General features: G+C 37.6%; 1 protein-coding gene across 1 annotated transcript; it reads left to right on the top strand.

Annotated features, from left to right (window-relative positions):
* The first annotated feature begins 20,614 nt into the window (after positions 1-20,614).
* On the top strand, positions 20,615-96,831 carry COL21A1 (collagen type XXI alpha 1 chain). The gene is made up of 29 exons (XM_085324864.1): positions 20,615-20,732; positions 21,648-22,199; positions 25,843-26,011; positions 26,122-26,338; positions 28,547-28,720; positions 31,000-31,077; positions 33,514-33,522; positions 35,047-35,130; positions 37,442-37,504; positions 47,072-47,125; positions 48,021-48,074; positions 51,171-51,224; positions 52,045-52,098; positions 52,945-52,998; positions 53,077-53,130; positions 56,040-56,093; positions 73,678-73,722; positions 74,016-74,069; positions 81,889-81,942; positions 83,372-83,425; positions 83,729-83,800; positions 85,778-85,813; positions 86,266-86,310; positions 88,424-88,456; positions 92,162-92,308; positions 92,406-92,460; positions 92,771-92,971; positions 94,576-94,653; positions 95,427-96,831. The coding sequence occupies exons 1-29, from the start codon at positions 20,645-20,647 to the stop codon at positions 95,612-95,614; spliced, it is 2,874 nt and encodes a 957-aa protein (XP_085180990.1). The 5' UTR covers positions 20,615-20,644; the 3' UTR covers positions 95,615-96,831.
* The last annotated feature ends 37,360 nt before the right edge of the window (positions 96,832-134,191 follow it).

A 134,191-nucleotide genomic window follows, 5' to 3' on the forward strand; every position in this document is an offset into this window, starting at 1 on the left:
GGCCCACATGGTCATGGTGTGCTCATGACTCAGCTGAAATCAGCCCGGACGACTTTTGCCAAAAGGAGTGGGAAGCTGCGACGCAGAGCATTTCATTAAGGAGCTCGAGAGAACGGACAGCTGCACCTAATTTTCAGAAGCACATGTTTGTCTTCTAGGAGGGCAACCCGTATCAGGAAAAAAAACATAGTTTTTATTTCCTAAAGTATAAAGCCGTTCTATTTATTTTCTCTCTTATTTTCTTTTCTKACCTGGATTTAAATAAGTTGTCACTCCTCAACAGAGGTGTTTCTAACAAAGGAGATTTTTTTTTCTTTTTTTTTTTATGCCCATGTACTTTATGTTAAGTAATCACTATAGTCAATGTGTAGTTTATGCTTTTATGATACCTGACAGAAGCAAGAAAAAGGCATTCAACAGAACTATTCTGGGAGCTGTCCAATAGCAAAGATTTTTCTTGCAAAAATTTTGATACTTTGCAGAAAATCTGATTCTCTCTGTTCCTCAGGACTTTAACCACATGCAGTTTGGGATTTATTGCCTGGTTCATTCTAGCTGTYTTTTAAATAGGAGTGGTAATATATAACTTCTACTCATGCGGAAGTATACATATGTAATCTATATGGTACATATATTTAGAGAATGCCTTTGAAAAGGTGAGCTGCCCTTGTCAGTGACATATGCAATGATATCTTGCTCAGAAATGAAAAAGGTTTGAAAATCGTCTTATATGGTGATTTCATACTCCAAACTCTGTTACAGAACTCAAACGTTGTTTGACTCCTGAAGAAAATATATCATCACTTTAAATCCTTAACCTACTTTCTTATTTGAGTAAACAGAAGACAATCTTTTTTCTTTTGAAAATGAAAAAGACAAGAAGTAGATAATATTTTGATATAATTTCTTTTAAAAATGAATAAGACAAGACGTAGATAATATTTTGATACCATAGAAAATAATTGTTATGAAGTAGTCCTTTGTGGCATAGACATTTTGACACTTTTTTCCTGAGGTAGCTATATTTTAATCCTGTTTGCTTCTGTATTTTCATTGGTTTGTGTTTTGAATGGATTTTCACTGTAACAGAAGTGTATTTTATAATGTCTGGTATTGTGTRAAGGGAATTATTTCTTTCTGCATTTGTGTATGTATTGTTTTCATCTGCTAATACTGTCAATACCGTCTGAGGACCAACAACCATGTGTCTAGATACCTAAAAGTGTAAGTTTTTAGAGTTCGTCTTTAACAAGTTCATTATAAAACATTCATTATAACATTTGATTTTAAAGATCTAAAATATAAAACAATGGTTATGGATCATGATGTAGYTGCTAGATATTGTAGCTAATTTGTAACAGTAGTTGTGAATTGTGATGAATCACACAGACCATATATGAGCAGAGAATACAATCATGCGTAAGTCTCAGAAGCAAGATAAACCGTTTTAGTTAAACAGTGGATGAATTTTGTTAAGTGAAAGAGCCCTATATGATGTACTAGATACTATCTCTGGAAATAGGTGCTATACATCAGAGATTCCATAGATGAGATTTTTCTGTTTTTGAGGGAGATGACGTATTTTTAGACYGTGTCATTCTGAAGTGACAGTGAAACTTGTTAAATGAATGAACTTATTGCGCAGGACGTGCAGAATTCACAGGCCAGGTGCATAACTATTGCACTCCTATAGTACTTCCAAATACTGTAATTTGTGCACTGACAGATGTGGCTTCTATAAAATGAGCCTTAATATATTAATTTAGCATTCTCATAGTATTATTACAGTAGTTTTTTATTTTTTGAATATATTATTAGAACTGGGAGGAATAGAATGTCAAAGAATACTCTGTGAACTGTAGTTGCTTCTTTAACATGGCAGGAAATACTAGGTGGAGGTAAGAGCATTGCAAAAKGTTCTGTAACTTGAAATAAAATAACCATTATTTAAAATATAACATTGTAGCATTTAATGTAGGAAGGTAGTCCCTTTCCCTTTGGAATCATTTAGGTCTGAATGCAACAAATTCCAGTTCAATTGCAGACTTTAAGATCTGTTGAGTTCACCATTAATTTTTTTTTTTTTTTTTTTTTTTTTTTTTTTTTTGAGTGGAAACAGGAATCATCTCGTTATTTTAAGCTGAAAGACATGTGCTATGTGCCTATACAATGGCTGGTTTGGTGTAAGCCCACAGCTGCTAGTTCTATGACTTGTGGTAAATACTGTGTGTTCATTGTGCATTTTTATTTTTACAGGGTTGAACATACCTTACTATATAACAATTGATTGAACTCTACTGAAAAGGAATTTTCCCATTGCTTATTTAGTATTAATTTCTTTACAAACTCTTCTATATACCTCGGTGCAGATGGGGTGAGGTAACTATTGGTGGTAATGAGTGAACCATCAACATCTATCAAGAATTAAAACCAGTGAAGTGATTAGGGTGAAGGGTTGCACTAGCTTCTAAAAACTGGTCACACATGTGGGCAGACAGTGGGGAAGCCTAGCTGTGCTGCAGTTGAAGATAAATGGTATAGTATTTGCCAAATCATAGTATTAAAAATTTGACTACTAAGTTTCCATGGGACACATGGAAGCACAGAAATTATTGRAACGATTAACTCGGGATGGAGAGAACACTGAAATCAGAGTTTTTGGAAATGCAGCTTCAGCAAATGGTAAAATATTGAATTTTACTTCTCTGTTTTAAAGCATAGAATCTACTGCACAACATCTGCATTCTGTGTAACTATATRTTCTGGTTTATTTAGAACAGCCTGCCCTAAGTTACAGCAAATGAGTCATCTTATATGATTCCCCAAAGTTTTAAGGAYTTAAATGTTCAAGTTCTACTTTGGATGCCTATATTCAGCATTTAAATTCCATAGAGACTCCTGATCGCTTCTACCCAACCCCAGAGGTAACAAAAGTCATCTTGCCCAAGTTTCTGTCAGTAAAAATTCCTGCACACCTACATGTCCAATGCTAGGCATGCCCAGAACTGTATAACACGGAAGGTGCCTAACATAAGCCTGATTCCTAGAAAGATTTACAAGGTAGAAATTCCTCTGTCTCAGCTGTGGATCTTGATCCAGTAAGAATTTTTAAAAAGGTTTTTTTSGAACAAGCTCCAGGAGTAAAAGTTCTTTATTCTTTATGTTCATGGGGTTTGAGCATTAGACAGAATAAGGAAGACCTGGGTTTAGTCTCTTCCTCTGTCTGAAGCAGTTTGAATTGGACCTTTAGATTTTGGTAAATGCTTAAATCATGAGCTTCTGGAAATTTGGAGGTGGAATGGGCTGGGAGAAATACGAGGCATGGTGTAATGGTGGGAGGTATTGTGTGTTTCAAGCCCATTTTGCCACTATAGATAGTGCCGATACAGGTATCGGCATTTTCAGCTCCTGAAGTGGTCCTTGCAGGATGTATAACCATGCACCAACCCTAGGGAGCTCTAATTCATTTTGGGTGATAGACCTCTGAAAGCAAGCCAAATCACTCAGYGTAAGAGTTTGTTGTTTCTGTGGGAATGAAGTAAACTGTACATGTGTCTGCTATGGTAGATATTATGCTTGCTAGACAAAGATGAAAGATGGTTGGAAAGTGTAATTTATTCTGTCAAGGGTGAAGGCAAACACAGGGCATTGCAGGATTAGAAACAAAGTTTGGAARTAAAAGATAGGAATGCATTGTTCATACCACTTTGAAAATCAGCAGACTCGGTAGCTTCTTCTGGGTTTCCCTATCCAAGGAAGCTCCTGGCAGAGCTAAGTGGGAAGCGTCTCTGACTCTCACCGGTGATGCTCTGCAGCACCCACAGACAAGGCCATGCACCTCCCTCCCTCTRGGCAACCCTGCACCCCCCAGGAGGTTGCTTTCTGGGACAGGACCTCGAAGCCTTGTTGTTGTCCAGTGTTTTTACCACTAGAGCATTAGGGAACTGTACCATAGAAGTAATACTTCAATGCATTTCTGAAACTTTTAATTCTTGTTAATTAAGTCTACTAAAACTTTGTGTATGAAGCTTATTTAACCAGGAGCATTACAGAGTTTAGAAACTCTGCCTTTGCCTGGATCCATTTTGATCTTAATTTGTCTGTGTCAGCTAACATAAATTATTTATTGCTATCTAATGGGTAAGTAAGTTGGGTACAAACCTTTGTTGTGCTTTCTATCTTGTCCTGTATCTGTTCAATGGTTGTTCATGCTGCTGGGTTACTTTACTTTTAATGGTTTTTGAATCCCATAATTTAAAAGCTAATAGATATTTGCTAATCATACCGTAAAATGAACATGAAGCTTGTGTGAATATAAAACAAATCATGATATTGTTAATGTTTGGTAACATAAGTGGAGTGTAGATGTTGAACGCTGGTTAATCTAGAGGTTCTGTTTYGCACTATGGAAAGACACTTGCAATGCCTTCTCCTTGAAGTGACGTTTGCACCGAGTATTTAATTAACAGGGACAAAGAGGTAAAAATCTGCTATTATTACCTCCATGATCTTTGGTCATTCCTGTGGTGAATGGCCAGTCGTAGAAATTCTTGCAGAAAGCTAGGGATTGGATTTAATTTAAATGGATCACTCCCAAGAGGGAGACTGTGGAACACCATGCTCTGAAGTATCTGTGCTAATAATGCTTTTAAACCGTGACTTCTCATTTACTGCAAGAAACACAAATTAGAACTGACGTTTAACAGATCAGTTTATCTCCACAAGCCTTCTTTACATGAAGTCACTAAGACTTGCATGCACTGTGTTTTTGTCCAACTGTATAATCCCCAGTTTCAAGTGCCAGAGTCAGTGTTGGAAAAAGTTGTAAATGTTTGGGATGCTCAGGAATTTGCATTCTTGGATAGCAGTGGGAGCACAAAATATATTAGAATTCTCCTGTATAGATRAATTCAGCTTTCCCCCCCACAAGTGAATCTACCCTTTTTTTCAAAGAGCAGCAGCTTGACATTTTAAAAATATAAAAAACTCTTCTGAAATTGAGTAAGCTCTGAAAATGCATTTGGCATCTTTAAAAATGTCAGATTTCTGGCATGAATAACGTACTGTATTCCTTTCACCTTTTTGCAAAACCATATATTAGAATCTATGACAATATAAAAACTGCTTTTTTAAGTTGTGAGGCTCTCTCTGAGTAGTGTGTTATATACCTGTTTGTGCAAGAAAGTGTGACTTGTAATTTGTTCATGCCTATCCAATAGCATCAATGTGCAGCGTAAGCACCTTGTAATTGGTCCTAGCAAGTGTGCTGTATTCTTTTATTCTTTCTTTTGGAACCTACATTGGTGATAGTAAACATTACTTAATGGACTCTACAGAAAAGAAGTTGCATGTGTTTTGCACATTGTGAGATGTATGACTACTCTGGAAAAATTCATCTGCAATAAAGTGTTTTAAAAATAAGTCTACATTTCCCGCTTTTTCCCGTGGACTGAAACACGGTAAAATATAAGCAGTGAGGCATGCTGTTTGTACCATTTAATAGCTTTGTCGGAAGAACGGGGTTATAGTTTCCTCATTCAGTGTGCTAAGACCTCTTATGCAGTGATGGAAAATTCAGTCGCTCATAAACTGATTGAGGACATTTAAGTTAATTAAAATTAATTTAAAACAGTTAACAGATGACTCAGCAGAGTATTGTAATAGCTTCTGATTTGAATGGCTTTATACATGTAGGCATCAGAACGAGTTGCTGAAATTAGGTAGGAGGGCACATGTAGTACAAAGGTGAGAGACTTTTTCTTCCTTCTTTCTTTCTTTTCTTCTCAGTAGAGATTACCAAAGTTAGCTAAYCGATGCACAATACCGTGCATCTCAGCTAAATATTAAATTATGCTAGTAGTAAGAAATACCGTCTTGTTTAGCCAGGTGTAGTGTGCAGTTAGCTGTATGATGTTAACATAAAATTGTTSAAAAATGGACATTGGGCTAAAGACCTATATGACATTGTTGGAATAACCACTGTATGGCAAAAAATTTAGAAAGCTGTGCTTTTCTGGGAGCATTTATATTTTGCTGCTAAAAGGATCTTGTTAGTTACATATGGATCAGTTTTGTGTGATATGAAAGGAAGCAGGGGGAGGCTGGAAATTCATTTAGAAAACCGGAGGATATCTTCCTAAAAGAATTCCTAAAGAATCCTAAGGAAAAAGAACATTGTTCAGAAGTACTAGTAAGAACTCTGGGAATAAGATTGGATTTCTTCAATACTACAGAAAAAAAAAAAAAAAAAAAAAAAAAAAAGGTTTATTCCCCTGATTCTGAAAGAGATGACTGTAACTTCCTTTCTGTTATCCTTCATGGAATAGTTTTAGCAAGGACTTTGCAAAAGGTCACAGGAACTCCCAAGGTACTTCAGAGAAAGCTTCTGAAGGAAAAAGAGTACATAAACTGCTCTAAACTCTGATGGCCATTTAATTAGGCAGATGCCAATTTGAGCTGAGCTGGGTGATTCAGAGACATGATATGCTGGTATGAAATACAACTTTCTTGCTAACAAATCMTTATTTCCTTAATGCCAGAGAGAGACAAAGGGCAGAACTGTTTGTGGCTTTGAACAGAAAAGGTACAAACTGAGTGGGATGAAGGCAGCAGGGTGGGCAAGTTCTCAKGTGCTCACTGAATAGGCTGTAATACCGTACAAGATATGATGTTGCAGATATTCTGAGGTAGTGTGGTTAACATTGTATTCGATTATTGCTCAAAAAAGGAAAAAACTGTCTTCTTTCCTCTGGTTCCCTGGTGGAGACCTGTGACATATGCAAACGAAGCAGGTTTGTGACTCTCTGGGATCCCTGCTGACTACAGTCGCAAATCTCATCCCAGGTGCCTAGATGACTCTCTGGCCCATATGTTGAAGATTTCTTCATAGACGCAAAGTGGGAGGAGAGAGTCTGCTCTCTTCCACGTGCTGGCACCTGGCAAGATGGAAGAGGATGCTCTCTCCAGTCTCGTGTACCTGGGAATACTCCATTCTTGCAGCGCCAGCTTGCAAGGAGCTGGCTGTGGTGGTGGAGAAAGAGGAAGAATTCTCTATGGTTTGGACGTTCAGATTGCTGAGAATTTCCAGGCATATAACAAACTTGCATGGCCCTGGCGGTTGTAGCAGCTGCACCTCCCAGACTTGCCGATGGCTCTCCTCACAGTACCCCGGTGCTTTAGAGAAGCACTCCTGTTACAAAGCCCAGCGGACTAATGAGTGTCTAAAGATGAAGCAAGTGGTCAGTAGCATGGTTTCTCTGGAGTGAGAGAGAGGAAAAAGGAGAGAGGATACTGGAAGTTAATGGTTAAAASAGTATTACGGAGTGTAGGAACCACTTAATACTGGGAGAGGATTACTTATGGTTTTGCTAGCTTACTAGCGGGAGAATTGCTCTCTAGCCTAACTGGGGATATAGCTCATTTTAAGATGATAACTAGGCAGYTGTGATACAGGTATGGAGCTATATATCCACTTGCAAAGTATCACATGAAAATTCAAGCACAAAAAGGCACGTAAGGAACATTTTTAACATGTACATACTAGTGTTGACCCTAAGCAACAAAAAAAGAAGAGTCTGAGTTATTAATGAAATGCAATAAGACACCATTGCTTGTTAAAAAAATCATGGGCAATTAAGAGTTATTTTGAATGTTTAAAGCTGAAGAGCTGGTGGACATCTCCTACAGGGCCCCATATTGCCTTTGAACACAAGATGATTTACATCTTAAGTATCTCTCTGTGAAGTGTTAGAAAAGAAGAAAACCTGTTTATCATTGGAGACTTTAATCTAGAAAACATTTGGTAGACATCTCATGCAGGCATCTGACTGCATATTTTGCATGTGATGGGGGAGGTAAGAATTAGCTGTTCTAGCGTGGGGTGTCCTCTGAACACCCAGATCTTTGCCTCCYGGTTTCTCAGCTCTCTGCTGCTGGTGTTGCCAAGAGGAAAAGATGTGAGGGGTGACAGTGGTTGCTGTGAGCTGCCCTAGCACCCTGTTCAGAGCACATCCAAATATTTTTGAGCCTTGCTCTCTAAGCATGGAGATTTCACAGCCTGTTACAGTATTTCACCATTTTCATGGCAGAAAATTGTTCCCTTGTATCAAGGTGGAATTTTTCTCTTCCAGCACACATAAGTTTCCTCTTGTCCTTCCACTGTGCAGCTCTGAGACCTTCCCTCTAGGTAGCTGCAGACAGCAATAAAATCTCCCATKAGCTTTCTCTGCATTTAGCTAGTGAGTTTGGGGCAGAGGGATAGTGTAGTGGTTATACATGTTGGAGGTCCTGGGTTTAAGCCCTAGTAGAACCAGCAACAGGGAACCTTTGGGAGGYTGGACTAGATGATCTCCAGAGATCCCTTCCAGCCTTACTGATTCTGTGATTGGGGATGAGGAAGAGACCCCAATTTTACTCATATTTCCCGTTTAGTCTCCCGCAGCCCCTAGGACAGTGCTGCCCGCTTCTAGGGTTGCACTCACCTGCAGCCTCCCAAGAGCCCCAGGAACCTTGTGGAGTCCTCCCAGACATCTTGTCTTCCCATCGTTTCCCTCTTAGTTACGTGACGTTCCTTTGCTGTGCTGAGAGATGCCTATGAATGGCAATGCTTCTGAGATAACCTTGAATAATTATTCTTGGTTGATTTATTTCTTGTAGGTTACTTTGGAGATAATTTTGATCTACTACTATCCAGTAGATGAGCACCTCAAAATGCACTTTTACTATATCACTGTGGCAAAGTAGACCAATATGTTTGGATGTGTGAAGTACGGACTTTTGAGCAGAAACAGGGAAACAATCTTATAATAACAAGGTAACAAGGATACTAGAATATTGTGCTCTGTTCTATGTCTACACCTCAAAAACGATATATCAGAAATGGAGTTCAAAGAAATGTCACAGAAAGGAGAAGGAATTTCGGAAACAAGYGTAGCAATAAGAGTCTAGAGGATGAAGTGGTTTAGTACGTAAAAGACAGGACTGTGTGATGCCTTGGATTATGTATAGATGCTTATAAGTAGAAAAGGGTAGGGGAAACCTTTGAGTTTTACTGGAAAGACTTTTAAACAGTAGCTGGAAACTCAGATGCAYTCAACTTTGAAATAAGATGCAGTTTCCTAAAAGTGAGCGTGATTAAGCAGTAGCAAAGATCAAGAGGGGAAAGGGRAGATGACACATTTGTTCTCTCTTGAGTCATTATAACTAGATTAGATTCTTTTGTAAAGAATGCTGTTTTACCCAGTTTCTTGTTAACATTTTATAACGTATGCATATAGGGGGTCAAACCAGATAACAAAAAAATCTTGGATGATCCTTGCTCTTGGCAGGATCACATGTAATGGCTTTGGCAAAGCAGATCAACTTTCATTTTGTTGTATAGATACTGAAACAGCCCTTCTCTTTTGAGTGCTTGTGCTTTTATGTACAACTTAACGTAGCTCCTTGTTCAGGTACTTGGCTGCATTGCCTCTTTGGGGCTTGGGAAGTCCTGGGTATTTTGCTGTGTCAGAGGTGACATCAAAATCCACGATGAGGTTTGCATGCTATGTGCTGGCTTACCTMTTCTTTTTTTTCTTAATGCTCTTTGCCTGTGTGAAGCAAAGCTGAAAGGAAAATGGAATACACAAGAATTTTGGGGGATCAGATTAAGCAGAAACACTTGTTGCGTACTGCTGGGTGGCAGTGGCCTTCACCCCAGCATGCACCTCCGCAGAACCTTCCTGGTGTAAATTAGCTGTTCTTTATTTAGTGAACTCTGCAGCTATTGCATCTTTATTTCCTTGATGAGCTGAAGGACAAACATGTGGAGAAGGCCAGGAAGAAAGAAATTTTACACTTCTTAAATGTATTCAAAATGTATTCTCAAATGTCTTCCAATRGTAGATGTAATATTCACCACATTTTAGTGAAAGTGAACTCAAATACTCATTAGAAGATCTTTAGCCTTCTTGCAGGTGAAAAGGTGCCATGCTTTTAAACCTTTAATGGTTTTAATCTTTGGATTAAAAAACTCTGAAACTGCCTGAGCTTCTCAAAATACCACATTTTGGATATGCTTGAAACAGTAAAKATTTATACWGCAAAGATATTTTCACCTTTGAATATGAATGTGCTAAATTTCTTCCYKCAAAAAAGTATGTTTAAAATGTTTTCAGCTCCACTGAAAACAACTGAAGTTTTTCCAAGGCTCTCACTAGTTCACGTGCTTTTTCACTAAAGACTTTGTAAAAAAAAAACCCTTTGGTTTAGGCATCATAGAATTGGAAAACCTAAATTCCTTCTTGCCTTTTACCTCTTATGATGAGTGTTCTTTTAATGCCAGTGAGCTTATGTATCATTGTCATAATGTTAAGATATAATTACATATTTTAATGGCAAGTCAACTTCATGTTATTCTTATATATAGTCTAAAGGCTGTTGTACTAATTTCAGTGGAATGAAGGTGCAAGAAAGTCAAAGGTGTTAACAACAACTTTCACTGTATAACATGAGACAAGAAAATTGAGTAGGTGGAACAGATGGGACAGATTGAACAGAGACTTTGGCCTGCTTTTTCCTGTGGCGGGAGATTGCTATTAAAACACAAATCTGGTTCATCTTTTATTGAATGCTTCCAGAAATGAGGSAAAAAGAGGGAAGTCAGTTAAAGAAATTGAAAGGGGTAAGATTTCAGGTGAAGATTAGAAATCTTCAGCTAAAGCAAGGTTCTGTGCCATCAACTTTATCCGCTCCAGCGTTTGCCACTATTTCAGATGACACTGAGAACAGAAGTGAGAGCTGCCATTTGTGCAGAAAGACTTTGAATAACCATAAAGGGCTTGAGCAGTTGCTCCTGATGTTGGAGTCCAAACCTCTCTGAGGGGTAAAGAGGACAGGTACAGGAGAAGAGAAAGATAGGAAAACAGAAAAAAACAGCTTCTGTTTCTGATGCTGACTCTTACTTTCAGGAGAGACCAAGCTCATAGACTTACTTTTTTCTTAACATAGTTAAGTTATGTTAATTTGCCCAATTTTTCTGATATTTCTTTCTGCTGCTTTTTTATTTCACAAAAAATGTTGCAGTCACCACATTGCAAATGATGTCTCAGCTATGCCAGCCCTTTTAACAGTAGAGAGCAAAAATAAACAGAGGGAAAGAAAATAAATGTTTGGGAAAAGAAAATGATACGAGTGAGGAGCTGACGGCAGAAATCTGACATATCAGATTTTAGTGGCAGTGACAATATTTCTGAATCCTCTGCTGTTTTGCTTTCCAGAGGGTGTTGTTTGAGAGCAGGGCAGTAATGGATGAGCGGTCCTGCGTGTCTCTCACCAGCCATGGTCCTAACAGACACTTTTAAGTCGCATTGGAAGGTCTTAACTTGCATTGGTTCAGTAGATGTCTCCTTCTTTACGTCTCTGTCAACATATGTTGTTTCTCTCAGACTTTGGCCAATTTCTATACTGTTTTCTCTGCTAAATTATGATTTCCAATCATTGTACAATATCCCCAATGACTGTTTTCCTTCTGTTTACCAAGAATTATTTTTGGCCCAGTTAAAGTTTACATTCCTACATACAGGCAAAATGGTCTCTCAAACTTTTGCTCCAGGTAGTCATTTGGATTCAGTTGTTTTCCATTTTATGTTTGTTTAATAAATAAATACGCACACATGCATACACATGTTTATATGTTTGCATACACACACACACACACACACACACACTTAACATTGGAAATACTGGATTTCCAGTAGAAGGAGTAAGTTTGAATGTTTGTTACTCGGAATCATGTTTTCATATGCTAGGTTAGTTGCAACTGTACAATTTGAGTGTCAGATTTTATCCTATTGATTAGCTGCTTTGTTTTCCTTGGAGCCTGCCATGGAGGGAAAATTCTGTGGAAACTCAAGTTTCTTGATAAAGAGCGAAATAACAGCATGGGCTTTTCATAGCCCGGATGAAATCATGGTTTCCAGGGAGACCTGCAGTTCATTTGTCGCAGCCAGAAGGCTCAGCTGCCAGCTGTGGCTGATTGCATAAGCTGCCCATCCTATATTGTTTTCTAGCCATGCATATGTATCAGTCACCTATCTCACAGGCTTCTTTTTCCTTTAACTCGTAATAACTAATTGCCATCAGCTGGCACAGCATCTTCTTGCAGTGGGAACAAATCCAAGAAACTGCAAAGCGCCAGAATAAACTGGGCTTAAAAACACAGGCTGTCTGGGGCTTTGGAGGTTGGAGCACGAATACAAACTTTCTCTGCTGGAGGAGTCTGTGGATTTGATGTGCTTTTCTGAATCAGATGAAAGATAAACAAGTCATCCCACTCAAGAGAGTTCTTTGGTTTCAGAAATATGTATTTTTTGTTTGGTTTAAAATCGGTATTAGCTGTTTACCTTGGTCTTTGATGTGCAGCATTAGTTTCTAATGAAATATATTGGCTCACCTATTCTCTTGTGCTGTGTGTTTGTGGTATTCAAGCCCAAGTTGATGCAAAACGCACTCCTTTTTGTTCTGAAGAACCTGTTGGTGTAAAATCTTCTTTCTGAAATCCGGCCAAAGTTTGATACTTTCTTTGATCCTGTCTGCTCCTTTATTTAGTCATTAATACATTATTTGTTATCCTTTATAATCCCTTGTCTTCTATTGTATCCTTTGTTTAATCAATAATATATTATGCAGCAATTATCCAAAGCTATAAATCTGCAGTGCAAACTTACCGTGTAGTATCATTTTCTGTGGATTTAGTTTGTGTACGCTGAATACAGTTAGCAGTGGAAGTTGCAGTTATCTTGCACGCAATTTTCGTCGAGGCGAAATGCAGCTAACGCGTGCAGAGGAGTGACGGCAGCGCCGTGTGCGGGAGCGCCGCGGCCCGCGCGCGGCTCCCGGTGCGTCGGCTGCGTGTGCGTTCGACGCGCCGCTTACGCGGCTGCCGTCGCCCTTTCCCCGCGGCTCCCCTCGCTTCACCTTCCGCGGGCCTCTCCGGCTCTGCCCGGCGGTCTCCGTTCGTGCGGTGTGTTTATCAGGTAGGCTCTTGGACTTTATCAAATGTTTATTGGGATTGTGAGCGGTGGTATTTCGGTGCTTGGGCGAACCGAATGGCGTGGTGGAAGGAGGGAGGTGAAGCCTCCCTATCTTCACCTATAGGTGAAGATCCCTATTATCTTGGTTTTTTTGTAGGGAGTTTCAGTAATATCRGCTTGATTCCAAGATAAAGGAATAAAGTCTCTCTCACTGCATACTCTAAGTGCATACCCATATAGCCATGGGCACATACACAAAATAAGTAGAGATGCTGCCTAGCCAGAACAGACCCTTTTACAGCTGCTTTTCATTCTTGTTGCACTAGTAGCAACTACCATAAAAGATGAAAGAAAACTTGCTGTATGTGTAACTTAAACACGTAATTCTCTTTCTTGACCCCTTGTAGTAAAAACTTACCTAAACATACTCTGCAATCATATGTTCAATGCTGTAGAACACTTCCATTACAAATGTAATTATACTGGTGATTGTATCAAAATAGCTCATTCCGACATAGAAATAGAAAGAAGTTGTTTGGGGAATGCTAATGTACTTTTTACCATGGGACATTTTAGCTATTTAGATACAGGCATGCATTTTTATACATCTGTGTATGTGTAAACCAAGCCTAAATTAAATGATGGCTTCACAGTCTTTTCAGGGAAATGCTGTTATTCTTTTGAATGGTTGCAAGTATAACCTCATCAGTTGTACCCACCAAAAAAAATAATTAAAGAGGAACAGTATCTGGAAAACATGAATGTAGAATGGGACTGAAATCCAAGTGAAAATAAGCACAGATTCAGATGTATTAGTTGTTAAAAGTAATTGATTTGAAGTAGCTTCATAGACTTTCTGAATACTTAGGATTTAAAGTATTAGGTAAAAATATGAATAAATAGGTAAATATACGTTGTCACAATATTTTGCTTGCAAGACCCAGTAATTTTGAAGACATGGAGATGGAGTATAAAGAGAAGGTGATGCAATATTGCATTACTTTTCCACATTGTTTAACGCATGTAAATCAGGATTTCTAGAGTTGCTTTTCCATTGCTTTACAGTTTCTATATTGCATAAGTGCTGGAAATGCAAAGAATCTCCAGTATGCCTTTTCAATCATTATTACTGTAATGTTTTAATATTTGCTCCTTCATAGGCCAAACCTAACAATCCCTAGCTGAATTAAGAGATGTTTATACAGTGATGTAATATGAGAGAAGTGTTAATTTATACTTGGATGACGAGACGATATACATAACCTTTAGTCTGGTTGTTTTTTTGGAATGCTGGAAAAGGTTAAAATCATACCCTTCCCAGTTCCTTCTTAGGCAGTAGCTAGCAATAAGGAGAAGAGAAGAACTGACCTCCTCCTTTGGCACCCCTCCGTGTAGTTCTTGAGCAAGGAACCTTTATACAGCAAAGAGGAGCCAGAGTTTTCAGTGAAGGGGAATCTCTATGTCTCTGTCCATTTCCCAGTTTTTGGATAATGACAAAGCTGCACTGATGAGCAAATATTTTTGATTCTGGAAGATTCCAAGTTGCTCTAAATGGAAAGTTTCTTCAGAAAGTATTTCTAGGAAGAGCAAAATGATATACTTATCTGGACACTGGAAAGCTGGGTGTGGAAGGACTGTATCGGTAGACTCCCTTTTGAGACACAAAAGATGCTGCTTTTCAGTATCTTAAATGCGAAGTGGAAATACTGTCCTAGCTGCTTAGGCACCTAAATTGCCTACTGAAAACTTGATTTGGATGTGAGATTCTTTTGCTGTGCATGTGTAAATGAGACGCTGTTGTCATTTCAACCTCTAGGTACTTTTGTGTAGCAATTCTGTTTTGGGAGTTACATGCTTTTGCCATGTCTGAATTCATTCAAAACCCAGTAGAGGCTCTTTGCTGTGTTAGTGGCTGTGCCAGATGTCCACTGTGCCAGATGTCTGCTGTGTAGGAGATATGAGTTCAATTGCCTTCCTGGTCTGAGGTGTTGGGTGATCTTGCTAGTGCAAATGCTCCAGCACAGCAAACTTGCAGCACCCAAAAATGCATCAAGGAAGATGATCCAGTTGTTTAAGCTGCCTGAAATGACAAAGCGTGTTGATGAGTCAAAACGTCATGAATTTCCAAATCTCAGTGAATTTTCCCCCTACACCTGACAAAGACTGAATATGCATTGGAAAGACTCTAATGTACCTGTCTCTGACCATGTATTCACAGCATATTGGCTGGTGTGAGCAAGCTCAATATGACCCTCTTTTTCTCCTCCCCTTGATATGGAGAGAACTAGTCTGCTAGCTGTGCTTTGGTGGAGAKCAGAGCTTTGTACTGCTGCCCTGTGGGTCGTGAATCAAGGGCCTGGTGATTAGCTCTGCTGTGGTTTTTGCATTTCATTTGCTTTGAGATACGCAGAAATTTGCCTGGCTTTTGATGCAAGTTATAATCTCAAAGATACTCAGAAAAAATATCTGGTGTACAGCTGCTCATTCTAGGGGCTTAGAGCAGAAACCTTTATGTAGGCTCATTGGGGATCCTTCTGAGCAAGACAGACCATTTTAGCCCAGGAGACCATTTTCACTCAGTCTGAACATCCCTTTTGCTGTCAAAGTGGCATGTGAAATAATGAGATTAAAAGGCTTACAGTCAAGAGTGGAAGAGCAGCCATACTGAGTCAGACTAAAGGTCCACCCAGCCCAGTATCCTATCTCCGTTAATGCCCGATAGCTCCTGGCTGCTTTCAAAGTAGCTGTTTTGTGGAGCGGGGAGATAGCCAAAGGCTGGCTCCAGCCACCCTGTGCGTCGCCAGGATTACAAAGCCTCTGTGCAGGATGCGCTGTCCCCTGGGTGCTGGAAAAATGAGATAGCTATAGGAGATGCCTAGGAAAAGGTTTAATAACATGCTAAGCACTTATGATACTTCTCCCCAAATAAATACTCTCCCAGTCCACAACYCCTTTCATGAGCTAGATACCACTTCTGTGTATTTAGTAACCCTGTGCAAATTTCTCTTCCATGACCTTGTATATACTAAAATTGGTTTGGTRTAAGTGAGAGGTGGGAAAGCAATTTGACAAATATGTTTCCTGATTACATCTGGTGAAACCACGRACTACTCATGAACAAATAATTTGTAAAAAGGCAGGGGCTAAAAATGTTTTTAAAATATTCTTTTCTGACAACGTATTTTTCTCATAGCTGGAGCATAAAATGCTGAGATTTGTCTGGCTGCTGCTTGACTCCCTGCAGATTTAAGGAGCAAAAATGGATCCCGGGTCCCTCTGCCTGTTCAGTGCTGGGGCAGACTTACAGTCCCCGTGCTCCTGTGGTGTGTTGGGGGGCTGGCGCCACTCTACAGCTCCAGCAGCAGCAGGTCGGTGCCAGGAGCCCAGCTTCTCAGCCGAGCTCTCAGGGTGGAAGGCGACGCAGAGGGCACTTATACCGACCGCAGCTTTCTCTGTTTGCCTTAGAAACCGTGGGGAGGGAAATAATATGATCAGCAGAGATGAATTTGGTCTTTTGGCCAGGCCAGTGGAGAGATCGCGGGCTGGTACTGATGGTGGCCTCTCTGTGGTGGTGCTGAGGCACTTGGGCAAGTGTTTTCTGTAAGCAATATCAAGTATGCTACTGTCGCCTGTGCTATAGCAATTCCGTTGAGAAGGCGCAGAAGTTTGGTCTCCAGGGTTGTTGGTTTGGCATCTCTTTAGACCATTCAAACATTGGTGCTCTATTATTATTCTCTTTAGAATAAATTGCAAACTGTATAATTCCTGGAATCCTTACAGGGTGGTTACTTAAGTCCTGARTTTATCCCTTTAATTTTGGTTTCTATTAACAAATCCAGTTTGGACAACTGAATAGTTATTTGGCTTCATAGTTATAATGAACTGCTTAAGTTATTAATATCTCATATTTCTCAGCTTTTGTTATAAATGAAATACAGAAGGACTCTCACAATAGATGGAAAAAAGTGAATCGTGGAGGGAATACAATTTAATTCAGAAAATCAGATAAGCGTATTCTGCTGATTTATTTTACTGACTCTTTCTCTATAAGTTGGAGTCTGAGTTTCACCAAGAGCAGTCTTGTTCCGATGTAATGGTTTAACTACGTTAATGTCTTTGGAGGTTAAAGGGTTATACTGCAGGTTGCCATGGGACTGTTTGCCAACGCAGAACGGAGGGAAAACGGACGGACCGTAGCGTTTCCGCACACTGCCTGCCCCAGCGTACCCGCTCTGATCCGCAAAGTCTCCACGGGCTTCTCGTTCCTCACTGCCCGCTGCCCCGCAACAACCCCGTCCCCGTTTTCTGCAGGCCCCCAACACTGCTGGTGGGGCGCGAGCCCGTGGCACCCCGTCGTCTTCCGAGCTCGTGGCGAAGGTGACCCAGCTGGGACYGACTTTCGCCGTTTGCAGACGGCCGGTCGGGTCCGACTCCTTCGCTCAGTCCGTCCTGTTTTCGAGAGAAGGCGAAATGCCGGCGTTAGCAGTCACGGTGTCCTTCTTAGCGACAACCGATGCAGTGAAGTCACTGAAGTTCGTTTTATTTGGTAAAACCCTTTTCCTTTTGCACACATTTTACAYAACCACAGAAGTGAAATACACCAAAAATCTATTATAATATTATACTTTAATATCAATTATTATTATTAATGATTATTAATAATATCCATAAGAATTAATATTATTATACTACTATTTTCCTCAGTCCTCTTTTTCACAACTATTCCATATCCATATTCTTTTTCTTGGGGGGAAGAGGGCAATCTATAGAATTGTATGTCTCTCTGGGGCCAGCGTTGTATTTTCTGGTCTATACCAGCTCTCTTTTTAATGCTGCGGTAGTCTGTCTTTTATTCACTGATGGACGAATTCCTTGCTGACGCTCTCAAGGGATGCTGTCGTTGTCGTTTGGTTACCTGCTGTTCAAAAACCCACCTAGATTTCATTTCGTATGCTCTTTTYTTGTCATCTCAATTTATCCTCATGAGATCATGCATTTTACCCATCAGCAAACACTTACGTCTTGCCACACAAAAGATCAAAAGTAATTTAAAAATTATGGATCTTACAAACCATCACGTCTGAAATAATCAATGTAAATGATGCACTTCTACTGTAAGTAGGATTTTCTCATGTATTAAACCATACGTGCCTGTTATAAGCTCATGGTGTAAACAGATCTTTTCTTCCAAATATCTGGGACAGGAAATGACTGTGTAATCTACAYGAATGAAGTCATCTTCCCAGCGTCTGTGTAATATCCTTGGTTTTATTTTGGAACCGTAGGTCTTACATCCTATTCCATAGACCCCAAAGTCCTTCAGCTGGTTTCTCAACCGTTCGTAAGGTAATATGAACAATATAGYATGGTCCTAGCCAGTCTGAAGGAAGTATTTAAAAACATAGGAGTTACATTTTTGCATTATTAATATTTTTTCAGTTACATTAGTCAGTAGTAGCATTTCCTGAACTTGAAAATAGCTCTGAGGTTGGCTGTAGGCAATTTTCTTGTCTTAATGGAATGACTTTCTAAGCAGTTAGAAAGGCACAGAAAGCTGACTGAAAGGCCAAAGTAAATCAATATACTGCTTTTCTGGCACATCTTCTATTTGGCAAATACAGATCAAGAATCTACCAGGAAYTGACCTGATTTTGAAGTTACTACTGCTCTGCTTATTGTTATCGTTGCTCCTACAACTCTGTAAACCCTTTTTTCCCTTAYCATTTTCCTAAAAACATAACGTCAGGTTGAGATATCTTTAGGAGCAAGGGTTTATGTTTAATTGCTTTTGGACGTTGTTACAGATAACAGCGGGCCGGCAAAACGCTGGATGCCTGTTCAGTGTGTTGCAGCAAACGCGGCATTCTTTTCCCCTTATTCCCTTGACTGCTCTTGAGAAAGGAAATGGTCACTTATTTCCATTTACCTGTTTCTTCTTCTAAGAGGCACTTGAAATACGCCAAAACCAAAACTCAGAGTGTGCCTTTTGGGCAAGAACAGTATTTTCTAGCATTTTGGAAGTTTCAGAAYGTCCACCGGTACCTTATTACTGGTTGCATGGTAGACAGCTTGCCTACCCTGAAGAGATCAAAAGTAAAGGCTATCGATGCAAAAAAGGGCAAATACACGCAACTTTCATCCTCCCCCAACCCTGTACATTGACTTTTATTGTTAAGTAAATATTTTCATGTATATTTGACATTTTGGTTGAGTATGTAGATCTCTTTGATCTGSGTATAAGTAAAGGTTTATGACTAGAATAAAAAGCTATGAAAGGGGAAAGAGTCATGGCCTTAATCAAGGAAGGCATTTCAATTGTAGGAAATAGGCTGAAAAAAGAATGTAAGAATGTCAGTGATAAAATAACATGTAATAGATAAAGACTAACATGACTGACACCAGCTGAGGCTGAGGAGAGAAATTTTTAAAGTCTTTTGGCCAAATATTTTGGCCTATACTTAAATTGATAAAACTGAAGGGGATGGTGCAATGAATTGACCCTTAACTAGCTCTGAATTTATGCATTTTTTTTCATGGTTTAAAGATTTGCCCATGAATGTGGCAGAATTTGAAAAGAATAGGTTGCCTGGCCCATTACTAAACCATACAAAGACCGTATTGCTCCTAGTACAAATTGAATAGCTTAATGGGGAAAAAATTTCTTCTTCTGAAATAAGCAAAAATGTATGCCACTTAGTCTTTAATTCTGTTGCCTGTTACATTCATGACATCTGATGGACCAAATCTACGGCTTACATGAATGTATACCACCTGTCATGGTTTAATAGAAATGCACTTAATCAGAATAGCAGTAAATTTTCCCTTTGTCAGTCAGGGTGCTCATATTTTGTAACAGAGGATGAAATGTAGTCAGAAAAATGGCATTTTGCCTTGAAGGATGAGAAGACATAATACAAAAGATATTCACTATCTTTTTTTCCTCTTTTTGGGTCTTGAAATGAATGGATCTCTAATACAATACTCCAGAAATGTGTCTCTTTCCATGATGGTTCTATTTTTTATGCACTAAATATGGGATAAGTTATAAATATGGCTGAATTTGGTAAATTTGTTTAAATAATATTTATGGCAATGACATGATGCCAAAACTGTTTATTAGCTCCAGTCCCCTATCGGGGATATAATTCACAGACAGAGACCTTGATAGCAAAGGAGATACCATAAACGGAGCAAAAAAGTCCGACACGCAAGAGGTGCGGGCTTTGCGTGCGGGCTTTAGGTGCGCTGCAGGGGGCTCGGCGGGAGCRGGAACGCAACCTCCGCGCGCGCGCGTGGAGGGCAGGAGAAACGCGGGCTTCTGCCTGGGGAAAACCGAGACGTCCCGGCCCGGAACCGCTCCCACGGAGACGCTGTCGAGCGTGAGAGTTGTTAAAAATCTCGGTTTTGGACTTAGGTGCCTGCGTGACGTTTTTTGTGTCCGTGCTGCATTGCAGGCCAGCCTTACGTCTGCTCTTGCGTCCAGGCAGGGCTGGATTTGAGTCAAAGCTGTTCTTCCTGCCCTACGTGTTAAAACCGGGAAGTCTGGATTTTGTTGGTAATATAATGGCATTSCATTTTCTTTTCATTTATTCCTCTTCCAGTTTAATCTCAAGACTCTGAAAATAACAATACACATGGCACAGATTGTAACGCTTTTTCAGACACTCTTAATTCTGCTACTTCACGATTACATCTCAGCTGAAGATGGTGAGACAAGAGCAAGTAAGTCATACACTTTATATTTTGGATAAGGGTAATTTAAAAGCCTGCTTTGAATTTATAATGTCTGTTTTCAGGTCCACGTGTATACTGCTTTCTCTGGTTAATTTTTTTGCAGTATAATTGTACTAGTGAAAATGCTGTGGTGCAGAAGTCACTTCAGGACCTTATTTCTCATTTAGGAAGGGAATATCTATATTTCTTTTAGAAAACTGAGCTGATCGTATTCTCTTGGAAATGTCCAAGGGGGCAGAAGGCACTGTAAAACTCCGGTCTTGGTTTAAAGCTGTGTCTTGATTACTTATGTATTACTTATCTTATATTTTGGCTATTGCATTCATCACTAAGCATTTTTCTTCTACTAAAACCAGAATATGCTACCAGCAATGTTCAACTGAGATTCATGAATTTATAATAACTAGTTCTGTATGTACAGTATAGCAGAATTGGAAGTCCAGTAAAATATATTTGTAGAAGGAGTGAATATTACTGCTGAATTCTGGATCATCTAGATTACGGCGTTCCTCCCCACTGCGCTTGGTTTGCTAACAAAAACAAGTTTTGTGTTTATCACCTCTGCAGCCAAATAGAGATAGGGAAAAAACAAAAATGTATCCCTCCCTGCTGCTTGCATGAAATGTAATTGCCAGTTAAAGAATAGAATTCCAAAATTTTTCATAGTTGTTGCTGGTGATAATGTAAAAAACAGAAGATGGTATGGTTTTCAGATACTGAGCAGAAGCTGTGTGGCTTAGTGAAACAATCTTGTTTTTGCTGATAAACTCAGCTGTTTTTTTTTAATGGAATGTACAACATATTTGTGGATACAGACTCCAACATAATCAGTAATTGATATGAAAAACAATTTCCTGCAATGGACGAGTTCATTAAAATAATGGTTTTATTTGTGTTTTTCAGGTTGCAGAACTGCTCCAGCAGATTTAGTRTTTATCTTAGATGGCTCTTACAGTGTTGGTCCAGAAAACTTTGAAATAATCAAAAAATGGCTTGTCAATATTACACGAAATTTTGACATAGGGCCAAAGTTTATTCAAGTTGGAGTTGTCCAGTACAGTGATTATCCTGTACTTGAAATTCCCCTAGGAACTCATGAATCCACCGAAAATCTAATCARGGAAATGGAATCTATACATTACTTAGGAGGAAATACAAAAACAGGAAGAGCTATTCAGTTTGCCTATGACCATCTTTTTGCAAAATCTTCAAGATTTTTAACAAAAATAGCAGTTGTTCTCACTGATGGGAAGTCTCAAGATGAAGTCAAAGATGCAGCAGCAGAAGCAAGAAAAAATAAAATCACTTTATTTGCTATTGGTGTTGGCTCAGAAATTGAAGAGGATGAACTTAAAGCTATCGCCAACAAGCCTTCATCAACTTATGTATTCTATGTTGAAGATTACATTGCGATATCAAGAATTAAAGAAGTCATTAAGCAGAAACTCTGTGAAGGTAAGCAAATGATCATAAAATATTTTTGAAAGGTYGGAGTATGTAGTGCTGTACCCATATTTCACAAACAGACCTGTTTGGGAACCTGAGGCACTTGGCGAGTTTTACTATGACAACGTCTTGATTTTGATCTTCTTTGTGGGAATCTCCCCAAAATTTTAGTTTCTGTGTTAAAACAAAGAGGTATATTTGGGAAAGATATGGTTTGTTAACACAATATGTGTTTAATTTCAGTGTGTGGAAGTTTGTCCTAAGTCGCAATTTTTTTACATTAACAATGTTTAGAAACTTGAAACAGTTGAGCAATTCTCACAGTACTGAGAATATAGGGCTTACTTTAGCGCTTTTCCCAGGTACTGCTGATACTTATCCACAATAACACACAGTTCATCATTTCTTCTTGACAATTGGGAGGATAACTTATCATTATACACAGCCGTTCTTCAGCTAGTATGTGTTTAAAAACCCAGAAGAAAGACTCTTGGCAAAAGTGCCTGGAATTCTAACAAGCTGTTACGATCTTTTTTGAAAGAATTAGCCAAGATCAACATTGTAAACTTGACTTTCTAGTTTTAGAATGCTAACAGCATTACTGCATTGAATTTTTGATAACTTTGTGAAGCAATAACTTTCCCATCTAAAAAATTCTAGCAAATGCATCACTCAGAAGGACTCTGTTTTACAGTGTATATGTACGTATCAGTGTTGTCTTGTACCTGTTTTATTACCAAGAATTGATGCAAATCCTGTTTCAGTTGTACCACATTCCTGTACTTGAAGGAGTGAAKAGTAGTTTTCATTTGTTCTCACTTTGAGCATGGACTTGATCGAAAAATGATGGTGATATTTATGTTGAGGTTAATAGTGTTTATTTCTTGATACACTTAACAAAAATTGTAGTAATTCCTTGTAGCTGATATAGTAAAGTGAAGCCAATCCAAAACTGAAATCAGCCAAATGCAGTTAAGTTCTTTAATAATGTCTCATGTAGGGAGAAATTTCCCCAAATAAACACAGTAATTTCTTTAAATAAAGTTTAGAAGAAGTGACGTTATATTTCATCAAGATGAATTTCTTGCTTTCAGAATAAAGCTAACAAGAATCCTTTAAAATTCAGCTGCGGTATTTGACTTGCATCTTCCAGCAGTAAACTGTGAAGGTTGATGACATATACAAAATAGGACTTCTTTTTATTTGTTTTAAATGTACTTACTGTTTTACTTTAAGTGACCCTTGGCTTCCATTCTCTTACGTCCTGCTCTTTCCTAGCGTTAGCAGTCTGAGATGCCYCTCGCAAAGAGCAGTCAGAGCCAACTGGCAGCCTCGTTTCTAACTACAACGTCTTTAACAGGTGAACTCAAAGCCTAGTAAGCTGGAAATTCCATATCTGAGTGGTGGATTATTTTATGCCCGTTGTTAAGTTTCATTTTGACTCAGGAGAGGAAGTTCCGTAAGGACAAAGCRTCAATGAATGGGCTATCATCAACCGCGTTGAACTTCTGAAGGTTTTGTAGTTGTGGCTTGGTTACTAGATAATGCGATTTCACATCAGAATTCCAGAAGGAAAAATAAAGTATAAAAAATCTATATAAAGATACCAAAAAGAAACTAGTTGTTGGTGTAGAGATTTGCTATGACTGATAATGCTGACTGAAGACTTAAACCAGTTCTTAATTTTGTCAATGACTTTGCATCCTGTGTAATGACTCAGATATTTATGATCAAACAGTCCTGCCAGAAGATGGTCCAGGAGCCCCAAAGAAGATCTACCTTATAGTGAATATTTTATGTAATTCAGGGTTTCGCAATGTATAATTTTACTCATGCGTATTTGCATTAGGTTGGAAGTACTATTTTGGCATTAATCCAGAATAATGCCTCTCACATCAAGTGATCCTGTTTCTGCATTTTTTTGGGATGTTACACCAAATTTCTAATACCATAACTGAAGAAAGATTCTTGCCTTGACTCTCAATGTGTTTTTAATGCATCTTAATGGCAACATGACCATTACTCAGCTTTGAAATAAGTGAGTTTTGAAAATATTCTTCTGATATTGTTGCACGTGCCTTTTATTATTTACATTAAAGAAACCTGAAAAAATRAAGTATTATCACTACTTAATTTCAGAAGTATGCTGACTTAAATCCTACATCTGTGTTTTGATGTGAGTAAGTGGAAAAGTTACATTGAGCTTTGTATTTTCTTATTTATGTGTAGCATTCATAAGGTAGATATTTTATTTTCCATAACGTAGACAGGGCAAATTCTTGCAGTTCTTTACTTGTAGAACAAGACAGGCAATTTGCAATACCTTTTAAATTTGGGGGTCAGATGACACTTTGAGAAGAGGAAGAGAAAACCCTAATGAAGACCAAGGGAAGGCAATCGGTCTGTTTCTCAAAAGCAGGTTCCAAAAATAAGATCAAAGATGTACCTGCATTAGCTAGTATATATGGAGAGTGTGCATTTGTGGCACACCTCTCACCTTGTATGTCCATAAGAAGCTAAAGTCCAAAAAAGTTGGGCAGAAGCTTCTTGTTCCTGACACGTCCCCCTGGGATGCACTACCCGTTCCCACCACGGCCGGCTTGGGCGGACCCTTAGCCGAGTTTTCTCAGAGCTGGGGTATCCTGCCTCCCCTTCTCCAGAGCAGGGGTAGCGTCTGACTGTTGCTGACTGGGCTGGAAAGGGGAGRGGGGCAGTGTTGCACATTTAGTACAGAGCAGCCAGTTTAGACCATCCGTGGTAATTCCCTGGCACTGAAATGTGAGTTTTCCAGCGTGTGGCTGCTCCACATGGAGATGAGAGAACCCTCCACCCCTTCTTTGGATGTATTCCTAACCTCATCCTCTCTCTGAGCTGAGACTTTTCTGTAGAAACAGTGGAAAATGAATGGTGGAAATGTATTTACTGTAAATAGCTTACATAATTTTAACAAAATGAGAAGTTGTTTGCTTTCTTTTTGTTGATTTATTACTTTAATATAATGTTGGCTTTAGCATTTAGTTTCATTCTCTTTCTCCCGCTCTTCTTCTTCTTCTTCTTTTTTTTTTAAGGAATTTAGGTCCACTGCCTAGTATTGTTTTTGTGTAAAAAGAATTGAACAGAGATAACATTCAGCCAACTTTACTTTCCACAGAAAATACATCACATGGTATTTGTCCTGTGTGAATAGCTTTAGGTGGATTACAGTATAATAGCCAAAATACATTAGAGTCCRTATTGAGTGAAAAAAGATGAAAAAAAAAAGTTGTAAATAATTTTATCTTTTTCCGCTTTCGGTGTGATTTCATAGTTGGGAGGCTGAATTAAGCCAAATCATTAGTGCATCCAGAAAGTTAACAGCTATAGCTTTGTGGCATTTTGAGACCACGTGTGTTTAGAAATTCAAGCCCCTATTTTATATTGTAATACTGCAGCTAGCCACAATTCATAGTAGTATATGAATCTAATTGCAGAAAAACACATCTCAATATTCTCACTTCTTGCTTCTTAAGGATTCTGCATATCCCTTCTCTTTTGCTGTATTAACCGGCAGTTCTTTCTTAAAAGTCAGCTACAGAACAATAGGCATGTGGGGGTTACTTTTTTGAAAGTTTTAGTTATGTTTTGAACTACAGTTGCGTTTATTGCTTTGCAGAGTCTGTATGTCCAACGAGAATTCCAGTGGCAGCTCGAGATGAAAAAGGATTTGACATTCTGCTAGGATTAGGTGTGAAGAAAAAGGTTAAAAAGAGAATTCAAATACCAACTACTAATGCAAAAGCTTATGAAATAACCTCACGTGTTGACCTGTCAGAATTGACAAGGTATTTAACTTTAAAAATATGATTCTAAATTTTGTAACATTTTTATCATTTAAAGTGTGGCAGACTACAACTGTGGTCTTTTTCTTTCACCCTCCTTCCTTCTCCCTTAGGAATGTGTTTCCAGAAGGTCTGCCTCCATCATATGTGTTTGTTTCCACTCAAAGATTTAAAGTAAAAAAGACATGGGATTTGTGGAGAATCCTAAGTCTGGATAAGAGACCACAGATAGCAGTCACTGTTAATGGAGAAGAGAAAACGCTGTCGTTCACAACAACAAGTTTAATAAATGGAACGCAGGTTATTACTTTTGATGCGCCTCGTGTGAAGGTAAGGAGGAGCTCCACATCCGGCTGCAATACTTGTACACATTTTTCCTTTGTCCTTTGCGTTTTTTTAAAAATGTGTGGTCTCGTGCTTGGCTGCTTAGGCATCTCAGAATAGGGAATTTCATCCATTTTTCCTGAGTGTCCACGGAGTTCATCCATGTAGRTGCCTCACGGGTGCTTTCTATCCAGCAGTGTCCAGCAGGTAGTTGTGAAGATGAGGTAGAGTTGTTGCACACAGCTCAGTTCTCAACAGATGCATTGGCTGAAAAGTATCTTCTGCCTTTGGTATGGACACCAGAAAACGTGAATCAAAAAATTCCATTTTTAGAGAGAGTTTTATTGAGCTTCTAAATTCCTTAAACATACATAAAAGGAGGAAAAAATGCATAATGAAAGAAGTGACTTTCTTCTTTGGAAGAGAAGTTAGTGGCTTACAAGGGGTTTGTCCCGTTCTCTGTTGAATAGAAATTCCTTTCAGCCAATTATTTTTCTCAGCCTGGACAGAGAGATTCCCTTGTTTGCCCAGACCATTTTGGTTTTCCTCAGAATGTAATCTGAAAGTTCCCTTTCTATCTTCTTTCAGGAATTTTCAGTGAAATAGTCAACTCCGTAAGAAAGATTATCCCACATACGGGGCAGCCACAGAGGGAAGGGGAATGTATGTCTCTACTCTTGTATTTGTAGCAGCAGCATGGGAATACAGCAGCACAGGAGTAAGAGCCTGGAGTTTCCCCTTCCTGCTTTAGAGAGTATTTTTTAAGTGAAATCAGAAGACAGACTTCAACAACAACAACAACAAAAAAAAAGCATGAGAAAAATTTACCCCTAGAATACTTAGTGTTCCAAGCAGTTTCTAGTTTTCTGGGGAATTTTACTTTTTCTTTACAAATTGCTTCTGCCTTTAACATTTTTTGAAATGAAATCATTTTTTTGGAACAAGCAAAGTGTTTAATTTGATTTACTGGAAATCATGAGAAATTTTGGTTTCAAATCAGTCTGAAATTGTTTAATTGGTTTTGGCAGCCAAAGTGAAAAATCAGTTTTATTCCTGCAGTGCCAGATACCCATGAACTTCAGCCCACAAAGAAGACTTTGTTTCTTTTCTGTCCTGTTTCTCCATGCTTGGATTTATTATTATACAGAATCATATTTCTTTGCCCTTTTTAGGGCTGCATGCCTCTAAACACATTAATGAATATTGTTAATCCTTTAATGAACCTCTTTGTCGAACATTTATGATTATTTATCACATCTACTCAGTTAGGAAAATGGAAATGTTCTATATTCTGCTTTGCTGTTTATTTTTATCGTGTAATAAGGGCCACTGTAAATACATAAAATCGCAGTCTACAAATAAAAATAACATGGGGGCAGAGATCTTATCTGAGGGTGTGAACTAACTAGTAAAGGAAGTGAGATTAATTTCTGATTATGCCTACAAAAGGTGACAAAAATATAAACYGTACTAGGAGGTGTATGTTTCAGCTGCTCTTGGGCATCAGTCTAGTGTGGGATTAATCTCAATTCAATTTAGCTATATAAAAGATAAGTATCAAGACTAAATAGCTAGATTGTTTTTTTAAAATTAGTGGATAGGTTCAAGGAGGTGGCATTCCTTTCCATGCTGAATTTCATTCCTAAGGTAAACGAGATGAATATTTCTCTAAAGGTATCCCTTGTTCTCTGTTACCTATAGAAACAAGCTAGGCTGTTTGTTTAGACCAAACCTTACTAATAGCTCTTTAAATAGTTCAAGTTCTTTGAGATAAATGTGGTACTTGATTCTTTCGTTGTAACATTTGTGGTTCTTTCTGCTACTGTCATGATTAATTTAAGATTTTTTTCAGAACAGATTGGGTAGAAAGATTTTCAAGTAACGTTTTTATTTCGTTGTGATTGAAGGTCTAAACTGCATGAAACAYTGTGCCACTGCTGGAGAACAGATACAGGTTTCAATATATTCAGGACCATAGGCTGAAAAATCTATACCAGTTTTAAAAAATCCTGAAATAGTGACTAAATATTATACAGAATTTCTTGACTAATACTTATTTTGCCTATTTGATTTTTGTTTTTTGGCATATCAAAGCCAGAAACGCTGATCATCTCTACCATTACCAGGCAGGTTAAGAGTTGAAATGAAGTTTTACGGTAGTTAAAATTGAAGACACTTTGTTTCAAGCATTTCTGTTTTCTTCACTTTTCTTAGACATTGTTTGATGAAGGCTGGCATCAAATTCGTCTCTTAGTAACAGAAGAGTTTGTAACTTTATATATAGATGATCAAGAAATTGAAACGGAGCCATTGCATCCCGTTTTAGGTATTTACATCAGTGGCCTAACCCAAATTGGAAAGTATTCTGGGAAGGAGGAAACCGTACAGGTAAGCATATACTGAAAACACAGTAATTTCAGTATCAGACTGCTTCAGAAATTCTGCTGCAGGCTAACATTTCCATTGGAGCCTTCTGTTTTCCTGAACTTACTCTTCTGATTTACTGTGGGTGGACACTGAATATGTAGCATTTCAGTAATTAACGGGAAAGGAAGCAAATATCTTTCTCCAAAAGCCAGGAGCCRTCAGGAGTCGATTGCCCGACTGGTCTCGCTAAGTCCAGGGCGCCGGTTTTTGCTGCAGCAGTAATTTCATGCCGTGCAGCCCCCTGAATTTGGGGAACGGTATCTGAAGGCAGGGGATGTGCTGGAGGAGACCCTGCGAACGGCGCACGCGGGGTCTCCTCTGTGCCGCGGCGCCTCGAACTCCCTTTGCCCTCGGCTGTACGCGGCCACTGAAAAGTTGGTAAAGACGTCGCGCTGTGTGAGCAGGTGCGAGCGATAAAGACTACAGCATTTACACCGTTCCAGACGTTTGCTAAATAGATWATTTCCTTGTTTTAATTTCTTATGATTTATTTATAGCACCATAGTAACGACATTACTAATTAGCCTGAGAGTCATGGAGGCAATGCTGAGAAATACTGAATTACTTGAACAGGCATTATTTATAGGCATTTTGAAAGCTTCAGGCATTTGTTTCAAGGCAAGTGGAGAGTTCAGAATGATAATGAACCATCTCATACATCGTTTTTGTCGRCGCAGAATTATCCCATATGCTGCCTTTTAATAGCTTTGTACATTCTAGKGTTTTAGGCTGCTTTTCGTTGGTGGTGTTTCTTGTTTTTTTTCCCCCTCTCAGTTAGCTGCAGAAATGGGACTTTTTTAGATTCCCAGTAATTCTGTTTCTCAGTTAAGGAATGTTATGACCAGGACATTTTATCTGAAATAAAAATGAAAACATTTTAGGAATGTGGAATTGTTAAAGATCCGCTTTTGGTAATGGCCTGGAATCAAAGTAGAAAATCTACAACAGGGAGCAATTTTGTATTTCCAGATGATTTCTATAATCTAAAAAAGGTATTTTCTTTCTGCAGTTTCTCAGACTTTGTGACATGTGCAGTAAGCCACATTAACAGTCAAGCTTTGCCAAAATGTATCTATTTAAACTATTATTATAGAGAAATATTTTAATGAATCTGCATARCACCTTTCAGTGACAAGGTATTTTGAAATCCATTAAGAAAAAAAACAGTCGGAGTGGGATATGAAGAATGATACAAGAGTCAGATTTCACAATAAAGTAGAGAAGCCAATTTGCAATGAAGAAAAGGAAAAAAAAATTCTTCAGAAACTAGTGAAATTTCAGTTGTCTTCATGTCCGCTGGGTCAGATGTTTTCCAGTGATAATTTGCAAGTGTTCTCCAAGCAGTTAGGCTCGTACTTAGGCTGAAGCGCTTTCCAGCGCAGTGATGATAAACTTATGCATGTACCTAGGTTTTGTGAATTGTAGCTAAGACATTTTAAATTTGCCAATTTAAACTCCTYGGACGGCTGATATTAACAGACTCCACATGCTGTGTCTTCCCCTCACCCCCTCCACTAGTCAAGCTCGTGTCCCGAGATTTCCCGTAGGAATAACCGGACTTTCTTCTCCTCAGTCACGGTAGTCTCCTACTAGACGCATTGACTTCAGCTGAGTTTCATTTTTCTGGTGTACAGTGACAGACCAGAATGGCACAACTTTTACTCACCTGGAGCCAATGTTTTTATTGTCTGCTTTTCAAAATTTTAGGTTTTACATCTGAACTCTGAGCTAGATCCTTCCAAGCATCAGGGACGCTTTTTATTACTTGATCAAAATTTATTAACTTTACATCCAGTGCAGACTGCTTGGTGTAGAAACATCTTCCCAGGATTATTTAGGTATTTAGATTTTGCCTGTGGGGTTGTAACTGTCTCCTGATGATATTGGCAACCAGTGTTATTTGTGCTGTGCATGTTCTGACTTATTGTCAAAGATTTGGGGCAGTAATTCCATCGTTTCAGAAAGCAAAATCTTGGATTGATTATTTTCCGTTAAATAATTTTTTTATAGACCATGTAATTTCATTGTGAGTAGCCTGAATAAAACTGCTTCTACATCTTTCATTGCTTCTTAACTGTACTGGACTCACAGAGCTTCCAGTTTCTATTACTTTGTGGTTTCTCATTCATTTTCTTTTATGCCCAAGGGTTATATAATTTAAGAATGATATCATTTAAATTTACTTCATGTTAGACTTTTAAYACTTTCTAAAAAAAGTTTTTTTGTGTTTTGAATTATAGTTTGATTTACAAAAACTGCGGATCTACTGTGACCCAGAGCAAAATAACCGAGAAACAGTCTGTGAGATCCCAGGATTTGTGAGTATGATAGATGAACTTCTGAGGATTACTTGGCTTTTTTTTCAAATCACTGTTTAAAGCTAACTTAATAATGAGTTCTTAAAATACATAACACTACATTGATTCAGCTGCTGCAAACAAAAGCTTTTTTACCCATGCGATATCATTCAAGTGACATAGAACTTGTCTGTTTTCAGCCTTATTTTTGCACAAACATATTTTTAAATCTTTTTTTTTCTGACATAGGTAGCATAGCAGGCTTTGATGTAAATGTAGATATTTGATGGTGAAAATTTGACAACAGAAAAGAAGAATCTCAGAATTTTATGTCACAGGTTCAGGACTTCAAACTTTATAAATTAATCAAATAAYCAGGTTATAATTATAAAATACTTTAAATATAATTTAGCTTATCTAATATATTCACCAGTGTATTGATGCTCACCAGGAGGTCATTCAATCTGAGATTTTTTTTTATGTAACCAGCAGAACTATCTTTTAAGTTAGGTTTTCCTCTCATAAGTACCTATGCTGAAGTCTATGTTAAAACTTCCATTGACTGAAATGATGCCAAGACTTCATAAAATATATTTTGGATAATGCAGAACTGAAATCCAGTCCAGTTTGTGCATAATTAGGAAGCTTAAGGGGCTGCTTTGGCCCTCTCCTTGCCCTTGTGTTTAGAGATAATTATGCAATGAAATGTAAAACACGTGTGAACAGATTTTTGAAAGCATTCAACTCCCTTTTCAAAATACAAACAAAGAGGTGTTTTGTGTSTACAGTTGCCTTGAAAATGCCATCCTTTATGTAGTCTCTGAAAAGAACAGAGTTAAAGGTAATCAGACACCAGTGCCCTAGTGTGTAAGACYKKATTTTGCTTGTTTTGATTTGGTCTATTATTAGGGTGATTTTGCTTGACAGCAGAACCTGTGAGTCTTCAGCATCCAGATAGTTGGTTCTTTGCCCAAGATCCCTTATACAGCTCCAGAGCCAATGTGTCTGGCTTCTATTTAACGAGGACTGGTTTGGCTGTAGCAGTAGCCCCCGTAGAGTGTAGCACCCCTATTAAGATCTACTTTTTTCAAAACCTGGAAGTTTAATTTAAGCGGCAACTATGTAGCTAGATTATTAGCTGTCGTGAAAGCTGACTGTGTGTTTCAGGAGCTGATGGATGTGGGAACGCGGTGTATAGTTGGCTTTACTTCCTGAAGTAAAGTTAGTATTGGCTGTTTAGCTGCTCCACATATCTTCTTACACTTTACAAAATATGAGTAGGATACAGAAAGTAAACAAATGAAAAAAAATTCGGGATATAGAAAGGAAACACTCAAAACCCCGTCGTATTTTGCATTCTCTGTGCTTGGGCAAGAGGTTAGAGCAAAGAGGTTGATTTTGCCAATTCAATTTCACTTGCTGTTATAAATTAAATATATAAATTTCACCCATGAAAATTCTGGATTCCTTCAGAAAATAAAAAATGTTGGATGTTCTCCGAGGAGGTGATGCAACAGCAAGGTATATATGCTTTGTGGTTGTATTCCGTGGGACTGTGTTTGTGTCAGAGTTTTAAAGCTAAGCAGGGCTTGAATGTGCTAACAGTGGCCTGAATTCATCCCTGCTACTTGGGGTACCTGGGTGCAGAGTTGGTTTAAGCTCCCTGTACAAACCATGGAGAAAAATAACCTCTGGAGGCTGCCTAAGATTTAGATTGGATGTAGAGGAGCTGGCTGTGAATGAAGTCCGTGGTGACTGTTTGCATCAGAAACCTCCTGTATATGGAGCGGGTGATGGTGGTTGCTAACTGATTAAGTAAGACAATTTCAAGGTTGGCGTGCTGAAATATTTGGGGACACGTTGTTCTGCRATATTGCGGATACCAGAAATCCCGCTTCAGTTTATAGTGAAGTCTTATGCACTCGTACAGGGAAGCAAGTGAGGAAGAGGCCAGCCTTGCCTCTGTGTCGACACGAGTTTTCCTGCATGCTGCGTTCAGGCTGAGATCAGAACATTTTGTAATATTATGATACATTTCTTACATTTACATTTTTTTGCATCTTTTCTGTTTTGTCATGTTATGGCACATTCTTGGACGTGAATGAGTAAGCAGAGGATGTTTTTTTGATGAGAAATTACTCTTGGCAAAAAGCTTGACACAAATATAAACATACAGTGTATAAATACTTACATCATTTAGTTTTAATACTAGTTTTGTCATTTCCGTTTAAAATTGCTACTGGCAGCTCCTGTTGAAAAACCCTTAAATGATAGTAAAATTCACTGGCTTTGATAGCAACTGCACATGAATTTGAGAAAGTGTGGAATTTTGAGTTATAGTTGCTTGACAGTTACAACCCCAAATTTATGAGTGATTTTAGTAGTATTTGCAAATAAATGGATTTTGTTTGTTACAAATGTTGCTATACTCTTAAACTATGTTTCTTCTTGTTTCAGAATGGAGAGGTAGGCTCAATCCTAAACTGCTCAAACTCAGTTTAAGGTAGTATTTGACTTTATATAAACATTGTTATTGTAGGGAACATATGCTCTATTTTGAAAAGTGGACATACGTTTGCTAAACTTAAAAATACTAGAATTCCATTAATTGAACACAAGTCAATAGGCAAATTCAAAACTGGCTTTTTGAAGAAACCCATGTTTGTTAGAATAAATGGCCTTTTTTTTTTTTTTTTTCAGTTCAATTCAATTGCTCTTATTTGCAGGGCTGGATGCTGTTGCAAAGTGAATGGGGATATGCACAGTCAGGTAGCTGTTCCTGCATCCTGTGAATGGGAGCTCCCTGAATGGGAGTTAATATGAAGGCTTAATGTGATAGTTCCGTTAGCCGCTCTGGTAACTCCAGTCATGCTTGGTGCTGTTGCAATGAAAACATGGACTTGTATTTTGAACACTCATCTGACCCTGAGAAAGCATTGCGTTCAGAGAAGATCGTAAAATGACTGCATTTTCACAGAAAATCTGAGTAAAATGTTAAGGAAAGTGAATTTGATAATTACAAAATCTGCTTCTCCACACCCTGGATTCTTAAATTTCAGCCTTCACATAGCTCTGAGCACTTACTGTGTGAAAGAGGATTCAGTGAATCCAACTTTGGCATATAAATTCAGTCCAGATGCACCTAAATTTTGGGTGCCTGACCCCGGGCAAAGGGACTCCAGTCCCCTGTCCTTAGTAGTTTTCTCGTCAGCACTCCCCTCCAAACCCACAGACCTTGATAAGATACCCAGGTTTCTTGTGATGTCTATGGAGGGAAGTAGATCCTTCCAAAAAAAAAATCTGTGGAGGAAGACACAGTGTGCCAAGGTTTATTGCTACTGCTGTTTGCTAAGAAGCATAGTCTGGAGTTAGATCCACGATTGCTCTTTGGGGGGAGAGGCAGCTCCCGGGCTGGGTTTGGGGGCTGGTGGGAGTGCGTGGGAGTAGCAGACGTGTCCCTTGTTTCTCAAGTAGCTTGGTGGTTGGGACACTTGTCCAGGAGTTGGGACACCTGGGCTTTGAGTACTTTCCAGACTTGTCCCAGGTGATAATGTGCTAATCTCCCTACCAGCCGTGGTCAGTTTGCTCTGAGTAACATTTATTAGGCCCTTTTTAAAGTTTTAAATAGTGGTATTTGCATTATTGATCACCCTACAAATGACTATCCTTTAGGAGAACGGCTTTGCATATTGGCAGATTGAAAACTGTCAAAGAATTTGACAAAATATTTGTGGAACAAAGAACAAAGCCTGTTTCAGAAATCAATCCATCAGAGTTACTTAATTATTTATTTATTTTTCTTCTGGGTAAAGTGATGAATTCGTGCTTGGAAAGTTGTTGAGGGGGAGATATTCAGATAAGCAGAAGGTCCAGCAGAACAAATATGTGAAAGCCAGGACCTGTGCAAGCTAAGGAAGATCAACTTGGTATAATGGTGCATTTGTTGAACTTTTTGGCGTGTGTATTGATGGTTGGTCTCACTCTTGGTAGTGCATGAATGGTCCTAGTGATGTAGGCTCAACGCCTGCCCCCTGCATATGCCCGCCAGGAAAACAAGGACCTCCAGGCCCCAAAGTAAGTTTCTAGTCTTTCTTATTAAACATATAGTGCTTTTATTGTTGCTCAAGTGTTATGTTGACAGCCGTGGTCATGTGGGTTAAAAATGAGGAGACCACTCACACCATTAAACGCAGTGGATCAGAATAGTGGTTAGTATCCTTACAGGCCAGTTTTAATGCCATATGATAACACAAATACAACTTTTAAAGAAACTGCTCATTAATGTAATCTCGTTATATTTATACAATGTAAAATTGTGTTTCTGTGTACTTACTCAGCAAATGATTTTGCAGTATTTGCATGATAATGAAATGGTTTGCTAATAAATTAGTCAGTCATTTAATTCAGATTTTTCTCTTTGTTTAATAATAGAGTAAATACTTACYGAGAGAATTCCACCCTAGGCTGATCTGATTTCTATGATCTCCCTTAAATGCTGGTGAAGGATTAAAAGCCTAAAATGAGGACGGGACTTAGGTCTCAGATCTCGAATGTGGCTCACTCAGATCTCTAGTATTTACCATAGTTCCCTCTCCAGTATTTATGATGAGCAGGCTGTCCACAACTATTAGCATGCCTTCTAAAAACTGACAGGAAAACTCCAATTTATCCTTCATTAAGCAAATGTTTACAATAAAAAAATCAAAACTATTARTATAATATTTAACAATTATGCTGCAGCTACCTCGGCTTAAAGGACTTTCTGCTGTAATGATAAAGGTGTCTCTAACCAAGGAATTGGAAACCAAATGATGGAGATCATTATTATTTCATGTAGTGGATTTTTTAAAAACTTTTTTTTCTTCTTTAGCACATTAGAGAAAAAGAGGGAGGGAGAAGAAGGTACTCATCAAAAATATTCTACAGCCCACCCTATAAAGCATAAAAGCTTAGGAAGTGTCAGAATTAAGGTGATCTATACAGTTTAAATTAGATACCTGCTTAATAAGCAATCTCTCAATTGCATTGCAGTATAATATTTGTTTTGGAYTAACTAGATAAGACAGGTGACAAGATATTGCCTAAGTTACAAGACTGCAGAACGAGTGAAAAGGAAGACAATTTAGGATTGCATAGGTTATCTTAGTTACAGAATATCTTAACTTCTGTATAACAGACTTTGCAGCCTTATATGTTTAAACATAATTTGTGTATTAGTAATATTAATACAGTACAATAAAATTAATCCAATTAAAGTAATTTACAAATACAAGTAATTTTTTAAACTAACTTTTTAAAATCATGGGCTATAACACTGCATAGTGTAGATACTGAGTATTTAGTTTCTTGCATATCAAAGCTGGTCTCTAATTTGGACATTTATAATTCTAGATAACTTATTATTAATTTTTGCAAATGGTAACAGCTTATGCTGTGTGAGTTGTGAGTTGTGTAAAGAGACATTATTCTTATATACTTTCCCATTTCATTCATCAAACCACATCTGTGGTTTGCATATGAAAAGATGTTTTTTCACAGTCAACCCAAAAGTCAGCCTGGTGTTTCCCTTCTGAAGTCCCCCCTGTCCGTGATAACTCTGAAGTTGTGACGGAGCTGAGAGCTTGCTAATGGGTCGGGCTGAGGAGCAGGCTTAAAGTTCCTGTAGAAGTAAAAGGCTTTTATGAGTCAAGTCTTGTTGGATTTTGTAGGGCCCAAATCAAGTCCTTCGGTAAAATAAACAGAGATGACGTAAATGCACTAAGAGGATATACTGAGTAGAAAGTTATGTTCTTACCATAAACATGATATCTGGGGAACTGAGTTTTATTTTGCCTTTGTGCGGTCGTAACAAAGGCTACCAAAAGAATTGCAAAGACCTTCTCATRAGAATTACAAAGCAATACTTTTTTAAAAAAAAAAACAGCAATAAATGTGTGAGGAGGAGTTTTTTATTAACAGGTTTTAATCCCGACTCTTGCTTTCCTCGTGTTTTGGCTCTAAGAACTAAACTCAGCCAAATCCTTGGTAAAGAGATGGAAGTTATGTTCAGAAGAGAACTGCTAGGGTAACAAGGTTTTAATAGAGAATTTTTCATCTGTTTTTACTTCTCTTGTTGAGGATGCTGAAAACCTTGAAAGCACGTGAGGTAAAGGGCCTCCTCTGCAAGGAGACCCTGCGCGTGGGCCTGTGTCTCCACGTCCTGCCCAAGGAGCGAGGGAGGATTTTCCCAGGCAGAGGTTACAAGATCCGTTGCTTTTTTGCTGTAAGAACAGTGGCAGGTATCTGGCTTTGCAGCCAATATTTGTATTAAGATTAGGATTAGGATTAAGGTTAGACTATGCTAATGTTAAACTGCTTTTTGCATTAACATATTATATCCCTGCAGGGTGACCCTGGGCAGCCCGGGAATCATGGTTATCCTGGACAGCCTGGTCCAGATGGTAAGCCTGTGAGTACTAAAAACTTAAAACTTAGTCATATATTGTAAATGTAAACTAACAGGAGGAAGGTCATGTACCATGCATATCAGATTCTCAAATTCAGATGATTCTTGCCATTCTGTGAAACTGTGAATATTGTTTAAGCGCTATCTAAATGTAACTAGTCTATGAATATGTTAATAACAATATCTTTATTTCAATTAAAAATATTGTAAATATGATAGCATGAGTTAGGTGCTGTTGTAAAGCAGAAAACAGTATGCGTGCTGCTCTTGGTCTATGTGTCATTTAGCAGCAGTTATCACCTTATGACTTGCGATCTTTAATGCTTAGATTTTTTGATTTAGGAAGCTGTTTAGGACAGGAAAAATCCTGTCTATTTTGTTTTAGGAATTGCATCTTATGTTTAGGTTTGGTTCATTTAATTTCTTGTGGTCCGAGTCCTATAGCAATAATCAATAAAAATATATAGATATACATACACAATGTTTAACATGCAAATATTTTGCAGTTCTACACATTATATGTTAAAACATACGTCATAAAAATGTCTGCATTTTTCTCTCACTCTAGATTACTTTTTAAATTGATAGTTCATTCATATGAATGGTAAAGACTGAAAGAAAGTGGATGAATAACAGACATCCCTAAAATAAAAATGACAAATTTGGCGATGGCTCGATTGGTCTTTGTGACTAACATTTTTTTATTGTGATAAAACTGTAATAAAATAAATGCATACGTAAGAATAGTCTACATTTTTAYTTTAAAATCTTCGGAAGCTGCTAARCTGTTGACACCCAGGCTCCTGTGCTGGGCAAAGCCGGGCAAAGACCTGCAGCTCCCGAGCTCCCGCGGCAGCACTGCGCGCGTGCCGCCAGCGTGCAGGAGGAGGGCAAGCCAACGGCTGAGATGTGAACGTCACCACTGATGTTTCTGTCACAGCAGTGTGGCCCCTGATGTGCCTTACTACTTACTAAGCTGTGTCATTTTATTAAAAAGAAAAGAAAAAAATGGAAGACAGTTGGGAAGAGAGGACAATTTCTCTGCTGAGCACTTCGTACCAAAAAGAGGGAAAGAAAAGTGCATGCACTTGCTACAAACTGTTAATTTAGCGTGGACCTTTTGTTTTTATTTTAAGGAGTAAATCATATGCTTGAATCCCTAGAATGTTTTTATCTTACCCAACATTAGATAGCTAAAAAAAAAAAAATACAGTATGAGCAAGTAACTGCACATGTCTGGTCTTTGGCCATGATGAATCATTCTTTAGAAGTGCTCTGTCCATGCTTTGTAAGAGGCACCTGCACAMGATGACCCAAAACACTAAAAATCTAAATGGATATGTGCAGAGAACAAGATGACCCAAAACACTAAAAAATTTAAGTGGATGTGTGCAGAGAAGACAAAATCCTTTAGGCAAGAGACATTGGATAATGGGGGGGGGGGAAGAAAAATGCTGTGGTTTTTGGTGACACTTAGCAGGGTTCTCTTGTTTTGGGCTATTTTATCAAGYTTGACAAACCAAACAGACTTCAGAGAAGGGAACCAAAAAGCTAGACTGGGTCTTTCTACTTCATTCTCTGTTTTAGTAATTGTTCTGTCCTTTGGAAAGATTGATGAGGATATTGTAACTAATCACGAGTCTTTCCCAAATCTGTGCTTGCTTCTCAGTGTTAGTAGTGCCTGTAGCATGTTGCTCTTGCTGTCAATTTTCATGGCTTAATGAAAACACCTAACAGTATATTTTTGTTAAGAATTTTTAGTGCACTCTGTTTCTGTCAGCTAAAGATGGAAACAGTGAGATTGATACTTACTTGGAAGTGTGTATGTTGTAARGGTAATAAATATTGTCAGCTAGAGAGAGCTCCATGCTGCACGTTATAAAATGTTCATATTTCTCTTATTTTGTTGCTTAGTTACATTTTGGCCTTTTCTTATGGACAGCAGATGGTTGATTTGACTGTAGTGGTTCCTTTTGAAAGCACAGTTTCTTTGAGGGGAAAAAATTAGCAGCTAGAATCAGGGAATTTAGTTATTTCTACAAAAAAAATAAATTACTCTTTTAAAAGATAGAGCTTGGTATATTGAGACCTGGCCATTATGGCCCTATGTATAATTCTGTCTCCAGTCTGTAAAATGTGTGGTCTCAGAATTTTTACTCTTCTGCTTCTGTGTCGTCAGATTTTGATGGCCATTGTCTTGAAAGCTTTTTTGGAACCAGAAATAGAGATAGCTGTCTTTGACTTGAGATTGCCAGTGCTATATACAATGTTCTGATTCTAGACAATCATGAAAACATAGGTTTTAAAACAGGACAAGGTGGAAACTGAGCGAGGGAAGTGTGATCCAATCAGAATAACTCTTTTTATTCAGTTGTTTAAACTTTGGAAGATCAGAACAGTTCTTCTGTAGAGAGGGAGATGGACAAGCTACCTCAGCCAGGCCGTGCAGGGGAGACGTTGTGCATCACAGCTCCACCATGAGGAACGCTGCAAGTGGAGCAGCAGTATGGATAAGCGTAGCAGAACTGTGTTTAACCTAGCTAACTTTGATGCTGTGAAAAATAAAATGATATTGTGTAGCCATTGGTGAAGCCAGAATCGCCTAGGTATTTGTAAAGAGATATCAGTTTCCATACCCCTTCTTAAAGAGGAGATAAATACTTTATTTTCAAAGCATCCAGTAAGATGCAATCAGAACTGTTTTCGAAGGAATCTGTCATGACTTTTTCATACTTTCATGAAAACAGATTTCCACTTCAATGCCACACATCTTCCCATAAGCACTAAAATTTATAACGCCGTGTATCTCAGAGGAGAAATAAGTTGATTCTGTAGTCTTTCTGTAGCTTTTTAATCTGACAGTTGTGTATTTTTTTTCCCTGCAAGTGAGTCATAATGTGCAAAGATGGGCACTCGGTGAACATGGAAAAGATTAATAGAAGTATCTCAAGCAATTAGAATAGAAGCAACACGCCCTGCTAGTGGAGAAACTGAAAGATTAAACTTAAAGGTTAAACTTCACTGAAGAGAAGTTAAACTTTTTTAAAGGATTGCAGTTAAATCCTTTAGTTTTATCAGCTGACTTATCTGTTTGAACACTCAAATGTGGCGTTTTGCACTTGTTCTTTGTAAGGATATAATTGCAAACCTATTAGATCATCTGCAGCTCTGGCCAGTATATTTTTGTTCCTTACAGTAGATTCTTGACTGCTTTCCAGTCTAGTTTTTAGCCATGAACGATGGGAGACCCTTTRCATACACAGTGTAGGAAAACAGATTCCTCCCTCTGTCTTTTCCTCTCTAAGTTTTCTTTCTTTTTTCTTATTTCTTTTTCTTTCTTTCTTTCTTTCTTTTTTTTTTTTTCCTTTGGCTAACAATACTTACACTTTATCTATGCCAGCAGTGATTTTCCTTGTTTGAGATAACTTCACTCATTTTAGTCTGTTTAGCTATATGCCCTTGGGGAACTCTGAAAAGCAAGCCATCAATTCAGATAGTGCAACAGGCTCATAGGTAGCTGTTTGTAGTCAGCGTTGTTTGGTCAAGTGGCTTTTGCATGGAAAGCTTTTCCTGGAAAGTCAGTCTTTTCTGTTCCCAAACACATTTTTATGTTCTCTAAACTTATTCCAGTTTGCCTATCTGGTATTCATTTTCTTTGAACAGGATAACTGCTCAAGAAAATACTTCTCTCTCTGCGAAAGGTTTTAATCATGCATTTTATGTTACTATATGTAACTGATTTTTAAAGCCAAAAATAAAAAAAAAATARTTTATTGCTCATGGGCTTGCTAGATGGTTTTAACACTTAAAGTTAGTCTTAGTCTGGAAAAATTCAAACCAACTGCCATGAATATGTTCAATATTACCATAAAATAATTGTTCTCCATGTTTTACTTGTTCCTTGAGTAAAGTCGTTTGCTGTAATATTTAGAGAAAATAAATAAAAACATGACTCAAAGTCATACATTTCTTAAGTTAAAAAATAGTTTTGATTTTAGACCTTTCTGTGCTTTAATCATCAGCTCTGTTTATTTTGCATGCTCTGATATATACACAAAGGATCTGTTAAAAATAACTGGAGAAAAGTACAGAAATGAGAAGTTTAATAAAAAATACTTTTCCTCATAATCATAAATGGCAGTCCTGATCTTGAATGATTAAATTGTTTTGTCAGCAGAAATAGCACTGGTAAGTAAGGATGAGGGTAAAAATAGTATTTGGATCTTGGTTGGACCTTATTTTAATGGGCATTATTCATCAGAAAGAAGCAGCTGGAGTGTTTACTGGCCCAGAGAATACTTAGCAGCCTCAATGTGTGGTCACAGAGCCATTTTTTATTCCAAATACTTTAGACATACTGGAGAAAAACTCTAGCTTAGGAGAAAAAAAAAGAAAAGAAAGAGTGAAGCAATCCCTTGTGGTTAATAAAGGTGATAGGTTATCAGTTTGTTGAAAGAAATGAAAAATATTTGTCAGTTTTGAACCACATGGTTGACAAATCTGGGGAATTCCAGTATACCATCTAGTTTCATTCATGAAAGTTTAGAACTATTTGCCTTGTCTTTACAGTGTCTGTAAGAAATAAATAGTTTAAAATAATCTGATGAGACTGACTTTACTGATATATCCAGATGGACAGTTAATAACATATCAGAAGTCTCACATAATAAAATAATTTTGGGTTATTCCAATATTTCTTTTTTTAAAAAGAAAACTATAGAATACTTTTACAGCTGAATTACCTAGCATTTATTAGCATTTGTTTACTGAATGAAGATTGAATCTTTTATCATGAACTTTGTATAGTGGCCAGTCATTCCAACAGTGCTCTTGAAAATAGAACAGGTAATAGCTTCACATATACACTGCCTGTGGCCACTGGAGGATCTATGTGGTGATTTAAGTTGATAAAAACTCTGCAGCTACATTTCTCAGGAAACTTTGACAAACACAACTGTAAAATGGTGCTCRTTATTCTGGAAAAAAACTTCTGAAGCCATACTTCATGGCCTTGTATTTAATAATCTTGATGGGGTTTTTCTTCAGTGTGCTTTTTGAACCCATGCAGATGCTTGTCGCGCAACGTCAGGCTCAGCGAACGCACGGTGCTGGCAGAGCTGAGCTATCAAAGCTGTGGCCCGTAGTGGAACGGCCAGTGGAAGGAGGTGCAATCAAGGGGAYTGAAGAGTTAAACAGGCCAAGAAACCCCAGGGCTATGGGCAACTATTTTCTGTACTATAGTAATCTTCATGTGATAGCAAATCTTTGGTCAGAAGTCTCCCCTGGAGGAAGGAGGATAAAAGCTGCATTTAGTTAGCYTTGTGATCAGCACTGAATCTGCCCTTCATTTCCATGTTTTAATATCTGTAGGTGTAAGGTCTTCACTGCAGGGACAGTCCTGCTACCCTTTGGAAGTAGATGAACACGAGAAGTCCTGTTACTGGGGCCCTCCTATGTAAGACAGGGAGGAGAGAGGAGATGACGTGTCGTTTGGTCTCATGAGTTACCAGTGGAACTGTAAAGTTTAAGAAAACCCTGGAGAAATGGGGAGGGCACGTGGTCCAAACAGAGGACCAGCTGGCTGTTCAGCGTGTCCAGAGGGCAGGAAAAAAAGAAGAGCTGTAGGCAGATGACTGAAAGCATGGAAAAGTATTAGGGAGGGTTTTTGCGGAGAGAAAGGAGAAAAACTCCTTGAGAAAAGAAGGAAGCAGAACCTAAGGCAAAGAAATCAGATGATAAACAGCTTCTCAGATAAAGGCTAAAACACTTAATTCAAATACATCAGATACTTCCTAACATTTCTGTTGCCTCACRTAAATAATTTTATTTGCTATAGGAGTATTGCCAATGAGGATTAAGGTTATACCATGACTGAATTTGAGTTATGGGTATATGGTGAATAGCTGTATGACTTTCTCACCTTKAAGGTGTATTGTATTTTGTAAAAAGGTATTAAAAGCTTCTCTTTTTATGCATTAGACAGTTRTGTGTCAATGTACTAGGTGTTTTCCACAAGAGACTGTTTCACAGTTTAAGCCCCCTCTGTGTTTTCCTAACATCAAGTCAAAATTTTCTTTCAGTTAAATTCCATTACACTTAGTTACATCACCCTAAATAGTTCTGTTTACTTGGTGTTTGCAATCTTTAAATATCTTTAGACTGTTACTGTTGATCCTTGGTTATTTCCTAGCCAAATTCAGTTTGTATACTTTTTCCTTGTAAGTCTTGCCCAAATAGTCCTGCTGTCATCCCTGGATCATTTGTGTGTGTTGGTCAGAGAATCCAACAGCTTTTCGGTAAGGAAGTGGGCAGAGCAACCAGTGCTGCGCTGCCAGGATCTCCTCTGCTTTTCTTTTGTGTTTCTCTGATATGATGCACCCRTGAATGCTGTCTGAATTTCCACCCTTAGCCATGAAGGGGAAAAGAAGATATACTTCTGAGTTTTAATCTACTATTGCACCTAAAGTTCTTTGGAATTATTACTTGTCATATATCCTTCTTGCTGAGTTTTTTCCCCTACAGGTAAACTGACATCCATTTTCCAATTATGCTCCTATTTCACTGTCTATGTTAGTATTGCTAAGCTGTCTATGCTCTTTATATAATTTCTTTGGCCTAAATAATTCTTACAATTTTTTCAGTTATTTGCAGATTATTGTCATTTTATTCAAATATCCAGATTACTTTTTATATTTTTCTGGCCAACTGGTACAAAACTAAGCATCTCAGTGTCTTCCTGTTTATCACTGACATTATGAGACSTTATAGGTGGGATCCAGTTTAAGACACCTACCTTTGGTGTTTACATGYGTACACATGTACTAGGTGTCCAAGTTCCTATATTAGCCAACAGATACTTAAGTAATATATCCCGCAAAGGGATGGGATTCAGTTGCCTRAGYATAGGCATCCAGTGTCATTTTATATGCTGTAGGGTGCTCTGTCTTGCCTCCAGCTGCTGCTTCAGATGGGTGAATGCCTCCCACAAATTTTGTGACAATATCCTCTAGCACTGCGTAGGTGTCTGTGTGTCTAAAATGTAGGCAGCTGGATCCAGAACTGAGGAGCAGACTCAGGGTTAACTATAACACTTTTTCACCATTTGTATGACTGAAGAGTTCATGAGAGAAGACCAAGCACAAATAAAAATTAAAAAAAATCTATTTGGTGACAAATTTAATGATTTCACGTTATCTGAAAGTGAATTTACAATCCCAAACTGGCTYTATGTGAAATGAAAAGGGAATTTCCGCTTCTTTCCCTTTTACAAAAAATGTTTGCTATAGCACAGCTGGTCATGGAGGGATCTGTCATGTACCTACCTCTGCTGCGTGCTTTGAGGTTAAGGAAAGAGGCCATAATCTGTATTTACTATAAAGAAAAAGAATAGAGGCTGAAAATTTGTACGGCAAAARACCACTGTCATTTAGGATGTAAGTATTTCTAAATCAAGAGAGTGACGGATAACCGTATAATTAAGGTTAATGTGTGGGAGCAGAAGGAAGCCATGTGAATGGATAGTAATAAAGTAATACACTGCTSCTGTTTGATAGTCTGACAAAGGGGTAGTCTGCAAAGAGGTGATCAGTTTTTTGCAAGTGGGTTGTCAGCATTTATAAAAGTTTTCAGTTTGTCAAAACAGGTTATTTCTGTCAGATGTTGATTCTCATTTTCTGAAATTTCAGTGAATTTCCTTTTGAATCTTCTCTGTTCCAGCTTTCCATTTCACAAGCACACTGACAAAGTGTTTGATTTGCTCCGAAATCACATTACGAGATCTAGCTTTGAGCCAAATACACAGTTTTGTAGCCCAAAATCTCTTCTGCCATCCTCCATTCATATGTTGAATTTTGAAATTCAGTTCATCCAGGAAATTATCCTCCTCTCTTTCTGCTGCTGCTCAATAAGAAGGAAAAGGAAGGGAAATTGCATTTCAGAGATCTGAAATGTGAAATAAAATTTTATTTATATAGCTCTATATCCTACAGGAAGTTGTACAAACTTTTTGCTTTTTTTGGAGCAGAAATGGACGAATTTTTAAAGGTATTTTTGGCTTGGTGAMTTGTTTCAGCTACCAAGAAGACATATAAGCAAGCTGGGAATGCTACTGCATTTACAGCTAAACTGATTTTGCTGGAACTGCCTTGGGCACTAAAAGTGAAATGCTTGATATAGGATCCATGTATGACAGAGACCTAGCATTCTGTTTACTTCTATGCTAAACTTAACCAGCTGGCATCTGCTTCGGGCATCTGCTCAGACATCTCTTGGGAGGGGGGCATGGCAGGCACCATCTTGTATCTAACCCAGCAAATGGTTTTAGCTCTGTTTATTATTCCCTGTCCAGTCTGATAGAAAGAACAAATCACACATGCAAGTTGCCTTGCTTATAAAATAGTACTGTTACCTCCTTGTACTAGTGTGGAAATCTCCCCATTAAATTTTGTACTTTTTTATTTTAAGACTGAAAACTCATTTTTAAATGGGATTATTAATTCTTTTGGATCAAATCAAAATCAAATGAAACTGGATARTCCATTTTATGGGATTTATCTAATGAAATAAAGTTTCCATTTAGTTTGAGCTGCCTGTTGAAGGGTCTGAGCCAAATAGCTTCAGAATTTTGTAGACATTTTTTGTGGGGACAATTCCTTTTCTTGTTTTGCATCTTTTCACAAAAACCCCTCTTTGTAGCTCATTTTGTCCTTTGGAATCACATATGTATTGCTGGAGTTGGGTAACCCCCCCTATTCTTCACTTATCTCCCTGTATTAAAGTGTTCCTCTAAAACATTGCTAACTTTGCACAGAAAAATGGCAATCTTTGCTCACTGCAAAGATGAATACTCATTGTATGCATGTCTACAAACAAGACCTGCTCGAACATATATTTTGGGTCGAGGTTTTCTTGTTCTGCCAATGTTGATTTCTGGTAGAGGGTTCCTGAAATTCTGATCTTAATTCGTGAGTTGTTTCTTTTTCCTAGTCCCAGTGATTCAAATTATTTTTTCACTCACATATCCTGTTACATACCTTTAAGTTTGTAGCTAAGTTCTTGGTATTCAGAATGGAATTTTTATTATTTAAAGATATTACAAAACTAGCTGCATAATGTATTAGAACATACGTTGTTTGTTAAAGCTTATTTCTGTACCTAGGAATAAGCCTTTAAAAGCCCTGGCATTCTTTAGCTATTTTTGCGGAGACAGAAAAAAAGTATGTGGGTCAATTTGTTCTTTTCTTACAATGGGGAGTGAAACAATACCTTTGTTACGTTCTCATGTAACAATTCCAAAATAACGGATTTTTCTTATTGCCTGAARAAACCCACTTTGCATAAAGTCTGGAGGCTGCAGATTTCAGATGCAGAAATGAAAGCTTCAGACAGCTGAAATGTAAATCTCAAATATAAGATTATGATAGCAATGTTGAAAATTTTGTGCCCTAAAATGACAGAGTATGACAAAAGTTCTCTAATAACTAGAAGGATTGKTTTTTTTCCTTAAATAGATATTGGAAATTTGTGAATATAACTTATGAATAGTTACAAGTCTTCATTTCCTTTTGTTAGGGTTATCAAGGATCAGCAGGAAATCCAGGTATCCCAGGGACGCCAGGGGTTCAAGTAAGTTCCTGTTTCATCCGAGACAAATCCTGTGAACTCGCTCCTCATTTCCAGTGTTCGTCACTGAGAGTTGAGGTGTGGAGTATGAGCAGGGCTCTGGGGGTAGTGGGACGTCAGGGATGGCGCCCGGGGGGTCGCTTTGGTGCTCGATGGCCTTGGCTTCCGATGAGGTGGAGAGATCCGATCACTGCTAGCCAAGGCCTGTGTGAGCTGGACTGGGCATGGGACTGGGCATGGGCATCCTGATCCTGCCGGGGAGCAGCAGTTCCTTCTGCTCTTCGCTGAGTTGATAACTGTGATCTGATGCTGTGTCATGGTTCCTACAATTCACTCATCCAGAGCGTTTCAGAGAAAGCCCAGATTGCCTGAGGTGAACTTTTTTTTTTTTCTTTTTTTGCTTTCTTCATAATTTAGCAGCCTTTCTTGGGACACTTAATGCAAAATTTTGCTGTACCTTCTACGTGCCTTGATCCTGTATGGCTGGATAGTCACAGACTAGTTAGTGTCTTGAAGTAAAGCTCTGAGAACATGCTGGGGCTGAGGGCTGGCCTGCAACCGCATGTAYGTGAAGACTGTCTGATGGACATTTGAAAGGAAAGGGACATCTCTGGATTAATGGAGACTGCGTGACCTCCTTCTTTCCCAGTATGGTCCTCAGAGCAAAGAAGTGCTTTGGTATTCCCAGGTCATGGATTATAACAGCATGCCTTACACATCCTGTATACATCTTGTGCCTGGTTCWGCTTTTGTATCCAGCTACAAAAATGTTGTGACCGGCCAATGACACATCAGTCTCTGTGTCATGTACTTATATTTGTATATATTGTATTTGTGGTCTCATTCCTTCTCAAAATGYATTAGTATTTGAAGCTATTTTTCATTTTTTCTCTCTTAGGGACCACGTGGGTTACCGGGTATCAAGGGAGAGCCAGGGAAAGATGGGGCTAAGGTAAAATAAATAAATAAATAAAATAAATAAAAAAGAAAAGGAAGAAAAGAAAAAAAGATTATATTCTTATCRTTTTTGATTGGTACAATTAATAGTCAATATTTCCACGTGAACCTTCTGTGAAAGTTGTTTACTGAAAAGGTGATAAAGAGGGTATAAGAATTCTAAATTTAGAATGTTATTTCAGTTCTGAATCTGGTCTGCTTTATTTAATAAAGTTTATATAGGCTTTAGCACTGCCAGTAACACCTTTATTGCACTGAATAATTTATATTTAGAAAGCATATCTAAATATGGGTACCTGGAAGCATGATACAAACATCTGTCAGAATGGTTACTTTCTATCTCTTTTTACCCTTTTTCTCATTAATGAGCATCCAGATGAGCTAGGTAAGAATTTTTGGATGGCATTTTTTATCAAAAAAATACTGACTGATTGAAAACAGAGTGTTCTGTGGAAAAATTTGCATGAAAGACAGATGTGTAAGCTCATATATAAGTCCCTTCTGGTAATCAGGATAAACTTGAATCTGGATCTCCCACATACACAGTGAATAAACCAGCCAGTGGCTACTGGCAGGTCTCCTGATATGTGAATATCTGTGCCCACTCTTCTCTCATGCTCTTACACTTTTGCCCTTTGGAGAGTATATTTAAAAAAATATAAAGTTCATTTTGATACAAGCTTGTATTTTGTTTGTTCTTTGTAAAATGAACACTTGTTTTCCAACCAAATTTTACTGTAGAATTTCCTTCCTCTGAAATTCCTAACTCTAAAAGCAGGTCCTTAAATTCTTCACTGTGCAGCAGAATTCTCAAATGCATGATTAAAACTGAAAAATGTGCTTATGTGTTCTGGTGCTWTAGGGAATTTACTTTAATCTAATTGATCAGTCAGTACTGCGCCCTGTGCAGAGAGTAAGATACTGGTGATGAAGAAAACCACTATTCTCCTGGCAATGCAGAATTTTGACAGATGGAATATTTCCTAATGTTTAGTCCAGCCTTGTTTAAAATGTGCCAGAAAAGGGGCTTCCACCACGTTTTTAGAAAACTTCTTCCACTGTAAATTAGGTCTTGCCATTAGAYTTTTTTTCCTGGTGATTCAGCCTAAATTTTCTAAATTTCATCCCATTACTTGTGAAGTTTCTATAGCAACTAATTTAGAACTATTTCCGTTGCCAAGTGTTTCGGTCTATCCAATAATTAAGTCACCACTTGCAGACAGAAATTGGGGCTCTATTCTTCTTGCAATAAGGAGCAATGGAAGCATGACGAGTTTATTTATAAACTTTGCTGGCTTTTTTGAATTGCATTCCATTTGTACTGCCTGTTTTCAGTGCTTGCTGAGAGATATGTCTTATAACAGTAGATGACAAGCTGTCGTTTCTGTGGTYGTGTTCCTGTCTCCTGTGAACGTGTGACAGACCTCCAAATCTGCTTAGGCATGAATGGCTTTGATAAATGCTGCTGAGAGGTCTTATCTGTTGCCCTTTGGCCCCAAACTTGAAATACTATATAAAACAAAATCCTGAGCATGTCTTAGTATTTTCTTCTTAAATTTGAAATACATTAAGCAAATTGAAAACTATTGCCTCAGACAAAGTTAGTTAGATTGACCACAATGATTTGGTGGTTGGCTCTGAGTTCTGGTTGAAGTAGATTCAGTTTACTGAAAAAAGCAACCTGTCTTGCTTTTATTGTTTCAAGACAGGTAGTGCCAAGTTATAATTTAGCCTTCTGTTATAGCTCAAGGGAGTTTGAAGACAAATCATCAGATAAATGTCTCTAGTACCAACAGCAAAAGCTTTGGGATACCTGACATCTGACAGTTGTGAGGAAAAAGCAATATTATAAACAGAGCAATTTTAATAGCTCTGTTAATTTTTAATAGCTTTTGGAGAGTTTCCTGAAAGGATTGGGCTGATTTTTTGGTTTGTGTTTTCAATTGCCAGCTGCTTTTACAAAGTGAATTCTTTCTTCTCCTGAAATGAGAACACATTTATTAAAGTGCCTGAAGTTGTTTAATCAATTTATTTTGGTTTTATTTTGTTTAATTTTTAGAGAAAGTACTTAACATCTTAATATTGAATACATTATTTATCCTGATGAGAARTTTGATAAGGTCAGTAGGCCTATGATATTTTCAGGAAGAGGTAGGAGAAAAGCCATCCTGGTTTTAGGGAAATTCCATGCTCTTCAGGAGTGAGGAATGGATGGTAGAGTTGTCACAATTCCYCAAAGCCATTATGAAGCTGGAAAGTACTGATTTTTGAGACATACYATATAGATGGGTAGGTTAGCTCCTTCTTGTAATTAGGTATGTGTAGTTTGTACGCAGCTGTAGACTATACAATTAAGTTTACACTGCAAGTTTTGAACTTGCAGTAACCATATGAGCTACTGAGCAGTCCTGCACCTATCCRTGGAAGAGTGTCTTGAAATCCTGTTTGTGAAAATAAAACAAGGACTCACCATAACATGTTTGAGATTGCTGAATGTTAGAAACCAAGTTGCACTTTCCTATGCAGCACTGTAATCACTGCTGAGTTGATGGATGGGGGTAATGAAAGAATTTTAATTAAAATAAATAAAAGTAGGTATTTGGCAAACTCAGTTTAACACAATTTAACTGGTAAAGGAATGTGAAGGAACCTATTTTTTGGATGCTTTTTGATAACTACCCTCAGAAGATCTGTCAAGCTTATCTAATCTAATTGCTTATCTGAGACTGCTCAATTGATTTTACTTGAAATTCTTCCTTAGTTAAACCTTTCAGAATAGAATTGAAAAATGTGCAGAAATTTTCAGAGAGCTAAATTCCTATTTTGGAACCTCCATAAGTCTTAATGAGAGATCACAGTAAAATCTATTTTTAAAATCCTGATATATAGTKAYTCCTTTTATTTTCTTTTATGYATTGCAACTGAYCTGAAGACCAACAAGCTCTCATYAGTCAGCTTACCAATGTTACATATSTGATATGCTGACACTTACWGTCTCTCCAATATTTGTTGACCATTTGGATTATGAATGTTATTTTAATATGTTACTGTTATTTAGATGTAAAATTTTCAAATATGCTTGCTATTTTAGGGTGACCGTGGACTTCCTGGTTTTCCTGGATTACATGGGATGCCAGCACCAAAGGTTGAAATTAAATAATATAATTTTGTGCTATGGTATTCATATATCTGGCTTTGCTCTATAGTCGAATAAAAAAAAAAGAATAAGTTTATATACCATATAATGTCAGTGTATTTACTGTAGTATGTAAAATAGATAGATCTGATGCTGCATTGAAACTGAAAGGTGATACAGGTCATGGACCTTGATTAAATACCTAAGCAATGGATATTGCCATTTTTTTTCATTTTTGTCCTGTTGCGTGAGTTTTATATGAATTTGAACTTTGTTTTTAATATCACATTCTTCATCACAAATAATGTATCAAAATCGTAAATGATTAATTCTATAATATTCTTGGAGTCCTTCAGTTTGAATGACAGTAGCTGGAACGATTATTTTGGTCTAACTCAATGAATTTCTCTCACATACATGTTCCTCAGAAATTGTTCAATGCTGTCTTTTGCTCTTCTCATTTGTATTTTAAACATTTTGGACAAGATCTTYAGAAGAGTAGAGCACTTTTGAAAGGGCTAAATTTTAACTTATGTACCTACCTATACGAAGTGGTGAGACRTTTAAAGCCCTTGTGCCCATCTTCYAYTGAAAACAAAAATATTAAGCTATTGATTGTCTTACCAGTGGTATGGAACATTCTGGACTCCTCACTTTTGAAAGCGTGGAAAATTCAAGATATGCATTTACTGTCTTGAGTATATTTTTATAATATCAAATGGAGCTCTTTGCCCACTTAATTTTATGTCTGCTGTGTGTTTTTTCGTATATAAAAATATATAAATGTTCTATTTTTAGAATAACTTATTCAAACATACATTTTGTTTAGGGAGAAAGGGGTCCTAAAGGAGATCAAGGAGTACCGGGAATATATGGCAAAAAGGCAAGTAAAAAAAAATAATTAGAGAACAAAATGACAACATTTTATTGACATTGTTCTTATTTTATAATAGATTTTATTCATTGGGAATTTGATTCTACAGTCCTAACTCAGAAAAATTTGCACTGAAGTCAAAGCATATATTATTATCTAGTTAGTAGTACTAGACTCCCATGCTTTGCTTATTCAGATAGCTTGAAAAAGTTTTTTTTTCCATCAGTGTTTCTATATAATTCCTTTTAATACAAATTACTTATAAATATATTTTTGTTTACAAATATGTCTATGCCTTGAATAAGATTCTTGTATATATGGCATAATTATATTGCAAAAAAGTCTTGAGCTTTTTAATATATAGAAATGTTCATGCAYTGTATAACCAAGAAGAGGGAGAAAGAGAAAGGTAGAAGGTGAGGGAAAGGAGAGGATATAGATGAATGTAGCAAAAATGATAGCATACTAGAAAAAAATACATTATTTTATATATCATTAAAAATGGCACATAAAGCCATTTGTACCTGCATATTTATACTATATAGAGAGAGCATATTTTGGTTGTCCAATGTGTAACTTTCATTTTTACCCTTCCTTACACTTTCTTCATATTCTTCATTGGTCTAGAGTTTTTAGTAATTTGAAAGAGGGTGTGTGGTYATATTTCTATATTTTAGACAATGTTTAAATTTTAGTACCAGCTAATTATTAGTAGACTACTGTCTGTGTAAAAAGCAAACCATCTCTTCCATAGATTTCCAAAACAAGGAAATAACATATATGAATTACTAAGTATGCTGAATTTGCAGCATAAACATTTAATAGTATTTGCTTTTGGTTTGTTCTGTTTTTCAGGGTTCAAAAGGAGAGAAGGGTGATACAGGATTTCCAGGAATGCCTGGACGATCCGTAAGTTCTGTAAACACAGTGAGCCTTTAATTTTAGTTTAWTAACTCATCTACTGATGACTGTTAACTATTGCCACAGGGAGACCCTGGCAGAAGTGGGAAGGATGGATTACCAGGGAGTCCTGGTTTCAAGGTATGTAAATATATTAAGTGAAGACAATTTGACATACATTCTCAAAGCACTTGGAATAATAAATTCCATTTGAAATCTGGAGTACATTGTACAGTGAGGATGGAAATCAGAGAGGTTTGAAACACCCAGATTCTACTGTGTCTATGAGCACGGCAGCTACCTATGTCCCCTTTAAAGTCTCTGGAGTCTGGAATTCAGCTCCTATAAAGAAATCACATAGGGCCCAGCGTATTACCTACATACAGGTATCAAGTGCCATATGAGATGCCTAAGAGCATCCAAAGCATCCCGGGGGGTTGCCAAGTATGACACAAGTGCTATGGAAAGCCAGTGCCTTTCTGGAGTGGGAGCTGGAGGCCAACCTTAATATCTCAAATGTGACCAAATGTCTGYGAGTGGGCAGTGAATGCTCCTGGCTGAGCAGCTGAGTCGGGGCTCCACAGAGTGTCTTCTGTGGGCTGTTATGGCAGCCTGGTTGCCTACATGTCACCTAAAAACAGCTTTATTTCAATTGAATCCTGCTCCAATTTAATTGCATGCGTGTGTGTGTGTGTGGGGGGGGCAGATATCTCAATAATTGGGGGGAGAAATTCCTTTTCTAATATTAATGGAAGAAGAAAAAATAATTAGGTATTAGATCTATAATCTTTAATAATAATAATAATAAAATTAGATATAAGATGTGCTCCTTTATTATTATAATAATGACACAGTGTTAACTGTCATTGGTGAAGTATTACATTGATAAAGCATGAATTTGGAGGGTATGTTAATCTATTTTTACCCTTTCAAACAATACAGGGTTAATTCAGTCTGTTAGCTGTGTGAGTCGATGTACATTCAAACTAAAACACCTTTTSTTGAGTATTTTCAGAATTTAAATACAATAGTACAAAAATATGCCATTCTTGTTACTTTTCATTCATTTTGGAATATAATAGTTAACAGAAGCCKTTTTTTCCATTCAAACATTTTGTCAGCTTGAATTTAACATCTGCTTACTATAAAACATTGCTTCATTCGGGGTCTGTTGTAATCAAATTCAAAGCAGTAACAAACAAGCTGTCTTTGAAGGAAATTTCTGCCGGAGCTTTCCTGTTCTCTTACAATATTTGTTCTGGGAAAGAATGTGGGGAAAAAAACATGGCTTGAAACCCAGATGCTACCCATTCAAGTCCAGTTTTGTAATTTTAAGTTAATTATTACCAGATTATTATATGTTTTAATTCATCTGTGCATTTGCTTTATGTACATCATTTCATAGAATCATCGAATCGGTAAGGTTGGAAGGGGCCTCTGGAGATCATCTAGTCCAACCTCCCTCTTCAACCAGGGTCACCTAGAACATGTTAGACAGGGTTGCATCCAGGCGGGCCTTGAAGATCTCCAGAGAAGGAGACTCCACACCCTCTCTGGGCAACCTGGGCCAGGGCTCCGTCACTCTCACAGGGAAGAAATTCCCCCTCACGATCAGGCAGAACTTCCTGTGGTTCGATTTCTGCCCATTGCCTCTTGTCCTGTCACATGGGACAACTGAAAAGAGTTTGTCCCCATCCCCTTGACACCCTCCCTTCAGGTACTTGTACACATTGATAAGATCCCCCCGCAGTCTTCTCCTCCCCAGGCYGAAGAGGCCCAGCTCTCGCAGCTGTTCCTCATTGGGCAGGTGCTCCAGCTTGCTGAATCTCTGGAATTATTTTCCAGTGTTTCAGTTTTTTTTTTGACAATGTATTTATTTTGGGTAAGGACCCAAATAATGACTTGATAATGACTTGATCATGTCCGGTACTACTGTAGTTGTGAAATGTTTTGAAATAGTTTTCAGACTATTATTTGTACTAACAGTTAGAACAGTAGACAATGTGGTGTCATAGGCTACATCTATATTAGTAAGTAAAAACCCCAGACATCAGCCCTGAAGGCAGGTAGTACAGCGTGGCTTCCGTTTCTACAGCTAAAATCCTCCTCTCCAAAATAAGGKGGCTTTTAGAGATCAATGCCTGGCTTACACTGTCCATCAAGTGTCCTATGCCTGGACATTTCTTGGAAGGGGGCAAGTTGGCATGGGGCAAAACCGTGCATGTAAAACACTCRGCAGTAAGCATAGGCTGCTGGGTGATCATAGACCAGTTCTGAAGCACTGTTTAGTTTACCAATAACCATAAAATTCTGGCATTTTTCTGGTAATAGTGACTTTAAAATGGTTTAGCAGTTTGGACAGCCTAGGTAGTTGAGAATAGTCTATGTTATAAACAAGTATGTTAAAACCTTGAGTATGCTCTAGTTAAAGCATAGAGAACACAGCGCAATAGCTTGCTTTGTCTGAAAATGAAATCTCTGGCCTTGATTTTAAGAATTACGGAGTTTTTTTTTCTCTCACATATACATTTTTGATCAAAATGCCAAAATTTTGAAAAGCAGAAGTGTTCTTAATCCTTTTATAATTATTTTGTTCCCATTTATTATCATTTCAAAGAGAAAAGTTTGATTCATTTCCCAACARAATTAAAATCTATAATTTTCCATTCACAGTTGCCACATTTTTCTTTTAAATATTGTTATTCTATTATTGTCATTTGCCCTTCAACCAGTAATTGCCTTTCTGATTCAACTCTTCCCAAATTTCAAAAGAAAATGATCTCTCTCTGATCTGTTTTTGCAAACTGTTTAACAGCTTTCTGTTGGACACTACGTGAGGGAATTTTAGGGAATTTTGAACTGACAAAACTTCTGTGTTTCAGGCTGTTTTCAAGAGACTTTTTGATGAAGCCTTTAACATGTGTATTTGTTTTACATTTTAATTAGATTATTTTAAAATAATAATTTACCATTTGAATTCCTTTTTTTTTTATGGAAAGAAAGGGGTTTTTTTTCAAATACCCTATTTAACAGTATATTTCTTTTAAAAGGGAGAAGTTGGACAGCCTGGATCTCCAGGCCTAGAAGGACATCGRGGAGAGCCTGTAAGTGATTAAATTGCTGACATACCTTTGCATACATTTTTGTTGTGGTTGTTGTTGTTAATGGATGCTGTACTTCATGTTTCACCCATTCTGGCTTTTATTTTTTTTTATCATCTTTATATTTTGATGTTGTAGARGAATGCAAGAAGAAATTTAAAGTCAAAGGTGCCTTATAAGAAAAGATTCTCAAATATATTCCTGTTATATACCACTTTTCGTATATAATATAAAATTATCTCATTGTTGCCTTCTTCTTGGTGTTTCTAATTCTCTTTTTCTGGAATATGGGATGTGTTTTTTTACTAACTTGCTGATGGTACTTTTAAAGTTTGTTTTATTCATAATCTACCATCCTTTCCCCCAGTCGTCCAGTTTTCTTAGTTATTTGCTTCCCTGCATCTTGTTACGCCCTCCACGTGGTCTCAGTCTTCTCTTGCTCACCTGGTGAAAAGGCTGCTCTCATTTTTGTTTTGCTTGTTTCCCAAGGCATTGCTTCTCTCCTGGTGCTTGGACAACTCTCCAGGGCAGCTCTTTAATGTCTTTTTTTTTTTTTAATGTAGTAGCTAGGCTGTGCCCTCTTTGTTTCCAGCTGTTCTTTTAGGCCACCAGGCTTTGCTTTAGGTAGAGAAGCCAAGATATCTGTAGAAACAGCTGAAAGCTTGGAGTGCCGAGAAAGAGCCAGCTGTCTCCAAACCACCAGGAATTGTTCTGTAGACCATGAATGGCAAATCGTGCTCAGTTGGTGAACCACTGCCTTCCAGATGAATTACATTTTCTAACTGTAAGATGAGAACATGTAGCTTTTTAAATCCAGAAACGTTTGGAGTACTGATTGTAACACCTTATGAAAGGCAGCGGGTATTCGTGGTGCTGGAASCTGGTGGAGCGTTCTGCTGGCTCAGAGATGGAGATAACAATCCAAACTGAAGTATGCTCAAGCACTTTCCTTTATTTATTTACTCACCAAAACCTCATAAGGACACTGTGACTAGACTGCAGAACACTGGGCAGTTATTCCTAAGAGACTTTCTTCTCACTCAGCTGGCTTAAGTGAAGAATGCACATAATTCCTCACTTGGCTTTGTTTTTTCTTCTTTTTATGCCCCAAATAACCATGTGAYCTGCTAAGATGTATTAACTTTTTACACACTACAGTATCTTCACATGTAATAAAAACTGAAAGAGAATGYTCATTAAAAGCAATAAAATGTAAGTGAAGGTTTTATAGTATACTGCTTTTTACAAATTTGTTAAGGCAGTAGGAAGACATATGTTCTTTTAAATAGCCTAGTTTTGTCCCTTTTCAGTATTAGAAAAAATGTTAGTTAGTCCTAGATAACTTTTAAAAATTAATTTAATTAATAATAGGAAGCAGAAGGCATTTCTAAGCTAGAATATTTAATACTTCAACAGTGCTTTTTGATCTGACAGCTTTGTTTAAGTCTTTTACCTACTAAATACTTTTTGATTTAAAATTAATATAAATGCTTAATAATACAACATTTTAAACAAAAATGTAAATTCRTTATTTATAGCTTGTACTTCTGTTCTGAAGTGGCAGATTTAAAGATGTTAAAATCACTGCAGGGTCATTTGAAATAACCATAAAATAATATAGGGAGAAATTTTCAATATATAAAAACCTACAAAAGATTTACGTTGTACTAAAAGGGCAAGGCAGATTGCACTTTAGATGCTTCATTTTTAATCACTGGAAGTTCTTTTGAAGAGCAGGAGGTTTGCATGCTTAGAGGTARCCAGTAGGAGAAGCTAGACACCTTGTCGTACCTGATCCCCTGCCTCCCTTGCTGACGTAGCACCAAACTGCGTGTGCAGTTTGGGCCTCTTGGAGCCCAGGGGAGGAGCAGGGACATCTGTGTGCAGCCGTGCTTGGGCCGTGGGAAGCGAGAGCCTTCCTCAGCCTGAGCTGCTGGTATTTGCAGCCCCTCTCTCCAAGGATGGGGTAATTGGCTGTCATGCAGTGGGACGTGGTCTGTTGTGGAAAGAAGCATGTAATAAGCTGGCAAGTCAAAGGGAAAAGTCTCTAGCAGAACTGAGAAATTTTTCTTTCAGCTGTTTGAGGGCTGTGAGGAATGCCTTGTGCCACTTGCTGCCCTGTTATTCCTCYACATCTGTGATGGAGAATGTGGTGCTTCCTCTCTGCCCCTCTTCAGGCACCATGTCTCATTTGGATATTCGGTATGGTCTTTGGTGGCATAGCCTGGTGGTTAGGGCACTGAGGTGGGAGAGGGGGTCTGCCCTCTGATATGGCTCACCTGTGATAGCCAAATGGGCTGCATAAGCTGGAGACAGACCTTGGATGATGCTGTTGGASCAGCATGACTCCATACTGCATACTGCTCAGCAAGTTGCGTGAATACCTCTGCCCACACAAACATACATGCAAACAGTCTTTATTTTTTCCCTTCAGCCACATAAGTGTTAGACATGGCCTAATTCTTCAAGTTGGCCTTTTCAAAAATAGCAATCCTATCCTTTTTGATGTAGCAAATAACAAAGCATCATGATTGCAAAATGAATGCATCCTGAGACAACTGTCCAGAAGGCAACATGCAGCAGAACTGAACTCCATTCTCTTCAGCCTCTGAGTGTGGTTATTTTCTGGTCAGCATACTTTCTAGTTTATTATTGCTCTTATTAATCACCAAATTTATGAGCAGGAAAAAGAAGGTTGTAAAGCTAAGTAAATAATTCCGAGTGATGTGGTAGTTTTCCTTCAATCGTACTAGCTGGAACTGAAGTTAAGGTCGTAAAAACATTTGACAGCATGGACAGAATAATTGACATTGCACCCAGTAAAGCTAGTAATCAGACTCAGTTTGCTAATGACAAAAACACGGTATGCTCACTTAATCAGGCTTAATTTCAGCCTGATTCTCCTTTTTAATGTAGGTAGTGAGAGTCGTGTCGGAGTTTGATTTTGGTGGAAGCTGGGTTAGGTGACTTTGCTCCTCGTGTTTGCAGTTCTGCCMAAGGGAGCTCTGGGCCGAGTGCGTCTGAGCGCCGTAGGCACTTTGCATGCGGCAGCGATAGCAGCGCAACGCGGCTGGCGGCTTCTGACCTGGCTCCTCCTGGTACACCTATGCTCTTCATGTGTCTCCTGATGGCTTCTCATAACTGTTACGGAGGGCAGATCTAGGTCACCTTTTAATCATTTTCTAAGCTCAACAAAGTGTGTGATTTATGTTGGGCCCCATAGCAGAATACTTTCTAAGTCACTTATTCAAGATACGCTAATAATATGGGAATGCTTATACCACAGAAGTGACTGTATTTTCCTCATAAAGCAGAAATCCTTTAAATATGGCATATGAAATCATATAGCCAGRTAGCCAGTATGTTTGGAAGCCACATCTGGAGGTAAGTATCATTCTACTGCATCTATATCCATACTGAAATTAATAAAACGGGGACTGAGGAAGGAACATTCCTGACTTAGCTACATGGTAGTATGCAGAACAAAAGAAATTTTCTTTCTTCTCTGTGCCACATAATATTGCCCCCTCACCCTTACTTTAGGGGTTTTCACATCTCTTCCCTACCATCAAATTCTCTTCAGTAGGACCCTTGAAGTGTAACACCTTCCTGAGTGCCTTGTTAAATGGGGTCTTTTTTATGTTCAAACTTGCCTCACTCATCTTTCTTTGTGCAGGAGACTATGAAAAAGCAAATAGAAACCACAGAATTTTGCTAACAATTGTGTTATCTGTGTACTGGAAATCCTAAGAGAGCCTGTTCTCGGAACAGATGCCTACCAGCCTGACAGTAATAACAGGGAATAATAAAATCTACTTTTTAAAAGTAGAGCTGATTTTAGTGGATTAGTTGATTCTAATGGACTACCTTTCTTTTTGTTAGGCAGAGCTATGCAGAAATCATATTACTAATGGTTATTTCTTAAATTCATTTAAACATAAATGACGATTGAGGATTTTGAGGATTGAGGAAATTCTGAAAAATAATAACCTACATATATTTGCCTGCTGAAGCAAATTTTCTTTCACTTCAGTTTCATCCTGTTATGCTTCTGCTGCTGTGTGTATTCTGATGAATAAACCTGAGGAGAGAAATACCCAACAGTATACCGTATCTCAATGAAAATATGAAGGGAATTCTCTGTAGAGAATAATACCTTTTATGAGATATTARCTATATATTAACTATATAGATGATCTATTGCAGTAGACAGCAGTCTTAAAGCTATGCTAGGCTGTTCAGGAAGAAAGGTCCTATTCCATTTGTCTTTAATAAAATAGTTCTAATTTTGTACTTCTAGTGGTCATAAGTCACCAAAGCTGTTTGCCGAGTAGTTTCTGATAATGACTGTGTTTGAGGGAGTTGCATCACGTGTGAATACTTTGTCAGTCCTATCTTTCGCACTGACAAATAAAAGCAGCAGCACTGGTTACTCAACATGTCAATGATTATTCATTTGGCTTTAACGCCAACTGAAAAGGATGATGACTACTAAGTGAGATAAGTGGTAGTGAAATATTTACACTGCACGTATGCACATACCTCCTTTTCAGTGATCACTGTGATATACTTTGCTTGATGTGATTTATATCGATAAAATACTATATCCTTTTGTACCAGTTTTAGTTGGTCATTAAGATACTGTTTATTCAATATTTATATTTTTTATCTGTGTTTATATAGTGTGAGTTATGAATTACTTCTGACCTTGCAATTGGAAACAAAGTTGAAAACTCTATAGTATGTATGTATGCAATAGGCCCTGTGACAAATACCTTTTATCTGAAAGTGTGACTTAGCTTATTTTGATTAATGCACCTAGTCTGATCATTGCTGAACTTCCATTTCTATTATTTCAACAGAAGATTAACGATTAAAAATGCTGTTGGATTAAGTGTTGGTGCTCAAAAGATCATGACTTGTATGTGAGATGTAATACTCCTCTTGGAAATATTTCAGAGTACTAAATATTCCATAAAGTTGTTTATTTCCTTAAGTGGGCCCACTATAAAGTAGCGATCACTTTAAAAGTAATGTATTTAAAAGAAATGACTGCCAGGAATTCCTTAAGAAAAAAGCGATCATTTTGCAAGGGAGACTCAGCAAGCTGTTTGATTTCAGGCAGTCAAAATTCTTAGCTTCAAGTCTAATTTTCCTGCCTTTCCATGAGTCTGAGACGCTTCTGTAGAGCTGCTGAYCTCTGAACACCAGTGGCTTGCTTTTCAGAGGTGCCAACACTGCAGTTATGAGGGAAGCAAGAAGGACTAGTATTGCTATGCAAAAAGAATATCTGATTTCTTTGTTGAAAAATTTGCTTTGACCTGTAAATATCTTTTTGTATAAAATGAAGTGTTTCTTCAGTTTGGGTTTTTTTGACATAAACAGCTGGCACATCTTGTAAGACTTTGGTAAGCACACGCCATATGCCATTATTTGTTTAGAGAGAGGTTTGGTTAGCTGAATTAATTTTTTGATGGTTGACTACTTTAAGAGTAGTCTTTTCAGAAGCAGGAATGCTTTACTGGTCTTGTTTGTCTCTTCCTCTATCCATCTTATTTTCCTCCAGAATCCTATTTGCTTAGCCTCCATTCACTAAAAAAAATAATTAAAAAAATCAATGTGTGTCATTTTTGTCATTTTTTTSCTGAACTCTGAGAGTCCTGATGAATGACTTTCCGATTACTGGAGCTACTATAGCATGTATTGTTAGTGTTTGTTACCACTGGAGAAAGGCGCTGGTGATGGCAACTTTGACAACACAATAATTTCAATAAGTTTTCTTTATATACCCAATGATTGCTGTAAGTTTAACTGTATTTTTTTGACTGACTGTGGATTCTTCCCCTCAGTTATTACTTTTAAGTTCACTTCAGGTGTATATATTTTTAAAATACTTAACTTGCAACATAGCTCATCTTCACCATTCTGTCTGACAGGTTATTTTAATTGAATTCATTCCATACTACATTGTCTGCAAAGTTAATTGCTATTAAGAAGATAAATTTGGGAATGACACTGTAAAGAAACAAGTGTTTAAAGACTTCTGGAACTTCAGGCAGACTAGTCTCAACTACTCTGTTGTTCCCACTTGACAAAAATTGTGTTAAACATGACAACACAGTTGCTGATCCAAAGCCTTTTGAAGTCAGTGGAAAGATTCCCGTTGAATTCAGTCTGGACAGGGGCCACATGTTGCAATAGACCTGGGCCTACTGACCTAATGCAACTTGGAAAATAATGCCTGCATTTCCAAGCTGTAGAGCCAAACAGTTCTCTTTCRTCTAATTCTCACTTTCTGTTTCTTCCTCATGATTTCTAATTTTTAAATTTATATCTTCATAGAGCATGCAATTATACTAGTTATATTCATGTTCTGTAGTTATACACTATCTTTTAATTTTTTTTATTTTGCTTCCAAAGGCGTAAAATGTGTTATTTTTTGGAATTTTGCAGTTAGTAACATTTCGAATCATGTAACGTAGYCTGGAAAATCAAAGTGGAGAAAAGGTGACATACCCTACTGACATTTGTTAAAGACTATTTTATAAAGGCARTGTTCACAGAGGCAATTTCTAAAAAGTTGAAAGGGGCTACTAAAGAGCTGTAGTTATTGTAAGCCTATTATGGACATGAATGGCATATGCTATAAATAGCTATAAGCAGTACTTAGAGTGGTCTGTTTTATGCTGGTACGCTGTAGTGACCTTTTCATGGGTATGCTAGCACTTTTCTTACTAATTCATGTGCTGGTAGAGGTTACATACCAGCATTCTTCCTCCACTGCAGCTGGTTTATAAGCACTGTGATAGATAAAAGCATAGCCAAGTATGTCGTACCAATTTAAAATCTCCCTATTGACATGCTGAATTTTATTACAATGAATGGATGTTAGCCACTCGTTAAAATGTCTCTTATATAATTTTATAAATTAAAAAATCTGTTCAAACAGAATGATTTTGCAACTCTTAAAAAAAATGCCCTACAATAAACAGTTTAAGGTGCATTTTTGTTCAAACATGCAGTGTGTATGTACTAAGCACAAGAATATAGGTAGTGCTTATTTGCTTGTGTTCCATTAGTGATTCCAATGACCTAGTCCTGTTTATACATAAAACCCACAAACTCTTGGATCTGAAGAGTGAAATTTGTTCTATATATTAAAATAATTTTGGGTGTTTATGGGAAAATTTCAAGTAAAACCCTGAGATTATGTCTGTTAGTTTGCTTACCCTAGAAAGGGAGCTTTGATTCCCAGATCATGTATTTTGGTGGGCATATGTATGAGCCGTGGCAAACGTTGTACCATAAGTGTTTTTCCCCACGGAGGGAAATCACGATCACTTCACACTGGAGCTTCGGCATTCGGCTGTCGCATACGTGGCTTGGATGAAAGGGATTTAGAGATCTGGCGTGGAACTAAGAGCGAGTCACCTTAGCAGGTTGGGCGTACGCGGTAGTGCATGATGTAGCCCCTTCTAGATATCCATATAAAGGTTTGCCCATTTAGGAGACTGGAGACCTTCTTATCATTTGTACACAGGCTCATAAAAAACTACTACTTTTTTGATGATAAACAGATACATTTAAAGTGTATTAGCCAACATACTACTGCTTCAGCTGAAAATAAATAAAGTGTTCTGAAAAGTTACTGGAATTAATTAAATAGAGATCTTTTGGGAGCTGAATGCAGAGATCCACACAACTGTAAATAGACTCTGTATTCTCTACCAGAACTTTTTAAGCTCCCAAATATTGCTTTAAAATGTGATTGGTTACTGAACTGCTTTAGATTCAAAAATTATAACCATATAATTTGTGTGTGAATATGAGTCTATTTCAGCTCTACCTGGCTATCTCTGATTCAAGTTAGAAAGTCCAGAAGTTCTTTAATCATTCTTTATTTTTCCTTTAARAATGTTAAATTATGTGTTTGCTTAAGCATTTAATCTGATCGATTACTTTCCAGACAAAACAGGTTTATCCGCCACATTAGGGGAATAACTGCTAAAGAGCTTGAAAGTAGTGTAGTAAACCTGGTATAAAATAGAGACGCCTCAAGTGATTAACATTCACTTTGTTTGATGTGCAGTGTTCTAAAAAGCACTCAATTTTGGATTCTTTATGATCCAATGATGTCAATAATAACAGCTACAGGATTTCTGAATTTATTTGGTTAACTTCATCCAAGAAAGGTTGTTCTGAAGTAGGAAATACTTCAAGGGAGCGTTTGGACTGCTGTTTGCAACGTTGTTCATTGGGCTGATGTCTCCCGTTTTGTACCAGGAGAGTTGGCATTTATTCTTTCAGTAAACAATACTTCACATGTGCTGATTAACCTTGTAACAGCAACATCTCTCCAGCACTTTCACCTTACAGTTTTCTTGTTAACTCTCACAGTTTTCAAGGAAGTTAAGATTTTAAGGAACACTTCAAGAAATTATCAAATCATCCAATAACTTAGATAGCATATTGGAAATGACATACATAACAAAGTGGATTTTGTATGTTCCTCAACAGAAGCATAATGCCTGGAATCAGAAATATAAAACAGCATTTGGAAGATTGGCAGCACATAAATAAATAGTGAAATACTTGTGAATTTGAATGAAATTTTGATAACCAAATCAGCAAACACTCTTGACTGGGAGGGCAGTGCCATCTTATGATTTTGGCCTGATAGTCTTACATGCATCTCCTTTTAACTAAATATATGGTATGACAAAATATTTCAAGTCATTAGAGCAGCGTTTTTGCAGGACATCATTGTGAAAGAAAGGAAAAAATGAAAAACTTGTTTTGTAAAGAAGAAAAAAATTGACAATCAGTGGAGTAAACATCCCATTCTTGGATTGTGGCTGAGGAATCACAAGTAAATGAAATGTCAATTATTTTTTTCTCATTGTATTTAAATATTTTGCAGCAGTACTAACTTTATTATCCACACAATTATCTACAGTAAGTTTCCACTCTCACATTTTCAGATGGGAGTATGAAATATCTCAGATTATAGCATATACTAATAGAATAAAAATATTTTTGTAACAATAGACAATAACAGTAAATAATAACCATTTATTGCTGCTATCTATACAATATAATTTATGCAAAAATGTAAGACATAGAACATATTTATAATCTTATAAAGTAAATTAAGAATGCCACTTATGTAATACTTTCACCTGTAATGCAAAGCAGGTGTGTTTAACTTCTACTCAGCAACTCTGTTCAATCACTGCTACAAATTTCAGGAAGTGTGATATATGTTAGACTGTACATTGCATGAGTATGTAATGAATATGTGCTGTTGTGGCAAGTGRCAAGTCACTGCACACTGTGCCCACTGTGGTCTTTCATCTTTGCCAGGAGTCAGAAGATGAATTGCATAAGATATCAAGATAGACCTGGATTTTTCAACATTGTTTTAAAAATGTTGAAATACTTTGCAAAAAGGAAATGTTTTGAAGCGTTAAATATTTGTCAGACAATAAAGTCTTTGTTCTAAGATTATCATTTATGGTGTATAAAAGCAAAGTGTTTATGTGTCCTTTTTTCCCCATTTATGATGTAGATTCAGTAACCAAATTGAGTTTTCTAACCTGTATAGTTAGAAAACATATATATATTCAGTGTAGTTCCACTGAATCACAGATAATGCTTTAGGAGCTTACTCTTCACAGTGAAATTTCTGTATATGTGCAATGTGATGCTTTTATGCCTTGACTTAGCACTTTTGAAGGTCAAACACAAATAATTTTTCTGTTTCTAAATACAGTCTGATAAGACGCAAATGTTTCTTACTACATAAAATTACCATTCATGAAACATATGCATGTGCATTGGACTTTTTTATTCCTCTTAAGTATTTCCTCTTGTAAGTATTTTTGAAGAATTCGATTTAAGTTTTTACTTGACCATATAGTCAGACTACATTTCCATTATTAACTTTGATGAGTCAGTCTGCATTTAAAAATAGGTAAGTGATGTAAGTCTTTCACCTGAAGAAGGTTAAGGTTGACTACACAAACTCAATAGATGAAATCCAAAATTGCAATGTTTCTTTCCTCTGTTTCGTGTTTTCACCTTTTCTTTGATGCCATCTCCCTTATCTCCTTCCAGTCTAACTGCTGCTAGTGGTGGAGCTCTTTGCTCTGCAGCTCCGGTGTCTAGAATAATCATCCTGCCTTTTTTCTGGGATGTACAGCTGGGAAGCTGCTTATATTTGCTGTAAAAATATGTGTTAATACCAATAGATACTGTACTAGCAAATGTGGGGAAATTTGGGCAGCAGTGTTTTAATTTTTGTAATTTTTACATGTCAAAATTCCAGTGAAGTGAAGCTATGGAAGCTATGAAAAGTCTTTTCATCCAAAATGTAACAAAAACTTAAATAATCTTTCATCAGCCTGAATTTAAATAACTTAAATTAATTTGTAAGGTTTAATTAAAAACTTCTGGCAAGATTAAAATGCTTCAATGGCAGAAGGCCTCTTTTCCACAAAGTCAGAAACCTGATAAAAATATACCGTTTTTCATTTGTAGCATATGTTGTTGTATTGGAAAGCTTCATTGAGATGTATGTTATGACCAGCATTTGTCTCTTTTCAGATAGATATTTCTAAAATATCATATATTTGTGCTTAACTGTTGTTCTGAAAAGATGACTTTTTGCAAACCAAATAGTGCTCTGAACTAATGAAGCAGTATGCAGTGTGTATGGGATACTGTTCTTAGGTCAAAATGGAAAAAAACCTGACTTCTGGATTTTGACATCTTTTACTCACATTGGACCAATGTGGATTAAGGTCCAGTGTGAGTACTGATACTACATGATCAAAAAATCCAAGGTTATTGAGTCCCATAGGAGCAAGAATGAAGAGTCTAGTAAGACCAAGAGTGATGTAATGTTGTACAGAAATATTAAACCATTTAAGAAAGAGCCTGACTCGCATTGTACAACTTCATTTTTGCTTTAGCAATTACTCTTTGTAATTTGATTTTGTCTTAGTGATTACTATGTCTCAAGGTATGATTTTCCCTCCTTGCCATCTAGAATGATTTGAACTCTGCACCAAATTTTGTTAGCTACAACTTAAGCGCAGATAAGAACTGCCAARCAGAGTCAAACTCCAGAAGTTATCAAGGAGTTCTCTCTATGACAGTGGATAGGAATATATATATATTTTTTGTCCTGCATATTGACTTCCAATTTTTGTTTGTCAGAGGTTTAGGGACTTYCTTAGCCAAGAGTGCATGCTGGATCATACTGTCTAATAGGCCAATTCTGTAGTAATTTTAGAGACTTTTTTGGAAATCATTTTTATTGTTTCCTTCTGCCACATCCTGTGACAAGACRTTTCACTGTATGCTGCATGTGGAAAAAATGCGTGATTTGTTCTTCAGCAAGCTCCCTGCTGATTTCACTGGGTGGCCCCTTACTACGGGAAAGGGGGGGTGGCRGGAAATTGCGTTCCTTCTGCATCGATGTGACCTGGGTGAGCAGCGTTGCCGTTCCWGCCTCTTAGACGGCCGAGAGCTGCGGACGCCACATGGAGTTGCTCAAGTGTCCATGTGCGCATGTGACACACGRGTCGGGGTCTCAGCTTCTTGCAGAAAAGGGAAGTCGTTGGTTCGCCCAGTGCATAAATCTGGTGGCGTGGGGTTGGGGGGGGGACATCATAGCGTCACCAGCGGATCCACGGCGTGCATCCACAAAGATTTGACAGGACACCAGATTCATCCTATGGCAAAACATACACAGTTTTCATTTTCTGTTAMTATTTTCAGCTTTCCAGCTATACAGTTTTCCAAGTCCAGTGTTGCTGGCAGTGCACCAGTGGCCACTGTGTTCCGCATTTAAAACATTAGCGTTTTTTATTTTTAATAACTGATTTGCCAAAAGAAGTGTTTGAAAACTCTGATCTTATAACTGCGGAGATACTCCATATGCTCTCTCCTTTCCTGCATTTTATTTAAAGCTGTTAGTCCAGTGGATACTCATTGTGTCTATTTATTTTACTGCTCTCCACAGTAGGGGAGTATCCATTTCTCCATTATCCACATTAATTTTTTCTTTCGTTCCAGTAGGATTATCAAAGATTTGCTGTAATCTTTTAAAAACCACCTGGACTGTCATCATATTTTTATCCAACAATATCACTTAATGCTTTTTTTTCCATATTGCTGGTAGGTCTCTTATGTAGCGTCAAGGGTGCTTGTTCAAGTAAAGAACAGCAATGCATAAACAGTCATATTTTTCAGGCACTTAAATATGGTGCTTGAAGGGATCATGGGAATATCTAGGTAGATATAGGTAGCTTTTGTGAATCTTGTTGTATTGCTACAATTTATGTAATGTCTGTTAGCGTCTTCCCAGAATCAGAACTGCAGATTTTTCAGCGTGGAACGAGCAATTTAACTGAACATCATTCAGGGAACTCGTATGCGGTAGAGAAGTCCTCTTTTAAACAGTAGTCGTGTCTTTCATCTGTTTTAAGCCTAATACTTCAGCTGACCCTGAGAAACAGTAACATGCTTGGAAAAAAGAATAGGGTCAAAGTTAGCACCTTTCGGGCAACCTTCATGGCGAGCCGGTGGACTTTATAAGCCGAGCCACCAAGTGCCGTGTCTTGGTGCCCTGCTGGGATGGTGGTGTGCGGCTTGTGCGGGCTGCGGCTCTCGGGTTTCTTTTTTTTTGTGTGTGTGTGTAAGTGGCAGGTGGYTAGAATGATGTGACCCTCTTTTAACAAAAGTCTCTAAATGTTGTTAATGGATCTGTGTATGAAAATGGGTGTAATTTAAACAAGTGGAGTCACTGAGAAGTAGCTTTGCAGAACATTCTCATGAAAATAAACTGTGAAAGCAGATACTGTCTTTAACCATAAAAATCAAACCATAATATTTAGCTGTATTCAGTAATGCAGTAGGGAAAGTATATTTTTTCCCCCAAAGAATAACCTCAGAATGGAGGGGCTATGCTTAGGTTTTAGTATCTGTTTATTTTCCAGGAGGTAATTTAAACAGGAAGTACATGTTTTAATCCTAACTTTTTAAATCACGATCATTTTAAGTAGAGAAAAATGATATTATTTCAGGCTTTTTTGTGTTGATGTTGAAAGAAGAAAGGACAATTTGAAAAACTGCCCCGTAGTGCTTTGTCCTAGACCTTATTAATCAAATGTCTGGCACATTGCAAAAGAAGTCCAGATGTGCGGTATTCAGTGAGAGCCTGCTGAAGGCAGTATGCTAAAAGGGTACAGTTTTGTATACCTGCCATAAGGAAATAAGATCCTTGAGGAGAATTATACTAATGCTGCATCAGTCTCCTCGAGGAGTTGTTTGCAAAAACAGTTTGCTCGTAACAGAAAAGCTTTTGGAAACTTATCTGTAATTTTTCGTATTCCAGAGATAGAATTTTATGATAACTAATTTATTAGTTGTAGTCTCAAAATTTCCACTTTTCCTACCAAGGCTAGTATGCCAGTACCATAAAGCACTCTCAGGTACTGAGAAGATGGAGGATATTAAATTGAGTAACAGAAAATAAAAAACTTAATAGGCTAATAAATATCCAATTTGGGAATAAAACAGTTTTTACTTTGCTTTGTTCCAGAAGAAGTCTTTATGCTTGGTTTCTTCTACTGTTCAAGAACATAAAGTTAAGCATAGGGGGAGATACAAATAATTTATAATGGTGGCTAGAAAAAGTGGAAAAAATATTTTGAGAAATGTAGCATGTGCCTTAAGTAAAAAGKCTTCCACCTAGTTGATTTGAAAACATAGGGCTTCAGGCATCTTAATGGATTTGTTGTAAAACAGCATGGAAAAAAAACCCCAGCTGTTTAATATCATCCAAAAACATAGACRCTTTATGATTAATGAAAGGTACAGAAAGATTTTCCAGGGACTGTGAAACCACGTTCCTTTTACAGTCAAATGCACTATATCTGCCAGATACTATCAAAGAAAGGACGATTTATTTAAATTGCTCAAACTGGGATAAAATGGAATGTTTCTACTGAATTGCATCTGTGTCACTGTTGAGGCTCGTAATCATAACGGAGACAAGTTTGTGCTTTGGGGTATTCTGCATTCCCGGTGGCGGCGGCGGGGTGAGGAGCTGCCGGGGGGGGGGGGCTGCGACAGGGGGGGGGGGGGGGGGCTGCGACAGGGGACGTAGGTGGGTGCTCGGGYGAGCTGTGGCCCCAGGGTTGGGCTTTAAATTTCCTGTGATGATGCGGGTTAAGGCTAAAATAATTCATAATTTTACGAGTTGTTACAAGTGTAAAGGAAGACCTCCCCTCTGCCCCCCCATTTAAGGGAAAATTTCAGAGAGAAGAGGAAGGTATTGAAAGGAAATAAAGTTAATTGAGAAAGTCAGACTGGTGTTACTGGAAAAGCTAAGGCAGTAGTCAGGCTTGCAATAAACATAATTTTTTAAAGGATGGAAAAGTGGTGAATCAGTCTTACATGCAACTTGGTGTGGAAGAAGAAGGGGAACAAATTAACTGGTTTGGGTGGGAGAATATGGTCTAACTTGTGCATAAGGACAGAAATCATTAAAATGCAGTAGATATTGATTTTTAGCTCTTCTGGTTACAAATGCAATGCTGTGTTTTATTGGCATTATAACTGCATATGTGATAAACATGAACCTTTTAAAATAAGCTTTCTGAAAAGAGGGAGAGACTCTCCTCCCCTTTTTATGTCACACGAACAAAATGTTGCTTGATAGTTTTGCAAGGGACATCCCCAGCGGCAGTTTTTTTTCCTGGGCCAGTGAATCATGAATTATTCCATACCATTTATTCTGTTACTCCCAGTGGGTGGCAGTTTTCCCATTTGTAGTAGCTCCAAACATTGTGTTTCCCTTRATGGCAGAAAAATTGCATGATGGTTCTGTTTCACATTAAGTTTTGATTAAAGGCAGGCATTTGCGATAATTTTAGTTACAATATACACTTCACAAAAATTACATTTTTATTTTACAAATGGAGTAGTACTAATTGTTTCAGCTCAGGCTTTAAAATAAGAATACATCTTTTGATAATTATAGTAAGGTTTCTTTGATGGCTTAGTCGGTGTTATGTCACCCTATTAAACATAACTTCCYGTGAAAAGTGTTTTATTAGCCATGGTGGAAAAAAAAAATGCTCAGATTCTGAAGGCTTGTGCTGCATGTGAAACCTCTGTTTGGGAACAAAGTTTCTAACGTATTTCCAGAACTTGGTTTGGCTTTTAACCTAGAAGTTAGGGGAGAAACGCAAGATAGCTGAACTACATTTTAGCCTTCTCCATTGGGAAAGTGTAAGCAATTCTAATTGGCATGACCAGCTGTTATACCATATATAAGGAAGTAATAGATTGGGAATAGATAATGAGAAGAACATTTAATTTTTAGGCATGCTGGACTTGATCCTACAGAAATTAGTCCCTACAATTACTGAACCATGGAATCTCTGCAGGAAAGTAACTCTCATAGGGAAAAAAACTTCTTTTTAATGACCAAATTAGCCACTTCTTCTGTGCCAAATGACATGTGGTAAATAACTGTGGAAATCTCCAACTTATTTACTCTGGGAATCACTCAGATTAATGTAAGCAATAGATTCATTCTTAGCTGAGCGAATGCCAGTGAGCTGTACAAGAATTTTAAGGATCTGGACCTGCTCCCACRGAAATAGGAGCCTAAAATTCCGTGCACTTCAGTTGTGCAGAATCAATCAATCAAAAAATGGCTTAGTTTTATTATTCTTTGAATTTTATCCTTCTTTACCATTGATACAGAGATAAAGTTAAATGTGCTGTATCAGTGATTCCTTTCAGGCAAGGAAGTTTAACATAGCTCAGCAAGACATTGTATTTTTTTATACATGCTTACATGATCATAAATCATTCTGTGTGTTGTATGTGTGGAGTGGTCCTCTCTCTGCCCTGAGGACCACACAGAAATGTAACCATGGAAAGCTTGRGTACATCTCTTCAGTAAAAAAAGGTTGCTGCCCACTGGGAGATTTTTGTCAGCATATATGAAATTCACAGTTTTGTATTATAACTACAGAAATTTATGTTTTARTCTAATATTTTACAGGTATAGAAATTAGGTGTTAAATAATTATACTGATAACTCAACAAGTCTGGAATATCCTAAATGTGGTAGTAAATATGCCCCATTTTTTATCTTTGCGTTTGTGCAAAAGACCTAAGAAGAGTTTGGACAAAAGAATAGAAGTTTAGTGAGAAGACTTTTTATTCAAAGTGAGTGAAAGTCCTAGAACGAGGCCTTTTTTCCAGTTGATTGTATTGCATCCYCTGACCTCATCTTTCAGTGGAGAATTGGAATTTCTACGACTTGTGAAATCCACGGGATACGGTTGCTGAGTCATGTGCCATGGACCACCACACAGTTTCTTTTCGATAGAGTTTTAGGATCTGGAGGGCAGGTGTAAACTGCAAAATAACTGTGCTGCCTTTTCCGAGCCAGTGTTGCACAAACGTAATTTGTACAGAAAAAACTGTCATGTTATTCCTATCTGGCACGTCCATGTTGATAGAATGTCTTTTTTTGGGTGATGTCTAGAACAAACCTCTTATTTTCAGTGCAGCATATTTAAATACTAGAGTAAAATGTAAAGTCAGTATGCCAAATTYTACAATGGTACTGTAGATTAAAGATGGTACAAGTAAGAACAGTGTCCAACAAATAGATTTAGCTGAGAGAAAAATTAGATTAACTAGTTTAGACTACTACTTTAAGTGTACGTAGAGTTTTGTTTCAAAGGCTGAATTATATTCATTTAAATTACCACTACAAGCAAATACTGTGAGATATACTGCAGAGTTAAATGAGTTTAACACTAAGTAAATGATAGGTATCTCCAAGGATTTATGAAGGTGGAAGCTAGCACACATCACATATAATAATAGCCATCTCTTGTGTTTATATTTTAGATGGGAAGGTAGGATTTGTTGTCCTTGGTCAAGAGCTCCGGCGTCCTCTTGACCAGGACTTTTGCTGGTGCTCTAAGATGCTCCTGTCTATAGGAAATGCTATGTTTTGTAGCATGAAGTGAAGATTTGCAGTCATTGCAGGAAGCTAGCTACAAGTAATGATATTGCAAAATAATTTTTTTGCATGAAATGACAGTACTCATTAGCGCACAGACTATGTAGACATATTATGATAGCTCTAAAAATCAGCTTGYTTATTTAAGATGTGATGATGCCAAACTTGGCCTGTAGTTTCTGCAATGGGAAATCTTACGGATAACGAGAAGCCATCTCTTCCCCTGTGTCGGTCAGGATGCTCAGCACAGTGCTGCCGCCCGCGGTGGATGTCCAGGGTGCTGTGAGCTGCCCGCCTGTGGGCCATGCTGCGTATCACGGTTTTGCTGTATTCCTGGGCAAAATGGTTTGCATGTTTGTACCTGAAACCTTTTTATTATATTTATTTATTTTAATTTTCTATTTCCTGCCCATTTTTGAATATTAATCGCAAATGTTAATTTTATAAGGACATGGGGTTCTATATTTTATTTTCTGGAGAAGTTATTCAATATATTTAAAAGTTTTTTTTTTCCCTCCCCCTCAGGGAATTCCTGGAATCCCTGGAAGTCAAGGAGCAAAAGGACAAAAGGTATTGATAACAGTTCAAAACACAATTACAACCTGCGCGTGTATGTACTGCTTCGACTGTGGGCTCTGTTTGTCCTGAAAGGAGAGTTTCATAATGGCGATGTTTGAAGATCTCGCATTTAGTCTTACATCTGTGATTCCAGGAGTGCATGATTAAAAAAAAAAAAAAACAACAAAGTCTTCTAAAACTCTCAAAGATGATCCTAGTTAGAAAAATCTGCGTAACTAAAYGATATTTTAACAAACTGTATATACATTAATTATACAATATTCTATTTATGTGAAAAATTACAGGGTGAAATTGGCCCACCAGGGCAACCAGGAGCAAAAGGATCTCCAGGGGAAACTGTAAGTAGTATTGGTATTATTATGATCAGGAACTAAAACTAATTTTATGTCATTGTATTCAGGATACAGAACTAATAGTACTTGTCAGTGGGAAAAATAAGATAGCRTTTCTTGATTCAAAGCTCACTGATATGCGCAAATGTTCTGATATATGACAACAATGGGAAAAAGATACTTGTTATTTTCTCACTTTGTCTTGAGACTTACTGTACATCATGCRTGTAACAGGATTGTGCACACTCAGTCCAAACTGAATGTGGAACTTCATTTTCTCAGGAAGCCGAGAGGGTGTTACAGTGAAAATATTCAGTTGGAAAATTTCAGTATTTCTGTGGTGTTACTGCTGGATAAATATGACGACATGGGAAACTATAAGATATAACGTATTTAGATTGGAAAATGCATTGGAGGTAGAATCCAACKGTATCTGTGTTTTTCATTTTGGTAATGACGGTGATCAGTTTTCTAATGGCTAAACCAAAAAGAAATATCAGATTCCTGTAAATACTTTAATTTTTTTTTTTTGATAAATAAGTCTAACATCTAAACAGATAAACTAAAACATTAATATGTAACTAACATATAAACACATAAAAATATAAAGCATTTTGCAAAAAATAATCTTGGAGCAATAGTCATTCATTCTGAAATGGTAGGATAAATCAAAGGAAGCAGTAAAAGCAATGAACTGATCTAAGTAGAGAGACTTACATAGCAGCGAGGGTAAAATACTCTGGACAGAGCTCCAGGAAAACCCTTAGGAATGAGCATATACAAAGGAAGAGACTGAGCAGCTGGAAAGCGGATGTCAGCTTTGTAGGTACAAATGGCACTGACCTTTTTATCTCTGAACAGGGAAGCTATGTTTAGAAGTCACTATATTTCTTCTACCAATAGCAGATGACAATGTTACCTGACTGAGCTAACACCCTACATTTGTCTATGGCAAATGTAGGTTGTTAGCTCAGTGGCAACTTTGAAGATTGGAAGTTTTGAGTAAAAGGTGTGAACTGTTCTCTCTGCTGCCCTTGCTCTCACCTTAAGCCTCTTGCTATTTTGGCATCAGGTGAGAGAACATTACTACCGATTCTTGGATTTTGGAGATTATCTCATTCACTTTCATAACTTTGCTGTCTCCTAATTTGCCTACCTCATCTCCTTTCAAGATCTTTCCTTTGGAAGATGCTTCATCAGTAGTGAGTTTTCTTTTGCTCTGATGAGCCAGCAGGCCAGATTACCTCTGTTCCAAAAGAAGAAGGGTTCTTCTCTATGGCTGCTTTCTAGTGTTGAAGTGGAAGACATGGAGAGGCTTATTCTGAACATAAAGAAATCCATGCTTATATCTGCAGGGTCAAACACAGGACAGTGAATGGCTCTCTGAAAGGGACTGATTTGCATTTCTTAATCATCAGGATGCCTATTGTCATACTGCTAAGGCCATCTTGCTGTCAATATCTCCCCTTAGCAGGACAGGAATAATCTCAGTCCAGAGTCCYTTTGTTTCTACTCTCAGTGCTTCCGGTGGTGTTTAAAAAGCTTCTTCCCATAGCTCATCCATCATTTTGATGGGTAGGAGAAACCCTGACAAAACAGGATGCCAGGGATCTCACTGTGGGCCTTCAGATCCTCTGGCTTTCTCRCTGAATCACTCTAAAGTCCTAATTAATGTTACCATCTTCTAGAGTTCATGAGGGCAGAGCTGAACTCAGAATTATTTGGGTTTGTATCCTGCTGCATCATTTACCATCCTAGAGAGAGAGTTCTTACTCTGATGGAGGTCAGCAACACGTATGTCTGACCATCTCAGTGTGTGCAGGCTCGTATAATTATGTGTGACCTCATGTCAGACTATTTATGGACTCTCTGATTAGGGATCTACACTATTGCTTTCCCAAATGAGCCATCTGAGTATGAAGACAACTATTAGCCTAAGGGTCATTTATATACTACAATACTGAAGGTTTCTCAGAACGTATATACACATATGCCACTTCATTCTTCTCTCCATCCAGATGATTAGTGGTGCATGCTTCCCTCCTAAAATGGAAAACCTACCAAGGGTAGCTGAAATATTTTACTCTAGAGGAAAAAAAATGCACATTGACATATTCAGAGCTTGAGGGGAGGGAGAGGGGGTTGTTCGATCTTCCTGTGTCAAGTCAAGGACTCATTGTAAGCTAATGGGGACTGAAAACATGATGCTTTCCATCCCCAMACAAAATATTTTTTTTTTCCATRTTGGGAAGCTATTGATCTTTACTACTGTTTTATAAGAAATCTGAGTCATTAATGAGTCTTCAACAGGCTGTCAGACAATTTTATTCACTTCCAAATGTTGAATTAAGAGTGAGAAATTTGCTCATGGTGTCTYTTTTATAAGTGGGGTTTTCCGCAGTTTTGCATCTTTTCCTTTCAATTGGAAGAATAATCAGAGTTCTTTTACAGAGTTCTGCAATTTTAGAGTAGATGTTGCAGAGGGAGATAATGTTATATGCCTTTTCCATGTTGCCATTGTTATCCAAGGAACATCAAAAGACAAAGTCAGATGCAGCTTACCAGCTCTTGCCTGTACATAGCCAGTGAACACAGTTTTAGTTTCTGGATTTTCTGAGTTTGGTGATAAGGAGCCCAGTGCCCTTCTCACACTCAGTAGACTGACAATGAAGGTTTCAGGGAAATTCCTGTTCCAGCTTTGAAACACTTGGATGCTGGATGATTCTTACTTCTAAAACTGAGAGCAGTATATGGCTACTTGGCTAAATGGAGTATGTTCTTGTCCTGARGCTTATCTAAATCTGAGTCTCCTCTGTACTGGCTATTTTTGATTATATTGTTGAAGGTTTGATTATGTCCATCAGTTCAGTTAAAGTCCTTTTAATGTATGTCTTCCCATTGCCCTCTTCCTGAGACCATATCTATATTTTTTTCTTTCTCAGATTTTGTAAGGCTTTACTGTTTCATGTAGGACTAGCTAGTTGATTATTGGGTGAGAGGATCCTTGATACCTTAGCATGTTACATCTATTGCAAGAAGACTTCATGTTCCTCACTGATGGTTTCTTCTCTGTTCATTTTGCTATGAAAGTTGTCTCTACTTCCACTCAGAAGGTAGATAAGCTTGAGATCTTCAAGGTTGAATGACATTACGTATTTATTTTTGAGAGAGAATATGTTTTCAGACCTATCCCAAGCTTCTATTTAAGTTTGTACATGAATTCCACTTGAACTTAAACTTCATTTGTAACCAGTCAGGTTGATCAGACTGCCAAAGGGGAAGAATCATCATACACCCTGTGCATCAAAACTTGCTGTGTGTCTGTCCAGCAATGAAAATCTATTCCATCAAAACTAAACCTCGTATTTTACCATTTTTGAGGTTGCCTTTTCATATACATTTTGCATTTGTTAGAAGGATACTGAGATCATTTTTCTGTAAAGGACTTTCAAGTCCTCTAGGAGGCTTTGTTTGTGTTGAGTATTGCTTGCAATCTTGTGGCATCCAGAAGGCTATGTGGACTATCACTGGAGAAGCTGAAGAGGTTATTAAGCAGTAGATAGACTTTTCAAAATTGTGAGGTCCACAGATCTTCTCTACATTCCTATTTCTTTTCTTCTCCATGTTTCTCTTTGTTTTACTGATTTTCATTCAGAAGATTCAGAAGAACTCAGAGTGTGATTTGTGCTTTGTCCTGTATCTCKGTGGATAACTAAAGAAGGAGCCCTGAACTCGTTCTATGAATAAAGCCGGGTTAAAAAAGCCTGTTTCCATGTAACACAGGTTATATGCAGGCATATGAATGTCTATAATTGTCTTTAAGAGCTCGTTTCTTTTCTCATGCTTGCAGTTCCTTAATAAAATACATGATTAATTAAAACGAATGCGGTCCTGGATGGAAAGTTGAAACCACTTTCGTGTTTTACCAATTTTGGGCTACTCTATCACCCAATACATTTCAAATATTCTTCACAACATTCAGCTATCCTGAATCCACCTAGCAGCTCTTCCTTTCCCAACCCATAGACATGAGCACTGCATGACAGCTGTCAAAAGCCGGTTTATATAAAGCAAGTACGCTTGTGATCTTAAAGGGCTTTTCCCACTGTCTGTAGACTTTCTGTGAAAAGAATARATTTCCTCAAGAACCAATTATTGCAGTTGTCTAGATCACTCTTGGAAGAAACATTACCTGAGAGAGGAACAATTCAAAGCATGACATTTCTCTCTACCTTTCCACTGAGTCTTCAGCATAAGCATTCTCTGCTCCTTGTTAACAGATGCACATTTGATCTCTCAACTGTGCCTCTAATCATTTTTGTTGCCTATCAATGGAAATTTTTTCTCCATTTCTTTCTGAGCAAAGCTGAACAAAATGCTCAAGGTGAGGCTGCAAATATAATATATTTATATATAGATGGTAATTTTTCTATTATATATATGAATTATATAAATTGTGAGATTCCAAAGAGTATCTATTTATTCACTAATTCACCTACTATTCAACTTCATATTTTATTTAGATAAATAAYGTCTGCTTCTATAATACACTTGAAATAATTTATTTTGTTTCCTACCAGCTCATTTTAATGCGTCTTTTGTCACCTGATAAAATAAGTAGGAAATTGATGCATGGAACGTATGAACTTTTTATGGCATTAGGGAATTCAAAACAGAAAAGATAATGAGATTTTCCTTATATTAGTCACATTTACTATGTCGGTTCCAGAAAAAAACAGATGGAAAGCTTGTAGATGCTCTATTAATACTTTGGAGAAATTCTTCAGTAACAAGTTCCTCTTCAGTAATGTTATGTTGCCAACTTCAGTAACTTGTTAATTTATCTGATGCATAAAGAGTAACAGCCCTGGAAAATGGGGAGGTAACACTGTGTTTTACATCCTTGAATATTTATTTATTTTTCTTCAGAACATACTTTTAATTTTGTATGCCATAGTTTTCAAATTATATTCTCAAGCTTTTCTATATTGCACAAAAGAGTTTTCTTTCTGCAGCATGCTGATTCCATATCACCATCTTACTGTAATTTTTAAATGAAATGCATAAATATGGCCTAGTCATTAAAGTGAAGAAAGGAAGTCAGGACAACTGGGTTTTATTTCTCCCTTTCCTGCAGATGTATGTTTATTCTTTAATTATATTAAGCCTGTTTTCTGATTTGCCTTCTCCAGCGTGCATTTGTAGGTCAGTGAGGGCAGATATATCCAATCTGATTTTTTGAAAAAGAGGAGAAGTATATATACATACAGTTTTTACCCATTGTACAAGTAAAATATATAAATATTTAAATGAGCATAGAATATTTGTGATGAGTGTTTAACCACATCTTAATCCCGGGACTGATGCAGGCACAAAGTAGGAGTATGGAGTCTAGCGTGGCGTCGCCGGTGGGTAAGCTCTCAAGAGCGTGTTACATGACTTGAAACGCAGGGACACACTGAGCTAGTAATGTGAAAGAAGCTAGAAATCCTGCAGTTCCATTTCTCATCTTTTCCACTCTGTCTTTCCCCAAACTTGAGATTGCTTTTCCCTACTGGGAAAAATGCACATGAGCACAAAAGAGGAATCTGAATTAATAGAGAGTAGTAATTTCAAAAGGATTTTCACAGAAGGAAGATCACTCAGAAAAGGTATATTTTAAAAGTGAGGAGGTTAATACRTAATATGAAGGTTGATTAAATAGTTGGTTGATAGCCAAGCTAAGTTAAGCCTCCCCAGTGAAGTGAAAATTAATAAAAGCTTATTTTGTTATATAAATAAAAAGAGAAAAAGTGCAAAAGCAGGGTTGATATGCATGCAAGTAAATTAAGACAGGTCTTAAAAGCAATTGACACTAGGCTTGAAAACCAAATAGATATTTTCTTAGGTTTTCTGTAGCAAAGGTTCTGCTGAGCATAAGCTGCAAGCAAATGACTAATACTGTCTCTTAAACTATAAGTGGAAGTATAACTTGGATAACTCACTCTAGATGGAGGGAAATGGATAATTCCTACTCCAAAATTATGAAAGAAATGGAATAGAGTATAGTAAACTTTTGGTTTACAAAAGAATAAATTATACTAGGGTAATTGCATCATATTTGATAAGATGGCTGATTTTTGAGATAGGTGAGAACTAGTAGACTTAATCTTCTTGAAGTTCAGAAGAGTGTTTGAAATGATGCTGCATATAAAATTATTAGCTGTAATAGAGAAATTGTGTTTTAATGGGAGAGTTTTCATTTRTAACTGGCTGAATGGGACAAGTCTGGCCTTTAGGACAATTAGCAGGAAATTTACTTGAGATTTAGTCTTGCGGTTGATAGCTTTCATTCTGTGGACTTACAGCCCTGTGTCTGTGGCCCAAAGAGCGAGTGGCTACGTTTATTGACAAAAAGTAAAAGTGTTGGCGTCCAGTAATTTCTTGCAACAAAGCAAGAAGTAAGACTGAGTTGCCTCACAGGTAAAATACTAGAAAATTGATGAAATGCTTATTAAAACCTGGTACAATGAATTACTTCGTATTCCAAATATTTTGATTTTTTTTTGTTTTGTTTTTGCAAAAACAAAGCCATCCTTTCAGTGTTAGCAAAAGCATTGATTATTTTTTTGGCAAAAATGAGTTATAGTCTTTGTAACAAATTACTGTAAACTTACTTATTTTTGATCGCACATAACTTTTGAAGAAGATCTGGAATAATGTCATTGATATTATATTCTAAATAGTTCCTAACATTTAGTACTAAATGGAGAGTGGGTTTTTATATATATATATATGAAAGCAGAGATTAGTTTAATTAATGAAAATAACAGCGGTTCTCAGAAATGCTAACAATTAGAAGCACTGATAAAACTTAATCTCTAACAAATTAGATTTCATGGCCTTGTTTAAATGTTTGACTTTCTGTATGCTTGTATTTTAGGCTGTATCTTATTATGTAAACTCTAATAGTAGATCATATTTCAGAGTATATATGCGTGTCCAAATAAAACAATAATAATACATTGCTTTTGTTGACAAATGGAGTTTTAGAGTCAAAAGAAGTGAGATGAAGTGGGGAGGGAGACCTATATTAACAACAGATGTGGAAAATAATAAAAATGGGAATTCCTTCTTGGAAAGTATTGCTTAAAAATAAGATTTCTTTTCAAAAGTGTACTTGAGAGTAACTTTAAACAGAAGAAAGGAGAAACCCAGGCTTTTGATGATTTAATATCCTGTAGTTCTTAGCTTTTATATGGACCAAAGATGGCTAAATGTGCCTTGTCAACACATGCCCATCAGAGGAGTCCAAGGGACTGTGCACGGCAATGCTCTGCCTGTGCATGTGTGCTAAAGCATCGTGATCTGAAACGGCAGAGGCTGGTGGGTCCGTGAGTGGGTGTTTGAATCCTGAAGGCTCTGCAGAAGAGCTGAAGACCTGCCCCCAAAGCTCACTGCTGCCTCTAAATCTCTACAGAGTTTGGAGATGGAGTGAAGGCGTCACAACCTTGAGGGACACGTTGTCAGAAAGAAGCAAGCGAGTCCTGAAATAGCAGTTATACTTCCATTGATTTAGGRAACCCTCAATGGAACTAAGAAACTCTTTCTTGTGTCACTTTCAGTTATACCTAAGGACCTACTAAATATTGGGATTTTTTCCATTGCGTGGTAACACTTCCTTTTGCCATAGAAGGCCAAACTAATGTACTGCGTGAGACTGTATTTCCTATCCATTTACTTCATTATAGAAATATATATCATAAATAATATTTTTACACTATACTAAAACCATTATTCCTCTAGCTTGTTTTAGAAATGTCTCATCTTTTTCAAAAATAAACAGGGTTTGATGGGACCAGAAGGCTCATTTGGTCTACCTGGAGCTCCTGGACCTAAGGTGAGCATGGGGGTTAGATTTAGCTYAGTTGGTTAGAGCATGGYGCTGATAATGCCAAGGTTGTGGGTTTGATCCCCGTATAGGCCACTTGTTTGACGATTGGACGAGGTGATCTCCAGAGGTCSCTTCCAACCTTACCAAGTCCATAATTTGTGCTGCTTTGATTGTGCCTTTGATAAATGGTTGCTTTATCAATGACAGGACCCTGAGTTTTGCAGCTAATTATTCAGTATATTGAATATTGAAAAGTAACTATGTGGTTTTCTGTATATTACCTTATACGATAGTTCAGTATCTGTGCTCAAGAGAGCTTAATATAGTTTAGCGAATGGTGCTATCTGAGGTTTGGCACTCCTCCAGAAATGACTGTGAGATTTTGTTTGAGCTGCACAGTCCTGGAAAATGTTCTCCCATGTTAGGAGCCACATAGTTCTCAGTATACATCAGAGCTTTCAGCCAGTGTTACATTTATTTAGATTTTAATTGTGTTAAATAAAGTTACGTGCTGCTTTTTCCATTCGTGGAGCCAAATGTATTTCAGATGTAATGTAATTGATTGCAATGCAGCTACAGCAAGAATTAATTTGACCCATGCTCTCAGCATCTAAAATATTATAAATCCTTATCTGTTAGTGTAACTTTAATTTAATCTGAGATGAGTTTTTGCTAGTAAGCACTGAATTTTATGTCTTGGAGAATATTTATGAATATAGATCCTATTTCCCAAACTTTGTATCTACCCCTAGCTCCATTTCCACATACATTATTTTATATCCAAAAGTACCGACTTATTTAAAATTGCATGCTGAAGGTAACATTTTTTAAAGGGGACAACATTTTGCCATTGTTGAGAAGACTGAACACCTATGAAAAAAAGATAGTTTATTTTGTTTGAGAAAAGGCTCTCATTTGGATGGAGGAGATGTATTTATCTCTCATTCAGAGTATAAACTGTGTTCCCAAAGGAATATCACATTCTTACAGAAAAGTATTAAAAAGTAATCCATAATTCTTAGATTTTAATGAAAACCTCATGCTAAACACATGGCAAGTTCTATTGACTTCAATAAAAAGCAAAATATAAACATATATTTGGCTCAGACAAGTCCAAGGATTTTGAGAGTTTTATTAAATAAGATGATGGAACTATGAAGTTAATATATATATAAATATGGTGTGACTGGGCAAGGAAAATGGGAAGGGACAGGTGAGCAGAGGCAGGCAGATCTATTTTTTCCCCAGATGCCTTTCCTGATAGAGGGCTGAAACTTCAGGTCTCCAGAACGAGGACAGAATTTAACCTTCTGGTCACTTATCATGACTATTTTTAAGGGTGGATTTGCCAGCAGTGTCTGTTTATGTTTGCTATTCATACCACATGTGACAAAACATACTGATGCATCAGCTACACTCTTGTGTTGTTTTATAGGGTGATAAAGGTGAACCTGGAATACAGGGGAAACCAGGATCCTCAGGAACCAAGGTAAATATGAATGTGCACGTACCCTAGTTAAAAGAGAGATGGATTTACTCTCTCATGATTTACTTCTTAGTTACAATGCATATATACTTGAATACAAAGGTGAAGAATTAGGAATGCCTTTTGTGGTATTAATCAGGTTGTGGGTATTCAGTATCCCTTCCCAAGTTCACTRGACATTTTAATCATCCTAATTTATAGAATTTCAGAATATGATAGCCAAAATGTATCAAGTGATCCTGAATAACATGCAGTGTGTGTTCTTACACACATCATTGATATTTACGGAGCTATTGTATCACTCAGGGAGAGCTAGGAGGATCAGGTGCTCCAGGAGAACCAGGCTACCCAGGTATCCCTGGYGCACAAGGTATAAAGGTAAGCAGCTTTTTTTGCTAGTTTTACATTATTTACAGCTTTTACTGGAAATGCTTATCCTATAAGTGATCATTATTAAAGGAAAACCTTTATTTTTTAATACATAGCATTATTATTGGACAATAGTTGGTAAATTTTGGAAGGCTTGTTCTCTAGAAAACCAATTGCTTTTCGTAGAGAGGAGAGAATGCCAGAGGGGAGAAACATTAAAAATRAAATGTTACAAAGTAGGTATTAATGCACTTTTCATTATGAATTATAGTATGTAATGGTATGTTCTATGATTGGCTTTGTATGTATCTTCTTATAGCAGCTGCTATTTATATGAAGTCTATTCTGCAAAGTCTTTTGTGGAGATCCCCTAAGAACTGGAGCAGTTAACCGAAGGCAGCTGGGACAGAGTCATCTCGGTTAGCCCGAGCCACTACGAGTTAGATATCTGATCCTTCCTAGTAGTCCAGGTTCTCTCYATATTTAGTTGAGGGAGTCTGGGCTCTTCAGGAGGTCATTCATTCACGTCTTTATTATGTGCCTTTCTTAGGATGGGATGCATCTGGAAGCGCTTAACTGTCCCCTTTGGCCGTAGAAGAAGCCTAGGCAATTAGCTAAATTAAATGTTGAAATTTTAGATGCAAGTCAGGATATGTATTGCAGATTAACTGGAGTTATAACCCTTAAGTATGAAAACCTCTCAAAAAATATAGTWTAGGCATCTGACAATAAAAGCGAAGCCCTTCAGTTATAGATTATTTTAAAACATGAAACCAAACAAAATATTTTATATTCAAGTACAATACACTCAAATACAGTTGGCATAAATACCTTCCTATCTTGAGGGATTTTTGATCAGGAAAATGTTTGCCATAGCCAAAAATCTCCTCTCTGTTACTGTTTAATATTTAACTAAATATTCKGTCTTAGAAAAGAAAACAAAAACCAAACCACACACATACACATTTGAGTCTTACCAGAAAACTGACAAAACCAAACCTCTCTCCAGCTTCTTTTCTTCACRAAAGACAATTTTTGCGTGCTCCCCATGGATCCATCTTTTGTTTCATGAGTTGCTGTTTTTTAAGCCCAACATTTTAATTCATGTCTGTTAGCAGAGTCATGCTGATTTAAGATGTCAAAGTTAGGTCAGGCATCACTTCCCATAACTTTAAGCTTCCTTCTCAGTAACAGAGATAGGCACCTTCGGGAAGTATCTGTTTTATACCTCTGGTGTTAATTGGAATAATTTTTTTTCAGGATCTGCCTGTTTCTCTCCATGGACAATTAGATGGTATCCAGACAACTAGATAAACCTGGATGACTGACTTTTAAGTACCATTTGCACGATTTCATTACAAGTCATCCTATCCCATTGCTAAGTGCACCAGTAAGATTTAATCAATAAAAATCTCTATCAAAGTCAAAAGGAGCAGCTGAAAATGAAACTTAGTCCTTGCACGGTTTTGATTAAATATAAATACAAATATTCTGGTTTAAAAAGATCTGCTCTTTTTTTCCTTCATTGTGCCATGTATAAGCTACATATTTAATGGGCTTGTAGTAAATATTACAGAAATTATTTAAACGCTGTTCTCTGTTGGGTAAAGGCAAGCATTCTTACTGGGTTACATCCAAACTAAATTTGATCTATCAAAAATGCTCGCCCTTCTTCCCTGTGTCTTGTCCACTCCCTTACAGTCACTGGATGAACACCAACTGGATTTGCCACCTTACATTGTTGTATTTTTAACTTGGTATATGAGTACCACTGGTCCTCTGTGTAACAGATTTCCTTCTTATTATAATGCTCAGTACKTTCCTCAGTGCTTGTGTACATAGAGATAAAATAATTTGTTTTCATTCAACATAAATAAAGGCTATTAGATGCTTCCCTTGTATATGCTGAATTAAATTAGAGCAGAGACAACATGTCTGGGAGATGAATCACGTTACAGTGGAGACTTTTCTTCTAATATTTTACAGGGGGACAAAGGAAGCCAAGGTGACACTGGTATCCAGGTATATTAATTTTGTTTCTAGTTAAAATCATTGGCCAACACTATTAATATAAATGTTATGTTAATCACTCTCCCTCTGTCTACCTATGATATTGTAACCAGTGGGGTTATCTAAATATTTTAAAGTACTTGAAAATTATCTGAATATTATTTAATTATTCAAAAATTTAAATATTCTAAAATTATCTGTATTGTTATCTAAAAGCCACTGTAATACATACAGGAAAATGAGAGTATCATGTCACTGCTCAGCTGCTAAACTGTTTCCTCTGTGTGAAGGGAAGAAACTGTATCTTTCCAGCACAGGTTGTACTCTGAACTCTTGTAGAATAAGTATTTAGAGTGATTGGTTTGATGAGATTTTAGGATTTACCTCTTTGTATTATTTTCAATAGGTTAATTATTCCTCCCAAATAAATGTGTATTTTAAGATGATGTGTTTCTTTTCTGAAGGGACAAAAAGGAGAGAAAGGAAGACAAGGAATCTCAGGCTTGCAGGTGCAGTTAAAATAATAATCTCAGCTCAAGAGAGCCACAGTTCATATTTGTTTYATAAGATTGCTTCCATCAACCTGGGTAGTTCACTGCATCAGAAGTATGTTTAACATATCTTTATCTGAATAAAGCAATTAATATTCTAAAAATAACAAATGCAATAAAAGGTATGTAGAGAAGATGGAGGCACCTTCTTCTCAGAGGTGCCTGGTGGTGGGACAAGAGGAAATGGATATGAGTTGGAAYGCAAAAAAATCCCGCTTGACGCAAGGGAAGATGTTTTGCCCTGAGGGGGGATCAAACGTTGGAGATGGCAAGCCCGAGCGGCTGTGGGGTCTCCATCCTTGGAGGCACTCAAAGCCCGACTGGAGATGACCCCAAGCAGCCTGCTCTAACAGGATCTGCCCCAAGCAGGAGCAGGAACCTTGGAGGTCTCTTCTGACCGACATGATTCTGTGGTTGTGGGAGATTTTGTCTTGAGAAAGGGAATAAAAGTACGTTTTCCTGTATTATTTAATTAAATCCATCACAGTGGAAAATTTTCATGAAACAATTACAAATAACATGAAATACAAAACAATGCCTAGTGGTTTTTTTGAGAAGGTCATGAGTGATGCTTAACATGTTAAGCTTTTGCATGTATCCTGCTGCAGTTTTATGCACTTCTCTACTTCCTGTAGTACAGTGGGAGYCATTGCTGACATCTTCTGTGCTCATAAATTACAGATGTTTCCTGTTTCAGCTGCAAAGCAGTGAGATCCAGTTGTTTCTCTTTCTTTTAAATCTGGGCCAATGTATTTTGATTGTATCATAGTTGGCTATGCTGTTACACCACAGAAAATAAYTGTTAGTATTTATAAATACTTGTTAACTACATAATCTATGTCATGTCTAAACAGAAAAGTATTTAATAGAGGTACATAGCTAAAACGAGACTTGGAAGGAAGTCACAGTTATGCTTTTCAGAACTATGACATTGATACAGCTGAATGTCTAGCCAGGAGGAGCTAATTCCGGTGAAGCAGGGGTAGAACATCTACTTTCTATGTTGGCCTGGTTTTATCGCCCTCAGGGGTACGTAGCTTGAYAGAAGTCTTGTGGTAAAGCTGCACAGAAATTTTTGAAAAAAAAATTTAACTAAAAGGCCAACGATTTTTTTTAACCGTATGTAACGTCGTACTTCAAAATTTTACAAATGAAATGTCTTGCTTTTTTTTATTTTGAGACTAACAGACATATCTGCATATATTTATTTTTTAAATTATAAAGTAAAATAAAATGAGAGTGAAAGAGCACATTTTTTCAGATAGAATCATACAGCCTGAATTATTAYTTCTTGCTTTTTTGAGAAAGCTGAAAAAATAATGTGTTTAGTCTAAAACACACATCCGCATTTCTCACACTTATCTAGTTTGACTAGCAACCAAAAAAATCAGTCATTCAGATAGTTTTGGAAGACTGTGCTATACGTAGGTCCTTCCTCAGGTTTCCAGAAGCTTCAGAACTTCTCAGAGATATAATGCAGGTTCCTTTGTCTGTGAAAGTCCATCAGAAAAGTGAAAAAAGCCTGAGCTGAGCTGCCGTTGTGCCGTGGAAGTGAATGATTGGTGACTCGCTGGAACCAGCTGACAGAAAGGATGCTGGAACTGTTTGCCAAAATGCAACCTCTGGTGTGCAAACTATGTCTATATTTCAAAGGCCCTGAGCTTGGTTTCTGTCTAAGACAGTATTAAACAAATAGAATCCAGAGTCTCCTTTCGGTAGACCACAAATTTTTATATTTTCTGCGTTTTGTTGAGTTAATAATGTTTGGTCTATGCACTTGTACATTAATATAATATTTAGTTTATAATATGTATGGTATATTTCCAAGTTATCCTTTAGTATATGATGTTAAAGGTATTACTAAAGTGTTTAGCTCACCATGATATATATATTTTAATCCGTATATACAATGTGCTTTTTTTTTTGTAGAAATAGGAATCACAGAACYATTAAAATTAATGTTTGTGATTAATTTTTAAAAACAAGGAACAAAAATACTATATTTTTGTTCCAAATGTAATTTGATTCAACTTAATTTGTTAATATTTCTTTTCTATATTACTTTCTAAAGGGAGCAAAAGGATTGCGTGGAGAGCAAGGGGAGGTATGTACTTTGTAATCACAAAATTGTTTCTGCAAATCAGATAATCTGTAAAGTGCATGTTCAGTCTTATTTCTGCACTCCAAGTAAGAGAAGGGAAAAGAACTGAGAAATACCAGAACAGAGAAGGAAGTGATAGTTAAAAAGAGACAAAGTACATATTTTTTATGAAGTGCAAGATTAAAAAAAGATTTTTAAAGCCAAGCATTGCCTTTAAAAGAATAAAAGTCAGAGAAGATGCTGTCTGAAGAAACTAAGTGGAAGAAAAAAATCTAGAAGTTCTAAGTTCATTGAAAGTATGAAATAATTCGAAGAAGAATACTGAGTATTTGATCAAAATGATACGTCTAGTCCAATGTCTGTCCTTCAGCAGCAGCCAGCACAGCTTAGGAGGCAAATATAAGAAACAGGACACCTGAAGACAATCCTTCCTCTTGTATATTGTATATATTTGACAGTCAGCAGTGGAGGGACATTTAAGCTAGAGGCTGGACCCAAAGTGTTGCATTTAATGCAGTTCGTGAGCTTGTCCAATTSCTTTTGAACTGTGCTGATATGCTGCACTTTCAGCTTCCAGAAAAGCCTGCAGAAAGAATTTCCACAGCTGAACTGTTTATCTGTGTGTTTTAAGCTTGACCAGGAGCTTTCGTTGTGTGGCTTTATTTTGTAGGTAATAAAAAGGAATATAGTGATCCTTTACAAGCATCTTATTTTAGAGGATTCTGTCTTGTGAGACTGGCTCAGAGAATCCCAGGCAGGATTTTTGCTCTCTGTTATTAGGCTTGTACTCAACTCAGCATGAAAATTGAAGGGTTAAGTATAAAGGGAAGCACATTTGGAGGAGCACAGTCCTTATCAGTCTGTCAGAACCTACATTTGTGGATCTCTGGGAGAGTTCTGCGAGGCGCTGCTTTATATTTTATATATTTACGGTCAAACCTTTTGATCTTCATGCTGCATGTTGTTTAAAATACTGAAATTTAAATGATTAACTTAGTTAGTTATCTTTTATTCATTCCAATACAAGTGAAATCAGGATGCACGCTGTCCCGTTAGTATCATTCTGCTTCAACTTTATTTAGAGATGTCTATGTTCAGTTATTTTCTGTTTTTCTTAATGTATTGTTGCATGTCAGTAACTGGGCATATTCTTTGGAAGCTCAGTTCAGATAAACAATTAAATATTTTTGTGCATTTAACTTTGTGAATTGTCCTATATGCCTCTAGGCTTCTATTGAATACTTACAGATGACAGCCAAAATTGCTTAAGTATTACTTTTACATCATCAAACTAATCCCTCTAAATTTAAATCATCATAATAATTTATTTCTTCTGAAAAATCCTTTTAATGATATTCTTACTAAATGCTAAGACGTCCTGTGTTTACTTTTAAGATCGATAAAATAAGTTTATTTTCTAATTTTTATAAAATATGTGTCATTTGTTATGCTCAAACTCCTTAATTAAAAGTTTCCTCAGTAGGTAACTCTCAGCAGTTAACTGAAGTCTTTTCTGTTTTTTTTGATTTTCTTTACCAATAGAGAGGGTCGACAAACAAGGCCACACACAGAACGTGGCAACATATTCTGCAGAAAATGTTCCTTCAGCCGTTTCATTTGCTTTTTGGCAAGTTTGCAGGCAGTTGTACTGATGATTTCACTGTTTTGTCCTGATTTTTTTTTTTTTTTAATATACTGGCTTCTTGCCTGTAATWTTTTTCTACAATAGATGCCATTTTCCCAATATTGCCCTGGCTCTTTCTAGCCTTTTTAACATCTACTTCCAAATCAATCATCTTGCCAGTCAGATGTGTATATGTAAACTTAGAAATGAACAATTACAGATTTATCCTGTGTAAGTAAGAAAACCAAGTCCCCATGACTACTGTGATTAAGCTGACAATACCAAGAGAATAAAATATGGTTACAACATTGCAAATAGTCAGTTCTGAATTAGTGCAAAACGTCTACAAGGGAAAGAGTGTGCGGACTGCCATTCAGTTTGTGCATGGCATCTTATGATGTCAGTKATGGAGCATCTTTCCAGCAGCATTCTTCATCATTTGACTGACATCTGTCACATTTTTTTTCATTTCTGTGGATTTTTTTTAAGAAGAAAAAGTGGCTGCCTTTTTTTTAGTTGCATCTTTTGTACATATATAGTTTTGCTCTGTGGGTCCTGTAAGGTAATGGAAGTAAAAAGAAAAAGAAAAACTTGTAACATTAATTTTTAAAAAGCATAGAAAAGCAGTCACTTCAGTATGTTTTCCTTTGCTAGCTTTTCAGAGTAGGGTTGCACTGCCCCACTGGCTTGAAATTTCATTTACAGCCAAACTAAATGACTTAGTCGAAGAGGTAACCTGGCCAAACTGTGGTCCCTCTGTAGGGCCAACTGCGATGTTAAAAGTGTTTTTTTTTTTTTTTTTTTTTTTCCTGGTGTAATATCAGTTGCAATGTCACAGTTTCGAGATAAACACCATCTGAAAGTTTCTACATAAAATTGAGTAAGCAGATACTGGACCTGAAGGTAGCCACTTTGTAATAATTCGTTAGGAGAACTCTGGGCATTGCTAATAATTCGGAGCCTCCAGAAAGCTTTGAATGAACCATATATTTTTCTGATGTCAAGAATTTTGATAGTACTAGATAGAATGGTACAATGAAATATAAATTACATGATTTTAAATCCAAATTTCTATGAAGAATATATGCCTAAGTGCTTCTTAAACTTGCATTATTTGCTCCAGTAAGTTTTCTCTGCCATGTACAGTGATCCTGTTGCCTTGTTTCCATAGTTGCATCTAAAATAGTTGAAAGGATGAAAGCTACTAAAGCTGCTGATAACACTCTGCACAAGCTATGCAGAAATGCAAGGAAAAAAGCTTATCGAGGAGTAAAGATAGTATACTAACTTTAACCTTGGGCATGTACCAAATTGCATTGTACTGAAATTTTTGTTGGCTCCAAGTTAGGGAAAGAGTTTCACGCTATTACAGTAGGTAATTCCATACACTGAGGAGTCATTGCTTTAATAAAGATAAATCAGAATGTTTTCCAGCATTACTTTTAACTTTTTTCCAGCAAATCAAATGGACTACAGTTGTTACCGAATATACGGAGAGTAACTGAAGTCAGAAGAAAAAAAAAGACTAATTGTAGTCAAATGAATTTTWCTTTTGTCTGTTGATTGTTTGTTTCTTGTCTATTATAGTAAATGGGAAATTTACCAAGAATGTCAATGGAGCCAGAATTTGACTTGTACTATTTCCAGCCTTCTAAGAAGAGTTTTAATATACTGTAATGACTTAGCTAATTTTTCATGAAAAAGTGAATAAAACCCTTTTCTTACATATATTAAGGAAGGCCTTTTTGTTCTGTATTAATTAATAAGCAAAATAGGTCTATTTAAAATAGAAGTTTAGATATTTAAAGATTAAAAGAAATATCCATAGTAGTCATTTATTTCTAGATATATTTGGCCAATATTTGTATCTGAAATAATTGCTAAGGAATCTGAAGGCTGCAATACATGTTAGTGAAATACATCTACTAATCAGTGTCAAGTGAATTTGCAATGACAACTTGATCATATTCATTTTATGAAGATTATCAATGGAGATTTTTCTCAGAATGGATTTGCTTGGTGCTATATGGCTTCCAAATGACCTGTGAAAGATGTGGTTRACTTTTTGTTGTTTTTGATTTCAGAAAGGTGAGAAGGGAGATCCAGGTATTCGAGGCATCAATGGACAAAAAGGAGAATCTGGTATCCAGGGCTTGGTTGGACCTCCAGGTCTCAGAGGTCAGCCAGGAGACAGAGGACCCCCGGGACCACCTGGATCAGATGGAAAACCTGTGTGTATTGAACCTCAGAACTGTCATTTTGGGCACCTAAAAGCCCCCAAACAAATGCATGCTTTCTGACTTTGTAACACTTCTCTGTTCAATTCAGGCACGAGAGTTTTCGGAAGAGTTTATTCGGCAGGTGTGTTCAGATGTACTAAGAAGTGAGTTCCAGAGATTCTTTATGGGTCTTTCTAATTTAAATACTAAAGAGGCTTCCTGATAATTATCAAGATGCTTTCTGGAAAGCAGGATCAGTAGTGCTGATTTATCACTGTTGTGCAAATGTCTGTAAAGCTGTATTTCTGTACTACAGCTTCCATAGGCATTTTGTTTCCTAAGGGCGTTATCTTCTCCRTATGCAGGAAGCTGGTTTTGTTGCCGTGGTTGGGGGGTATTTCTGTATTTTCGTGTGCACAGCGGTAGTGTTCGGTGTCACAAGGCTCTAAGCACTTTYTGTTTGGATTCTCCCAGCCCAGTTGCCCGCCATCCTGCAGAGCGGGAGGCTGCAGAACTGCAATCACTGCCAGTCCCAAAGCGCTTCCCCGGGGCTTCCGGGGCCGCCGGGTCCGAGAGGCCCCGAAGGCCCCCGAGGGTTTCCYGGTTTGCCGGGAAACGACGGCGTTCCGGGTCTGACGGGGGTTCCGGGTCGCCCCGGCGCTCGTGGGACGAGAGGTACYGCACGCTCGGGTCGCGGTGCCGTTTCTCGCTTCTGGCTTTGCGCGGGGGGGAGAGCGGGGTGGGGTGAGGGGACGGCTGGGAATGGACCCCGCGGGTGCCGGAGGGCACGGAGCGGGGTAAACGTGTCACTGCCTACGAGGAACGCGCGCCAGGAGGGGAGAAAACACAACCRTGCAGCAAGCTGGCTCGCGTGGAGTTCTCCTGTAGTTAAACTTTGTGGTCATCTTACAGAGTTGCCTGTTTTCTCTGTAGTCTTACATAGCTGCTTTTGACAACATTTAAATTTTTTTAATCGAGTAGGTTTAGGCATGAATTTAAATGCATTTCCATGTTTTCTAGTSTTTTCCCCCCTGAACTTACTTGTTTCTCCTATTTTAAAGGACTTTAAAATGACTAGTATTGTTCACCAGACATTTACTGCCTGCTACCCTATAGACTGATACTATAGCATGTGACACCTTTATACTCCTCTGATATTTATCTGTACTCTCCCATAAATTAACTTAACTTCTAGCAAATGCTAGCCTAATTTCCTGGTTTTCTCTTTTTTTTCCCTTTTTATTTAACAAGGCCTTTTCTTTATGCACCTTTCTTTATGCTTTTCTTAAACTTACTGKTTTTCTTTTTAATAATACTAGCAATGACCAAAGTAATACCAGTATTTTTAGGTAACTCAGCCGTATGAGCATTCCCACTTATTCCTATGGGTTTCTTTGCAACTTAAAGTTAAGTATGCATATGCAGTCTGAATTGTACAAAGACAACAAGTAAAGTCCATAATTTGGTAACTGTGACCCCAGCAGCCACTGTATTTCCTATAGCATCAAAATAATTGGGAAGTCTATATGAAATATCGCTAGCTAGCAACGTACCACAGGTAGACAGGCAGAGGGTTAGTAAATATTCACTTTGTGGCTTGCTAACTGTGCCCCAGAATGTCAAATTCATTCTGGGCAGGATGATGATTTATCTGTAGTGCTTGCTTAATTTCATCCCCTAGAGGAGAATGCGCAGCTTTTTTCTGGAACTGATACTGATTAATCTTTCTGGCTACTCCATAAGAGATGGAAACATGGATGTCTGCTTTTTTAAAGAAGCTGAATTCATTGGGTTGCACTAGTGTGAAAGAGCATAGATTTTTGCTTCCCTTGGCATTTCTTCTTTGGTGGAGATAATCCAGCTCCAATTTGGGAGAATTGTCTCTGTAGTCAACATTTCATTGGGGCTGTGGTGTCTTACCCTTCCTTCATGCTTCTTAAAATCTTTACAAAGCTGCACTTCTTAAAATTTTTACCAGTGAAATGCCACTCAACAAAAAATGTTCTTAATTCCCCGTCATCTATTTCCTTGCTATCTAGTGTCTGTCTCCTTTATAGGTGCTATATTAACTGACTCTTAATTTAGTAGAACTGAGGGTAGTTAAGGAGCTTGTTATACTCTACAAATTACAAGGAAAAGTTTATTTTATATCCCTTGATTTGCTTTTGAACTATTACATTTTTTATTCAATAACTGTTCTCAAATGCTGACTGCTGAATTTCTCAGACAAAAATATTGTTAGTGTGGAAATATATGCATGTGTTTTTGCTAATCCACAGGCCTGCCAGGAAAAAATGGAGCGAAAGGCAGTCAAGGAATTGGGGTTCCTGGAGTCCAAGGTCCCCCTGGTCCTCCAGGTGAGGATTGGTTCAGCTGTTCAGATTCAATGCATGTGAATAATTAAAAAAATGTATTTTATAAAAATTGTTAATATCATTTGGAAGGACTGAAATAGTTTTTACACATCTTAATTACCCTGTACATTTTAATGCTTAATGCCTGTCCCTTGTATGTCTTTTAAATTGCTGCAGAATATTATTTAATGTAAGGTAGGTCTTCTAGAGATTGGCACCAGAGGTTCCTACCTCTTGGTATGCCGGGTCAAGTACGCTTTGACAAAGCAGTTCCTGTTTAATTAGAAAACTGAGTTGATGTACTCATGAGACTTGTAACCATTGCTCAGTGARGGCAAGTCCTCCTCCTAACAGGAGTGTGTTCTTGTAGAATACAAAGCTGAGTGTCTGGAAGAGATGTCAGGGCCTGACCCAAAGCTGAAGAATGAGTGGAAATCAGAGGACTGTGATTCATGCCCTGGGGTTTCAGATTAAATGACAAAGTCTAAACAGTGTGTGAAAGCAGAATTTTATACTACCTTTTAAAAGATAGTTTTACTTAGATTTAAAGTCTGCTCCACCTTTTTTTATTTAAAATCTTGATCAGATAACACRTTAGTAATATAAACATATAAACTCTTTGTGAGAAAAAGTATCTTTTTCATGGAATGAAGTTTTCCTTGTCTGGATACTGCTCCTCACCAAAGAGGAGGGGGTTTGTGGGTCTGTATTTGCCCTTGTTTTCATTTTAATATATCTTCCATAASGTATTTGTTTATTGCATGTGTGTTGTTAAGGTCCTGAAGGTCCCCCAGGTATGAGCAAGGAAGGACGTCCTGGAGAACGTGGGCAGCCGGGTAAAGATGGAGATCGTGGCAGTCCTGGGATGCCCGGGCCAGTCGGACCACCTGGAATCTGTGATCCATCACTGTGTTTTAGTGTCATTGTGGGAAGAGATCCATTTAGAAAGGGACCAAATTATTAATTTGTGATATGATACATTAGAGTATAGGTATGGTGCTTGTCTTTTATGGTCCGTAAAGTCTCAGGAAGGTGACCAGCAATAATCCCATAAACAAGAACAAAAGTACCTCTGATATTATAAATTAATAAGAATCCCAAAGGTTATACATTCCTTTTTAAAAGAAATTCCAGTAATTTTTTGTAGTTTGTGTTGATGGAATCTCAAGTGTTTTTAAAGAGAGATCAGTTTTAAAAAGAATAAAATTAACTTTAATATTTGGTATTTACTATTTAAGTKCCCTGTCATACTCCTGCTACCACTGAAGTCCTTTACAAAACTTCTGGTGACTCCAATGGGAGCAGGATTAGGCATTAATTATTGGTATTATTAGTTATTGGTAAATTACTGTGAAATTTTACACATGCAGCCTACCTACACAGTATTTGATTTGAAAGAATGTGGCTGGCTTTTACTTCATATGTGTGTGGCTCTCATTGGCTTGTGTACGTTTCACATGTCTTAGCTCAAGGTGTTCCATTAGCGAAAGCATGTATCAGATTTTTATAAATTAAGAAAAAGAGGTATTGGGACTTGTTAGAGAAGTAATATCACCTACCTTGCCATGCAAATCCTAGTTTAAAATCAAGGTGAAATGCAAGGGTAGAACTCCTACTGATTCAAGCAGGGCCTGAATTTTACTGAAAGACAATATTTTCAACTACAAAAGAGTCCCATGTGAGTGATCTGGCCTATGCGAAAATTGCATTTTTTTTAACTTGAATTGGAGCTATAATTTTACAAAAATAAAAATATGTTTGTACAACCAACATGAAACAGTTCTGCKTAATTATGGATTAAGTTATATATCCTTTACTGTTTCTCCCCAAGGACTGCAGTTGTCTCATAGAAAAAGCAGGTTTACAAGAAGAAAGGTCTAACTGCTGGCTAACTAGCTGTAAAGTTTGTTATGCTGTTTCCTTGTTCATTTTAAGAGAGCTATGTGTAATTTTYATTGTATGCTTTGCAAATTAGGTGTATTGTTTGCTTTTACATAAAGAGCAAAGACAGAGTTCCCATTAAGATCTGAAATCCTTTTCTTAAATTAATGCAGAATCCTGTATTGAACTTAACCAAAGCTTTATAAGTGGCTTTTTCTAATGTGGTGTTTTTCTGTTGTCATACTATCAGAGATGGGTAATATGCTTGACATTCAAGGCAAAATAAAATTTTGTACGGAACTGGTGGTACCAAGATGAGCAATAGCAAGTTGCCCGTGTTGCGTATAGAAGAGAGTGCCTCCAGGAGAGGCGTTTCCACCTGAGGGGTGTTTCCACCTTGCCGCTGTATTTTTTGTTTGGTGTCCTTCCCCAAGGAAAGCCATAGCAAAGTGGTGCCTGAGCGACACTGGCTCTGGGGCYGGCCCAGTGGCCCCCGCCTGCCACATCCCACCAGGACGGGTCCCTGCGAGCACTGTCCTTTGCCAAATTGAGCATCTACCATAGTGGGAAGCCCGGCAGAGTGCAAACATGACTGTCCCTAAAGCTAGTTTAGAAACCTGCGAGAAGATCCTTGGAAGATACCCRTTGTCTGAATGTATGAAGTGAAAACCTGAGAAACAAAGTTATGCATGAAATTTTCTCTCCCAAGTAAGTCATTCAGTTTATTCGGAGTTACTCTGCGCCTGCTACGCTGGCAGGACTTTGCTTGCGTGAACAAGTATTGGTTGAATTTGTGGAAATTGGAATCTAGAAACACTGTATGCAGTCTGTCCAGTCTCTGTATTTATTTTCTGAGTGCGTGTCAGTGAGGAGTCGGACCCCAGCACATTTCCACACCCTCTCCACATGGTATGCTAGTTTAAGTCAGTGTTTAAGGCACATTTTCCAAGAAAATGTATGGCATTGTGACTGGTGGGTCACATCTTTTGGGAGATGTTCTGAGGGAAAACAGAAACAAAAATGCAAGGCAGAAGGACACCTGACTGCACTGAACACCARCAGCAGAAAGCCACAATTCCTGCCTTGGAGAAAATCCCAGTACTTACTTTCATTGTGATTTAAAGCAACACATACACATTATTCCACATCAGAAAACTGGAGAAAAAAAATGGTTCAGAGTATTTCATTTTTATGCATTTGTGTGGGAGAAACATTTTCCTTCTATATCCAAACATTTCAGTTTCATCAAGAGGAATCAAAATTTTAACAAAGTGCATTTGCCTGCCTCGATTCACCTAGCCAATCTGATTTCCTGGTAGCTTAGGTTGTGATTTTGTTCTGTAAAAGTAGTGGCATTGCAGTCACCCCATTAGTCCTATTGGAGGGTTGCTTCAAAACTCATACTCTGATTGAGGCTCTTCCTCTAATTTCCAATCCACCTCTATTAATAGCCGCTTTATATACCTTTAATCTCCTACTAGTGTTGCATTTGGCRTGAGTAACTTTTCTTTTGGCATCTTTCAGAAAGTTGCTATGTTCCCTGTCGGCCTTTTGCTGGCCTCTGCTAGCAAAACTCCGCTTCCTCTTGGCAAGCAGAACTGCACCTGCCTGAAAGGCTGCCCACCCTTTTCCCCCTCAGCAGCTCCGCACTTCACGTCTTTTGCGAAGGAGTCATTCTAGAAATGTAACCATAATTCTAGGTAAGGGCTTACGTGTACCTCAGTGGCACAGATGATACATACTCGAAACATCTAGCTCTGTTCTGCTTCACATTTTCTTAATTTTGGGGACAAGTTATACAAAAGCCATGTAGATATTCTGTGATTAACTAGTTTTACCCAGTTCTATTTTCTCTTCTTTTTCTAGCTGATGAACTCCTAAGCTAAGGGTAATTCAGGTTGGAAGGGACCTCTACTCAAAGTAGATAAGCTTATTAGTACTTAAGTGCATGAGCTTGCACCTTGTGCCACTGCATTTAGCTTTTTTGCTGCTCTGACTTTAAACTAATTGTTCATGTGTTCTGATCCTCCTTTCTCATGATCCAGCCTTCATTAGCGTGCTCCTACATTTTTGTGTCAAGGTCACTAAGGAAAATTATAGTGTCAATCCAAAGACCAATTCTGGAAGCAATCTGCTACCTTTTTTACCTATCCCAATTGATATGTCTTTGAATATTCCCATTTACCTTACTTTCTTATTCATTTTATTGTTCCCTTAATTGGAAAACTGAATCTTTTATTTTTTGTCTGTATCAGTAAAAAGAGAGACTTTTACTTCACCTGTGCTCCTTCTGGTAGCTAGGACAGCCCATTCAGACCCAGCAGATTTCTGAACAGCACTGCATAAATCTTAGGTGCAGCTTTAAAACAATATCTCATGTTGGAGCTATTTGACTTTGTACAGTAAGGTACTCAGAAAGACAGACTTTGTAAACTTAAGAGGCTTCACTGAGTGTAGAAAAGTCACTTTCAAACCCTTTATCTGCAACAGGAGTAGATACGAATCTCCATCTGTTTGATTGCCTTAGCTGTTGAGCTGTTCGGATGCTTTGAGCTTCGGTACATTGTCTTTCTATATCTTTGACCTGGTATGCTCTGAATTTGAGTTTGTTGAACCTGTCACGTTTCTTCAAAAAATGTTTGTTTTTGATAAGCTGGAATTTTCCAAAAGAAGTGCTAAATAACCTGTTCAGTGCTTTTTGGAAAGCATGTAACAATGTGGGCTCATTTAATGAAGACAAATGCCTTGAAAACCTAGCCCTATACAATGAAATAGCCAGAAGCGATTAGTAAATGTCTTGCATCCCATTGAGATGCATACACGATAGCCTAGAAACCTATGATTTAGGCTATTGTTCCATATAATATTTTATCAAGCCAGAATTTGGCTGAATTCACACCCTTTCTCTTTCTGACTTTGTTTGAAATACTAAGATGATAGAGTAAAATGTAGGTATGTTCAAAATCGTATCTTGATTGGATCTTTTAGCTGAGATTATGAMTATTTCCTAGATCTTCAACTACTTCTAAAGTAAAAGGTTAAACAAATGCTATAAACTTGAGCATTATTAGATGAGTGATCCACATGAGAGATATTCTTGTTTACTGTTCATAAAAACTGTATGAGGTTCTATAGAGCTGATCTGCAGTCAGAAGCCATGAATAAAAAATACCACTGTAAATCATGTCACTATCTAAGTGCCAGATATTCTCTGGAAGCAGTTATGAGAAACTCTGTTAACTGACATTTACTTACTCTCCTGACAGTCTTTAAAACTAGAGCTTYTAAGCAGAGGAAAAGATGCTAAAAGAATTTCTGGACTTTTATTAGTAGCAACTTGTTGGGTGACCTTGAGTTAAAAAATCCATTGTAGGTCTAAYGCCTGTTGGTGTCAGTAGAACTACAATTCACTATAGTAAGTTTTGAAAAGGGCTTCAACWCTTCATACCTCTGTGTTTGTAAAATGGATTTAAAATTTATCTGCTTCACTACAGTGTTTAATTGCTACCACGTCTTAGATACTGAGGCATGTACTTGGACATAAATATGCAGAATTGCAAAGTATTAGCATTGGAATTTAATTTCTTAGTGTAAGTTTAGCGGTGCATAGAGCTCAGCCATTTAGTCTGTACCTCAGAAAGCCATGAGCTTCTTAGGGAAGTTTGGAGTAAGTAAATATGGAATRATGTGTTTTTTTATATATATGTGTATATATATATATATATTTATACACACACACACACATATATATATTATTTAGTAAAAGACCAGGTGTCACAGATGGCGTCCACAGGTGCAGGATTTATTTGGTGTGTGTATATATATTTACACACATGCACACACATAAACACAAGATATACATATATGTATACCCATATATGCACACCTCATAAATATATATGTATACATATATATATCATAGATATGTATCTATGTGTGTGTGTGTGTGTGTGTGTGTGTGTATGGCTCTCAGTTCTCATTTGCTTAGCTGAAAGACATTGTGGTCTTCCAATTAGAAAAAAAAAGTCAAGTCTTCTGTAACAACTGAACTATCACAGCCCTACTACCGTTGCAGAGCCCAGTTATCATCTTCAGCTTCAGGTGTAGCCAATATAATTCAAGCTTGCTTAGTCTCCTAGAGGAGGAGCTGGGMATCATCTCGTTTCTCAAAAAACCTCAAGGTTTAATAAAAAGAAATTTCCTATTGGTGCATCTGACTGGCTTGGTGCTGTGTTGGATCTGTCTTTTCTAGTTCACAGAGGCTCAGTCAAGTCCCTGTGAAAAGAGGTGATAATATTTTCCTGTAGGTGGAAAACAATAGAGCCAAAGCACATCTTAGGAATGCATATTCAGTGGAAACAGCAAGTCATCTTAGGATCCATTGGCTTGTGGGATCAGGTTGAAATGTTTAAAAAATGAGTTATTAGAAAAAAAATATATTTATGGTTGTTTTCTTCTGTTAATAGTTACCTGGCATCCTCCATGAGGAAGTATTGTCTATCAGTTCTATACATACTGGAGAATCCAAATCCATTTTTTATTGTAGGCAAATCATTGCTATGTGGCACCTGAGTTTTTCTTTAGATGTATTTTCCCCCTCCCAGTGTTTACTGTGTTTGCATAAAATGCTTTTAGTAACAAAGAAATATTTTGGCAATATTCAACTATATTATATTATTTTGCACTATTCTTTCCTTTCTTGGCAAAAGATGCAAGCGTTAAAAGCTGTTTTTCCAGAAGYAGTGTCCGGCCACTCAACTAGCTCTCCAGAAGGTTTATTAGTGGGTCAGAGGTTCCTTGGTCATCTGCCACAAGCTTATAGAAATATGTAAGTGTTCTATGGTAGTTTTCTGACACTTTGGACACTGTTTCCTCTTGTCACTGATAAAAGTACATAGTATTCTTCCACTTAAGGAAAACGAAGGTGTGAATTCATCAGAACATTTATCCATGTGACTGTTATGGCATCATATGTCCATATTGCCTGTAAAAAGCATCTCTCTTGTGTTAGAAACTCATAAATTCCAGAGAGTGTTCCATCTGCTGTTTTCAGCTTTTCCTCATGTCAAGTATGAAAAAGGTCCATCGTATCTTTGTGACACATCAAAATTGCATGAAATAGCATGCAAAAAAAAAAAGGGAGMTACTTCTTAGAAACTGCATTTCAACCACAGTAGCGTTTTTGAAGTGTTGACAAATACAATGCTACCCAAAGACATTGGAAAAAGAAGTTGTAGTGTAAACAGGAAAGATTCCTCGAGGCACGCGAAACTTGTATTGACCTGAGAGGGGATTTTGCTTGCTACCTCCAATGTGGACAAGAGATATCCTGAGGAAAAGAAAAGGCATAAGCAATACAGTCTGGATATCAAACTAAGGAGAAGGAAACAGTCACTCGCTTTACTCCTCCATTCTAATATTACATATATTTTGAATGAATTATGTTTCTCCCTGTCCCCTACCAAAAAAAAAAGAAAAAAAGAAAAAGAAAAAGAAAAAGAAAAAGAAAAAGAAAAAGAAAAAGAAAGGGGAAACGTACTGTGGAAATAACACTCACTTGATATGAAGTGACAGACCTCCCAGAGGTGCAAGCTCAAGACAAGTGTGTCAGTGGTGAGCTTCAGGGATTTCTGGCTACCAAGGCTAAAGTTCTGGATGTGAGCATGAGAGATCATAGCATCTGTCCCAGCTTGCTGTTATCTARCTTCTCCTCTGGAAATTGGCAAGCAACTACTAACACTCAAGCCATGTTTATGTTATAAAAGTTAAAAAAAGACTTTTTTGTATATGCAGTAAGTCTGTTTATGATATTTCTTAGAATAAAAACCCAAACCTATAACTGAGGGAAAAAAATCTGGCTCTTTGGGTTATGATCCCATAAATCTTGTTCTGAAAATCCAAAGCTCTTTGAGCTGAGGATCTAGGATGGATTACCTTCAGGAGGAAGGGGCTGAACTGATACTTATAAACCCCCAATACTTTCATCCTTTCTMTATACCAAAATTTCTGTTATACCCAGGGAATCGAGGAGCCAGCAGCTTATTCAGATATTATCATACTCAGGATAGAAATAGGTTAACACAATATACCCATATTTACTCACAAATACGTCATTGCCTTAAGGATTATTTGTCATGATGTGTATACTGACAAAAGCTTGAGAAACTGTAGAACATTACTTTGATAGTAACTCACTGTTGGTACATTACAATATGTTTTACTGGTTAAGAAAGTGACAGCACAGCTGTGACCACTATAAGACCACTTTATTGAAACCGGGATCAAGAGTGAATAAGCCAATATTTAATGTAAACTTGATAATAAACTGACAAGACACACCTTAGAGCTGTATTTGGTAAGGGAGCTAGTAATATGCTTGTTGAGTTGTGGCTACTACAGGGGAAACTCCTCTCCTGTGTGTTGCTAAATGGMGTCCTTAGTAAAGCCCGTAAGTGCTATGAATCGTGAGAGATTAATTCCCAGCAGGCTGAGGGGTGTTACTGCTAAATTTAATGCAGCTGAACTGAGTTTTTTGACTGGAGTGGAAAAAACACAGAAATAACTCAGTAAGTAGGTGCTAGGACTAAGCATTTTGGGTTATAAAAGGGGAGTTTGACAACAAAAATGGCTCTTGACAAGAATGCAAGTAGGTACTTTTGCACTGGACTTCTGCATAACATTCTCTCTGGGAAATCGATGTTCAGGTTTGATCCAGAATTGTTAGTGAACTAGTTGGCTGCACGGCATCTGACTGTAATCCAACATCAAAAAAAATATCAGCTAATGAACAGTGTCAATCTTTCCATCTCTGGGCTTTGTATGAGTATTCCCTCTATAACAGGAATAGACACAGGCTCCATATATGCAGGAGTGTTGTGCAGCCGCTTTGCCAGGAACGAAATACCTGGTGTGGAAATAGGCGTCATGTTGACCAGTCAACTGGAGGAAAATAACTGTCGTCTTCTCACTGGTTCTAGTTACATGTGCCACTAGAGTGCAGTGACACAGGATTAGAGAAAAGGTACCAGGTGACAAAAGACAGAAAGGAGCTGTTACCTGTGCCAGCTCTTTCAGATGTGACTCTTTTAGTTTTTGAGCAGAGCAGAAGGCAGTAGGCACAATATTGGTAAAATAAGAGAGAAGAATTCTATTCAGATTATAAATTTTGTGTGGTGTTGGCTGCTACCTGATTATTTCTAAGAAAATACAGATCCAGTCTGTATTTTAGAGTTGGGATTTTTTTACTTGATAGCATTTAAAGGCCAGATGGTATCTCTATGGTGAACTCTTCCATAGAAATTTAATGATTTTTTTCTCTCCCTTTCCTTCTACTCTCCTCGCCCAGCTGACCACTATGGCATTTCCACTTTCACACATACTGCAACTTGTCCATTTGCTGTTTTTTTTCCATAAATTTTCCGCTTTCTCTGTGCTATGCTACTCTCTGCTGTCTGCATGTGCYTCTATCCATGCCTTCCTTCTACTTCAGTCTCTCACAAGGTGCTTGGAACAGGAGGTGTGAAATCCAAGTGTTCACTTGGGCCTGGATTAGCAGAAGTGGCATAGGAATTGTCACCTGGTTGTTGGGAGTATGCATATATTGCTGCTACTTATAAATGTCTCTCCCTCTGACTCTTCTGATTGCTGAGTTGTGACTGAGCTAGAGTAGAGGACCAGGTGGAAAGGACAGCAGATCCTGCACAGATCTGCTAGCAGAAGGGCTCACCTACCCAGCATGATAGGACACCCTTAGCTGCCATAGTCGTTGACTACAGATACAACTAGGTGCAATTTAATGGATTATGCTATACAGGACGTCGGAGGAYATAACATAACTCTTTCACCCTTCAGATTGAAAGACTTTGGCTTGCTTATCTAGTGTATCAGAACAGGTTGTGGAAAGGGCTGTGGTTGCGTATAAGATAAATGATTGGGGTAAGTACTAGGGGGAGAGAAGGGTTACTTAAGTCAAAGGACAATATTGCACAGGCAGAGGGGTATAGTCTGCCCACAGATGAATTGCAATGGAAAGCAAGTGGAAAGTCAGTATAGCTTTGTCTCCAAATGATGTTGGAGAGAAGAGCCTGTGGCAACTGCTACCTACTCAGGTTCTTGTGATAAGCACACCCTGAGACAAACAGACATCTAGAGCAAACTCAGGAGTGGACATCATCCTCCTGCTAATTACCTGTAGGTGTCTGAGTAAGTTCTGTGGCTCTGTGTATAAATACTTCTGCTGGTTYTCTACAGAACTTTGAAATTTTGGTTCATATGTGTACAATTTCTTCTACTAATATTTGTTAACTGGGCTGTACCAAAATAAACTCCTAGCAGAGGTAGGCAGGTATTCTCAAAAGAAAATGCTTTTCTTTGCTTGTTCAAAAAAAAATTATTTTTGAAATATTAAATTTCTGTGGAATTAAGAACATTCCCTACATAATCCTGTATTTTAGTTCTACTAGTTTTAAACAGATCTTTAGGAATCTACTACTAAAATGCTTTTGTTTTTGCTAATGTGGATTCCTTACATATAATACTGATTATCTGAAAGATGGTGGGTTTGTTATTCTTTTTCTCATACTGTGTTGAACCATTCAAAAGAAAAAAAAAAAGGTTATTACTATGGTAATGATAGGTAACCAGAGCAGAATTCCCAGGGTAGAGGACTGTGTAAGTTGAGCTCAATAATTAATTCTGATATCAAAATGCCTGAGAAGGAGAAAACGTTGATTACTTGTCTGAACTGTGCTATGTCATACATCAGTAAAAATGACACAAACATTTATTCCTTTTAGGTTTAGCCAATATATGTATGTATGTATTTAACTGCCATTAATTTCAAGCAGGTCAAACAGGAAAATCTTAACACCAATCCCAAACTCTTCAAAATTGACAGGAACCTTTTCTCAGCCTTAAAGTAATGTCTCATATTTGCTCCATCTGTTGGGYCTATATGCCAAGTAAAGGAATACTGTGTTGGATGAAGTGAAATTTCAATTTCCAGTAAAAATATTTGGATTCTGCACAACTTTATATATACATAACAAAATGTTCCTCCATCTAAATATTTAAAACAAATGTTTAAACAAATTGTCATCTGTTAAAGTGCCCAGAGAACCCTGGGCACTAGGTGTTAACAAATGGAAATTCATTTTTTATAGTAAGTGCACTAATGGGAATTCTTTTATGGCTATGGGGGGCGTTCCAGCATACCCCTGATGGTCAGTGGTCTGATTTGCCATGTTAATCCATCCAAGGAAAGAGACCTGGTTGTGTACTTTGGTTTCAGACAAGCCCACGTGCCCTTTTTCGCTCTGCGTGTGATAGCAGGGAATATTTTACTCCACTATTTTTTATTTCAGAAGTTCCTCAGGGTCATTCTGGAGTCACTTATCTGAAGACTATGAGAGAAATTCAAAGTTAAAAGAAGGCTTTTTCTGCTTACAYGTATGTGTGACAACTGGGGTCAGCTGCTCTCTCTTCTCTTAGTCACTCGTCTCATTGTCTGTTACTATCTTGTCAGTCACTTCCACTGCAGTTGGAGTATGGTGGATTTTCTTAAAGCGCTTTGAGACTGATTGGCAAAGTTTGTTTCCAGTAGACYAGGAGAAAACACGGTAAGAGAGGTGAGATTCAGTGCAAGGCATCTAATTTACGTGTATATATACAGCTGTCTACATGTGAGCTAGGTGCCACAGCTCTATACATAGTCACTGACCACCTGGGCATCAATTCAGTTGCCCTCAGCCCCCATACAACGTCAGTRTGAATGACATATGAGCTGCCTAGCGTACCAAGAAGGGCTTGGTCTCCCAGAGGTAGGTTATACTTCTACTTGCCAGATAAGGGCATTATGCTTRAATACCACCCTTGACGTCCCTCTCATGGAAAGCAGAAATGCTTTCCAGGCTCCACCGGCTGTATTCAGCACTCCGCATGGTCTGTGACGGGAGCGTTGACAAGTTTTGGCCTTGCAGATAACTAAATCGCAGCCGGTATGTGTCTGAGAAGCTGTAACTGGGTATGTTGCAGAAGTGTAATTGCTTGTGATCATTTCTCTATAGTTTGTACTAATTTGAACTCATCTCTGAATTTGATCTGAGACTTAAAAAGTCTCAATAGAAGTGACATCTCACCAAGAAAGCACAGGTATATGAGGAACACAGGTACAGTTAGTTTAATTTAAAATGATTGTTTGTTTGTTTTTTTTTCCAAGAAGCCAAAGCATGTGTTATTCAGGTATTCAAAATTCCATACGCAATATTATACTAGATCATCTCCAAATCTGCCTCTGTGCCATGTTTAAGTTGCTGTACTGGTTGGAACAAAATGAAATTACAGTGGAAACTTGTATACAGACCTTCTTGTTTTTCATTTTATTTGATTGCATTTTTGTATTTTGCTCTGGTAGATTTCTTCCAGTTGGCATCAAGTTACAAGAGGCAGTACGCTTTTTTCTGCCCTCTCAACTAGAGTAGGTCATATTTTAATTTTTTATTTTAATATTTAAAAAAACCCTTGCACTATTTTTGACAAATGTTAACACAGGCCTGTAACTTTGGATCCTCTGATTTTTGTGCATACAGATATAGTGAAAGTTTCTGGATACAAGTGTCGAGGTGAAGTTTTGTCAGTTAAAATAGTAGATATTCTTTATAATTCTTTTTTTCAAAAGAAAATAAACATGACATGTAAGCCATTGCTATAAACATAACCAAGAAATGTAAATATACGCATAAACAAGTTAACAGGGGAGAGGCAGGACAACTTTAAAGGGCACACAAGCATTTTAAATTGAGAAAGTAATCTTTGGTAAGCATTAGAGTATAAAAGGAAAGAGATAATTACGTATTTTTAAATGAAATGAAAAACATCTCTAAAATGTTTAAGAAGATAATTCTGATTAATAAAGCAGAACCATACAGAAAGGCTGATTTTGAAATGCTAGTGTGGTAGCTGCTGATTTGTACACACACGAAAGGAAGCGTTTGCATTAAAAATAATGAATAAAATCCAAAATAAATTAAAAATAATGTATTCCTTGATAAATATTTTATATGGTATGATTATGGTATGAGTATGGAAAACTGAAAAAAGCTGCTTTAAAGGTACAGTGTCCTAACAGAACTATTAGATGCTTTAGTCTTCAGAAAAAACTTCCATTTCTTATTTTCTTTATTATGTGTTTCTTGGATCACTGAATCAGTGCAGCATGTGTATTGAAGGCAGATGAATAAACTCCTTGGGGCTATGAGACCCAGAAATACTCGTAGGCTTCAAAATAGGCATGTTTAAATGCTTTACTAGTTTACGGCTTTCTAAGTGGTGGAATAAATATTATCAGGAGCTGCATGTAGGAATTAGTGTTTAAGAGCAACTTTATCAAACTTACAAATGTCTGTGCCAGGACAAAATTATCACATGCTCTTCATTAGCAAATTGTATTCTACCTGTGTAGAGGCCTTTCTTTATATAAGAATGTTTAATTACAAATATAACTTGGATATCCAATTTTGTATGAAAAGATTTTTTTCTTTCAAAATACCAATTCAGACAGTGCAGCTAAATCCTAGGTTTTTTTCCTCAAGAAAAAAAAAATTAGTCATTATAGACATCAGTGAGATCACTAATAGTAAAATAAATAATTCTGCAACTGAAAGGACTATTTCCAAATGCTTCTACCTTTTACAAAGAAAAACACACACACAAAAAAGACACAAAAGGCTGAAAAGAGCAGATTAGAACTACATGGGGTGCCTGGTAGCACTCATTTTGTTTTTATGTAAATAATTTAGTTCCTAAATTAATGGCATCAGTCTTTGATAAGGTATTTGAAGCTGAAAGAGTAAATTTCCTTTACTGCAATATTACTAACACGAAGAAGTCCCAATGCAGCAATCTGTACAGTATTTTGACACCGTCTTTTGGCTGTCCCACTTCACCAGAAGCAAAATGTTTAAAAAGCCTTAGGCCGACTGTCAAAGGCCAACAGGCATAACATAAACAGTGAGATGGATAGGAAAAGTGTTGCCAGTGATTTAGGTCTCAGAAGTAGCCACAAATTAGTTTGATGACATTTCTAGATAAATCTAGAAGGAACTTTCTAGTGAGGAATTTTCCGTGCAGTGGAAAGGTGGCAGGTTCTTTCCCCTTCTCTCATGAGTGGTCACCACCTATCTGACTGTGGGGGATATTCCTTCCTGAGCAAAAACCTGATATTATCTTCAAAAACATGTTCAAATAAAGTACAGCTTTCTCTCAAGAGGCTTTGATGCCATGAGGAGCACTTGTACACACAGTCTCCAAATTCTGGTTTTAGCTATAGACCTGGACCTCTTTATCTCTGCTTTCCTATGTTCAAGGTAGTAATATAGCTCAGCTTTCACTTTTTTAATTTAAATTCACTATTTTTGTGAATATTCATAGTGGATAATATTCTCTGTCATGAAATTTACCTCTCAAATTCCTTAAGAAGGTTGTAATTTACTCCTTCATGGATGTCAGTCTCTTAAGTCTGTGCTTTGTGCAAGTATTCTTTTCATCCAGAAAGAGAAAACAGATGCAGCTGATTAAATTAAAGTGTAAACATTTCTGAGTAGTTTGGCAATATTCATTTAGCTCTAAAGAATATACTTTCAGGGTAAACATGCATAAAGTTGTTGGTTATCAAGTTCTTTTTGTAACAGATCTCCATCTGAAAGCTCATTTAACAAAAGATTGCATCCCGATTTATGCATGTAGAGTCAAGTTGGCAGAAAGATGGTATTTTAATGTTCAATTAAATAAAATCCTAATTAGGGAGAAACAAGAGGACATTTATGATTGAATGTATTCTTTCATATTAAAAAAWTAACCCACAATTTGGAGAGGAAAAGCATATGTAAAGAGCTATTCAGAAACAACGGAGCTTAAAGCGTTGCCAGAATTGCAGCTGCAAGAATATTGCCGTTCCAGGGTTCCTCATTACAACAAGTGGCTGTTCCTTAAGGCTCCTGTTTTGGCTGTTTTGTGCCAAAATCTGTCCTTGTATGCCCATGCAGAAACAGAGRAGATGGGGCTTCTATTCATGTACCTGGTCAGCTTTGAAAAAGCTGTATAGATGTTCTCGAAATGCTTGGATAACTTCAGAGGAGGAGGTGAGACACTGATGAGGTTGAGTTGCTTTTGGAATGGGGCATTGGCTGGCTGGCTGGGGGAGAGGGATYTGAGGATCCCAGCTTTCGAATGAACCATCCAACGAGCTCTGTCATGGATTTGGCCTCTTCCAGCCYTGGGCCTGCACCCAAAGGAGCTAAATTATGCTACATATAAAATACAAAAACCTCTACTCTGAGATTTATAATTGTTCTCCCATAAAATTCCCGTTGACTAAAATTCTGTCAKTAAGAGCTATTGAGTTGTTATGTTTCCTTTGGTTCATAACCTCGTGTGCTCTTTCATTCCTGTAAAATCAAACAAAGCCTTTAGAGAAAAAAAGATATGAAAGAAAAGAAAAAATAACAAAATAGATAAAACCACTGCAAGCAAACAAATAAAATGCATGTTTCTAAAAGTGGGAGGTATTAAAAAAGGCAGTCAGAAAGACCAAAGCTTCATTCTCCACTTCAGCCAAAACTTCTGTTAAATAATAGAGTATAAATACTAGCAGAGAAATAGTATGAATAAGCGTTAGAATTTAATTTTGAGAGAGAATCTACATCAAATGAAAAAAGCTGGGATTTGTTGTTGAGTGGGRTTGGCTTTTTTCTCTTTCTTTTTTTTCCCATGTGAATATGAGCTGCATTGTTTCTGTTACAGAAACCGCAGAGTGTTTTACTTGTGTCTGATTTCACACCCAGCTGTTTYAATCCCTGTCCCAGCTTCCATACTTCCTCCAGACTGGGTGTGGATTCCTCACTGAATATGTCTTTTCTAAAATMTGTGAGCTAAACTTTGGGTTGCTCAGCTTTTATTTCATTCTTATCTGAATACTTATTAATGATTTTTTGTTGTCTTGCTCTGGTTTTATATTTGTGGTGTTACTATATTTCCCTTTGGTTAGATGTGCAGTATAGGATTGAAGTTAAGATCCTACCTTGCTGTTTAGAATGCCTCCATTGTGCCTTTCTAACCATTTGTTTGAAGTTTTCTTTAATGAGTGCTCGTTTTAAATGGCTCTCCTTAATAAAGTTAAATTGAAGTAGATCTGAAGGAAAAGAGGGACTTCGTCCTTCTATAAGGATGCTGAAAGTACATAGTGSTTGATATATTTTTTCCTGTAGCTATGTTTTGATTTTGATTATATGAACTACTCAGAAAACCTCATAGTTATTTTTCCCCTTATGATTTTCTGACTAGATTTTGGCGGTTAAGTAGTCATATCTTGTTTTGCTTGAAATTCCATATTTTGTTTTATTTCTTCCCCAAATCTTACTTCAAGTTATATAAACTTTTTGGAATTATTGTAGTTCTCAGCGTGAAAATAGTAAACAAGATTTTTCTCCATGGAGTGCTTTGAGACTTCTATGTTACATGCTGCACATGTACTATAATATATTAATCTTATCATCCAAGTCTGATACATTATGAATGTCTTACAGAATGTTTAWACAATAAATCCTTCATATTTATCCTGCACTTCAATGTGCAGCATAAAAAATCTTTAATGATATATTTAAAGTGCATCAGTTTTATCTCTAAATAAAATGAGTTTTCTCTGTGCTTTGAAGATATGCCTAACAGTTATTCTGACTTGGAGGAAAAATGGAAATACAGAAATATGGGCAAAATGAAATATCAGAAACAAAGTTTCCAGTGATTGGAACACTGAAGCAATCCCACTGAATGCAGGGAGAAGCAYATTTCTTCGCTTTGAAGAAAGGACATGTGAGGCATAAGCATGCAGATGGAAAATTAGAAGGGTGAAGTTGACTGAATACTATCAAGAGACAAAAAAAAGAAAACATGTCAATAAAAGGTTCAGCTAAAACTAAATGCTTTAATACAATTCTTATTAGTGTTAATTATTTAAAATTTAATGTTAATGACAATGTGAAACATGATAGAAGAAAGGTCAGTGAATGTTTGGATAAATTAATATAGAATGTGAGACTATAGAGCTAGGGAACTAGATGAGGTAATATCTGTGACCTAACTTGACTTTTGTAGGCTTTTAGACTCTCCCACACGGAATTGTCATAAACAAGTTAGGAAATAGGGTTGACTGAGAGATGCAAAATGGTATGGAGGCCTATAGGCAGAAAGACATTGTAGCTGCTCTCAAGGTGGGAAGRCATATCTGTGAGCTGAAATCAGCCTTTCCTGGGGCTCCTGCTATTCTACAAATTCGCGTATGACCTGTATGTGACGTTAGAGAATGACACATTTGCAGGAGACAACTACTTGGGAGAGGTCAGGGAAACCATGACTGCAATTCAAAACGATGCTGCTAAGTTGCAGACATAGTTTGGAATTCATGCAGTGAATGATGGCTTTGTAACTTCATGGTCACCTTAACCGTAGTTGCTTTCCTGCTTTTTCATACTTGGCTCTTTTCTGCTTRTTTTAAGAACCCAATAAAAGAGAACAATCTTTTCTTTCCTCTCTAAGAACTGTTATCATTGCATTTCAATAAATTCCTAAACCCTCTGTGTGGAAGTCATTCGACCACATGCAGACATAAACATACAGATATTTATATCTGAACTTGTAGTCCGTAGTCAGGAGAGAGAAATTGGCTGTGATTTTTTTTGCATCTTAAAGTAATTGTCCAAATTAGGACAGATTAGATCCTTTATAAAAGTACCTATTTTCTTCTACTGAATACTAAGGGTTATTACGTTCAAAGTAGCATCTCCGTTGGAGGTATACTAAAAATAGGCTAGATAAATCCCACTGTCTGGCYGAGGCTACGCTAGAAAGTGAAATACTGCCAGTGAATGCTCTTGTATCAGTGAATTGTTGGAAAACTCCCTGGCATGAAAACCGATGTTCTCCCAAATCATTTCAGCCCAGAGCKGGAACACTCCAGTGACCATTTTCAGTAAGCTGTTTGCATGCAGCCACCAAGTTTTAGAGGCTAAGAGAGTTTGTCAGGTTATACACAGGCAACTCTGTATGAATTGATCTTGGTGCCTGGGAAAGTTGCTAACCCATTAATTTATGAGTATAGAAGTAGTGTTCACTTTCTACCTCTATTAGTTACAGTTCCCATTAGCACCACCTCTTATGCTTTGGATTATTACATTAGCTGCCCACAGAAAGACTTGTCCATCTGTTCCTGTTTTGGATGTCTACACTATTGTCCTTACCAGATGTGTGATCTATGTTTCCTTCTATCCTAAATCTTACATGAATGTATATACCCACGATTTACAGGTAACACCTAGATCATCTTCCTACATTAATAATGTCTGAACAAGCTAAATCTTTGTGAAAGTTATTTCCAATACATTTCTGCTATTCCAGTCAAATCATAGTTTGGATGGTATGAAASCTTCCAGATTTTGCTAACACTTCATGCTTTAGTCTGAAGCCATGTTAGGTGCTCAGAAGCTTGACATGTGACTTTTTTCTTGTGATTCTCATAGATTCTCATTCTCATATTCTCATCTCAATCACTAGTCCTCACTGATTGTAATTTCTTCAAGAGTTTAGGATTACTGAGTCCAAAAAGCCTCTTTCCTATCTTTTCAGGTGTCATACACTGTCTGTTTAGCAGTCTTTTTGCAGCATAGATAAGGGAGCTCTATAGGAATATAGGAAGTTCTATAGGAATAGGTATGTATATAGTCATACTACGTTTTTTCTTTCCTCTGCTGTCTGCTTTTCTGTTGTCCTCCTGTTCCTGAGGCATGTGTATGTATCATATTATCCAAAAGAGGTCAGTCATCGTCTGGCTTTTTCCTACATGTAAAAGGGTTGAGGAGAATATAATCTGTGCCTCTGGCTTTAGTCATTTCTGATCTGATCAGTTTTAATCCCAGAAGAATGATTAGTGCCTATGTGGGTTAGCAGTTTGGTCAAGTAGTCTGTGATTCAGATAAGCACTGGCAACTTTTATGGTTTCAGGGCCCTTTGCACTGGCACTCTCTGACATTTTGAAGGTCCTTTGTCAGCTTCCTTTGTTCTTGAAAAGTTTGACTGAAAAGTAACTCTTGTAACAGACTTTCTTCTTTCCCATCCTGCCCCCCCTCCCATCACTTTCCTGGCTTTCAGGAGATGTGAGACCATGTTTACAAAATCCTGACCAGAACATGCTTATATTTATTGGGATCTCGGGTCCCTGTTTGCACACAACTTTTGCACACAACAATTAGTGGAAGATCTGATGAGGCGATGCCGGTGATGAAATATTACGGCTGCATCATTTTTATCCCTGAATATTCCTGTGATTTGGTTGTCTTTTCTTTAACTCTGTCATGAACTCTACAGCTCCCTCTTCACTTTCTTCTGTTCCATACTTTTCTTTAAGTGGTTATAGAAAGGGAAATGCTCTCTGGAGCCTAGAGAGTATGTTCCTGCAAGATGGTGATTATACAAATGCATACAAATGAGTGGTTATTATGAATGAGTGTCTCCTTTGGGAGCTGTTGTGATTGGATGACTGAATGTTAGTAGCCAAACTCTCTTTGCAGAACATGRAAACATAGAATAATTTAGATTGGAAGGGACCTCTGGAAGTCMTCTGGTCTAACCCCCTGCTCAAAGCCGGGCGAACTTTGAAGTTAAATCCAACTTTGAAGTTAGATCAAGTTGCTCAAGGTCATATCCATAAGATCAGCAGTTTTATTAGGCCTCTTAAACTATGGACAGTGCCTCCTATTTCATATAATGGCAGAAACAATTATTTTCTGTTAATTCACTGTACACAAATATGTTTTTATAGATTGTTTTATAGATTGTTGTTGTTTCATGGAGAGGCTGCAATACTGACTATGTTAAAGGCACAATGAAGAAGGGAACAGGACCCAAAGCATAAAAGATTCTCAGGAGCAATAGAAAAGGGTAGGAACAGAAAAGCTGAGTTACTATTCTTTGTTGCAAAGCCACTCATCTTCAGTGCACCAGTCAAAACAGAAGTAATGGAGATGATAGATTCAGAAAGCCTCCTTTTATTTACCTTTTGCATTATTGCAAAGTATGTTTTTTTCACCCAAATCTAATTTTCTAGCTATGGTATTCTTGAGGGAGGGGAGAGAAGAGCAAAATAGGAAGGGCTAGACTGAGCCTAGCCCTGGGCAAGTAATAAATAAACTAGAAGGGTTCCATACACACCACACATTCCTCTACAAAATGTGCATCAAAACGGCCTTGGGGTATGTGATCTGTTACAAACATCTGTATTTTATGAGCCTATACAAACTCATTTGGAACATGCTTATGTTTGATGTTGGTTGAACCAGTTATGCTCTTGGTTGCACTGAATTCTGTGCAAATTTTTCCCTTATGCTTTAGTTTTGCTGCCCTCAGATCACGGCCTCCAAAAAAAAAAAAGAAAAGAAAAAAAAAGAAAAAAAAAGAAAAAAAAGGGAGGGTGGGAAGAGTGTGCTGAGTTTTACTCCAGTCTAAAACTAATAGCTACTGTAGTCCAAAGCAATAACTAGTAAGCAATAGCTAGTATCCTAATAGGAAAATTATTTACTAGTGACACAGCAGCATAATGCTTTGATTTTTCTTTTGTTATCCCAAATTATTAACCAAAGTGAATCCTACCTATTTTAAGAATTTACATAGCAGGTGCACTATAGTCATAGAATACTTTAAATCACAGAATCACAGAATCATAGAATCAGTAAGGTAGCCAACTTGAAGGGACCTCTGGAGATCATCTAGTCCAACCTCCCAAAGATTTCCTGGTGCCGGTTCCACTGGGGCTTGTACCCAGGACCTTCAGCGTGTAAAGCAGATGTGATAACCGCTATAATTAACCCTAAGGAACAAAAGAGAATTTCATAAACCTATTGAAAGCAAAAGATTACCATTATGGTTGTCCAAGTCCTCCAAGCTTAGAAATAATCTTATAAGCCAGAACAGGTTGTTAGTTACCACACTGAAGATTATTTTATCATAGTATATTCAAATCTTTGCTATTTTTCCTCTTTTTTGTTATAATTGTTCAAATATATTGACAAAAAAATGCTAGAAAGTTACTTAACATATGTTCTTCCAAGCACTTAAAATTACTAGGAACCATCTAATACCTAGTCAAATTATTTGCACATTGTTGAGTTGGAAAAAAGCACATTTAGCTGACACAAACTTAAATAGCTTCTGTGTGCAGCTGATCTTTGGGGATTCTTACTTGAAAACTCTGAGCTAATAGAACTACCACATGTGTTGGCTACCAAAATGCATCTTGTTCCTTTTTGCTATGATCATTGCCTATGGAAACTTACTTTTCTGCCTAATGGTAAAACATGATACTTTCTGTAAACATGGTAAGAAGAACTGGAAACTTCCTTACTGAGACACGTTATAGCCTTGGGTCATACTTTGACWTGATGTGCTGTAAGTTCGCTTGTACTATTTTTTTATACATGTAATTATAAATATACTAATTTGCAGTTAGAACATTCTCTACAGGAATGACAATATATGGCAAAGTCATTCTTCAATTTTTTTGCTTTCTTCAGCATGCTTCAGCCTTTCATAAATGTCATAGTGCTCTGTGGGGAAAATATGATTTCAAACAAAATTGTTTGAATGATGCAATACATAGTGATATAGATAACTTGTCAAATCCATACTACCAGAGTGAGAAATACATATAATATTTTCAGAACAGGAGTACATAGACTTAGAAAGAGAAATAGAGAGGTTAGCCAAAATGTATCTTATTCAGATTGCTTTCAAGGAACAAAAAAGGAACCTAATTTTTTCCTCTTGAATCCTTAACCAAGGGGAAAACTGTAATTCTTCACTCTTTCGGTCACAGYGCTCCTGGGGAGTATCTGATTATTACTGCACCTCGTATGGTCATTTATCCAATTCATTTTTTTTAAGATTCTACCAAATCAGAATGGTAGTATTTTCTAAGTCACTCAGTATTTACTTTTCATTCATATAAAGAWCAAGCAGAAAGGAACATAAGTGCTGCCGTATTGAATTAGATCAAATATCTGTCATACCTTTTATTTTGTGCCTTGTAGTGACCAGTTACAGATGCTTAATATATATTCGTTAGAAATAAGAGTATGCTTACCCTGCTCTTTTCCCTGGCATAACTTCATTTCTGACAATCAGTGGTTGTAAGGATTTCCTGAACTGTAAGTTGCATCTGGACTATTGTATTAAGTAGCATCTGATGGATCTATTCTCCATGGAGTGCATTTAATGCCTTTTTGAACCTTTTGGACTCTTGACTTTCACCACATCCTGAGATAATGAGTTCCACAATTTAATTTTGCATGAGATTTAATTATGTGTGAAAAATGACTTCCTCTGTTTGTTTTAAACTTTCTGCTTGGTAAATAAATTGGGTACTCTGATTCTTATACTAAGAAAAACAGTAAMTAGTGCTTCTCCACTATGCAGCCCTCTATCATATTTCCCCTTTGTTCTCTCTGGTCTGAATTGAAAAAAAAATGTATGTGATTTTTCCTTGCATTAAAATAATGCTGTGTCTTTGGTCAGCTTCGTTTCAAAAATATGCAAGGATATGTGAGTAACAATGAAAAAGAGAAGGTTATGGTGCTCTTGATTATAAGCCCTCCTAAAATGCCTGCAACTCCATTCCTTTTCTAACTGAGCAGTTACTTCTGACCGGTCCAGTCCTTCAGGCTGCTGAATTGTCTTAAAATAAGCCCTTGCTTATATGCATATCTTTCTCAATATCCCTTTCTAGGCAAGTCCTAGGCTATTAAGACTCTGGTTGAATTGTCACTCTGGACTTACTCCATRACCTTTAATTTGTCCACCTCTCAGTATAATGTTGGTATATTTATCTCTGAGATTATTTTTGATCTAAGAATTAAAAAGTGTAATTTAATTGTTAGATATTCTAGACAACCACTACTATATGTAAACTATGTCTTCATGATCTGTTATGAATATTAATAGGTTATCAATATAACTATCTGCTTAACAGAATTCTTGCCCACAGAAAAAGAGCTTTCTGTGTCCAGCTGCCTTGTGTTGCACAAGAAAGATGTCTGAGTCACCTGATTTGCAGGCAAACAGCTGCCTGAGGCCTTACAGTYTGTGTCCTAGTCCATCACAGCCATGTGCACAAGGAGCTTTGTGAACTGATACAACTAGAAATTATATTAAGTGTTTTACATGGAGAACTAATTTAAATGCCAGATGTTTTGTGTTTTCTCATATTCCAGACATGGCACTCTCTTTCTTAATCAAAATAATCATAACTGTAACAAAACCTATTTTATCACTTTAATGCTTTTACCCTGTTGTGATTAAACATTATATGATATGGCAACATTCAATGACCCTGTTGCATTAACATTTTTCAGATGTATACAAGTTATAACAGAAGAAAGTAAGTATGTGAGGTGACAGTCGCTCTTTCAGTGACATTAAGATAAGTAACACTGACAGCTTGTAAATGTGAACTTCTCTGGGCTTTGACTTCTGTTATATTCTCAGGCCACTTTCCCCAGGTTTTGCTAATCTTTTGGTGACTCTTGATCTTGTTCCATCAAGTCAGGGCCAAGTTTTAAGTACTCTGGAAACTGGACTTTGTTCAAATATTAGACTAATTTATAGCTTGGGACAACATTTATTTAAAACTTACTTTGATTCAGCCAAAATTTTGCGGATTTGTCTGAGTTTTATTTCTAGTTTTGTAACCCATATGAATGGATCTATATTACATTCTATAGAACTGGAACCTAAAGCCAATGAATGCATATGCTCATAGAAAAAAATTAATGTTTTAAAAAAGTACTAACTTAATTGCTTTTCCTTATTTCTGTGAAGCGAAGAGTGACATGAGCCAACGCTCATGTTCCATTCTGCATTACAAAATTATAAAGGTTCAGGGATCTACTGGAGTACAATGATCTCTTGGAAAGGTATGATTATACTGTAATAGGACCAGACTGTTATCTTAAATTCTTCTGTGCCTATATGGATGAACATACATATTGTGCATCTACCCTGTCAGTATGAATCTCTCTATCATCCTCTTTCTTACCTTATCTATGCTGTGCACAGGCTAGAAAAATTGTGGGATCTCTTTTGGAGTGGAACAKGTAGTTCTCTCACACATAACATTTGGAATGGTTTACTTGTTATATGTTAAAATGTTTCTGGCCCAGAGAGAGGTTGCATAGACCAGCCAAAGACCTGGACAATTCGACAGTAGGCCTAAATCTGAAGGAGGGTTTGCAATTGTAAAAGCCCTTGGTCTTGGCACCTATGGGTATGTTGCAGGATGATTTCTCACTGGGGGTTTTGACCTCAGCCTGGGAGCTCTTGAAGTGAAAAGCAAACCCCCGAAGTCTAAAAGGCAACCCGTATAAAAGGGTTGTCGTGGTGTGACTAATATGGAGAGGCTTGGATGTGAGCAGGCGCAAGGATCTGTGGAGCTGAGACCAAGTCACTCCAAAAGATGCTTCTAGTGTAGATGGAATATGCCAAAGGATGCAGAGAGGGTCATAAAGTAGTAGAGATGTATCTGATAATTTAATGCTTTTCTGTAAATTTAAGTCTATTTGCAAGATCAGAGCCCTTTGACTTAGCACAATTTAATTCAGAAACAGACCTAAAACAAAACAATGGAAATTTCTTGAGAAATACTTTTTATGTAAGCTTTATCCCTTAGTTTGCTTTGTAAGTTGCCAGCAAAATGTTGTTTTCTCAGAAGTATTGCATTATGCAATATTTACTTAGTAATCTTGTAAAATTAATCTTGATCATTTGTTACGAGGATGATTGCAGTGAGTATCTGTTCATAAAAGACTCAATTTAAATTGAGAGAATGAAAGGTTTGTTTCTTTGAAAATATCTTGCAAACTAGATTTCAAGGATTTGGGATAATTATTAACTTGCTTTCAACCAATACTCTGTATTTTTTATAAGTTACTCTTTATGATGCAAGCTACAAAAGTACTTGAAATGAACCACCAAAATGTTCTCCATGTAGCCATTTCCTTTTCTATGACATTTACTATTATTAGGTCAGATTTTGGAAGGRGTGTTTGCATACCTACAGAAATATGCAGGCTTGAATATTTGTATGAAATCCCATTGTACTGAAAAATGTTGTAATTTACATTTTTTTCATCAGTGAAGATGATTTTACCTTATTATTGACACATTCATACCCAAATTGTACACACCCAAATTATCTTTCCTCTGTTGGGTCCTCAGTGACTAAATGCAAGACTTCTTGAAAGTGGAATTAAAAGGTACAATTAACATTGTACATTAAATTAACTATTTAATGTGCAATTAGATTGTTGAAGATATTACCCGATCCGCTGCTTTATGTGAACACAGAGAGGATTTGGGCAAAATTTAAGACTTGGCCAGGTAAGCCCAGTAGAGAGAGAAGTGTCCTAGCCTCTACACATAGTTTACAAAATTCGTCTCCACTATGGGAAATGGACATTGTGTTTCAGGTTCAGTAGAAGTAGGCTGGAAAATATAGGTAACCTGTACTTTAATTTTTCTCCAGCTTATTTCTCTGGAATGTCAGTATTATATTGATAGTATTTATCTTGAGATTTGATATCATGGAATCACAGAATCACAGAATGACTAAGGCTGGAGGAGACCCTGGAGATCATCTAGTCCAACCTCGCCACTCAGCAGGGTCACCTAGAGCATGGTGGACGGGATCATGTCCAGGCCATTTTGAGTATCTCCAGAGAAGGAGACTCCACAACCTCTCTGGGCAACCTGTTCCAGTGCTCCGTCACTCTCACGGTAAATAAAATTTTCCTCATATTCAGGTGTAACTTCCTGTGGTTCAGTTTGTGCCCATTGCCTCTTGTCCTTCTTGTCCTGTTGCATGGCACCACTGAAAAGAATCCAGCCCCATCCCCTTGACACCCTCCCTTCAGGTATTTGTAGACATAGATAAGATCCCCCCTCAGTCTTCTCTTCCCCAGGCTGAASAGGCCCARCTCTCGCAGCCGTTCCTCATAGGGCAGGTGCTCCAGCCCTCTGATCATCTTTGTAGCCCTGCGCTGGACTCTCYCCAGTAGCTCCATGTCTCTCTTGTAGTGGGGAGCCCAGAACTGGACRCAGGACTCGAGATGAGGCCTCCCCAGGGCTGAGGAGAGGGGCAGGATCACCTCCCTCCACCTGCTGGCAACACTCTTCCTAATGCACCCCAGGAGACCATTGGCCTTCTTGGCCGTAAGGGCACTTTGCTGGCTCATTGTTAACTTGTCATCCACCAGCACTCCCAGGCCCTTCTCTGCAGAGCTGCTTTCCAGAAGGTCAGCCCCTGGCTTGTCCTGGTACATGGGGTTATTCCTCCCGAGGTGGATGACCATGCCCTTGTTGAACTTCATGAGATTTCTCTCAGCCCAGCTCTCCAGCCTATCCAGGTCTCTCTGAATGGCAGCACAGCCCTCAGGTGTSTCAGCMACTCCTCYCAGCTTGCTATCATCAGCAAATTTGCTGAGGAGGCACTCCATCCCTTTTTGTTATAGTCCCTTTTATGTATTATAAATTAATTTATGTACTGATATTTACTTACTTACACTTTACTCTTACATTTATTCTTCTTTGTAGTTCAGATTTGATTATCTTAAATGCATTATTTAATTCAAAATGAAGAGTACTCTTCTACTTCCAAAACCATGTTTCTTCTACTTCCAAAACCAGACTTTTACATATCTCAAATTACACTGGATGCATGTGTGAGGATGAGTGAATTGAACCCTTTGAATTACTGAAAAGAATGAAGAGGTTTTCCTTTATTTTAGAGGTGTCTTACTTGAGAAGAAGAATCATGTAAAACATATTTACTTTCTGACATATATTTTATTCTTATGTCTTCATCTCTACTCTTAACAGGAGCCCTTGGAAGATAACGATGCTCATATATTTCCAACACTTATCAAAAGGAAACCTGCAACTTACAGGTCATATGCATACTGTAGTCATAGCCTTATTGCCTTATCCAAAGTTGACTGAGAATAGCTGTTGCTATTTCCCAATCTGAGAGTTGTTCAGGGAGAAGAGTTGTGGGAAACTGAAGGGAAGCTCATCTGGAGTATTAGGCAATCTGCCCTAACTTTACTGCCTCGTCAGTTCAGTTGATATATTTGATCCCTAGACATATTAAAGTGGTTGGAAAGAGTCCAGTAGACTGCAATGGGCTTACATCAGGCAATAATATGATTGCTGGAGGACGGGAAATTGATGAAATTTTACCTTAAGTGGAAGTTCTTTTGAAATCAATGTAAAATGACATGGGAGTATCCTGGCAAATACTCATGCTAGTGACATGTGTGGTTTCTTCTAAGTACCATCGTTGCTGACTRTTAAGGAGTGAATGGACCCAAGGTTTAATCAAGCATCTCATTCTAACTGAAGCAGGCAGGGATAAAAGTTTTACAGTGACAGAAGTCCTCGGGAGCTGGTTTGGACACACATATACAGCTGTTTTGGGTAGAACAACAATACTTTCGGTGACTCTTCCAGTTACTGGAATAGTTATATTCCTTAAATAGTTTCAGTATTGTATTTTCACTAAAACAGTTTCAGTTGTATAGACTATTGTGGATGCCTATGCCATTATTTTCATTACTTTGTTTAAAAGAAAAAAAGAAAAAAAGAAACCTCTATCTAAGCAAGTCCCAGTTTTCTCTGTCCCCTGTTCTTCTTTTTTTTTTTTTKTTTGTTTTTGTTTTGTTTTACTAGATCCAGAATCTTCACCTCACTGTGAAGAGTATCCAGACTCTTCACCTCACCGTGTCTGGAGCCATGAATTAGTGCAGACTTCCCTGTGGCCAACTGGGAATAGCTCACAAGATGTAAATGATATATTAGAAACAATTATCCACTCTTCATTTTCCCTAGGCTGTTCTGAGCCTTCACACTTAAACATATGGACTGYCTTATTGAACTCGGTGAGGCTACAAGCAAAAGCTGCAGCGTCGAGCCATTTGTAATAAGTTTGGTCTCCTCGGCTTTCTCATTGATTTATCTCAGTTTGTAGCGTACTTTAAGTTGGGCATTTTATAAAACACTTCTGATGTAATATTAAAAGATGAAATTGTGGTTTGGGGCTATTACTGGCAAGAAGGTTTTAAATTCAGAAATAAATATACTGAAGCCAGAGTCGATCCAAAAAGCCACCCCGTAGGCATGTTTGTTTTCCAGCCAAGCATTGTAGTCTTTCTTTTTACTCGCACTTTGTATTCAGGTTTAGAGTTTCCCCAATGGACAATAGATTTTTATTTCTATCTTTTACAGGGTCTCTAGCTCTCTCAGAAATGCCATGAAGATATTTTGCTGGAAAAAAGGTTAAGTCATGAACCAACATAGATGTTTTCAAATGGTTTTGTCCATATGGTCTGCCAGGTATAAATACGTTACACAGTGCACAAACAGTTAATACAGTTTCATATCGTGTGTGCTGACTATAAGGAATCTGTGTTGACATTTATGCATGCTTATTTCTATAAGGAAGTACTTCAGTTATTGCCTTTGTCTCCTATTAGTTTCCTTTCTTTTTGCCAARAAGCATATTTTTTTAAATGAATCACTAATTTTTTTCCAACACAATTATTTTGTTTAGCTAAATTTTGAGGCCCTCTTAATAATCTGGAATGAAATCTTGGCAAGAAACAAAACAGATCTTGAATTAGTTGTCTGAGTCCATTTTTACACTCCTTTAAAAAGACCAAGGAAACATTTCAAAGGAGTTCAAAGAGAGGGAGTAGAACATTTGGTGCAGATGTGACTTTATGACATGTGATTGGGGATGAATGGTAATGCAAAATGTACATTTTCCCTATGAAATGTAAACAACTTTGTGCCTCATTGTTTTTAAGGATGGTTTTTCTTCTTGCTTTATTTTACTTTGTGCTTCGTCTGCAGTTGGACAGCTGGATTGACTCTGGGCTTCAGCTTATTTATGTTTTTAGTTGATCCTAAGTCTGCAATGAGTGTTAAATATTATTTATATGCTTCACTACAGCTTTCATTCTGTTGCAATTATTTTAGTAGGTTATGTAATATTTATAAATTATAACACCGAGTAGCTCTGTGAACAAAGTTTCAGTGCAATTCCATCTCCTACATATTTGTCTTGTGTTGATATTTGATAAAAGCTGAGCTCTTGCTGCAGCTTTTGAACATTAAAAGTTCTGTCTTCTGATGATCTGCCTAATTCCACAAACATCTTGAGACCTCTGTATCTTTGACAATTTTTTTAAAACCATCCCAGGTGATCATAAGTTAGTGGGTAAGACTGACAGTACTGTTTTTTTTTTCTTAAGTATCCAGACTAAAGAATAACTCATCAATACTGAGCCTTCTCTTCTGAGTTGTTCAGTTGTTCTGTTGTTGTCTTCAACATTTCTTCCTCTCTCCACAGCTTTTGGCAATCACTGGCTTAGGGATTTCCTGAGCTAGAGGCAGCATCTGGACTGTCATATTTTAACAGTCAGTGGTGGACCTTTTCTCCACGAATTTGTCTAGTCTCTTTTTAACTCCATTTATGCTTTTGGCCTTAGCAACATCCTGTGGCAATGAGTTCCAAAATCTAATTACGTGTTGTGTGAGAAAGTACTTCCTTTTGTTGGTTCTTAAATAGTTGTTATGGGCAAAGTGTGCTCTCTGTTGAGTGATAACACTGATTTCTTTACCACTCTCTGAAGCAATCGCACCCTAGGCAATAGGTGTTCCCAGCAGTAGGCCAGTGTGGTTATATGTAGACACCAGTGAGAAGAGTGAAAGAACTGTGTAGTGGCCTCAAGTTCGTTTGATTTTGTTCTGTCGTGAAGCTATATGTAAGACATAACGTTCTTATGTTATATGCTTAAATAGAAGCTGTGCTGCTGTATCATTTATTGCTGATGTTTAACAAAGTGGACAAGTGTTTATTGTTGGCTTTTCCTCTTTCCTTACTTTGCAAATGAACTGAAATATAAACTGAAGTTTACCATACTGGGTGCAAGCTGCTATTGCTCTGTATTTAACAATGTATAGTTTATATATTATATACCAAACAAAGTGTTTGCAACTTAAAATATTACTGGCTGATCCAAATAGTGGATGTAATATATCGCAGACTTCAGGATAGTTTTTTCACCTTCTTTACGGCCAAGAGCTCAGAACCAGCCCTATGCTGCTTTATGTAATTATCAGATGTGCTCACAAACATCATAATCAAAATTTTTGTTACTAAACATTGTTTATTTGGTAATAAAATCTTTTCCAGATATGCTGATTTAATTGAAGTTGCTGATTGCTTAGAACTTCTGAAAGTGGAGTTTCTTGCTTATGTAGCAAAATACAGATATAGGGAGTTTTAACTCRATATTTATAAAGAAAGTAGTGTCTGAAAGATAGGAAAAAAAWTTAACCATCTAGATCCTTTTATTCTTGCCAGCAGTGTCCCAAAAAAGGACTGGGACAAATACAGATTCTTTCTGTCTTTCTTTCTGTCTTTCTGTTTCTCTCTTTCTTTTTTTTCTTTTTCTTTCTTTCTTTCTTCTCTTTTTTATAGTAAAATGTGTTAATTAGGAATTCTATCAAGTTGTTTGTACATCGAGCTTACACTTTTAGAACAATCCTATGTTTTTGTTTTTGTTTTTTTTTTCACAGAAAGATTCAAGAACTATTGCTATTGTAGAATTAGATCAAGGTCATATATTCAATTGAGTTTTGAAGACTAACTGATTTTTTTTTTATGGGGACACATTCAACTGCATTATAACGTGATCTCTTCTTTCACTGTTCAATAAATTGAACAGATATTTAAAACTTAATAAAGATAAAAGGTTACCATAGAAATATCTCCTTTTACTTGTCAGGCAAAATTATTGCTGTACGTGGTGGTTGACAAAGACTGTCACAGTATCAGTAACCAGTGAAACTGCATTGAGTTGAGGCCATGAAAACACAACAGATATAGCCTATATTATTAAAATGTCTTTTTTTTCAGGGAATATGTGTTTTTTTCCATACTGTCAAATCTAGGTAYCAAACTCAGATATATGTGTTAGCTGGTTAGTCTTTCCTGTATAGGAAACAGTAAGAGAAAGGAAGGTATTCAAAGAGGGATTTTGAATAAATTAAATTTGATGCCTATACCAAAGTGAGAAGGATAGTTTGTAAAATCACTGAATAATCAATGGAAAGGGGGAGAGACTACTTCAGAAAGTAATTCCTCACTCYTGTCCTGAATTTTCATTTGGAGGTGTCTGTTTGCCTCTGTTAGCCACATACAGATGTTAACTTCAAGCAAAGAGCTCTGTTTAGCTCGGGGAGGTGAGCTGCTTCCCTGCAGGTCTGGTTTCAGGGAAGTGTTGTGAACTCTTTGCAGGTGTTGGGGGAATTCAGATTATTATATAAACAAAAGGGAGGGAAATTGCAGCATTCGAAGAGACTGCAGGATTCAGTCAGCACAGAATTTCACTTTGTTCTAGATGTTTTTCAAGTACTTAAACCTAGGGTCATGATTTGTGCAAACCCAGGAGGTCAGAGTGCAATAACTTCAGTCAGTGCCACTTAACTTTAATTTCACATGCAAAATCACTTTCAGAGATTTTTTTCTYCCCTCTTTTGCTTCATAGGAGCATAGAAGTTTTCTTGTTGGTAAAACATTCAGCACCGTGGGCACTGGAGTATGCATACAAATTTGTTTTGTAAATTTGTAAGGCAATTGACAGAAATTGTGATGGATGAAAAAAACTTAAAATATAAAACATTACAATCCTAAAATCATTTCCTAAAATTTACCAGGAAAATAATAGATTTAAAAAATGTTAAGTATATTTGCATCACCATTCTTGAATGTCTGATTTCTGAAATAAATCATAGAATCATAGAATCAGTAAGGTTGGAAGGGACCTCTGGAGATCATCTAGTCCAACCTCGCCACTCAGCAGGGTCACCTAGAGCATGGTGGACAGGGATGCATCCAGGCAGGCCTTGAAGATCTCCAGAGAAGGAGACTCCACAACCTCTCTGGACAACCTCTGCCAGGGCTCCGTCACTTTCACAGGGAAGAAATTCCCCCTCACGGTCAGGAGGAACTTCCTGTGCTTCAATTTCTGCCCATTGCCTCTTGTCCTGTTGCATGGGACAACTGAAAAGAGTTTGTCCCCCTCCCCTTGACACCCTCCCTTCAGGTACTTGTACACATTGATAAGATCCCCCCTCAGTCTTCTCTTCCCCAGGCTGAAGAGGCCCAGCTCTCGCAGCCTTTCCTCAGAGAGGAGATGCTCCAGCCCTCTGATCATCCTCGCAGCCCTGCGCTGGACTCTCTCCAGTAGCTCCATGTCTCTCTTGTAGTGAGGACCCCAGAACTGGACACAGGACTCGAGATGAGGCCTCCCGAGGGCTGAGTAGAGGATCACCTCCCTCSACCTGCTGGCAACACTCTTCCTAATGCACCCCAGGAGACCATTGGCCTTCTTGGCCACAAGGGCACATTGSTGGCTCATGGTCAGCTTGTCATCCACCAGCACTCCYAGGTCCTTCTCTGCAGRKCTGCTTTCCAGCAGATTAGCCCCTGGCTTGTCCTGGTACATGGGGTTATTCCTCCCGAGGTGGATGACCATGCACTTGCCCTTGTTGAACCTCATGAGGTTCCTCTCTGCCCAGCTCTCCAGCCTATCCAGGTCTCTCTGAATGGCAGCACAGCCCTCAGGTGTGTCAGCCACTCCTCYCAGCTTGGTATCATCWGCAAAYTTGCTGAGGAGGCACTCTGTCCCCTCATCCATGTCATTGATGAATAAGTTGAACAAGACTGGACCCAGTACTGAGCCCTGGGGGATGCCACTAGCCACAGGCCTCCAACTAGACTCTGCACCACTGATGACGACCCTCTGAGCTCTTCTTTCCACCCAGTTCTCCATCCACCTCACTGTCCACTCATCTAACCCACACTTCCTGAGCTTCTCTAGGAGTATGTTAGGGGAGACAGTGTCAAAAGCCTTGCTGAAGTCAAGGTACACAACATCCACTGCTCTSCCCTCATCYACCCAGCCAGTCATTCYRTCATAGAAGGCTATCAGATTGGTTAAGCAGGATTTCCCCTTGGTGAGTCCATGCTGGYTACTGATCACCTTCTTATCCTYCGTATGTCTGGAGATGACATCCAGAATGAGCTGTTTTAACACCTTTCCAAGGATGGAGGTGAGGCTGACCGGACTGTAGTTGCCTGGGTCCTCCTTCTTGCCCTTCTTGAAGACCGGAGTGACACTGGAAATATTAAATCAATGTTTTTTACTTAGGATCTAAAAGGAAATTCTGAGTATCATTTGTCAGAATTGGCACTGCAGACGTAAGTCTATTCATTTACCTCATGGTAAATAATTTCATTTTTGATGTTAAAATAATGGATTTTAATAATATAATGTTTCTCTTTTTACAGACTGTATCTGATGACAATAAGCTGAGGTAAATTAYAGGTGATGGTAAAGGCTCTTGTACAAACACCAATTATCAATGTGTCTGTCTAATCTGCTCTAAAATGAAGATATAGGCAGATTCTCAAGGGTCCCTGTYGCTTTTCTGGAGCCTCCACTTGTGTGTACATAAAGCCTATATTTTCAAGAGTGACTAATAACTTTTCATGTTCAGCTGAAGATCCTTAAAAGGGGTGAGGTGCAGGGGCAGAAGAGGGTAAAAKCACATTTCTGAAAACCAGGCTACTTCACGACACTCTTGTGTGTGGTATTTGCAAATGTAAATCACCGAAGCTGGGAGCCACYTGGAAAAATGGGAGCCCACAGGAGAAGGCCTGAGCATAAAGAGTGAAATTCAGAGCAGAGACACGCGGTAGCAGTTATAAACCTGCCAGCCTTAGCTGTCCAGATTGATCCCAACAATTTCTTCAGTTACTCCACAGTACTTTTAAAATAGCTAGTCAAGCTATTAAAAATCCCCGTGCAGTTAAAGTGTGACCCCAGCTTGCTTAGGCGAGCTGGCTTGGGCACTGCTAACAGCCTAGGCACCACGGAGACCCCAGCCTGAGCTAGCTGCCTGCGTTTAGGCAGGTTCCCAGCCAGGCTTTCGCAGCCGAAGTTAAGCTCCCTGTTTTTGTGGTTGGACTGTAACGAGTGGGTTCGGTTAGGACTCTGTCAGGAATGTCGCTCCTGTAACTGCAAACTTTAGTACAGCCAAAATATATTCTGTGTTATACAATGTTTGCATCTTGATATACCTGTTCCAAAAGTTATCCTTGCTAGGACGAGACAAAAAAAGGCATTGGGTCAGAAATGTTAACRGGGGGAAAATATCACCTGTTTGGACTCCTTGACTGTTTTGTATAGCTGGTTAATTTTAATTTTGCATTGACACAAGTGTATAAGGACAAAGCAGTCTGAGTTGTATTATTAATATTCTCAGCTCTATTTTCTTTGACTTAAACTTTTTGTATGTCCTTCACTAGCAGTGGAATTACAGTGAATTTTTTACACAAAGTTTAYTGCATGCCCCTTGCTTTTTCAAAGGGCTGTTAATAGATGTTTATTTCCCAGCTTGGAAAATCACCTAGCTGGTAAATAAATATTGCAAYGCATGTTGTCCTATTAAAACAAATCTACAAACAGTGGAATTAATTCTTCTGTCAAAACAGAAGCTGAACTCTCCTCAAAGACAGCTAGAGTTGTGATTACACAACTGAAGTCAAAATTGTTTCCAAAACTCTTTAAATGTACAGCACGGAGGGAATTGTGTGTATAACTGACACTTTAAAAATAATTCGTTTTTAAATAGATTTCTATTTAAAAGAGTATTCAAGGAATTCCTGTATTAGAAGGAGCGAGAAGAGTGAATAACACAGGGAATTTATTGGAGAATATTTGTAAGTGTTCAAGACAAGCTTAAAACTTCTAGCCATATGGAGAACACACGTATACACCAGCTGAAAAGATGTTGTTTCCACTGTCCAGCACATAGAATTTATTTATTAAATACATTTTTACAACAATATTTGTAGGACATAATTCCCAACCAGTGAAACCTGCATTTTTTTTTTTGTTTTTTGGCTCAACCAAGCAGGTAGAATCAGCTCCTCCAGTAGCAAAACTGAGACAGCATTCCCTATGGCTCCCTCTGAACCCAGTTTTTGAATAACTGATAATGATATTTTGAGGGAGAAACAGAGTAGGCAAAGAACTTCATGTCTGTTAATATTTGTGCTAAAAACAGAAGAAAATGAACCTGCTTTTCAAAGTATAAGGTTTTCTTTGTTTTCTTAAATAGTGGACATCTTTGTGCATAGCTTTTTCATTTTAAAAGTTATGTGCTAATTCGTGTGTAACCTGCTGCTCTTATAGATACATCATGACTTGAGAGAGGAGCATCATGACCTCCATACCGGTTCCCRGATATTCCTCCTAGGCTGGCGCACTTCTCAGGGAACGTGAGGTCCCTATAGGCATATTCAGTTCCTGAATTAGCTTATTCTCAAAATGATTATATCTTGCAGGGTACCTGATTGTATTTGTCAGAGCGCCTTGTCGTTCTTAGTAGATTTTTTCGTTGCTTTGGCTAATATTTTGTTTGCTGGAGAATACAGTTTCTCGTGACCTAGAGCTGTCTGAAATGGAAAGAGAAAGAGCGGCTGAGGTGCTGCCTAGGCAGTCTGTTGGGGCTCTCTCTGGGCTGATCGGTTTGACCCTCGAGGAGGGAGGGAGTTTAACTGTTCGACATGTTCAGTTTTTCAAAGGCATGTCGGGGAGAACAGAGCATGTAAGCAGCGTGGGCAACCAGGAGGGCAAAATCCAGCAACAAAATAGGGAGTGATGCAAAGCAGGCAGCGCACACGTGCTCGGTACGKCCTGCTCCGGGGAGGAGATCAGCCACCGAATCAAAAGCATTTGAAATATCAGTTACTGGTACAGCATGTCTTTTATATATTTAGATTACTTCAAAATGGTTACTTAAAGCTGAACACTTGGCTGCTGCTGAGATTTTAGTCTTCTAAATTGCTTTTTATTGTGTATGTGTGATTTTTCATTCTGACATATTCCCAAGTGAAGATTCCTTCACTTGGTTCATAGTTGCCTGTACTACTAAATACCTGAAATAAAATGCTCTCTCTCTCACCCTCGCCCATAATCATGACCGTCAACACTTGGGTTATACATGTTTCTCACCAACTTTGGAAAAAAAAGGTTGCTATGCACGCTAGGATATAAAAGGACATTGCTTACTAGAAAGCAGTTTCAGAAGAAAATTCCTCTCATCTAAAATCTTTAGATAGCCTCAGAAGAAACCTTTCCTATCTCGTTCCATAGACTACAGCCTTGCTCCTAACTTCAAACACAAACCCACGATTTCATTTCTGAAATAAGGACAAATAAATGTGGCTGGCAATTTTCCATGGCATTCCTAAATGCACGAAGAATTTTTGGGTAGCATGTGCTACAAGGACACTTTTGTATACAAGGTGTGTTTTTAGGTGGAAGTGAAAGAACAAGAGAGCAATGAATCCTCAGAAAGTAGGAATGGCCTTAAAAACTTCTCATACTTGTTGCAGAAATTAGGAAGAAAATTAGACCTATAATTCTTCAGTCAAAGTGCAGAGTGTGTCACAACTCAGGACAAAATCTCAGACACAAGATGCTTGGAGCTGTGGTGCCCTGAAGAAAAGGCAAGAACTCCATCTTTCCTTGAATAAGTTTCTGATATGGGAAAATCTCCAAATCGGCTGTGGCCCAGGTGGGTGGAACAGTAAAAGGTGGTAAAAGACAGGAACCTGAAATTGCACTGAGATGGTGCTGTCATGATAAGCAGGATTAACACTTGGGACCTTTGAGGAGACAGGCAGGAAGTCTCCCAGCTGCTGCTGTGGAAAGCTGAGGCCTGATCAAGATCCTGGAAGAAGGCTTGGATCTGCACTGAATATATGACAATGCACAAGTCGCTGCTACTTAGAGATAAAGATCACATGAACCACACGGGAATGTTCGTGTCTGGAGATGGTGAAGTACCAGTTGTTGGAGCAAGCATTCGCTTGGATTTTTTTTTTTTTTGGGGGGGGGGGGAGGAGGGAAGAGCGTAGTTCTCATTACTAAATCTGAAAAATCATTTCAATTTTCTTCCCAGCTGGAAGAACAAGGCTAAAAACAATTCACTGCATAGAGCTGAAGAAAGAAGTTTCTGTGAGAAACAAGTTTAACTATTATGGCGGTAAGCTAAATACTTGTAATATGGCTTTTAAGCTTAAGGCTCTATTTCTAGAATTTTAAAATATACAGCTGACCATGTGTGACCAGCTTGTGACAGTGTGGCTTAGCTGTTACCTATGTGACTGCTGATGAGCAAGATCTAAGAAATGCATTCAGGAATCTTGTTTCTACTTTGGAGAAGATAGGGTTTCACATATACCTTGACTCCTTCTTCTCTTGCCAAGCATCTTTCTTTGACTACTTTTTAGAGAAAACAAGGTCAGTACAAGGTTTAATATAAGTAGGCAGACCTCTGTAGACTTGCTGGCTTTCAGCTGAACATTAATGCTGTTTTAGTGTAGCTCTTCTGTTTTGAGCATCCTTTTTTGTTAGATTTTAGAAATTCTCAGATAATATAATTCTCAGATAATTCTCAGATAATATAATTGCTCATATAAATCTAAATTTTCACTTTAAGTGATCAGAGTATACCACATCTAGAAATATGGCCAGCTCCAATGTTATTACTTAAGAAGTGTTAAAATTCCAGCTTGTTGAAATGAAGGTCTGTGCTGAGAACTTCAGGTGTAGAATCAGATCTGCTCATCAGATTAAATGGATCAATGTATTCTGTGTTGGTCCTGTTTCCAACAAAAGGATAATCAGTCAGTATAGTCCTAAAGGTAAATTACTCAGAATTAAACAATGATCTAACGATCTCCATGAAATGGTTCATTCAACCATTTTTAAGAATACATTGCCATCTGGTGTACAAAATTTTGAACTCTTTTGTCTTTACTATTTGAAGAGTAATGTCCTTGAGTAGAATATCTTTCACCAGCTGAAACTAACTTCCTGGAATCAACCTACAGACCTCAAGGGAGTCAAACCTCCAGCTGAGGTCACTTTTCAATGCCAATCATGTCGTTAAGGTTTTCTGAGCACTTGTGATTTTATGCAATGGAAACGATACACTTGAAATGTTACAGAGACTAGTTACATGTAAGAGCTACTGTGTCCCTATGTGACTGAAATTTATCTCTTGGTTTATCTCTAAGCTAYGAGAGCAAAGTGAGCATAATCCTATGAAAATAAACTCTGCTTCTATTAATAGAGCAGGCACTGCACTAAGGTGTAGTATCATTAGTCATTGCACCTTGTGCACAGGGAAGTTTAAAAATAGAGGGGCAGAGCATGAGCCCAGATTTTGTAGGTTTTAGAGGATGCTTCACTCATTTAAGTTAACTAAAGGTTTGATCCCTAATATTGAGTTTTATTAAATTGCATAGGTGTCCAAAAAAGTATGGTTAACTGCATATTTAGTTTCATTTAGTCTCTTGATAGTATCAGCAATTCTGAGTTTGTATTAGCTCTTTAGATCTTGGCTCTTCTATAAGATTTGATTATGGTTAATCATGGTATTATGAAATCTGGTAAAACTAGCTCTTCAAATATTACATTTGTCGCAATGGAAGGCATCATACAATGGTTTTCCTGCTAGAGATACCGGCAATCTGGGTGGTTTTCCTGCTAGAGATACCGGCAATCTGGGAAAAAANAAAAAAAAAAAGGCTTGCATACTGCCTATTTTTATTCTGAAGTACAAGCAAAAGTCTGAGGTATCTCAAAAACAAGAAACACAAAATCCCAGCCCTTTCACTCCGCACAAACAATTACATCCAGTCTGAAGAGAGGTGACATGGAGTCTCTGTTTCAAACTTAATTTTGGGATCAGTTCTATGTTTTTGTGTAAAGAATTTTAAATGAYGATAATGAGGTATCAAAGAGTGCCTCCCTTCCCCCCCAGCAAAGGATTTCTGGTTTAGGTAAATTCTAGGTAAACTGGTAAAGTGACTGACTTGATAGTCAGCTCTTGATAGTYGTGGTATTCTTGCTGCTTTGCGTCTCCGCAGTGTATAGTGCAGCAGGGCCCGTTCTCCTTGGTCATGAAAGACTGCCAGGGTGTAAACACGTTTAGTACGAATCTTTCTTATCTTGGGTTCTTGAGGACCTCTTTTTCTCTCCTCATGGAGTCTGAGGAACAAACACACAAGGTTACTGGGTCAGGCTCTGGTCCTTCTAACAATGAACTCTGATTTGTTTAATTTATCTGTCAGGATTTGTTTGGCTTTACATAATTACTTCCAGGCTTATCTCTGATAACTTAATGGCTTACTTTTGTTGTGACCTTTTTGGWAAGGTTATATATAAAAAAAATTCACTGATTGCCTAAGAGGATGTGGGCAGTATTATAAAAGACATTTGTTTGATTAAATGATAATTAAAAAGAGAATGTAATTAAAAATACTGTTATGCCCAACTCTTTTGTTCAATATGACTCCTGTGGAGCTTTAAGGTCAGTCTACACTATTACTGCAGCTATTACTATTTATTACGCATGTACTAGA

The sequence above is a fragment of the Rhea americana genome, unplaced genomic scaffold, assembly GCF_003343005.1.
Source record: "Rhea americana isolate MKP2758 unplaced genomic scaffold, rheAme1 scaffold_94, whole genome shotgun sequence".
Classification (NCBI taxonomy): Eukaryota; Metazoa; Chordata; class Aves; order Rheiformes; family Rheidae; genus Rhea; species Rhea americana.